Below are 123,558 nucleotides of genomic sequence, written 5' to 3'. Positions count from 1 at the left end.
AGTGTCAAGTGTCTAAGGCCAGATTTGAACTCAGGTCCTCCTGAATCCAGGGCCAGTGCTTTATCCACTCAGCCACCTAGCTGCCCGCAGTTTATCCTTATTTGTTTTTTTGTTTTTTTGTTTGTTTTTTTAGTGAGGCAATTGGGGTTAAAGTGACTTGCCCAGGGTCACACAGCTAGTAAGTGTTAAGTGTCTGAGGCCGGATTTGAACTCAGGTACTCCTGACTCCAGGGCCGGTGCTCTATCCACTGCACCACCTAGCTGCCCCAGTTTATCCTTATTTGTAAGCAAAATCTGCCTCTACATTTTCCACTCATTGGCCCTACTTCTTCTATCAGAGATCAGGCAGAAGAAGCTATTATTGTTCTCCCAGGAGACTTATTTTGCTTATTTCACAATTTTTCCTGGGTCCAATCCTGCTAGGAAGACCCTTTTGCTCCAGGAAAAAAGAGATCTCAATTTAGGATCCTGCTCAGAATTAGCAAAAATCTTTCTACAAAATGTGGTGCAGTGGATAAGAGCACCAAGCTCAGAGTCAGGAAGAGCTGAGTTTTAATCTACTCTCATACACTTACTAGCTAGGTGAACCTGGGGAATTCATTTAACCTCTTTTTGTCTCAGTTTTCTCATCTTTAAAATGGGAATGATAGGAGCACTTACCTCCAAGGGTTGTTGTGAGGATCAAATAAGACAATAATTGTAAGGCTTATAGATAGCACAATGTCTGGCACATAGTAAACACTACATAAATTTTAGTTCTTCTTATTACCTCTCAGTGTTGTTTTGAGGATAAAATGAGATAATAATTATAAAGGACTTAACACAGTGCCTGGCACACAATAGATACTACATAAATGCTTGCTATTATGATGATGATACATTTAGTGTGTATTTTCCAGCTACATTTGTTGATAATTATGTAAGCAGAAGTATTATATATAATTTTATTTGTTCCATAAATTGGCAGTAAAAATTGGTTAGGAATTGTTGCAAAAGTAGGGGCAAGTAGAAATGTTTCTGAGGAAATAGCTCTGTCTAGAAGGCTTCTATAATATGACCCCTAGATGACCTAGCTTGTTCTGTTCTTAAATGATTCCAGGAAAAGCACTAACAGAGACATCTTCTCTCAATGGTTTTGAACAAGCACACTTCCAATTGTGGAAAATGTTAAGACAATTGTTGCAATCAAAAGCACTTCTGGATTATTCCACCATGGAAAAAAAATCCCCCCCAAACAAAACCCTAAACACAGGAAAAAATGTAATTTGTTTCATCTTATAAAACAAGATCAAAGAGATTTTCTTGAATTTTCCCCTAAAGTAATCATCTTTGCTTTGTGATGAAAGTATGATGAATTAAACTCTAAAAGAAATTGCTTAAAATCCCCCTAACTATATAACCAATTTAAAAAAAAGATATTAGGATAAGACATCAGCATATCACTCTAGTGAAACTTTCACAGTGATCATACAAGAAGGGGTATTTTTGGAAGGGGATTTCTAGAGGAAACAGTGTGTAGTAGAAGACAACTGTGAAGATGCTCTTAATTCTCCATAATGTTTCAGCAATACAATCTGTTTTGGAAAGCTCTTTATTTTTGAGAAATAGGCATATCAGTTTATACCCGGTATGCAGAATGAGAAATACATTTTTAGGCAGAACAAATGTAGGAATTTACTTTGTTTGAGTATACATATTTGTTGCAAGAGTTTTTTTTTCTTTTTCTTTTTTCAGTTGGGGATGGGAAGGTAAGGAGGAGAGAAGGAAAAGAATGAATTGCTAAAAAGAAAGAAAGTAAAAAACGTTATTGAAGCATTTTAAAATATGCATAGAAGAGAAGGAAGAGAGAAAGATAGAAGGAAGCCCAGAAGGAGACAAGGGAAAGTAGGACGGCTTGAAAATTATAGGTGGAGAGAAAATCTACCCACTGGGCCTAAGCAGTAGTTCTGCAGCTCTGACCTCAGTTTGGGATTGTGGTTTCAGCCCATAGACCTAGGGTGGTGTACACCTGAGTAAAAAGGTAAGATGCTCAGATCAAAGGTGAGCCTGTAGTTACTTCACCCAGAACTTGTGAAGCCTCCCAAGTAGGTGACAGGAGCTAAGGCAATCAGTAGTCTATTGGTGCTCCAACCAGAAAAATTCTGAAATTGTGTCAACCAGAAGCAAACTGGGGTCCAGAGCTTTCAAAATTTGCAGTAGATAGCAATAAGACTTTACATTAGATCAAATCACTTTGAGCATGCTGAAAGTTTGCAAGTCCTCAATATTCCCTCTAGAAGTGCATGGAGCTTGGCCCTGATAGGGAGTTCCAATATAAGAAGGAAAAGTGAAAAATAGTAAACAAACAAAATCCACCTAAGATAAAGAGCAATTATGGAGCCAGGAATGACCAAGACACAAACCTAGAAGAAGAGAATAATTCTACAACATCTATAGGCAAAGACTCAAGAAAAATATAGCTTAGCTACAAGGTAAACTAGAATTCCTAGTTTAAGTAATAGTTTAAAAGTCATATTATAAATTAAATGAAATCTCTTAAGTAAAAAAAAAATTGAAATTAAGTGGGAATGCTAGAGGAAAGAATTCAAAGGAGAATTTACAGCTTAGTACTAAAGGCTAAAAACAAACAAAAACTTTACCCAAATAATAGACTCTGAAAATTAGAATGGATCAAACAGAAATAAATGACTTTATGAAACAACAAAATATATTAAAACAAAAATCAAACGAATGGAAAAAATAGAAGAAAATACAAATACCTCATTAAGAAATTGAACTAGAAGATAGGCAAAGGAGAAAAAAATAAAACCATTCATAATTATTGGAGTACCTGACAGTCATGCCCAGAAAAAGATCCTGGATTACATATTTCAAGAAAAGAATGAAAATTGCCTAGACTTATTAAGAACTGAAGTGAAAAGTTAAAATAGAAAGAACCCACTAGTAACTTTCTTAAAGAAATCCCAAAAGGAAAGCTCCTAGGAACCTCATAGTCAAAATCCAGGTCAAAGAAAAAATACTGCAAGTATCCTGAAAAAAAAAAAAGTTTAAGTACTGAGGAGCCATAATCAGGATCACACAAGATTTATCATCTACAATATAAAGAACAGGAGAGCTTGTAACATGATATTCCACAAAGCAAAATATATAAGCTTACAACCAAGAAAAATTTACTCAGGTAAACAAAGAATAATCCTACAGAGGAAAAATAGAGTTTTCATAAATAGAGGGCTTTTAGTCATCCCTAATGGAAGACCAGAGCTGCATGGAAACTTCATAATTCAAACACAAAAGTGAAGGGAAACATAAAAAGTTACATATGTTTGAGAAATTGGATGAAACTATGCAAAGATGAAACGTTTGCATGCTAATAATAGAAGAGAAAAATGAAAATACTAGAAACAAAAGGAGAAGGAAAGGGGAAAACTTGCTCTCACGGAGGGTTATCTAATACATAGAAAAAAAGTAATAATGAAATTCATTTAGAGAAACCAAAGATAAAAAATCTCAAGAGAAATAGTCAAAAAAAGAGAGTGGGAAGGAAAGGGAATTAACAGTTCCAGACCTCAAACTATACCACAAAACAGTAATCATTAAAGTGGTTTGGTACTGATTACTTAATTGAGAGGTCAGGCAGTGGAACAGATTGGGTGCATAACATATAAAAGCAAACAAACAGTATTCTAGTGTTTGTTAAACCTAAAGTCCCTACGTGCTAAGGTGCAGAATCACTACTGGGAAAAAAATTGGTAGAGATTAGATACAGAATAACATCTCAAACAATATACCAGGATAAGCTCTCTGACATATTTAAAAGATCACATCATAAGTAATTTATAGCAGAAATGAAGACATTTCCTTTTGAATCTATGGATAGGGAAAGAGTTTATTATCAAAGAATAGAAAATATTGCAGAAGATAAAGTGGATAATCTGATTACATAAAATTTACAAAAAGTTTTAATACAAACAAAACCAAGGCAGCTAAAATTAGAAGGAAAACAATCAACTGAAGGAAAAATCTTTGAAAATTTCCCTGATAAAGCTTTTATTTAAATGTAATCCCACTCCCAAAGCCTACTGATATGGAACTCTCTCCTCACTCATGGAGATGCATGCCCTACCTTGCATGAGGGGCAGAGCAGAGTTGGTGAGAGATTCAATATCTTTAGTCTTCTTTGAGTTCTCTTTGAGCTATTCTGGACCTTGAATCACGTTAAGTACTTCTGGCTTCCAGCTTCAAGAGAGAAGTTATGTAAAGGAAACTGATTGAAATTTGCAAGAACAAGAATCCTTCCTCAACTAATCAATGACAGGTGGATATGAATAGGCAGTTTTATTTATGCTGCTATTACCACATATTTGCAGCCCAAAAGAATGGTCAACAAATTCTTTAATTAGCCTATCTGCAAGTATGGAGTATTTATTTGTTGGTTGTGATGAAGGGGTCTATGAATGGGTTTCACTTCATAATAGGGAGGTAAAAAATGCTCTCAGGAACTTTTGTAATCAGAGGCAGAAGGATGCTCTCAAGAATGAAATCATGTTGACCCAAACACAGATGATTCAGATGAGAAAGAAAGGGAAAGTACATGTACACCAACTAGTGAAAATGCACAGAAAACTCAATGAACAACTTGAATGTAAAGAAAATGGGAATTCACCGAACAATTGGGATGTATAGAAAATGAGAACAAAGGCATATAACTTAAGATAAATACAAAAGAATGGTAATGTCTTGTAAGACTAAGGCCAGAAACACTCAAACTCAGGACTGCTCAGGTTTGTGGTGATGGCTAAGCACATAAAAGGCGTCCCCATTCCCAACCCTCTTTTTGCTATGCTGAGAGAAAGTGGAAAAGATTGTTCAACTAGTTGGGTAGACCCAGGCTGTCATTCTCATTTTGTTATTTACTGGTCAAGGACAGCTAAGTGGTGGGGTAGATAGAGCACTGGTCCTGGAGTCAAGAGGACCTGAGTTCAAATCTTACCTCAGACACTTACTAACTGTGTGACCCTGGACAAGTCACTTAACCCCGATTGCCTTAAACATCTGGGGCCATCTCCAGTCCTCTTGGACCCATATGCCTCTGGAGGAGAGAGTGAGGTTGGTGACCTTGCCCAGCCCACCCTCACTTAAATACAATTCAATGCAAGTTATGACATCACCCCAATGTCATGGTCCTCTTTGAGAATGAAAGACCAACAACATTTACTGGTCATATGGCTTTGAGCAAGTGATCTGACTTCTCTAAACCTTAATTTCATCTTTATATGGAGAGAGCAACAGAATAGAGCAGAGTATAGTAATAGGTGTTCAGGGGAGATGAGAAGTTTAGATAAGACACTATCCTTGACTCAAAGGGACTTTATAATATAGTAGCAGAGATGGGGAACATGATACCCATACATATAACTATAATTTACATTACAAGTACAAAACATACTACTGTGGCTATTGTTCAATTGTGTCTGACTCTTTGCAACTCTGTTTGGGGCTTTCTTGGCAAAGATACTGGAGAGGTTTGCCATGTGCTTATCCAGCTCATTTGACAAATGAGAAACTGAGGCAAACCGGGTTAAGTGACTTGCCCAGGGTCACACAGCTAATAAGTGTCTGAGGTCATATTTGAATACAGGAAGATGAGTCTTCCTGACTTCAAAGTTGACACTCTATCCACTGACCTACCTAACTGCCCAAATTACTATGGTAGTGATGAAGGAGTTGATTGCCCTCTGAGGGATGCAAAATTAGGAAAGAACTCTTGGGGGAAGTAGCATTTTGTTTAAGCTTTAAAGAGTAGTAATTATAGAAAAAGGGAAGACCCACAGTGAAATAAGAGAGGTATAAAAGGACTGAAGACTTTTGGGGAATATCATATAGTGGGGTCAGAAGATCCAGCAAAGGACACAGAAAAAGACCAGTCAGAGAGGCAGAATGGAGGAGGAGAAAGGGAGAACTATGTTTTTGAAACTAAGGAAGAATGTAACCAATAGGAGGTAGTAATCAACTATGTCAGAATGAAGAAGAAGAAAAGAAGAAGAAGAAAAGAAGAATAAAAGAAGAAGAAGAAGAAGAAGAAGAAGGAGAAGAAGAAGAAGGAGAAGGAGGAGGAGGAGGAGGAGAAGGAGGAGGAGGAGAAGGAGGAGTCACATTTGGGAGAGTACTTTCAGTGATTAGGGTGAGGGCAGCCTGATTGCAAAGAATTAAGCAGAAAATCCATAGTAAGGAACTGAAAGTATCAGATATAGACAACTTTTTCAAAAAGCTTATCTGTGAAGGAGAGAAGAGAGATGGGACAGTAGCTGGGTGGGTCAGAGGAACTTTAAAAGGACAGGGTATATACGATTCACAAATATAGGGCACTATTTCTATTTAAAATTTTTTTTATTTTGGGTACAGGCTTATGATTTCATAGGTGTTGGGAACTTCCAGGTTGGAAACTACCAGCAAAGCAGATCTTCAATTCTTCTGTGACTCTTGATATTAAAGAATTGCTTGTAGCACTGAAGGGTTGTGACTTATTCACTGTTCCCTTAACCAGAACATGTCAGAGGCAGAGCCCTAACCCTGACTTGAGTATTATTATTATATTATTGAGTAATATTATTATTCCCTGATTTCTGACCTGTGATTTCATTGCTATATGGAACTCCTGATGAGGAAATCCTTTGGCCATCTTTTGTCTCATTTCTCATCTAGCCTTAAATCACTGAATGGGTGGTGCCTCAGATAAACTGAGACCTGGGAAAAACCTTAGCTTAGAAAAGACAGTGTCTCCCACTACATCTGGAGCCATCTCCAGTTGTCTTAGTCTATATCTTGCCATTGAACTCTGATGACTCTAGAGGAGAGAGTGAGGCTGATGACTTTGCCTAGCTCTGCTTCACTTAAATCCAATTCACTTGCAGGTCATCACCCTTCTGATATCATTGGTCCTCTTCTAGAGTAAAGGATAAACAACAACAATCTATCAAGGCATTGTCACTGTTCTGTCTGGGGCACTGAGGAGTTAAATGGCTTGTCCAGGGTCACACAGCCAGTAAATGTCAGAAGCAGGACTCAAGCTTATGTCTAACTAACCCCAACTGGAGGGTTTTTTGTTTCTTTGTTTTTGTTTTTGTTTGGTTTGTTTTTTTGCAGGGCAATGGGGGTTAAGTGACTTGCCCAGGGTCACACAGCTAGTAAGTGTCAAGTGTCTGAGGCCGGATTTGAACTCAGGTACTCCTGAATCCAGGGCCAGTGCTTTATCCACTGCACCACCTAGCCGCCTTCCCCCTTTTTTTTTTTTTTTTTTTACCATTTTCTACCATACCATCCTGTTTAGTTGGTCTTTCTCTCTGTGTCTCTCTCTGTCTCTGACTCTCTCTCTCTCCACATATTTGTGTCTGTCTGTCTATCTATCCATCTATCTTCTACATATATGTATCTACATAATATATATCAAGCTGTCTATCTCTGTATTATCTATCTACCATATCTCTCATCTATTTCTACCACCCATATATCTTCTATCTCTATCATCTCTCTATCATCTATTTATCTCTGTATTATCTATCTACATATTTATCTTTCATCTATCATCTATCTCTCATCCATCTCTATCATATCTATCATCCATCTCTGTATTATCTATTTATATTTATCTATCATCCATCATCTATCCTTTGTGATGTCCAAAATTTAATGTGAGTTCTAACCTGCCCCCCCCCCGCTGAGTTTTGGGGGAAAGCTGGCTAAAATTACTGATAAATTCATCAAGAGTTTAGGCTTTTAGGTATTTATTAAAGTATATTAGAAGTTAGTGAAGAGAGAGACATTGAGAACAGATACCTTATAGAATGGAAAACCCTAGCTTAGATTCATTCGGTCTAGCCAGAGAGAAAACCCTCCTTTCCTAGCAGCCCATGTGAAGTTCTGCCACCAAGCCAATGTCCTGGATGAAAAGAGGGACCCTCTCCCTTTCTCTGTCTCCCACCAAGCTGAAGTCCTGAATGAAAAAGGCTGATCCAGTGAGCCACCCTCACCTTCCTACTTCCTGTTTCCCTCCCAGAAGGGGAGGTCCTTCAAGCTGATTGGTTTAGGTTGGTCTCCTGTTGATGTCGCAGTCCACAGACTCTGAGAACAACACCATACTCAGGGTTGGCCAGGCATGGTCTCGATTTTATCAATCTTAAGTAGTTTCCTGGTCAGTTTCTCAGTCTCATCCAATTCAATCAATTCCAAATCAATCTTCAGGTGGGGCCCTGGGCATCTGTCAAATCCCATTATTTTATCACACCTTCATCTATATCCATTTCAGTCTTTCATACATCTTTCATCTATCTCTATCATCTATCTAAATGAAAACACACACACACACACACACACACACACACGCAGACCTTTCCACTTTACAAGACCTCTAATCATTCCTAAATAGGTCATAGCTGCTTCTTTCCAGTGTGTTTTTATTTCAGTCTGTCTCCTGACAATAGTTGTGACTTCTTTAGGATTGGGTTTGTAGCTAGAGACCAGGCTAGAATCTCAATTCTGTCACTTGCTAGCTCTGTGAATTTAGGCAAGCTGCTTAAGTTATTTGAGTCTCAGAAAGATCTTCATTCTTAAAATGAAGACATCAATATTTAGAACTATCTATCGCATCTAACTCTTTGGAGGCTTTAAAAAGAGTTAGATGCGATAGATAGGAGGACCTGAGTTCAAATACAGCCTCAGACACTTGACACTTACTAGCTGTGACCCTGGGCAAGTCACTTAATCCCAATTGCCTCACCAATAAAAAAAGAAAGAAAGAAAGAAAGAAAGAAAGAAAGAAAGAAAGAAAGAAAGAAAGAAAGAAAGAAAGAAAGAAAGAAAAGAAAACTGTTAGCAGCCCATTCATTATGAACCTTCTCAGATCTTGACTTTTGTTCATTTTCCAAATGAGGAAACTGAAGTTAAATTTCGCACACAGGGAATTTTAGGACCCACCCATAGTGAAGGAACTATTTTATTCTTCTGGCATAAATGTTAGAAATCTAGGGCTGGACTTAAGATCTTTATCTTTAGCCTAAAATGTGCAAGATTCATAACTTTTTTTTTTTGGTGTGCATATCTCCTTCACCTATGCAGATGTGAGTCCCTCCACACCTTAGTAGACTTTTTTTTTTCATGAATTGCTGCAATTCTCCCCTCTCCACCCATCCCTCCAATACTGTGTATTGATTAGACTTTTGGCAACAAACTTTCTGAATTTAGGTAGATAGGTACTCACATTGAAGGAATATACAGTTTATCACCTGGAACATATTCAAGGTCTTTTCAGCTTGGTAGCACCAGAGCTAAATTGCAGTTATTAGCGAATAGATTGCTAGGCTTGAAATCTGGGGTCAGATCTCACCTCAGACACTTATTAGTTGTCTAGCCCTTGGTAAGTCACTTTATCTCTCTGTGTCTCAGTTTCCTTAACTGTAAGATGAGGGGGTTGGACTAGGTGGCCTCCAAATCTATGATTCTATATGTCTTTAGATATTTATTTTACAGATAGTAAGACACTGTCCTTTCTTTCTGAAGTGGCATATACTGTTTTGGGGTACAAGGAGAATCAATCCATGGAAGCTGATCAGAACACCTCTCAAACACCAGTATGGAGACATAAGGGAAGAAGAATGAAGGCAAATGTGGATGGGGGTACCTTTGCTGTGCTTTCCAGCCTGCTCCCTCCCCCCACCTTCTCAGAGCACACTCATGTACCATAACCACTAATTCTCTGTCCATGGTCTGACACTCCTCAAACTAAGGCCAGTCATGGGTATCCACCTTGAAATACCACCAGATGTTTCCTGGTGCCCCTAAATCTCCCTGTGGAACTATAACTAATCACTTCCCTCCCTAGTTGGTCCTCTTATAAAAGACCCAATATTGCCAGTACCCAGTCATAGAGAAATTTTTTAAGAGATAAGGCATTTTGTTTATTCAAGAAAAGACAAAGAACAACTTGGGGAAAGAATTCAAATCTTCCAGTTTCTAGGTCACTGCCTAGACAATATCACCTTCTTATTTGACTCGGTATGTTTGCCAGTGCTAGCACCATCAACACAAAGGACATTCATTACAATGAAGAAAATCAAGGGGAAAGGAATTGGGGATATTTATGGGGATTTTCTTTAGATTAGCAATGTCTTAGAGGGAAGATTGCATGGTTTTGTGGGAGATTTTTGTCCTAATAATATATGTCGCTATTTTAACTTCTTTGTTTTATCAAGCTATTTAGATAGCAATTACCTAAGGTGTAGCACCAACATTTAAAAACTATAAACTTATATTTAGCAGATGAAGTATAATCAAACTCACCTGTTATCTCAAAGAACCTTTAATATATGAATGTATATGTGTAGTTATAGAAATTTGTATGGATATCTATCTATGACTATATTTTGCAGGGGAGATTTAAAAGCTTTATTGATACCTTTTGTTTTTTATATACCACTCATCTTCAAATATATTTATTCTCTTCATCTTCCCCCTACTGAGCCTTCTCTTGCAACAAAGAAAAGGAAAATACAAGTTAAGGAAAGCCAACCAGCACATCTACTACCTCTAACAGAATATGCAACATTGTATATCCATAGTACCCTACCTCTCCAAAGAAAGTTGTATTTTATCATAAGCATCAAACTTGGGCATTATAATCACACAACTCAACTAGCTTTTAGATAAGCTTCACAATTGACTGAATTTGAGTAAAACACTTATCTTCTCTGGCCTTCTGTTTTTCTCATCTATTAAAAAAAAAGTGGAGGTGGGGGGTGGGAGGGAAAGTTGGACTAATCTTAACCTTATTTGTGCCACAAATTCCTTTGACATTCTGGTGATGGCCATGGGCACTTCTCAGAATAATATTTATTATAACTGTATTGAATAAATGCAAAAGATCCCAATGGAAATCCCATATTGAAATATAGAGATATAAAAAAAATAGATCAAGTTCATGGATTCCAGGTTAAGATTCCTTGGACCATATGATCTCTAAGACCATTTGTACTGGCCCAGGATCTCTTCTGTGCCACAGTTGCCAAGTCTCACTTTTACTAAGCTGTAACCTTTCCTGACCTGGTCAATCTCCCAAAGGGGATTCATCTAAAATGTTACATATCTTAGACTAATGGCTAATCTTATGGATCTTGGTTGTTGACTTTCCATGGTTTTCTAGGTGTCTTTCTGAGGAGGCATAGTAGAGATGGAGAATGCTTTATAGATATAGGAGAGACATTAAAAACCTTTTCACCTGACAAGACCTCTCATCAGGTGTTGAGATTTGTGGGATAATTGATTCCAGTATCCATTGTAAATTAGAGCAATCATAGACCCCGGTGTGCTCTCTTGGTGCACATTTTTAAACAAGTTTCTGTCTATAATGTTGTTTTTGTTTGTTTTGTTGTGGGTTTTGTTTTTGGTTTTTTTTGCAGGGAAATGTGGGTTAAGTGACTTGCCCATGGTCACACAGCTAGTAAGTGTCAAGTGTCTGAGGTTGGATTTGAACTTAGGTCTTCATGAATCCAGGGCTGGTGTTTTATCCACTGTGCCACCTAGCTGCCCCCTATGATGGTATTTCTTTTTTTTTTTTTTTAGTGAGGCAATTGGGGTTAAGTGACTTGCCCAGGGTTGCACAGCTAGTAAGTGTTAAGTGTCTGAGGCCGGATTTGAACTCAGGTACTCCTGACTCCAGGGCCGGTGCTCTATCCACTGAGCCACCTAGCTGCCCCTATGATGGTATTTCTAAATAGCTAAGTGGAATAGTAGATAGAGTACTGACCCTGGAGTCAGGAAGATTTCAGTTCTATGACTTTGGGCTGTTATTTAACCCGTCTGCCTCAGTTTCCTCGACTATAACATGAGAACAATAATAGCACCTACCTCCCACATTGTTGTGAGGGTCAAATGATAAAATATTTGTAAAGTGCTTAGCACAGTGTCTAACACCTAGAAGGTGCTATATAAATGTTAGTTGTTTTTATTTCCTAAAGTGTTTCTATAAATCTTCATGCCTTTTTTTAAACTTTGGAAGTGGAATGAATATTTCATATCTGAATTCCACAGCCAATAGAAAATCTACTATATAGTTTTCCATGCAAATATGTTCTTCCTTATCTGAAAGCAATATGGTGAGGAGCCAAGATCACTGAAAACCTAACTAAAAAAGAAATCCAAACCCAAAGTACACTAACATGAATCTTAACCCTATTACAAATTATTAACTAAACCTATGTAAATTTATTTCTAAACTGTCCTAATTACTGACCTTAAAACTAACCTTTATGCTTTCCTAATTCTCCCCCTAGTATTGTTCCTGATCATATTTTTTTTAAATACAAAATTAATAATTTTCCTCATAGGAGCATAAAAACAATTTTGAATTCAAAATATGATAACCATAACAACACCCAAACACCATCTGATAGAAGTTTTTTTCAATAGTTGTTCAGTAAAAACAAGTACATCATGGAATTTTCCATAAATTATAATACTCTGGAACTGACTCAAATTAATTGACATTAAAAAAGCAAGGAAATTTTTTAAAAGAGCAAAGATTCCCTTTGACATTAATCTGAACACTGAGTATGCAAATTAACATCATTCGTTATTCCACATCTCAAAATTCAAACAGTTATGATATACTGTGCTGACCACAGGGAGAACATCATAGAGGTGTTTCAAATGGGGGAAGAAGAATAGTTATATTTATAGTGAGATAAAATAGGTTAACTTCTCATTATCTTAATTTCCTCCTTGTGGGATTTTCATAGGAGGTCTTATCCTAATTTTGACTTCCTGGGGTCCTAAGACATCCTCTAAGGCAGGTAGGTACCTTTTTCCCTGGAGGTGTGTTTTTGGGGTTTACACATCATAAGGTGAATCTAAGGACATATTTGGCCCTTTCTGCGCATGTTCCTAAAGTCATGCTTAAACTTGTCAAAGCCAGAGGGTCTCTGTGTTTATGATATCTCTTTACTTAAGATCTAGTTTCTAGGTGTCCTGTCATCTTGGAATATTAATGACTATTAATGGTTAATGGTCCCTAGTTACTGTCTCTGTTGATAGTAAGGGTTGATAAGGACTGAACCCTCTTGGTTACTGTAAGAACACAAACCTTAGTTTCTCTGTTAACCCCTTTTAGGTACTATTGGTAGGTTATCTGTTAACTCTTTTCAGCCTTCTCCATCAATAACGAAGTTTAGAAAAGATTTTTAGCCTACAGCATCATTGGGAGAATATTGATACTAACTAAAGGGATCTGGGGTCCATGAATACACTGAGCAGGCTTCCAAACATGATACAACTGAGTCAATCTTAAGCCCATCTCATTATTTATTTGTGGTGCTTACTCAAGACACACATATGGATCAATAATTGTTCAAATGTGTAATACATATAAAACACTTTATAAACTATAACAAATAGAACCTATTGAAATTAAAATTATTATTAATTTCTCTACATCCATACAGACAGTGCATTATAGAGATTGGTTGGATTTTCTAACCTTTAAGGAAGAAAAAAGTCTAGAAAGATAGGCAAGTTATATTTATATTGTCAAAAGTATTGAGTGTGTGACAGTAGTATTAAGTAAGCAAGAAGATGTTTATCGCTTTCCCCAGGGATATCATATTTTAAATACCTAGCTCTTTTGACCTGATTCTTTCCAAGAACTTCACAGAGATTTCCCAAGCACTGCATTTCTTACTTGAGAATCTGGATATAACAGAAGAACAAAGGAAATTAAGGTGAAAGGGGACCTTAGAGATTTGTTTGTCCAGTTTCTTCATTTTATATGTAAGGAAACTGAGGTACACCAGTGTGAAGTGACCTGTTAAGGCATATACAGTTAGTGACAAATTAAGGCTACAATTCAAGTCTACTGACTCTCCAGCCCACTATTTAGTATAAGCTGCCTCTAAGAAATTGCTGAGTGACTGGTTAAAGGTCCTGAAGTATATAACCATAACTAGAGTGGGGCTGTTGGGGCTTTGTGCTGTGGAATGGAAATTTAATGCATGCAAAAATTAAAAATAATTATATTAAAAATTGTATAATTTTAAAAAGTTATTTTAAATTTATTTATATATTTATAGTATTTCATTCCTTCAACAGGGTAGAAACAATTGACTTTAGCATTGTTAGTTTAAATTACAGTTGAAATAGTAAACTGTGGGTAGCAGTATGTTGTTAACAATACCCCTCTGTGAATAATCCTAGTAATTAGTTCGCTTTCCTGCTCAACTAAGACAGATTAATTAATCGTTTTGATGGTACTTTTTATGCTGCTTGATTTTGGTGTATTGTTTACCAAAATTGCTAGGTAGGATAAGGCTCAAAAAACAGGTTAAAACAACATTTTCCCAGCATCATTCAATTAATGAAGAATAGGGTCAGGCATGTGATCTAGAATTCTAGACTTTAAATGTAGCATATGTGTGTGTGTGCATGTGTGTGTGTATATATACATATATATGCATATATATGTATGTATATATGTGTGTATGTGTTTTGTGAGTATATTCACTAGAATAGTGACCAGTATGAACAGGCAATCACAACTTCATGAAACTTCCATGAAAAACTAGGTCTATAAAAAGAGAAATAAACATGCATGTGGAACCGTAAGCAAGTGAAAAATGTTCACAATCCAAAAGAAGCTTGCATATTTATGAAATTGCAACAAAGAGAGGAAGTGAAACAGAAATCTTTACCTAAATAGGAATGGTAGGGGAGGAGAAATCTTTAATAATTAAGGGGGCAAAAGCAGCATTCTATTCCCTTGGGAACTGCTAGACCATAAAGATAGGATGATCTGCTTATCTACAAGGGTCCCAGCTGCACAAACATTTCTCAGTCAAATGCAGGCTGGTACATGTCTTGACTCTTAAGGACACACAGGGATTCCAGCTTGGGGTGCAAACAACAAATTATGTCAGCTCATGGGGGCTTCATCCTTAGACTTTCAGGTCCTCCTGTATACTCTGGGTCCAGTGCTTTTAGACAATATGGCAATTCAAAAAGACAAGTTCAGAGGATCCTTTAACATTCCTTAATGTTCCCCCATTGGTCAAAGGTGACCCCTGGGCATGCCTATTGTGAGAAAATAATGGGTTTTGGGATGACCAGAGGCCCTGGTCAGTGGAGAGGATAATATTGAGATTGATTGGATTGACTTTGCTGATTAACTCACTTGAAATTGACTTGGCTGATACCACGCCTACCTGAGGGCCTGGCCTCAGGATATTCTGTTCATGGACCGCCCTCAAGTCCAGTGAACCAATGGATTTGGGTGATGCTAGCCAAATAGCTTAGAGCAGTGTGTAGGGACTTCTCTTGTCCAGGCATGCAGGAAGCTCCACCTCACAGGGACTTCCTTTTTGGCCTGAAACTCATAGGTGCTAGTGCCTTTTTCTCTCTTCTACCCTAGATCCTAGCTAGGCTTTCCTAACTTTCAGGGCAATGTGCTCTATCTTTACTAATACCTAATATGCTTTAATAAATGCTTAATACCCCAAACTGGTGCTAAAGCTTCTAATTTATAAGTAACAAATATATTAGAAACCCCAGCTAATTTTCCCCAAACTTGGGACAGAAATAAGGTGATCACATATAATTTTAAACACTACACTATGACACAGTACTTCCCTTTTCACTGAACGCAAAATATGAAGAAAAGAGCTTGAACACTGCAGCATAAAAGTTTTTATTTGTGTGGGTCTGTACCTTTGATTTCAATTGTGTCAGGGAACTCAAAGTGTGGTAATTCTCTCCGACAATGCAGATGAGCAATCCATGTTTTAGTCATAGACCTTGGAGCATTGAGAGGTTAAATGAATTTCCTATGATCACATAACTAGTATATGTCAGAGTTAGGATATAAATCTGGGTCTTTCCTCACTCCGAGGCTATTCTTCTTTTACTCTGTGTGGCTTACACAAGAGCCCAAGTTTCCTGACAGTAAGTGCTAAACAAAGGAATGAGCAAGCAAAGGAGAGCATAGAACCTTTTTATTTTTCTTTCCTTTAGAGACCACTGAAAAGATCTCTTGGTCTTGTTCATGGCATAGTTCTGTTAGGATAATGAATCTGAGGACCTCTAGGCCCTGTGATTCTATGACTCATTTTCTTCTCTTTCAGGGGACAATGATTGTTACAGCCCTTTGATTTACAGAGGCACCAACTTTACCACTTCCCCAGGGAAATCACTAACACTTGATTGTCCAGTGAAAGAATGTGGTAAGACGGTGAATGTATCTTGGAGCAAGGAAAGTGGAACAACACAAAACTCCCAAGTTCGGGATGGACTTCGGAAGTCTAGACAACCAGATAAAGAGAAGAACATAACCATATTCAGGCTGTATTTTAACCCTGTGTTTGTTGGAGATAATGGCTCCTATCAGTGTACTGTTATTCTTTTAGAAGGGAAAGTGTATGCCAGCCATCGCATAAATGTCTATGTAACAAGTGAGTATCGGCTGCAAAGCCCAGACATCTATGTAACAAGTGAGTATTGGCATTAAATCCAATTCTTCTGATGGACAATCTCATCTCATTTAACTCATGGAAGAATGCATGATTTTCTATATTCTTTTAGGGAATGGGAGGGTTGCGCTTCTGTTAATTTTGGGGGGGGGTGGGGCAATGACAGTTAAGTGACTTACCCAGGGTCACACAGAAAGTAAGTGGCAAGTGTCTTAAGCCAAATTTGAACTCAGGTCCTCCTGAATCCCAGGCCGGTGCTCTATCCACTGTGACACCTAGCTGCTGCAAGAAAATAAATCTTTTTTTCCCCCCAGGGCAATGAGAGTTAAGTGACTTGCCCAGGGTCACACAGCTAGTAAGTGTCAAGTGTCTGAGGCTGGATTTGAACTCAGGTCCTCCTGAATCCAGGGCCAATGGCTCTATCCATTGTGCCACCTAGCTGCCCCCACTTCTGTTAATTTCATTGGTAAAGTGAAATCCCCCATGAGGAAACATGTTCTGTCAATGCAATTTGGCAACTGCTCTGCAACTCAAAGGCTTAGAGAGATTTTTGAAGCATTAATTTTGCAAGGAGGTGAGGTATTTGAGAACATTCCCCAGGAAGGAATCAAGCCTAATGGTTTCTAGTGAACTAAAAAATTATCACTCCTGAGAACATTGTAGCTGCTGACTCTAGCTAGTCTTTTTTTTTATTCATTGATTCATTTGTTCATTTATTTATTCATTTGTTCAATTAATTTTTTTTGAGCTCCTTTTATATTCAGGGCAATTTGCCAGGCACTATAGTGAGCACTGGAGCAGCTAATTGGAACAGTGGATAGAGCACCTGGCTAAGAAGCAGGAAGCAGGAACTCTTCTTTGTGAGTTCAAATCTTACCTCAGACACTAACTCTGTGACCCTGGGCAAGCCACTTAACCCTGTTTACCTCAGTTTTTCTCATCTGTAAAATGATCTAGAGAAGGAAATGGTAAACCACTCTAGAATCTTTGCCAAGAAAGCCCCAAATGGGACCATGGAGAGTCAGACATGACTGAAAATGTCTGAACAACAACATAGTGAATACAAAGAAATGTAAGAGTATCATTACTGAACTCCAGGAAATTAAAATCTGGTTGAGAAAACAAGATCAGCACAAATCATTAGAATACAAGGAATCTGACTGACAGAAGCATTAAAGGTCACCAAAGACCTTTTTGAGAAATTTGGGGACCTGTCCTTTGTCATTCTCTTGAGCTCTCTGGAGCATTTCATAATTCTGACTTTGGCCTTTTGTGAAACTTTCTTTTCCTTTGGCTTCTGTGATTGTTCATTATTCTGGCTCTTGTCTGGTCTTCTCTGATGGTACTTCTTTTTCTCCTTCTTGGCTGCTTTACCCCCTTTATTCATTCTATCTTTGGGTCTATTACTTTTCTCTATATATACATTCTATTCCTTGTAACTTTCTTCTAATCTCACAATTTCACTATCGTGTTAAGATGGCTCAGTAGATAGAGTGCCAGGCCTGGAGTTAGGAAGACTCATCTTCCTGAATCCAAATCTGGCCCCAGACAGTTACTAGCTGTGACCCTGGGCAAGTCACTTAACTCAGTTTGCCTCAGTTTTTTCATCTCTAAAATGAACTAGAGAAGGAAATGGTAAACCACCCTAGAATCTTTGCCAAGAAAGCCCCAAAGTCACAAAGAGTTGGATATAACTAATTGACAAAACAACAAGAAGAAATCTAGACTTTCAGCTCCAATCTTTTTCTTCCCTTCAGGCCTACATTCTGTTCTAGTTGACAACTAGACATTTTTATTTGGATGTACTATTGACATCTCAACTTCATCAGGTATAGCAGTGAGCCCTCATCACTACTGCTCCTTCCCATTGTTTAGAATTCATGTTCATGCTAAACTGAGGCCTGGGAAAGACCTAATTTAGAAAGGCCAATGTCACTTGCCACTGGACTTCACTTACTCTCAACAAGAGAGTGAGACTGATGACTTTGAACATTTCTACCTCACTTAAATCCAATTCTCATTCAAGTCAAGACCTCAAACTCATGATGTCATCGGTCCCCCTCAAGAACCAAAGAAGAAGAACAGCACCACCAACTATTGACCAAAAGAGGCTGGGTGACACAGTGGAAAGAGGGCTAGATTTTCTGTGGGGGTTCAAATACTGGCTCTACCATATACTTACTAACCATTGGCAAATTAGCTTCTCTGGGTCTCAGTTTACATATCTATGAAATGAGGAGGCTGGACTTGCTTTCTCCTGAGGTACTTTCTCATTCTAAATTTCTGACTTTTCTTTTTCCCCTGCCTCCTCTATTCATTCTCTTTCAAGGCCAGGAACCTCAAGGACCCCCTCAGATTTAGATTTATTGCCTTCACCCAGACTGGGGAAGGGAATGGTTATACCTACTAAATGACCACTTCTCCTTGGGGAGACCTTCTTTGAGCTAGCTAGATATACAAAAAAGTAGTTATAAGTGTTCACCTCTCTTCATCTTTTTCTGTTGTTGAGTCATTTTCAGTTGTATCTGATTTCTTTTCATTTCATTTGGGGTTTTCTTGGCAAAGATACTGGAGGGCTTTGCCATTTACTTATCCAGCTCATTTGACAGTTGAGAAAATGGAAGCAAACAGGGTTAAGTGACTTGCCCACTTGGTCACACAGCTAGTAAGCATCCGAGGCCAGATTTGAACTCAAGAAGACTTTTTTTCCTGATTCCAGGCTGGGCACTCTAGCTGCCCTGACCTGGCTAGATACTCCCCCCCCAAAAAAAAGAGCTTATGAGTGTTTGTCTTTCTTCTTCTGTGCTTTGGGTCCATTGGCCAATACCTGTGTCAGGCACTGTGCCAAGGGTTTTACAAATGCTATCTTATTTGATTTTCACGACAATCCTGGGAGGTAGGTCCTATTTATTATCTACATTTGTTGTTGTTGTTGTTGTTGAGACCGAAAGACTTGCCTAAGTTCACACAGCTAGTAAATAACTAAGGTAAAATTTTAACCCTGGTCTTCCTGATGGTATGCCAGTCAGCTGCCTCTATGAATAGCCTCATGTCCACCAAGTACTATATTGTTTGTGTGGGTAAATTGAAGAAGTAGTTAAAAGGGGAGGGAGAGGGGGCAACTAGGTGGTGCAGTGGATAGAGCACTGGCCCTGGAGTCAGGAGGACCTGAGTTCAAATGCAGACTCAGATATTTAACACTTACTAGCTGTGTGACCCTGGGCAAGTCACAACCCCAATTGCCTCACCAAATAAATAAATAAACAAGAAAGCAAATAAATAAATAAATAGGGAGGAAGAGAAGCAGGAATGACTATATTTTTGCTGCAAGTGGTAAAATATCACCAGCGGCCTTTGCTAATTGAGGCTCCTGTCAGCTTCCACACTCAGAGGAAACAAGCTGCTATAACATGCAATCGCTTGATTCCACACATAGTTCCACAGATACATGGGAGAGAGATTAAAAACAGAAGATTATAGTTTCATATACAAGGTCTTACAACCTAAGAAGTGGCTTTAAGCACATACATATTCTTGGAGTGATTGCTGATTGTTTTACATAAATTAAGTTTCAGAGAAGTCCCTTAACTGTCGGGGGTAAGTCCATCTATGTCAACCTCGGTGCTCATTTTCCTATTAAGATCTGTAATCTAATCTAACAGTGGGCCCGAGTGTCCACCAGCATTACTAATGCTGATTTCTTTTCTATATTTTGCTTTTTCTCTTTAAGAAAAAATCTTAAATCGACATTTATACATCATTTTAAAGTTTACAGTGTACTTTACATGTATTACCTCATAGGAATTTTAGATCTTACAACTCTCTGAGGTAGATATGACAGGCATTATTGACCCTATTTAATACATGGAGAAACTGAGACTCATTTTCAGTTTGCTCATCTGTAAAATGAAGAAGTTAGACTCCATGGCTTCTCTCTAGGGTCCCTATCAGCTCTAAATCTATGATCCTATTATTAAGAAAAGTGAACTCACACATGGCCACATGCTAGTAAGGGTCAGAGGCAAAATTTTAGCTGAGAGGGGCAGCTAGGTGCCACAGTGGGTAAAGCACCAGCCCTGGATTCAGGAGGACCTGAGTTCAAATCTGGCCTCAGACACTTGACACTTACTAGCTGTGTGGCCCTGGGCAAGCCACTTAACCCTCATTGCCCTGCAAAAACAAAACATAACAAATTTTAAATGAGATCTTCCTTATTCCAAGTACAACATTCTCTCTGCACTATCATATGGCGGCATTGGTACAGCGGACCCACTAAGAAGCAAATTTCGATTTATTCAACTAAAAGAAGGGAAATCTTTTTTTTTTAGTAGTCAGCCAATATAGGACATAGGAAAACTAAGATCTTGTTTATGTTTATGGTATATAATAACATATATTATTTATAAAATATATAATAATAATAATCAATAATTCTTTTTAAATCTTCTTGTCCCTTCCTTTCCATTATTCTTAGGGCAGGGGAACTCATCATCTTGGAAGGTAACATGGCATATATAGTTCATTGCATTTAGAGTCAGGAAGACTTGGGTTCAAATCCTGGCCCTGACACTTATTAGCTGTGTAGCCCTTGGCTACATTTTCATCAGGAAAATGAGGAGAATAATTCTTATAGTAACTCCCTCACAGGTTCTATGAGACTCAAATGAGTTTAGAAGGTTCACAAGTTTAAGATTTATAAACCTTAAAGCTTTATATAAATGTTGAAATTTATTATTATCTTTGCTGAATGACTTGGTTGCCATTTTATGTGATTCTCAGAGAAGATTCCATTGACTCGTCTTTGGTTCATCCTAGAAAAGCCTTCCCTCTGAGGCTTATGATAATAATTCCTATCCCATCTGAGGTCAGAAATTAAACAATGTAGGTTTTCTAGCTATCACAAATTTCTTAACGCTATTGAATATCGACTGAATTTTCAGATTCAACTGAAGCCCTATTGGAACCCAAATCTGAGAAAGAACCCTGGCTCCTTTATATATTTCTTTCAATGGGGCTGCTGTGTATACTTATCATTACTAGTCTCAGTATATTCTTCTGCCTGAGGAGCAAGAGAGGTGAGTTCTGTTTTATATCATACGACTCTGTAGACATACTCAGATGAGTTTTCCTCATGGTGATAGTTTTTATTTAGTTCCTGATATTTTTCTCTCCTGAATTCTTGCTAAATCATGATAAGTTGAATGAATGGAATGGAATGGTTATTCTAGGGGAAGAGAACAAGGTGGGCTCTGGTGGGGGAATGATTATTCCTTTCAGGTATTTGAAAGGCCATTATTGGGGAAGAGGAATTAGAGTAATTCTGCTTGACTCAAGGGACCAAAACCAAGAACACTGGCAAAGGGGCAAATTTTGGTTTGATGAGAGGAAAAACTTGCTAGCAGTCACAAACCTCCCAAAGTGTAATGGATTACCTTGGAAGCTATGGGTTCTCACTCATTGGAGATCTTCAAATTGAGACTTCCCCTTCCCCCATGCCTATGGTATTCCCCCTTCATATATTCTTTGAATTGACCTTTCCTTCAGTACTTTCATACTTGTGTCACAACTAGCAACAATCCCCTTGTGAACATTTGGTCTAGCTGAGATTCTTCATTCATCTTTGCTTTCCTTAGTGCTGTTTCTATTTCCTCTATAAGGATTTTCTTGGATTGTATCGTCAGAGCCAAGTTTTGTGACTCTACTGTCTTTGGTGGTGAAAATAGTTTGTGTGTTTAAATATGTGCATATATATGCATGTGTGTATATATATGCACATATTCACATACATATATAAAAATATATGCATGTATATATTATATATGTATGTGTGTATCAGGAATTAATTTTGATTTGGGGTTTCCATGACCCCATCTTTGCTTCATTATGGTCAGACTGAAATGATGTAACCTTGAAAAAGCCCCACCTAGGAGTTCCCCCACACCCACATGGGCCTGGCCAAATTTTAATGGGGATAGCCCAGGGGGTATGTTGAACTAAATGGAGACTCAGCAAGGCTATAGAACCACCCTTTGGGTGGGGGAGGCAAGAAGGAAGGGAGAGAGAGGAGGGGAGAGAGAGAGAGAGAGAGAGAGAGAGAGAGAGAGAGAGAGAGAGAGAGAGAGAGAGAGAGAGAGTGTGGGAGGGAGAGAGGGAGAGACACTGGTGTGGTGGACCTTCAGACTGAGCCGGGGGACACTGTGCAGCTGATTATCCTTGGAACTGAGGATTCCAGGTGGTGGTGAATTTGTGTTGTTGAAGTGAGACTAGCTCTTTGGGCTAGCTGAGCTGGAGGCAAGTTTAAAGTTTGTGTCAGTTTTTGTTCAAGCCAGGTTTGTTCAGGGTACCTGGGGCCTTTTTGCCCTAGACATTTAGATTCTAATCATCTGGGAAGTGGTTCTTATCTTTCCCTTTCTCTATCCCCTTTCTCATTATCCCTGCCTCTATTAACTTCACCTGTGTTGTAGATTTGTTCCCATTAATAAAACCTAATTTGTTTGTGGAAAAAGAGGCTGTTAATCTCCTTTCTTACCCCAATATTATGGTGAGCCACCCAATTAACTCTCCCCATACTAAATTTGTCCCATACATGTGTGTTTGTGTGTGTGTATATGTATGTATATATGTATATACACATATATACACACACACACACACACACACACATATATATATATATATATGTAATTTTGTTGTTTCCATTTTTCTTCTGTTTGTTCCTTCTTCCATTTTCATTTTTAAATTCTCTTGGGATGTTTTTGCTTATGTTTTTTTTTCTCTACAAGCTTTCTCTATAGTGGTATTTAACATTCACTACATTTGGGTGACTCAATGGATAGAGTGCTGGGCCTGGAGTCAGAAAAATCTGAGTTCAAACCCATCTCCTGACACTCACTAGATGTGACCCTGGGCAAGTCAATTATCTACTGTTTGTCTTAATATACTGGAGAAAGAAATGGTAATCCACTCCAGTATCTCTGCCAAGAAAACCCCATGGAAAGCACTGGAGCATTGTAAGTCCATAGGGTCATGGAGAGGAGGACATGACTGGAATGACAACAACAACAACAACAAAAACAATGGCATGAGAGTCTAGAATGAACCATTGAACCCTTCATTGATGGTTTTTGCTTTATGCAGTGATATTGATCATAATCTTCCATTGGCCTTCTTCATATGACTTTAAAAATGAATTCCTAGGACAGCTAGGTGGCACAGTGGATAGAGCATCAGCCCTGGATTCAGGAGGACCTGAGTTCAAATCTGGTCTCAGACACTTAATACTTACTAGCTGTGTGACCCTGGGCAAGTCACTTAACCCCAATTGCCTCACCAAAAAAAAAAAAATCCTATACTAAATCATTATCACCTTTGGCCTCCTTATCTTCCACTTGGCAAATGGGTCAATATTTTCTGACTAAGGTCTTTTAAGGCTCTTTTTTTCTTGTTATGATATTGATATATATCAGTTAAGGTCTTTATATAATTACTATAATCTGTTTTGATATTCTCTTTGTTATATATAACTTTTAATAATTATCTAATTAATTTAATATTTAATTTAATAATTGCATAAATAATAATTGTTATACATTTTAATAAGTCAGGTTTGAGTTGCTTTAACCATTACATTGATTAAATTGCCAGGCTTCTCCCTTGCCTTCACCAGAAGGTAGCTTCAGGGTATTTGGGGGCAAATGGAGATTTCTCTGCTTTTCTCAATTTCCTTTGCTAGTAATTTACTCCATATAGTAGGCCTAGCAGAGAAACAAGAGTTTCTTTGAAAGGAGTGGGTTTGTTTGTGGTGGGAACAGAATGATCTTTTGAAACCAACCCCTTTCTGGTTTTTAAGAACCACATGCCTTAAAGCTACCATGGAGATAGTAATTTTATAGAAGTTTCTTCTCCTTTTTAATCTTCCACATTCCCCTCACTGGCACTCTGTCTCTGGCCTTTACTTTCCCAACATCCACAGTGCTGTTTGATCTCTAAATTCCAGCATTTTTTGGATGCTAATAGCTCTTACATAGCCAAGAGTCATTAAAGACCTTGTCAGTATCTCATTAATAAAGGCAAGGCAGTTGTTTCCCCCTTGCTTTGAGATAGGAGTTTCAATCTTCTCAAAACGTTGTTGAGCTCTCATCCCACTACATTTTTGCCAACCTCAGGGAACCTGCCACAACTTGACTCTTTTGTTATTCAGTCATTTTTCAGTTGTTTCATAACTCCATTTGGGGTTTTCTTGGCAAATATACTGGAGTGGTTTGCCATAAACTTCTCCAGCTCATTTTACAGATGAGGAAACTGAGGCAAACAAAGTGACCTGCCCACAGTTACACAGCTAGTAAGTGTCTGACACCAGATTTGAAATTAAGAAGATGAGTCTTCCCAACTTCAGTCCCAGCACTCTATCTACTAGGCCACCTAGCTGCCTTCAGCTTGACTAGACCCATTCATTGAGTTTGAGATCTCTCTCGAGTTCCTCTGCAAGCCCTGAGAAAAATCGGTGATCAGAAGAACCCCTTTAAGTGGCTACATCCAGAGTTTCTCTTGGAAAGAAAGGACCTTAGGTGTCTAAGCAATGACTTAGTAATAAAATACACAACCACAGAATTTGAGAGTTGGAAGAAACCTCATTCCTGAAAATGCTTCCCATTAAAATATGCCTGACAGGGGCCCATGCAGTATCTATATGAAGACTTCCAGTCAGGGGGAACAAACTACATTCCAAGGCAGCCCATTTCACTTCTGGGCAGCTCTGATTGTTAAAAAAAAAAAAAGATTATTGTGGTATTGATCCTCAATTTATCTCTTTATAATTTGATCCACTGATCCTGGTTTCTTCTAATTGGTCTGCCTGACTCAAGTTTCTGCCCAGTCCAGTTCATTCTCTTCATGGCTACCAAAATGAATTTCCTTAAGCACTGATCTGATCATGGTGCTCTCTTGCTCACTGGTTCACTATTACCTCTATAATAAAATAAAACTCCTTTTTTTTGGCTTTTAAAACCCTTCACAACCTAAACTACATCTGTCTTTACAGCCTTATTATATTTTATTCCCCTTCTGGCACTCAATGGACCAGCAGACTTGGCTTCTGTCTGTTTCTCATAGATCAATCTTCATCGCCTGTCTCTATGCATTTGCCCTATCCATACCCCATGCCTGGAATGTATTCTCTCCTTACCTTCCCATCACAGAATTTGTAATCCCTTTAAGATACAGCTCAAACATAATCTTCTACATGAAACCTTTCCTGATCTCTGTAACTGCTAGTGCCCTCCCTCACTACTTTCTGTTTAATTATGTTACTTTTAGTTTGTGTTTATTCCATATGGTTTATTCTGTATTTACTTTTATTATGTAGATGTTATTTCTCCAGATAGAATTTCAGCTCAAGAGCATGAATTGTTTCATTTTTGTCTTTGCATCCTAGCATCTACAATGGTGCCTTGTACCTATTAAGTGTTTAATAAATGATTGGTTGGTTCTGCCCATCCAGGGCCAAATGGAACATCTAATCTTTCTTCCACAGAATAACCCTTCAAATATTTGGACATAGTTATCATATCTCTCCTCCTCCCCTCCCCATCCCCAAAGTCTTTTCTTCTCTAGGCTGAACATCTCTAATTCATTAAATTACTCCTTATATAACAAGATCTCAAGGATCTTCACCATAGTGGTTGCTTGCCAACTTATCAATGTCTACATTAGACTGTGATACTCACACATGAACAAAATGTCTCTGCAGTGGTATTATTAGTGACTTTTGGCACCAAGATGTAGAAACTTCCTAGAAAAAAGGTTTAGCAATTATTAAAAAGTGATTGTCTGGTGTTCTAATCTTTTTTCTGTTTTGCATGCTGGGTAAAGTAAAGGAAGATATATTCAATAAATGACACATTTGAACCATTGATTCTCAGAGTTGATTGGCATTGGTATTTCCCACCAATTACTGGGAGCTGGGAATAGTGGCAACAATCCTTCCTACTAATAATTGGGGTGGCATGTCCACTTTAGATGATTGTTCCTAGAGCTTTTCTGGATGTGATTGACTATTTCTTTCCTTTTAAAATTTTTTTTCCAGAAAAACAAAAGAAGCATCCTGACACCTTAGGAAGAGGAATTAATGAGGTATGTTTTATACCTCCTTTGAAACAGTAAATTGCATGTCATAGGATCGAATATAAAGTTCTCTATTTGGCATTTTAAACTCTTCCTCACCTCTACTCTTCCTACATCATCATATTCTCATATCTTGTTCCCTTCTGTGCACTCCACAATTCAACTACACCTGCTTACTTTCACTTCCTCGAACATGCCACTTCCTCTTCCATTTCCATGTTTTTGCACTAGCTAAGCTCTATGCCTGCAGTGCTCTGCTCCCTCACCTCTGCAACAGCAACCTTAGTGCAAATACATTTTTACTGTTTTTTTTTATTTCTTACATCACCAGAATTTCTCCCTGTATCCATCTCTCTGTCCTTCTCAGATAGCCATTTCATATAACAAATAATATTTTTTAAAGAAGAAAGAAGAGCAACCATCCCCAGCAAAACCTATCAATACATCAGAGAAATCTGAAAATATATTTTATGGCACACACCTGTGGACCTCTTATTTCTTCAAAGGAGTAGAGTAAGATTATCTTCTCATATCTCTTGTTTGGGACCATATGTATTTGTAATTTTGCAACGTTCATTTTTTATTTTTGTGTATATGTGGTTCTTTCCATTTACAATGTTGTACTCATTGTGTACATTGTTTTCTTGGCTTTACTTCCTTCACTTTGCCTTAGTTCATGTAGACCTTTTCAAATTTCTCTGTATTCATCATATTTATTATTTCTTACAGCACAGTAATATTCCATTTCATGCATGTGATATAATTTATTTAGCCTTTCTCTAATCTATGACTATCTCTCCATCCATCTATCAATCAATAAACATTTAAGTGCCCACTATGTGCCAGACACTGTGTTCAGTGCTAGGGATACAAAAAAGGTCAAAAATCTTAAAATCAGAGACAACTTGCAAACAAACAAATACAAAGTCAGCTATATGCAGGATAAATAGGAAATCATTTTTAAAAGGGATAGCACTGCAATTAAGAGGGGTTGGGGAAGGTTTCCTGTAGAAGGTGTTATTTTAGCTGGGACTTAAAGGAAAGGTAGGTAAACTCATAGGGAGATAAGCAGAGAGTGGAGGAGTGATAACAGGTGGTTGGTATCATTGGATTGATTATATGGTAGACATCATATTTTTGCAATATAACAAAATCACACATTTAGAACTAGAAAGCTAAGGAAACTAAGGAAAAGAGAGGTTAAATGACTTAAGCAGGGTCACACAGATAATTAGTTTATGAGGGAGGATTTGCATTCAGGTCTTCATGATGCCAAATCCAGCATTCTATCCCATATTCCATCTAAGTGCCTAGCTATATAACTAACCAACAAACATTGAGTGTCTATTATTTGCCAAACCCTATGTTGAATAAAATAAATTATTTGGTGCTTTGGAATTGGGAAACTCTTTTTTTATTTCCCTTTTTCCTAATATGAACAAAAAATCTTGGTTCTTGGTGCTACTTAAAATCCAGATCTAAAACCCAGTTGAAATGATGAACTCTCAAATTTTGTAAATGTGGAAATATGGTTTCTGGTTTATAAGCTAAACAAATACTATGTGAGTTGGTGTGTAGATTTAACAATGGGAAATCCAATCCAATTCAATTCAATTCAATTTATTGAGTGCCTATTATGGCCTTCTTTTTTTGTTATTGGACTTATGATTTCATTAGCATAGGGAGTTCCAGGTGAGGCACTTCTTCACTAATGAGTCAGCTAAGTGACACAGTGGATAGGGTATATTCCTTGAGAAAGACCTGAGTTCAAAAACTCCTTTAGATGCTTTCCAGCTATGTAACCCTGAGGAAGTCATTTAACCTCTCTTTGTGTCTCAGTTTCCTCATCAATAAAAAATTATGATGATAATCATAGCATCTACATCCCAGGGTTGTTGTGAGGATCACAGAATTTACGTATATAAAGAGCTTTGTAAACCTAAAAGTGCTGTATAAATACTTCTTGTTGTTTAGGTGTTTCCAACACTTTGTGACCCCATTTGGGGTTTTCTTGGCAAAGATAGCAGAGTAGTTTGTCACTTCCTTCTCCAGCTCATTTTATAGATGAAGAAACTGAGGTAAATAATTAAGTGACTTGCCCTGGCTTACTCAGCTAGTAAGTGTCTGAGGTCAGATTTGAACTCAGGTCTTCCTGACTCCAGGCTGAGTGCTCAATCCTGCACCACCTAACTGCCCACATAAATATTAGGTCTTATTATTATTGTTATTGCAGTTCCACAACTTTTGGGCAGATTATAGTCTTAGAAAGTTGCCTTGGGGTACTGAGAAGCTGTGACTTGCCCTAGGTCACCCAGACTATATACATCAAAACCAGGAATCTACCCAGCTATTCTCAACTTAGAGTCCAGTTCTGTATTCACCATGCAATGTTACCTAACACGTATGCTCCAAGAAATTGGGGGACCCTCTCTGGAGGCTTTAGAGGAGGATATGGACAAGAGTTACACAGGAGGGGCTGGCATAGATGAGATGTGACTTGTATCATTGGAGGGATGTGACATTCATCACATTACAGTCCTACTAAAATACTTACATGTGCAGTGTCCCTGATGCTTCTCTTGGGTTGGGCTTCATGAAATCCAGAAGAGTGATAATGTCTCTACCCTTTCCCATTGTTTTTCACAGAACAGGGTTTGCTTTATTTAATAGTTGCAAAAATTGTCTATGAAACTCCAGAATGCTGATATTGACCTGCTGCCATGCTAGGTCTGTGGGGTTCAAAACTACTCAAGAGGGAAGTTGAGAAAGAATGTGTGGCCAAAGCAATAAAGAAAGTAGGGAAGGGAACTGGTGGGGACAGTGATGAGCATGCCAAGCCTGCAAGAGTCAGTGATGCTGTAGCTTCTCTCTGATGCCTGAATGGTCCTTGATAGCCATAATGACTTAGGGATGCTATCACTCTTTGTACTGAACCATTTCTGAAGAGATCAAGAGAGCATGGTGACAGTGCTAGACTCATTTTGGACCATTTGCTTTATGAATCATAATTTCAATAGATGTGAGTCATATGTTTGTATTGGAAAGAAAGGAGAAATGGCTTAGTTCAATTAAAAGATGAAAAGTGAACCAAAACCCAGCTAAGAAATCAGGGAACTTAGATTATGCCTTGTAGATTCACTGATGCTTCTTTTTCTTTTCTTTTAAAAATTAGATGTTGGGGGCAGCTGGGTGGCGTGGTGGATAAAGCACTGGCCCTGGATTCAGGAGGACCTGAGTTCAATTCTGGCCTCAGACACTTGACACTTACTAGCTGTGTGACCCTGGGCAAATCACTTAACCCTCATTGCCCCGCAAAAAAAAAAAAAAATTAGATGTTATGTTTTCAACGAACAAAAATCTGCCTTCTCTCCCTCTCCCCCCACGCACATTGAAAAAGAAAATCCAAATCTTTGTAATCAAATGTTATAAACGATCAAAAAAATTCCCATACCAGTCATTTACAAAAATGTATTGCTTGATCTGTACTCTGAATCCATCCACTTCTCTGTCGGGAGGTGGGTAACTTGTTTCACAATGAGTCCTCTAGAATTGTGGTTGGCCATTGTGCTCATCAGAGTTCCCAAGTCTTTCAAAGTTGTTTCTCTTTAAAATGTTATTGTTTTGTATATGTTGTTCTCCTGATATTGCTCACTTCACTCTGCATTAGTTGATTAAAGTCTTCCCAGGTTTCTCTAAAATGACCCCTTTCAACATTTCTTACCTCATAATAAAATCCCATCATGTTTCTGGGTTTTTTTTTTTTTTGGTGTTTTGGGTTTTTGCAGGGCAATGAGGTTTAAGTGACTTGCCCAGGGTCACACAGCTAGTAAGTGTCAAGTGTCTGAGGCCAGATTTGAACTCAGGCCCTCCTGAATCCAGGGCTGGTGCTCTATCCACTGCGCCACCTAGCTGCCCCCATCACATTTCTTTATCCCCTCAAAGGTACATCCACTACTCCCTGTTCAGCTCTGTTTTATATGTCATTTTCCCTCATTAGAATGTAAATTCATTGAGGGCAGCAGTTGCCTTTAGTTTTGTTTGTATTTGTAACCCTTGAGTTTAGCTCAGTGCCTAACACATGCTAAGCACTATAAAAATGCTTATGACCTACCTACCTACCTACCTATTGTGAGGAATGCTATTGCTAGATCCCAGATGACAGAAGTGACTCCATGTTTGATTGCTGATTCACCTTCCTAAGTAATACCCAACAACTGGCTTGGCCATCTGCATTTAGGTTTAGAAGTGCAAGATTAGTAAACTTTACTAATCACAGTGCCCTTTTGGTTATGTTGACCAGTGGAAATCAAAGTACAGACCACTGGCTGATTGACTGCCCCTGAGGTTTTCCAGCTACTCAGTCCCTATGAATCTGCCCAGCAACAACAATCAGATATTTAAGGGTAGAGACTCAGAATATCTGGGCTCTCAATTGGCGTACAAGCCTGAAGCTACTGTGGTCATTGTGTGCCCAAGGTTCTGTAGGGCAAGGAAACCACACACAAGTTTACAATCCTTTGAGCAATAAACTGCCTGACTTGTGAGTACTTAGGTTCTTTCTCAATATGTCCTCACTCATGATAAAAAAATAACTTGTTTATCCATTCTCTAATTGATAGGCACTCCCTCAGTTTCCAGTTCTTTGCCACTGCAAAAAGAGCCACTAAATAACTTTGCATGTGGGTTATTTTCCCCTTCCTTTAATCTTGTTGTAGGTATAGACTTATTAGCAGTATCAATGGATCAAAGACTATGCACAGTTTAATAACCTTTTGAACACAGTTAAGTTTTGCTTTCCAGAATGGTTGGACCCCTTCACAGGTCTACCAATAGTGCACTTAAGTGCCTATTTTCCAATAGCCCTTCCAGTATGTCATTTTCCTTGTTGCATATTTTCAAGTCATATATCTTCTTTTCCTGCTTGAATACATCCCATACTGGTATCAATTTATCTTCTTCCACTGGGTATAAGAACATTTTCCATCTTAGCTTGAAAGCCAAAACAGATAAAGCAATTACTAACTCTCAAATCAGATGAACTTTTCACTTTTTCCAGTGTGTTAAGTACCTAGATTTTCAGTTTTAGGTCAGACTTTTATTTGACAGTCCAAAGGAACAGGTTTATCATGGTGTAAAATGCATGTGTCCATTAGGGGCCCAACTCATGAAACATCTATAGCAAATTAGCTAAAGGCTTTAAAACAAATGAAGTCAGATATAAAGGAACTCATATTGAAAAAGTCAGGAATTTTTTTTAAAGGGGGAATAAAGAAACCATAGCATCTCTGTGATCCTTCATCAGCACTGCTATCAGGTACCACCATCCCCATTATCTTTCACTAAGTCCACATCTACCACCTAATCACAATTTAGTAGCTGTTGTCAAGCTACAGGATATTCATCCTCTTTCCTCAATGAGTTCAATACCTGGATCACTATTTTTTTCTCTTCAACTCCTGCCTTTCCACTAGGGAACTTCAATATATATATTGATACTTTCTCAAATACCCTAACTTCTGAGTTCCTCAGATTAATCATTTCACATGACCTACTTCTGCACCCTTCTCAGCCCCAGACAAAGATGGTCAAACCCTTGATCTTGCATTCACCCACAGATATGCCATTTCCATGTTCTCTTATCTGATCCCAAGCAATTGTAATTCCACCCCTTCCTCTGCCTTCCAAATCTAAGCCATGAAATTACTAGTTTAAAGATTGATTTTTACTTCCAAAACTTGTGATTTCTTAGAGTACCACTCATAGGCTTTGTATAAAGTATCTTATGCATATGAACTTATTAATTTTATTTGCAAAAAATGACTCACCATTGGCAGCAGACAGAGCCACAAATATACACATCACATGGCAACAATTTAAATAGGATTTACAGATTAAATTGTGACCACTTATCTTCTACATCTCCTGTCCTGATTCTCAGAAATGTCAAACAACCTTCTACTTTGCATGTCAGTATTTCTTGCTCTTGCTTTGAACCAGTAACATAGCATCTCTATGTTGATTGTTAACCTTTTTTCCCACAGAATTATAACACTTTCCTCCTGATTTTTCAAACTATTTTTTTCAGTATTTGTGATTCAGAAAAATATAAATTTCCTGAAAAATTCTGGGAAGAAATTCCTATGTGGAAACACTAAGACAAGTACACAAATAGTACTATAGTACAAGGTAGAAAGTACCATTAAGGGAAGGACACAATGCTCTGAAGTTTGAAAAGAGGAAATAATGTTTCTATAGAGTAGAAAATATGGAATTTGTCATTTTAGAATCTGGATTTGGATCTTAATTCTATCACCTTCTAGCTATATGACCTTGGAAAAATCGCTTAGACTCTCTGGACTTTAGTTTCCACATTGGCAAAGTGATTGGGTTGCTCATTTCCACTCTAAATCCATAATCTTAGAAACTAGAAAAGATCAGAGAAATCATCATGGGGGACATAATACTTGAGGTTGATATTGAAGAATGAGCAGGACACTGACAGGAAGAGGTGTGGGGAGGGCCGTCCTTAGTAGAAGGGAATAGCAAGAGCTGTTGAACTGGAATTGCACTAGGGGTGGGAAAGCATGGGATATATTCAGAGGAGAGTGAGTCTAGAGTGCATGAGGCTGAGCTAGTGGAGTGGAGAATAAAGATGGAGAATAGGATGAGACTATATTATGGATAGCCTTGAATTCCATATGAGGAGTAATATGGAGCCACTAAAGGTTTTGTTTTGTTTTGTTTTGTTTTTTAAACTTCTGTCAAGGGAGTGACAAGAAATATGGCTTTTACAATCCAATGGAATGTTTCTAATGTGCTATTATTGCTAGAGTCATTCTGAAGACAGATTATTTGACCCACACTCAGGGAATGGGAGGAAGAAAAGGTTATAGTGGAAAAGAGGAAGACAGTGGAAAATTGAGGCTTTGCACCCAAGTCTACCACTGGCTAAGTTACTATGAAAAATTCACTGCAAGTCTTTGAACCTCAGTTTTCTCATCTGTAAAATGATGCAGAGGGACAAGATGATTTTTCAGGTCCTTTGCACCTCTAACATTGGGAGCCTAGATCAGAGCAACACATTAGGAAGATTGCTTGCTCTGTACAGTGGAGACTGTGGTAGTAGAGGTAGCAGGAAAAGAGACTAGTTACAAGATTGTTTTAGTAGTTTTGGTGGAAGATAATGTAGACCTCCTCTAAGGTGGTGTAGTACAAATAGAGGGGAAGAGATGGATGAGAGAGTGTACAGTGACAGAGTCAATATGATAGAACAGTTGATTGGATATGGGTCCAGAGGGATAGGGAAGGGCTAAAGATGAATCTAACATTTTAAATATGAATGACTGGGAGGAGAAGGATTCAATGAAAAGAAACAGGGACATTATGGGGAGGAGATGATTCAGGAGTTGGAGGAGAAGCTTTCTTTGGCATGTGCTAGTTTTGAGGTATCAGCAGTACATACACATGAGAATATCCATCAGGCATTTTGAAGTGCTGAACAGGAAGTTGAGAGTTGAGGTTAGAGATCAGAGTCATTTGTTTGAAGATTTCATTTGAATCAGTGGAGGTGGATAGATTACTAAATGAGTTTATGTAGAATTGAGGAGAGATTCTCTTATATAAACAAAAAGCTTTCAGGGAATTCAATTCCACAAACATTTACTAAGCAACATTTACTAGGTGAAGAGCTATGGGAAATACAAAGTTTGGATTAGCCATCATCTTTGTTCTTATGGTTCTTACAATCTGGTAGCAGATATGACACATACATGATAAGTACATTAGAAAGATGCAAAATAAAACCCAGGTTGAATTGAGACTTAATTTACAAAATTATGAAATGGGGCAGGCATACCTGGTTCTTTGGGCACTCACCAGGAATGGCCATGATGGCAGTGGGGGATAATGCTTCAGTCACATGTTAGTAAGGCACAGAGGGTATAGGGGCAAATGACATAGAGTGTATGGAGACAAGCATTGGAAAGGATTCAGAGGCAGATGCCATGATGACAAGGGATGGAATGATGAAGGATGGAAAGCAGTAATGAGGAAGAAGATGGGGAGGGGGAAGAGGTGCAAATAGTCACTCACATAACCATGGGTTAGAATTGGGAAAACATGGCAGCATGGATGTGATGGAAATGGAAGAGGGCTCAGAGGGTAGGAGTTTTGAGGTCTCATTTTATGGGATTTTTTTTGGAGGGACAGATTAATCTGTACCATGTTGAGGTTGGTGCATTAACATATCCAAATCACTTCAAAGTTGTCAGTAAAACTTTAAAGTTAACATCCACATAATCTCAAAATCATCAGCACCATTTGGTGTTCTGCTGGTTTTACTTCATATGTCTGGAGTTTGTCTGAAATTTATAGATGGTAAGACCAAAAAGCCCTAACCACAAAGTCTAGATGGCTTCCTCTGATTTGACACATTTTACCAAGATGTGATTTTTCTTTAATATATAATACAATTTGGGCAGCTAGGTGAAGTAGTGGATAAAGCATTGGCCCTGGATTCAGGAAGACCTGAGTTCAAATCCAGCCTCAGACGCTTGACACTTATTAGCTGTGTGACCCTGGGCAAGTCTCTTAACCCTCACTGCCCCGCAAAAAAAATTATATATATATATATATATATATTTATATAATTATATATAATATATACATACACATATACATATACATATATAATACAATTTGAAAATGATGCTCTTTTGATTTTTGGGACAGTCTGTATGTGACTTCTAGGTTCCTCTTTGCAATGTTTCTTGCTGCTATTGCTACTTTATATTGGCTACTTATAAATTTACTTGCTATATTGACTAGAAGGAGGGGTGGTGATTGAGGGTGGGGGTGACCAGAACAAGAATCAGTTTTAAAACATATGTCAGGGGCAGCTAGGTGGTGCAGTGGATAGAGCACTGGCTCTGGAGTCAGGAGTACCTGAGTTCAAATCCAGCCTCAGACACATAACACTTACTAGCTGTGTGACCCTGGGCAAGTCACTTAACCCCAATTGCCTCACTAAAAAAAACAAAAAACAAAAAAACATATGTCAAGTATGAGAGAGAAAAAGACATTACCAATTAGAGAGATCAAGGAAACTTAGGAGAAAATAACATTTGTTAGATATTGAGGATGAGTAAGAGGCAAAAAGGGAGATAATTCCAAGCAGAAGACACTCAGTAAAAGCACAAAGGCAGAAAAATGCACAGTATGTTTTTGAGGATGGGAAGTGGTTCAGTTTGATTGGAGTATAGTTAGGAGAATTGGCAGGAATTAGAACAAAAGTCTAGAAAATAAGGTGGGAAGAAATTGTGTAGACAAGTAAAGTAATAACACCAGATTTAATTATGAGTAAAGGAACTGGTAAATGAATGACCATGAGTGGTGAGGGAGAAAGAGAAGTCAAAATTACCACCAAGGTTTCAAATATTGAAGATGGGAGAAAGTTATCTTTTTTTTCCTTTTTTTTTGCAGGGCAATGAGGGTTAAGTGACTTGTCCAGGGTCACACAAGTTATCTATTTAAAAAATAGAAATAGTAAAGTCAGAGAGAGTATCAGGTTTAGGGAGCAAGATAAATTCAGTTTAGTACATATTGAATTTGAGGTCTTTGTGAGGCATAAATGTAGAGATACCTCTAAGCTATTGGGAATGCAAGTATAATGCTCAGAAGAGATGTCCAGGATGACAATTGAGATTGGAGAGTCATTGGCATAGAGGTGATAACTGAGACAATGAGAGTGAATGAGAATGCAAAGGGAGAGATCCTGAAGGAAAAAGGACCAAGGACAGAGCCTTCTTCTATCTTATCTAATTTTCTTCCTTAGCCTTAAAGGTAAGTGTTTCCCCAAGGCTCTATAAGCTATCACTCCTGGATAACCTCTTCTATGTTGCCTCTTCTAAGGAGAAAACCATAGTCTTGGAGACAGGATGAAATGGGTCAAAATGCCACTTTTGACACATTTCTGACTTTGTGACCCTGGGAAAGGTATTTAACTTCACAGTGTCCCAGACAATTCTCTTAGATTATGTTATAGGAATGTTGCTGAAATGCACTGATGGGGGGAATTTCCACAACTGTTATTTCCCCTACACAGATGAAACATGCCAGAAACTGTGATTTCATTGGTATATGGAACTCCCAGGAAAGAAGTTCTTTTGCATAGACAAATATTAATCTTAAAGAGTTTCTTGATATTGAGAGATTAAATGATTTGATCAGAGCCATACAGTCACAATGTATTAGAGGTGAGATTTAATCTCGAATCTTTCTATACAATGCTGTTTCTAAGATTCTGTCTGTCTATCCAATATATATACACATTTACATACACACATGTGTGTATATACACATGTGTACATGTAAACATATTTGTATTATATGTGTGTGCATATATTTATACTGTATGTATTACAAACATACATTTACTATGTATGCATATACATATGCATCTATATAAGAAATAAAAATTAATTTCAGGATGGGGAGAACACTTAATAACTAGGAGAATCAGAAAACAATTTTTACCTCTTTTTTGTACCTCTGGTACTTAGCACAGTGTCTGCACATACTGGGTATTTAGTAAATGGTTATTGAGTGACTGACATATATGAGTTGGCACTTAAGCTGAGCCTTAGGGGTTCTAAGACACAGAGGTGAGCAAGGAGAGTATTTCAGGCATGCAAAAGCACACAGGCAAGAAATAGAATATGTAGGAACATGAAGGAGGTCAATTTGGCTGGAATGTAGAGTTTATGAAGGGGAGTAATGAGAATTCTGTCTGAGATTACTAGACTGGGGGAGGTGAACAGGGAGGATGTATTGGAGTTAATGAAATACAAGGTTGAAATGAAGGAGGGCAAAGAGTGGACGAGAGACTAGGAGAAGATAAAGGATAGGAAGTTGTGGTTGGAGAGTGGAGTTTCAAAGTTTAGTATCTTGAGGGTAATGCTGTTCCATGAGATCTGAGTGGTGACCTTGTTGATGTAAAACTAAGTGAGATGGAGAAGGAGGTAATTGTATATGATGTTGATGAATTAATTGTGTGGTAAGGATGTTATACTAGTCATAATCATGAATTTTAAAGCTCTTAAAGATAAAAACCAGGCAATAAGAGATAGAAGACTGAACTCCATATACTCAAGTCATAAAAAAAGTTTTAGCAATGACCTGAAGGTGAATAGAAAGGGATGGTAATATACTGCATGGACTTGGAAAGAGAAAGAGCTATTAAATGAAGGAGAGAGATGAATACTTTAGAAGAAGTAGTGTGAAATACTACATAAGCCCTCCCTGTTCCTATAGGCCCCATGAGTCAAGGGGAAGAGAAAAAGAGTGGCTTATAATTAAAGAATATGGTGTGTTCAGAGGAAAGTCAGGTTTCCATTAAAGGGATATGGTACAAGGCACATTAATTGATTGGATAAGGAATGAGAAAAGAACACTGGATTCAGCCATTAGGTGATCTTTGAACCAATTTCAGTCAAATGAATGGGAAAGAAAGCCAGATTAAAATTATCTATGAGTGAGTGTGTGGAGAGGAAGTGGAAGCAATGAAAGTAGGCTGCCCTTTCAACAGGCTTTTCTCTGAAGGGAAGGAGAGAGAGAATGGTAATGTGAATAGTTAGCAGGACTGAATGAAGGAGTTTTATTATTTGGTGATGAAGATCTAGACATGTTTGTAGTAAGAGAGAAAGGAACCAGTAGGTAAATAATTGATAGAGGATAGTCCTCAATGACGCAGGATTGGATGAGACCAAGGGTACAGGCAGGAAAGCTAAACTGCTAGCTTATCTTATATTGAAAAGGGGGAGGAGAGACTGAAGCAAAAGGGAGGAAGAAAGGTGAAGAAAGAAAGGTCTGAACATAGAGGAAGGAAGCTGAGGGAGCTTACATTAGGAGCCTTAATTTCTTCAACAAACCAGAAAGCAATATCAACCTCTAATAAACAAGCAAATAAGCACTTATTAAGTGCCTACTATGTGACAGACACTGTGCCAAGTGCTGGGGATACAAAAAAGGTGAAAGCTCTATTCGAAAGGCTGAGAGAGAAAAGGGTATCAAGGAGAAATTTTTGATAGTGTCAAAGACTACTTTAATCAAGAAAAATTAGGAGCAAGAAAAGGTCATTAGATCTGGCAATTAAGAGATCATTGATAACTTTGGAGAAAGTAGTTTCAGCTGAATGATGAGGTCAAAAACCAGACTACAGAGTGTTAAAAAATGAGAGAAAAGGAAGTGGCAGCACTGATTTTAGAGTTTAGCCACAAAAGGGAGGAGAGATATAGGACGATAGCTAGTGGAGATGGATGGATCAAGTAAGGTGGGTTTTTCTGAGAATGGGGTGAGACACGAGTAAGTTTGTAGACACCAAGGAAGTAGCCAGTAGACAGAGGAAGATTGAACATGAGCAAGATAGTGGAGATGATACCATGGGCAATCTGCAGGAGAAGATGAGTTGGAATGGGATCATCTGTGCATGTTTGCCTTGGCCAGAAGAAGGACCACCTAATTATGTGAGAGAGGAGTGAAGGGAGAGATAGTGGTAGAATGCATCTGAGTGATGTGAGATGAAGAGGGGATAAAATGGAACTCTTGGTGAGTAGCCTCAATTTTTTTTCAGTCATGTATGAGGCAAGGTTCTTAGTTGAGATAGTAGCAGGGGTGGGGTGGGGTTGGGGGAGAGTGAATTATGGGAGGTTTGAGGAGGGATAAACATGTTTGGAAAAGGTGAATGGGATAGTGAGTCAATTAGAGTGGTGTAAGGGTATTGCCTTGCCATAGTGAGGGTCCAGTTGAGATTATATAACAAAAATTTCTAGTGGATTCATTCAGTATGGTTTTGTAATTTTCTTTAGTTTCATGAGGAGTAAAAAATGGTGGAGTAATCCAAGGTTGAGAATAAGGGGACAATAGAATAAAGAGACAATAGAATAAGGGGACAAGAGGCTGGAGATCACATAGTGTAGAGTTGAACTTGTTCACCAAGGGGTCAGAATCTGAAAGGGAGGAGAGTACAGTGGAAGGATTGGGGGTCACAATGAAGATTAGAGACAAAACATAGTGTGAGACTTGGGATGAAAACAGATTATGATTAGATAAAGGAACTTCAGAATTCATGAACATGAAAGTAGAATACCTAACTCATTTCACAGATAAAGAAACTGGTACACAGGGAAATCAACTTGTCATACTTACAGCATGAAGAATGCCTAAGGATCACTCTACTAATAACTTTTTTTCTAAGCACATGTTTATCTTACTTTTCTTTATCCTTTACCTGCCTGAATTTCTGTATCTCTGGAGGCATTCTAAGAACATGGAACACATTTCATACTCTTCCACCAACCCCCCTTTCTGTAACAGCCACATTCTATTACTCACAAACTCAATGCTTAAGATTAATAGCTATCACATTGTCACAGAAAACTAAAAGTCATTCTCTTGTCTTGCAGGTTATGCCACATCAGTCCTTTGGGGACAACCAAGCTGAAGAGAGCACAATATGTAACTCTACTCTACCCAGTTTTCTGCCTTTGTCATCCGACACCATAATTTATAATAATGATGCTTGGCCTAAGGTCCAGGTGGGACCCACAGTTATTTATTCCAATCAGAGCTCAGAGGAAAATCAGCCTGGTATTGTTTATGCTTCTCTGAACCATTCTGCAAATGGAGTGAACTTCCTAAGGAGAGGCGAGCACATGGCAGACCAACCCACAGAATATGCGTCCATATGTGTGAGGAATTAAATTTACTTCTGGCTCTTCTTGCTTTCCCATGGGAGAGGCTGTCTGCCCTTTCATTAAGTGACTGCGTATTGAGCTAGCCATCCATGCGATGTCATTCTTTGATTTTAAACACTCCAATGAAATTGATGTTCATACTTTGTTGGATCTCAAGAATCCGCATGGCAAAAGTGGACCACCTCTGGAGATTCGCCGGAAGTTTAATAGTCTCTGAACAAATTTGTTCACTTTAAATGGTGATCTAGATCACAGGCAGTCTTCATACTTGGATGGAAAAAAACCCCAAAACTTTGATATGGTTTTACCTTGCTAAATGTCATCCAAGAAATGCTAATTATGTTCTTTGGAGTTTTTTGTCAAGAAATTCAGGGAAGAAAATGAACTTTCATTTTCAGGTTCAGTTCACTACACCCTACTTAAAAAGGAGGAATGAACACTCCAATTACTGTCAGAAATAGAATAATGATAGGACTTTTCATTCCAGTAAACCTGTAATGAGAAGTCATTTGGTAGCAACCTCTTCAAAATAGGGGTTATGGGTAAGAGATAAAACAATTTCAGAAGTCTCCATAGCTTAGGCAGATGTCATCAAACCCACTAGCCAAATCCAGCCAACTGCTTGATTTTTTTTGTATACCTTCAGAGCTAAGAATGTTTTTATATTTAAAAAAAAGTTGTGTATTTAAGAATACAAAAACAATTCTTAGCTTATGGGCCCAGAAAAATCAGGCTGTGGCCAGAATTTGTCACTCCCTAGGATACCAAAAACCCTGAGGAGGTAAAAACTGAATGAACTAATAGCAGAGTAGGCTCATCCCTAACTCACTCACAGCACATTCAGTACTACCTCTTTGACCTCCACCTCTCCCCAAACCTTGCTCTGATGAGGCTGCATAAGTCTCCTCTCAGACTTATAACAGAATTCACCCACCCCTCTTTCCAAAGCTAAGGAAAACCAAAAGGCAGAAAGAAGCTTGTCCCAGCTGGGTCAGCAGAGCTATGTGTTACAAAGACAGCTAGAGAACCATGGAGCAGAGGGAAGTAAAGCAAAATGTCCCGAGTGCTTCATTCTAAGAGGCCTGCCTGAAGCAAAGCCCCAGCAACCAGGTGAGGCCACCTCTATTTCCCTGGAAATCCCTTGGTATATACACTTAAGACAGTGAACATGAATTGCCCATTGTGGGAGAGGACTGATATATCTGAGGTTTAGACCCTAGGGAAACAGATGTCCCTCCAAAGGAGGAACCAGAAAGTGAGCAATAAGGGAATATAAGGGGAGAAAGATCAGAATGACTAAAGATCTCAGGAGGATGAAAATTCAGTTAAAGACCTGAACATAAGCAGATAAATGAACAGCAAAGATATTATTAACAGAAGGGAATATACCTCCAGATCAGCTAAATGAGTCCAACATTTATAAATAAATATTGCAAGACCAAGAGAATAAACCAAACAAACAAAGCTACGGGCTATGGAATCATAGACTCAGAATTCCCTTAGAGACCCTCTGGAGTATTTTAGTCCTTAAGTTCTCAAATGCCAGGACAAGAACATCCATGATGGAGCAATCTGTTAACAAAGTGATACTGGAGATGGTCCACATTGACAAGGTTTTGTGAAACTGGGCACAAGAAATCCTAACCCAATAGTTTGTTTCCTCATCTGTAAAAGGAGGAGAGTGGATTCATTGGCTTCCCATGTCCCTTTGAGCTCTAAATCTATAGTTCTATGATAGCCATCATTAGGAATCTTTCACTACAGCATAAATAGTTGGGGGAGGGGAGATGGAGGCCCAGAAGGCAGGGGAGGATGGAAGTGGAGTAAGTCAGAAGAGGGGGACAATTGCATGAAGTGAAAGAGTAGGGTCAAAGGGTCTAGAGTCAAGTCGAGCACAGGCTGCCATAGGGCAATGGCTTTTTGATTGTATGATCAATAGATTACTCAAGGGAAAAACTCTTCCACTAAAAAACTGTACCTTCTCCTTCTCCCCTTTGATATTAGCACCCTGGGTCATAACCCAAGGTGCTCTATTCTATTATGGCTGCTTTATAATAATAAAATAACAATAATGAAAATAATGATAACATTTAATTTACGCGATACCTTAAGGTTTGAAAAATGTTATCCCATTTGATCCTTGCATCAACCCTGTGAGGTAGGTGCTATTATTATAATTCTCATTTTAGGGGGCAGCTAGGTGGGAAAGTGGGAAAGCAACAGCCCTGGATTCAGGAGGACCTGAGTTCAAATCCAGCCTCAGACACTTGACACTTACTGACTGTGTGACCCTAGGAAAGTCACTTAACACTCATTGCCCCACAAAAAAAAAGATTTAAAAAAATTCTCATTTTACAGATGAGGAAACTGAGGCTGCGAGAGTTTAAATGACTTTCCCAGGGCCATACAATCCTGTACGAGGCAGGATTCAAACACAGGCCTCCCTGACTCCAAATCCAAAACTCTATCCACTGCACCACCTAGATGTCCCTTGTATGATTTTAGTCATAAGTAAAACCATACAAATACTTTTTTTCTTTTCCCTGTAATAGTTTTCTATTCTTTTCTATCCCCATGCAATAGTTACTCTGTAATAAAATGATCAACTTGAGGGAAGGGATGGGAGGTAGGCAGGGCAGGGGAGCAGTCGAATAAGAACTGAAAGTAGTTGTGAGAATAGAAAGAGCTAGTTCCTCAAACTTTTTCTGGGGTGTGGGGTTGGGGGGCTGGATAGCTGTGACAGCAGGGGAAGGGCACTGTTGCGGTCTCAGTGAGAACCCTGCTTTTCTCTCTTTATTAAAAGCCCTCAGGCTGAGCCCCACAACTTGTGTGGGGGGTGGGGATGGGGATGGGGGTGAGGGTGGGGTCAGCTGTCAAATTGATCTTCCAGAAGTACAAGTCTGACCACAACAATTTCCTCCTCAATACACTCCAGTGACTGTCTATCACCTCCAGGATCAAATAGAAAAGGTTCCATATGGTGTTCAAAAGTCCTTCATAATCTGCCCCTTACCCCCAACCTTTCTAGTCTTATTATCCCTTACAGCCCTTCCCATCCAAGTACTCTTTGATCTAGTGACACTGGCTTCCTTGCTCTTCCTTAAACTACATCTCCTGACTCAGGATATATTGCCATTTTCACGGGTTGTCCCCTGTTACAGGAGTGCACTCCCTCTTCACCTCCACCCCCATAGCGTCCTTGACTTCCTTTAAGCCTCTGCTAAACTCTTTCCTTCCACAGGAAGCCTTTCCTGTTGCCCCTTAATTCTAGTGCCTTCCCTCCATTGTTTGCCAGGTCAAGAAATCCATGCAATAGACCAACTGCTGATCACATGACTTATTTTGTGAATTACTTACAGTTCAGTCTGGTTCAATGGAAAGAATGTTAACTGTACCTGGACCCAGTTGACCTTAGCTTAAGTACCTCCTCTACTGTGATTTTGTTCTATTTAAAGTATGAGTCTATTTCCTCACCTGAAAAAAAGGGAATAATATTTGCATTTCCTAGCCTTCCAGCTTAGTTATGCAAATCAAAACAAGAGCACTTTATATTATATAAAGTGTTTCAAAACCATATCTACCATAAGTTACTTCTTCATTTTACTTTAGGTATACACATTTACTTTAGGTATTCACAAAGGAAACTGTGACTTCACAAGTTGCATCTATTTACATACCAGGCCCGATAGACACAAAGCTGCCCATGTGACTTGGGTTCTAAATTGCTGAAGAATATCTCAGTACTGGGATTACTGATCCCATATACCCACTGTGGCAGGTAAAACTATATGTGGTCACCCTATTTCTGTCCTAAGTGTAGGGAAAATTAGCTGGGGTTTATCATATATTTGTTACTTAGAAATTAGAGGCTACTGTACCAGTTTTGGGACATTAAGCATTTATTAAAGTATATTAAATAATAGGGGCAGCTAGGGGGGCAGTGGATAGAGCACCAGCCCTGGAGTCAGGAGGACCTGAGTTCAAATCCAGCCTCAGACACTTGACAACTTACTAGCTGTGTGATCCTGGGCAAGTCATTTAAACCCAATTGCCTCAGGAAAAAAAACCCCAAAACAAAAACAAAACTGAAGTATATTAAATATTAGTAAAGAGAGCACACATGGCTCTGAAAGATAGGAAAGCCTAGCTAGGAAACAGAAGAGAGAAAAATGGGGAACCCTAAAGGGCTGTGTCTTCTCTCACCAAGTTCCCCAGGCCAAAGAGCTCTGTGCAAGCTTGCTGTGGGCAGGAGCAGAGCCCACCCATGCATATTGTTCAAAGTTAATTGGCTAGCATCATTCAAATCTATTGGTTCACTGGATTTGAGGGTGGTTCGGCGCAGTTGTGCTGAGGTCAGAGTCAGAAAACGGATCCTCTGGCAGGAACAAAGCTTTCAGGTAAGTGTGGTTTTGAGTGAGGTAACTTGACTCTGGGTTGACCTTAAGAAAGGTCAGGTCCGGCTCTCTCAGCAGGGGGCCCTTGGGAGTCCCAAACCCGTATTATTAATAATTTTCTCACACCAGGAGAAAGATTTCAGGTCTGTAGGCTGGATTAGATGGCCTCTGAGATACCTTCCAATTCTATGGATCAATGATTCAATGAATTTTTGCCCTATTTGCATTGTTTGTTGAGCCAAGACAGCTTTTCTATTTCTTTTGTCCAACCATTTAGTAATAAATTGTTCTTTAAATTTTATCTTCCCTCCTCCATGCCCACCTTGAATCTACCAGCTTCCTGCACAATGGGAACCATCAAATATTCAGGAAAGAGGGGCAGCTAGGTGGCGCAGTGGATAGAGCACTGGCCCTGGAGTCAGGAGTACCTGAGTTCAAATCTGGCCTCAGACACTTAACACTTACTAGCTGTGTGACCCTGGGCAAGTCACTTAACCCCAATTGCCTCACTAAAAAAAAAAAAAAATTCAGGAAAGTAAGCCAGAGAACTAGAAGGTCTCTGATTGAATTCAGCTTTTCAGCAAATGTGTGATGCAACACTTCTAGGGGAAGCAGGTCACACACACACACATAACTAAAATACAAACAGAACAAGCCAAGCACATAAGAGGTGCAAACCAAGTGTATGCTGACATCCAAGAAAGGAAAGAGGACTAAAACGTGGGTGAGATGTGGGCGGAACAGTGTTCTCTTTCTTCCAGATTTTGCAGAATGTATATTCATTTGCTTTTTCATAACAGCACGAAATGTTAGCTCTTTTTGTTGATCTGGAAGAGAATGTCATCTCGAACAATGACTATTCATTTTCCTGAAATTCTGTTTCACAACAAAATAATGTCCTGCGGGGTTTATTATAAAGGTATCGTTGTTAGAATCTAAAAGAGACAAACAGAATCTGAGTTGCAAAAGGATCTCAGAGGTCATCCGATCTAACCAATTCCTCTGCTGGAATTGCCTCTCCAATATCTCTCCAAAATGGATGTCTAGTATCTGCTTGAAGACTTCCTAAGGGAAAACCATTCCCCTTTGAAACAGCTCCAATTGTTACAAGTTTCTATTAAGTCGAAATCTTCCAATCTGCAACTGCCTTCTACTCCCTTCTTTCTACTGGAGGGGCGTGGGGCAAGCAGAATATATGTCATTCCTTTTCCATGGTGTAGCTCTAAGAACAGCTGTGATGGCTTAGCTAAGTCTTCTTAACTTGAAATTTCACCAGTTCCTTCTGCTGAGCTTTGGATGGCTTGTTCATCAGGATATTGAGGGGCTTGGAGCCAATGTAGACTTGGAGTCAGTATGGAGGTTGACTTTCTGCTGCTGATTTTGTGCATTTTTGTTAATAGTTGGCCATTAGAGGCAGAATGAGCCACCATCCATGGTGATGTCAGCTCTACCACTGACCCTACAATTGTAAACAGCAGTCTGTGAACAACAAGTGATGTGTAGGCACAAGACATTTCTAGGACCAGTAGAATCTATGTGCCCCAAGCTAGCAACATAACTTAGGAGCTACCAGGAGGGTAAACCAAAATCAAAAGAGACCAGAAATCCAAATGGAATAGATAGTCAAACATGTGAGTTTGAATGCCTCCTTAGACACTATCTGTGTGATGCTAGGTAAGTCACTTGTTCTCTCTCAGCTTCACTTTCCTCATCTATAAAATAAGAGATATTAGAATTACTTACCTCACAGGGTTATTGTAAGGATCAAATGTTCTTTGCAAACATTAAAGTACTATACTCAGAGTTTGATTTGACTTAACATCTAAAGTCCCTCCTGACACCAAGATTCTGTGATTCTGATACCAAGGTAATTATTGTAATGTCCTCGTTGGTCATCATTGTTGTCATCCTCATAGACATCATCATCTTCCTCATTGTTGTCATCTTCATCGTCGTTGCCATCATTATCATTCAAAGTGTGATGTTTAAAATCTATATTGTGGTCACCTTAAATTAGAAGCTTCAGCACCAGTCTTTGGGCATTAAACATTTCTTAAAGCATAGAGGTATTCACAAGGAGTTCAGAAAGTTAAGAAAAAAGAAGTCCTACCTAGCCTAGAGTTCCAGCCTGGTTGGGTTTTTCCTCAAGTCCTCCTCCATGAGCCTGCTTTAATCAGGAACTCTCTCCAGCAAACTGATTGTGGAAGCTTTTTATGGGTCTGGAACAGAGGCGATCCTTACAAGCTGCTTCAAGCTGATTGGTTGCTGTCCTCCAAATCCATTGGTTTTGAAGGTGTTCTCAAGTTGAGTTCACAGTCTAGTTTCTGAGAACAATACCTTCTTAAGGTCTAGCCAGGTGTGATTACAATCCAATTAACTTGAAGTAGGCTTAATCAGCAGTCAATCACTCTCACTTGATTCAATCAGTCTAGATTAATCTCCAGGTGGGTCTTTGAGTATCTGCTAAATCCCATTATTTCATCACAAAAGCAAGCCTATGGATAATAAAGATTAAGAACTCAGCAAAGTGACTAGTTAATAGGCACAGCTCACCAGCAACAAGCTTATTGTTGAATTAATGAACTTCTGAACTCCTTCTTTACTTCCAACCTAGGGCTGCAAATGGGATCTGAGAATGGGTGGGATTTTACCCACAGATGAAGGAAACATGTTTATGTTCTTTTTACTATGTATATACATGCATATAGGCCTGTGGTGGTAGCATAAGCTACATGTGGTACTGTATATATACAAATATGTATATATATGCATACATATGCACATATGTATATATGCACATATATGTGCATATGTATATATATGCATAAACATATTTATTATATTAGAATGTATGTGTATATGTGCACGCACATATACATGTGTGTAGATATATATGTGTGTGTATATATATATATGCATATAATGAGGAGGTATGGAAAGAGGATAACAGTACTCCAAGGCATAGGGCATAAAGGATTTGAGCAATGCATTCTCCACCTCCATTTCTTTTGAAAATGACCAATCTGTTTGGAAAGCTTAGGTCAAAAGAGGTATTTTGGCCCTATCTTGACCTCTAGCTCTACTAAGGGAATAGAGACAAAACCTCAAGAAAGAGAGAGAGGGATCTGGTTTTGAAGCTTCTTGGCCAAGGTTGTAGACAGACACAAATGCCAGTCAGTCAGGCTCATATACTACCAAAGTTTCCTGCATTCATTGCTTTCAGCTCCTCTCTCACATAATTCAATCTCATTTTATTTTAACCACAGATCTTTTTAACTGCATATTTGTGGTATGAGGTTTAACAGGAAGTAACCTCCCACTTCACATATTTCCCACCCATCCTTTTTTTTAGAACCCACTCCTACTTTGCATAGCAAGTGTTTTCAATAGATTATAGAGCCAGGGACCTCAAAAGAAGAGGTTGGAAAAAATATGAGGGTGGATCTGATCCTCTGGGCTACTTTCTCTTGCTTCTTATCCTGATATATTTGAGGGGGAGGATGTAAAAAAATACTCACAGCAGCAAACATTTGACTTATGATCTCTCTATAAGCAACAGTTTCAAAAAGGCAGAGTGTGAACTGATGCACAGAAAATAAAAAAAACTTTCTAACAGAGTTGTCCAAAATGGAGTGGGATCACTCTGAAGGCAGGGAGTTGTCCCTCAATGGAAATTTTCAGGAGAAACTAAATGATGACTTGGCAGGAATGCCAGAGATGGGATTGCTGTTCAGTTATGGATTTATATTCCTAGCATGTAGTACAATACTTAGCACACAGTAGGCACATAATAAATGCCTGTCAGCTTGACATCTGAGCTTCCTGAGATTCTATGATTCTAATACTGGCATAATTATTGCAATATCCTTGTTTTCATACCTTTTAGGTAGATAATATACAGCATTCTGAATCTATGATACTTAATAAATATGATGTTGATTCTGATAGGATTTATGTAAATACGTTGATGTGTCATGTTGACCCATGAACTTTAGATACCCGTCACCCATGAAACTACTCAATAACAAGGCAATCAATCCCAATACATTTTATGACATAGGTAAGCTTATACAAGTAATTAGTCTACATGTGACCTTCCTGTTGGCATTGATAGAAGGCAATTAACCTCTAAAATGCATAGAAACTTCCTGTTCATTAAAGAGACAGGAGAGCAAATGGAATTTTCCCCCTACTACAAAGAATCCCTGAGGCTTATGAAGATTATAGTTTATTCTACTACATTTTCATTTGAATGAATGAAAATGAATAAAAAAGCATTTATTAAATACTTACTATATGCCAATTCCTGTGCTAAGTATTGGGAATACAAACTCACACAAAAAAATGATTTGGTCTCTGTTCTCAAGAAGCTCACATGCAAATTTAGGGAAGGAAGTTCTGCTATAAAACAAGTTAAAAGACCTAGAAATACTCAGCTCAATCAGCAGGGATGATGCTTAGAGCCATAGATCCTTAGGTTGCATCAGTAGACCAAATGGCAGTACCCTGGGGTCTAATGCACATAGAGACACAGCAGAAGGTAAGGTCCAGAGGATCTTAGGATGGGTGCAGTGGCAGGGAAGATGGTCTTCATGTCATCTCATCAGAATGAATACATTTGGTAATTTCCAACTCATGCAAAATATGTAAGCAATAAAGCAGACCACATAGGGTCTGGGAAACCAAGCACCAACTGTCTTTGGTGGTGAGTCTGCCTGGCCAGCCTAGATTGCTTCATTTAAGTATGAACATAGATGGTAACTGAAAACGGGTTCTTTATGGTATATTTATGGCTACTGATGAGGCAAATGGGCACCATAAAAGGAAAGGCAATCCTATGAGCAAACTCCCGAGCTTCCTTCTACAATTAGATTGACACAAATACATGGAATCATTCATGAAACAGGAAGCAACTGTTAGGTTAAATTGGAATGTGGTCAATGACCATCATTCTTGGGAAATAGTCTGGACAACTATGAAACAGTAATCATTAACTGTGGTGACATAGTTGGTAGGTAAGTCATAGCCACAATATGGTGAAATCATCTTGATATCACCATTAAGAATATCATCAGAGGGGAAGCTAGGTGGTGCAGTGGATAGAGCACTGGCCCTGGATTCAAAAGGACCTGAGTTCAAATCCGGCCTCATACACTTAACACTTACTAGCTGTATGACCTTGGGCAAGTCACTTAACCCCAACTGCCTCACACACACAAAAAGAATATCATCAGAGTAATATTTTAATGCATTAGATTACAGAGGTAACCAATTCTATAGAAATACAAATATCAAAATATTTTTTAAGTTCATGTACCACTTCTGGTCATGTGACCAATGAGACACAATTAGACATGTTCTCTGATCTTCACAACTTTTCCAAGCTGTCATGAACAAGAGTTAAAGCAATTTGAGCATTTCCAAGGTGTAGGACCCCGAGGAAGTAAAACCTAATGAACTAACAACAAAAAAGGCCAGGAATCCCTAACCCCTAGAACACTCCCTCATCACCCCATGTCTCAATGTCTACTATGTTCTGGCAATAGGGCTGCATGGATGTGAAACAGAATTCAATTCTACTCCCCTAAATCCCTGTTTAGTACTTATGAAATCCCAATGGTAGAAGCTTGCTTGGGCTGTGATAGCAGTGTGCTAATACTCTGTACTGCCACAGAGCTCAACCAGAGAAATAGGGAATGAAGGAAACTGAGGCAGCACATATATGTGTGGCTATGTGATACTACACTGTTGTTCTTTGTCCTTCATTCTCAAAGAGGACCAATAACATCAGGATTAAGCTAAAATGGCTGAGGAGTCATAACCTCATGTTTACAGAGGAAGAGGAAATAATAATACCTATTTGGACAAAAAAAAGTCCACATACCGCAAGTTAAAAACTTGAGTCACTGTAGAATAAAAAAGATGTGCAAGAAAGATATTATAGCACTTAGCTTATACTACACCTTCTTTGTCCCCATGTGGAAATTGGTAAGTAAGGCAGGATGTGGTATCTCCCAGAGTCTTGAAACATCTGCCAAGACCAAAGGGCCCTGACTCCACATGGATGGGCCTTCTGGTGCCTTTAGGTGATTAGAAAGCCCTGTCAAAATGACACCAGGAACCCAATGGCTAATCCAATCCCACTGACAGCTTTATCACTTTTCAGGGGGAAACTAGATTAACCCATGTGGGTTAAGTTCAATTTATTACTGGAAATATGTTTCTTACTTAAGCTTAATCTTTATCTTTTCATTAATTCGTGGGTCACCTGTAACTTTGATCATTTAAAGGTCATGATAATATGTAGCCATATAGAATTACTAAGACAATATTAATGTAAAAAAGATGGAAGGTGGTGACAGGGAATAGTTTTGGATTATTGAATGACAAAGGTAGCATCAAAGTTTGAACTAAGGCCCTCTAAGTCCAGTTACTACTATATATTCTGCTGTACCTCCATTTCATTATTTTCCTGTTTTATTCAATTAATTTCATTTCATGATGCTGGTGGTATTCTTTTCTAATATTTTTCATTGTAATTTTACAGCATCTTAGCTATGTTAACATATGGCTAACTAGTTAAATAGGTTTTTGCGAAATAGCCTGAGGGCTCATTTGTAAAGACCTGTTTGATTTTCTGTTCCTAGACTTCTCAAACCATGACAGATACGCTTGTTTAATTTTCACCTTTATCCCCTGACAAGACAGTATTGCTTATCAAAATTCTAGGGCCTATGAGAGGACCGGTTTTATTATCCTCTGAGAGACCTGAATGAACTCCAATGATTTAACCCTACCAGGAGCCACATAATGTGCTGGGAAGATAATGTTTCTCCTTTGGAAGGTGACACTTGGCTTCTGAGCTTCTAATAGGTTTCCCTATATTATCTGTAGAATTTGGCATTTGTAAAGTCTTAATCCTAGAATGCTGGAGGGGAAAAAAGAGCAAACTTCACTGCGCTTAGGATCTGGTTGATCAAAATCACTTTTATTTATTTATTTATTTACATGCAATCTTTAGGGAGAGTCCTAAAGTTGGCATTTTTTAGAACTCTGAAAGAGAGAGAAGACAAAATAGCTTACCCAAGTCAAGTTGCTCTAGATGTTCCTTTAGGGACCTAGGTAAAAGAATTATATAGAACAGGACATAGCAGACTGGCTCTTGGGCATCTAGGTAGTGTAGTGCCATGCTCTTAAACTGTGGGTCATGCCCTTATATGGGGTCACATAACTGAATGTGTGGGTCATAAAAAATTTGGCAACAGTAAAAGGTTACTTATACCTATTTTATATAATGGGATCACATAAAAATTTCTTGGGCTAAAAGAGGTCACAAGTGGAAAAAGTTTAAGAAGCCCTGGTGTACCAGATGAGGTGCTGGGCCTGGAGTCTAGTCTCAGACACTTACTAGCTGTGTGGCCTTGAGCAAATCACTTTACCTAGGTTTTCCTTAGTTTCTTCAACTGTAAAATGGGGACCTTGGAGAAGGAAATGGCAAGCCACTTTGGTATTTTCACCAAGAAAATTCCATAAAAATGCAGTCATGAAGAGTCAGATATGACTAATAAGACACCCACAAAAACAAGTTGTCTCACAGTTTCTTTGGATATTTTTGCAACAAGACAACTACCTCAAGTATCCCCACCTGTACAGGACATAAGCTTTTAGGGAAAAAAAGAACAAATTTTGATTCTTGGATGAGTGAGTGAGCTCAGCTGTCTCATCTCTGGTAAACATTGGCTGGTATGTTTGAGGATTGCTCCATTGTTTAATCTCTCTTCTACAACACACCTTGGGGGTGTGACAGATTTACAGAGCTGAACCTGGAGTCAGGAAACCTGGGTTTGACCCATTGCCTGGGTGATTCTGAGCAAATCAATTAATCTCTCAGTGTCCTAGGATAGGGGCAGCTAGATGGCACAGTGGATAGAACGCCAGGCCTGGTGTCTGGAAGAGCTGAGTTCCAATCTAGCCGCAGATACTTATGAGCTGCGTGATCCTCGGCAACTCACTTCACCCTGTTTGCTTACCTGTAAAACTCAGTTTCCTCATCTATAAAATGAGCTGAAGAAAGGAATAGCGAGCTATTCCAGTATCTTTGCCGAGAAAACCCCAAATAGGGCCATGAAGAGTCTGACATGACTGAAACCAACAATGTCCTAGGATAATGCACAAGATTCTTAGGTTGCTGATCAGCATTGGTAGAGGGAGTTTCCACACCAGGAGTTCTCTACTTTGGTGAAATCACTGTTCTGGACAAATACATGTTTATGTTTCAGATATGGAGGCAATGGTGCCTGAATCTTGCTTCTAGCTATAGTGCCAAAGGATGAGCACACACTCCTATCATCTGTGGCAGGAACAGTAATGCTTGATGTTAAAGTAGTACAGCCAGCTGGAGTAAAGCAGGACCTCACTCCCAAGGATGGGTACCAGAATGGCTTGAATATATGATGACAGATAACAAGTCAGTCTGCAAGAAACTCCTCCAAGCCTCGGGCTACTTAACAGTGAGAAGCAGCCATGGAATGATGCTAGTGACAAGATGTATCACTGCTTAAAGCTGGCTTATGTCACTTAATTTCCCTGAGCCTCAGTTTCCTAATCTGTAAAATGAGGGCCTTTAGATATAGAATATTATGTTCCTATAAGTTCAATATGGGGCCCATATTGTTCCTAAAAAGGGGGGAAAGTGTATATAAACGTGTATGTGTGAATGTGTATGCATATGCATGTATGCATATGAAAATGTATATATACAGGTATATATTTATATACATACAAACATACACACATGTATCTATGAATATGTATAAATAAAAATGTGTATCTATAAAAATATCTTTGCATATTTATCTATATATATTTATATATATATGAACAAACAAACAAACACACACAAAGCATTGCATTGAATGGCATGGCATGAATGATGTGCAAAACAACTAGTGGAGGCTTGGATCCTTCCTGTTCCAAGGGTTCCTGACAGAAGCCCCTTTATCTGGACAGCTGCAGAAAGCTGGGTGTGGAAGGGGAGCTCTCAGTAGCCCTTCTCCCTTTCCTCCCTCCAAGGACCAGGCTGCAGCAGTGCTGCTCAGCTTGGACGGGTACAGATCCTGGGAGGCCAGAAGGTTAGGAACTGAGTGAGAGACTTAGGGGCTGTGCCAGAGGTGGGGTGAGGGAGGGAGGGGTATATAATTTAGTGTAGGGGATTGTATCCCAGGCTGGGGATGGGCTGATGGAGGGGGATGGGACCAAGAATGTTGGGTCAGTGGTGGGGGTTGCAGCAGCTGCTAGAGTTTGGTGTCATAGGTGGTTGCTATAGCAACAGTAGCAGAGGAAACCATATGGCTTGTAGGGTAAGTCAGGAATTTCTCTGGTTCTTCTCTCAATAATTAAGCATTAAACATTCAAGTACTTCCTTTGTGCCAGATAGTGTAGTAAGCGCTGGGGATACAAAAAGAAGTAAAATGCAGTCCCTGCCCTCAAGGAACTAATAATGTAATGGAGGAGACAAGAAGCAAACAAATATATACAGACAAGCTATATCCAGAATAAAGAGGAGATGATTAACAGAGGTAAGGCACTATCATTAAGAGGGGTTGGAGAAGGCTTCCTGTAGCAGGTGGGATTTTAGTTGGGGCTCAAAGGAATCCAGGGAGGTCAGTTGGTTATGTGGAGGAGTGAGAGCCTTCCAGGAAGGGGGAACAGCCAAAGAAAATGCCCAGAGCTGAGTGATGGGGTGTCTTGTCCTTGGTACAGCCAGGAGGCTAGTGTCACTGGATTGTAGAGTATGTGTGGGGAAGTGAGGTATAAGAAGCCTGGAAAGAGAGGAGGGGGCTAAGTTGTGAAGGCCTTTGAATGCCAAAAAGAGCATTTTCTAATAGGGAAGTATGGGAGTTTTGTTTTTCATTATGACATTTGATTTTTTAATCTATGGAATAAAACAAGCATCTTCATGGCAAAGTACAATAAAAAGATGATGCATGTGAGACTGCAGATCTACTAGGCACAACTTGCTTTTCTTTGCAAATATACAACAAAATAAATGATCAGGTAAATTCCTTTTTTTTTCCCTTCCCTCCCCCCTCCATAATAACCTTCTATTTGACAAGTGTAAAGACTTAAGAGTTTGGGATGAGAATTCGTTATTTGGTAAAAAAAAAAATGTTGGGAAAACTGGAAAACAGAATGGCAGATACTAGGCATAGGCCACTGGAGTTTTTTTGAGTAGGAAGGGTGTGTGTGACATGATCAGCCTTGCACCTTAGGAAAAATATGTTGGTGGTTGAATAAAGGATGGATTGTAGTGGGGAGAGACAAGAGACAGTCAGACTCACCAGCAAACTACAGCAATAATCCAGGAGGGAGGGGATGAGGGCCTGCACTAGAGTGATGGTAGTGACAGAGGGCTTGAACCACTGTTAAAGGTGATGCAGACACATCAAAACTGAGCAAGAGGCCACTACAGAGGGGAGAAACTGCTAATGGATAATAAAATGACATAGTTAGATTGGTGAAGGTGGGAATTGGCTATCAAATATTTATTAAGAATCTATTTCTTGCTGGGGAAAAGTATAGGACAGAAGGGATATTAAACTGCGTATGAAACTGAAGGTCTATAGAGTCATTGTGATGACCTTATTGCTCTATGCCTGCGAAACCTGGAAGTCTACCAGCACCGTATCTTCTATTTGAATTGTCTTAGGAAGATTCTGAAAGTCACCTGGCAGAATAAGATACCAGACACTGAGGTCCTCTCTTGAACTAAACTGCCAAGAAGATTACTGTGCAACCCCGATGGGTTTGCCATGTTGTTTGAATGCCAAATGTTTGCTTGCTAAAAGACTATATTACGGAGAACTCACAGAAAGCAAGTGCTCACCTGGTGGTCATAAGAAGTGATACAAGGACACTCTCAAGGTTTCTCTTAAAAACTTTGGAATTGATGAATGGCATGAGAGAAAACTGGCACAAGACCTCCCAACATTGCATGTCCTCATCAGAGAAGGTGCTGTGCTATATGGGAAAAGCAAGATTGAAAGTAGCTCAAAAGAAACACAAGATGTGCAGATTTAGAGAATCCACCTCCAAATGTTCATATGGACCACTTTGTGCCTGACCTGTGGTAGAGCATTCCGAACCCATAATGAGTCTGATCAGTCACAATCAGACACACTGTAATCGGACTCCTAACATAAGTGATGTCATTTTGGTCCTCTTCGGGAATGACAGACAACCAACCATTTCATGCTGGGCACTGGCCAAGGTGCTAGAGACTCAAAGGCAAAAGGAACTTTTAGTCTAGCTGAGGAAGGCTAGAGATAGCAATAGGAGGAATGAGGGATGTGTGGTCATTTTTACAAGTTGGCACCTTCCTCCAGTCACACAGACAGTGTGTGTTAGAGATGTAACTTGGATCATGGTCTTCCTGTCTGTGAGACCATCTTTCTACAAGGTATATAAGGATGTTGAACATAGTGTACACATAGCTATTAATGCTGATTTTTCTGAGGAAGCAAATATTCATAGCAGACTACTTCCTAAACAGATGGGAGATGTCCTGAGATTCCATTATGTGAGATACAGCCTGGATAAGAAAGTTGAGCAAGGAAGCAATAGTACCTGTTGGTATTTGTTGTTTAGTCATGTCTGACTCTGTGTGCCCCTATTTGGGGTTTTCTTGGTAAAGATTTTGGAGTGGTTTGTCATTTCTTCCTCTCTGCTCATTTTACAGAGGAAGAAAATGGAGGCAAACATGGTTAAAGACTTGCCTAGGGTCACACAGCTAATAAATATCTGAGGCTAGATTCAAACTCAGGTCTTCCTCACACCAGCCCTAACACTCTATCCACTAAGCCATTTAACTTCCTCAATAGTACCTATTGGTATAGTGCTATCCAGTTCAATTCAACAAATATTTATTAAGCATCTACATTTTAGCACATAGTTTATGTTATCATAGGTAATAGGAAAACAGACAAAAAAAACAAGACAGCTTCACCCTCAAGGAGTTAAAATTCTATTGGCACATGTTAATTAATGCACCAAAAGTGCTTTAAGATTCTGGTTTTCCCAACAGTCCCGCCAACATTTGTTATTCTCCTTCTTGTAAAAATTGCTGATAAGATGGGTATCGAAGTGCAAACTCGTGATTTTCTTTAATCTTCATCTCTCTATTTGAGCATCTTTCCTACATTCCTATAAATATCTTGGATTCTACTCTTGGAAACTGCCTGTTTAGATCCTTTTGACCATTTATCAGTTTAAAGCCAAGTATATTATCTTCAACTATGACCTGTCTTCTGAACTCCAAACCTGCATTTCTAAATGCCAGTGAGATGTCTCCAGCTGGTATCTTAAACTCAAAATATTAGAAACCAAACTCATTTTGTGGACCCTCCTTCAGACTTTGCTCTTTTTATCATTTTGCCCAAACTCTCATCTTGGAAACTTTGGTGTTGCCTTAGATTCTTCCCTTTCCCTCATCTTTCTTTAATAGGTAACTTACCAAGTCCTATCCAATCTGCTTCCACACTATTTCATCATGCCTCTCCACTTGTTGAATTCCTACCTATCCTTTAAAACTGAACTCAAATCCCACCTTCTCATGAAACCTTCCCTGTTGCCCCCTATCAGTAATGGTCTTCCTCTCAGACCTCACATACCACTTTGCTTTGCAATTGTCATGTATTATTATGTATAATATGTGTTTAGTCTGAGAACAGGGCTCAGAGATGAACCTACAGGTAGAAGTTAAATACTCACAAGTAGTCAGAGTTGCAAGCTTCAAAAAGAGGGTAACTTCAAGTAGATAACTGTAGATCTCATAAGGGCAGGAACACTTTATTATTAAGACTGATCTCTCCCAGCTCCTGAACACTCAAATGGAGTTGCTATCACAATGACTTATATGTTCTACCCCAAAAATGCAGATCAAAACCCACCAGCCAATGAAATCATGTTTCTTGTTGCCCTTTGGATATAAGACAAATGCTCAGGCTCTGACCTTTTAAGGGCTTAGTCCTACCCGAAACCACTTGACCCCTCACTTATGAAACCCCCACTATTTTGATGGGGAAATGGGTTGTGTTGTACATGAGATCAAACCCCAGAAATAGCTTTAGAAAGTTTAGGGCACCTAGGCGGCACAGCGGATAAAGCACTGGGCCCTGGATTCTGTAGGACCTGAGTTCAAATTTGGCCCTCAGACACTTGACACCTACTAGCTGTGTGACCCTGGGGCAAGTCACTTAAGCCTCATTGTCCTGGCAAAAAAAGAGAAAGTTCATTAGGTCATTTGGTAAAGTAGAGCAAGCCAAAATGAAGGTGTTGACTCTCCTTTCCAGGTTCTGGAAGGCTTATATTAGCTAGGATTTGACAAAAGTTTCCATACACAAATCACATGTAAATTATCTGCAAAGATATCACACATTAACACATTAAGGGAACACAAAACACACACTTCATTGGTCCCAAAACAAGACCTAGATGGGGAACTCCAAATAATAGTGTTTGGGTGGATGAAGGGTTGGGGAAAACCAAAATCCTTTTCTCATATACAGCATTTTTAGAGAGTTACTGGGGTCAGACTGACATGCTGGGTACAAACAATCTCTAGTTAGATTTAAACAGTATAATAATTAATAGGTTTTCCAAAGAGTATAATGAAACATCTTCCCACAGTTAGGAGTTTCAAGTGACAAACTCATAAATCCAACATTTGAAATAGACCCATTGGACTACATGGAAACTGCCTATTCTCTATTCACTCTGTCCTTGGCTGAACTCTCTAATGTTAATATTGTCAGGAGACATTTTTGTTTACCTCAGGTCAGGAAGCACACTCCTTCCCACTCCATCCACAATTTAGAGCTTTTCCCTCTCTCATTATCAACTTCCATACCCTTGACTGCTTCCTAAAAGTACAATAACATTAAGACACCTTCTTAAATGACCCCTTATGTTCTTTTTCATCTTTTACACTCTATATACTTCAAGTTTAGTAGAACAAAGCGTGCTAACATTACGAATAAAAGATTCAGACTAAGCAAGCCTTTGGTGAACATCCTATGACTGCATGACAAAGGACAATGTATTAAAACCCAATGTTGGGCAGCTAGGTGGCACAGTGGAGAAAGCACCATCCCTGGATTCAGGAGGACCTGAGTTCAAATCCAGACCAGACTCTTGACACTTACTAGCTGTGTGACCCGGCAAGTTACTTTAACCCTCATTGCCCCACAAAAACAAAAACAAAAAACAAAAAACAACAACAACAACAAAAACCCAACGACAATGTCACATTTTAGGAAGGATATTTGACAAATTGGAAATGGTCCAAAAAAGGAAGACTGGGATGGGGAAAGACCTTGTGAGCATGTTGTATGAGGATCAATTGAAAGAATTGTGAATGTTTAGTCTGGAAAAGGGAAGATTTAGGGGGAATATGACGGCGGTCAAAGTATTTGAAGAGTTATGATCTGCTTAACAATAGAGGATGGAACTGGAAACAGTGGATGTAAGTAGAGAGATACATTTCAGTTCCATAATCCATGCTAATAATTACATTTTACCAAAAGCAGAATGGGCTGCCTCAGAAGGGAGTCGGTTCCCTACCACTAGAGGTCTTCATGAAAATCAGTCAACAACATTATTAAGCACAATGTCTAAAAGCACAGGGCAGAATTAGTTAACTTCTGGGGTCCCTTCCAATTTAAATTCTGTGGTTCTCTGATAACTTCATATGGAAAAAAGTTCCTTGTTAGAGTCCAATGCTGGAATTAAAGGGACTTTGTAAAAGTATCAACAGATCAGTTAGCATCAAAAGCAATCCATCTTTTTATTTGGTACACTTAAGGAAAAATCAGTTGACTTAATTGGAAACACTGAAGGTAGCACAGAGGGGTAAGTTGGCACATCGATGAAGGGCATGAGAGTCATATCCACCTCCAAGCTGGGACAGTAGCTAAATCAGTTTACTAGCCTTCTGGGCTAAGACTGACACCTCCAGACTGGAATAATCTATTACCCTCTCCCAATGGGGTAAGCACTGACACCAGCAGGTGAGATCATGGAAGGACTAGGAAAGGATACAGTCAGAGATATTTCCAGGGAGCTTTGGGAATAATGGTCTCCAGGCCAAGGTAGGTATGGAGGGTCCATGAGCCTTGAGGTAAATTTGTAGTTAGAGGGTATGATAGGATAATGATATAGCAAAGAAAACTGAGCAGGAGTGATGAGACAGATAGGAGAAAAACTAGGAAAGGAAAACCTGAAGAAGAAAGAGAATCCAAGAAGAGAGGGTGGCTAATAATTTTAATTACTGCAGAAAGGTAAAGAAGGATAAGGATTGAGAAAAGGTCACTCAATTTGGCCATTAGAAGATCACATGCAACTCTGAAGAGCCATTTCAGTTGAGTGATGAAATTGGAAACCAGATTGCAGAAGATAAAAAAGAAAAAAATTAAAGGTTCCAAGTATAAAAGTTTACAGATATGGCGAACAGGATGGAGAAGAAGGCGTCCACAAATGAGGCAGGGAGTACTGGGCAGGGGTGGGGTACCAGGAGGGAGAGAAGGGGATGTGGCTAGGGCATAAACAGTTTTATGTATAGAAAGGCAACAGTAGTCCTAAAGGGGCTGAATTATGAGGAAGGTCACTACAAGGAAAGTTACCTCACTGCTACCCATTACTGAAGGCAGTCAGTAACCTTCTCCAGCTAGACTCAGAGATTAAGGTTCTCATCTCTCTGAATTGGAAAGGCTTGCAGCAGCTCGGCATTCCCTCCCTCATAGTCTTCAGTGCATTTTCAGAAAATTTCAGCTTAATCAACAATGTCTAACCTCAGGACAGCAGGGTCACCCACTGGAAATGGAATTATTATTACTGGAACTTGTCTAAATGCTCCCTGCCCCCCCCCCCTTAGTCATTTCCTTTTCCTTTCTGCATGGCAACACAGTATAGGTGTAGAGTATTTTAAAAAATAAAACAAAAAAAAGGAGATATGTGAAAATCCAAATTTGTAAATAGAGAGATAGAGAGATAAAGACAGAGATGGAGATGATATATATATATATATATATATATATATATATATATATATATATATAGAGAGAGAGAGAGAGAGAGAGAGAGAGAGAGAGAGAGAGAGAGATGGAGAGACAGACAGACAGATAGATAGATAGATAGAAATAGAGATATATAATTTAGTCTTCGATATAGAACTGGAAAGGGTCTTAAAGATCATCTTGTATATGCCCTTATTTTGGCAGAGGAGGATCATCAAGGTTAAGTGACTTTTCCTTAATCACACAGCTAAACAATCAGTCAAAAGATTTGAACCCAGATTTTCATAACTACAAGGTGAACACTCAATCTAATATGTTGGGCTCATGGGGAAACACTAGAAATTGGTCCAAATTTTCCTCATTACATGATCCTATGAGTTACTATTGTAGGGTTCAGGGAGGACTAGCACCTCTGGTGTGAGGGCTTGCTGAGTCCTTTTCAGGGCTGCTCGTCCACCTTTGGTATCCACCTTCACCCAGTTCTCACCTGTAGCAAGTGAAGTGGCCACACCCCAGTAAACCATCCTGCAGATGGTCTAACCCAGGTTGAAGGTAACTGAAAGAACTCAAACCTGTTGATGAGTTAGGGGATTGTCTACCCCATGCATATGAAGACTTTCCCCAGCAGAAAGGGCAGATGAGAACAATTTGTTCCAATGGTCATGAGGGAAACTGAAGTAGGCACTATGGAGAGCTCAGAGCTTGGTCAGACATCAACAATCTTCATCCACTTCATCCCATGCCATTGCCAGTCATCCTGGTTTTTTTTGTCTTGCCACTGGACTTCAATGACTCTGGAAGAGTGAGGCTGATGACTTTGTGCAATTCTGCTTCACTTAAATCCAACTCAGCTGTGAGTCAAAACATTATCCAGTGATGTCACTGGCCCTCTTTGAAACAAGGAAAAAACAGCAATCATCATCCATAATACTCTTTTATTTGTAAAATGAGAATGATAATATTAGCTCTAATTGAACCACAGGCTCCTGTGAGGAAAGGGTTTTGCCAATCTGAAAGCATTAAAATATGAGTAGTTTAGAAATGTGAATAGTTATTGTTTTTGTGATTGTTGCTGCTATGATTACTATTATTTTAATTAGTCTAATGGTTTAATGAACCAATCATTCATTCTGTTTCTAACATTGGCAACCATGCAAGGATTATGGAAGGAGTACATGCCTTCCATAATGATGATCTCAAACCTGATTTTTTAAAATTTTTGACAAAAGAGTTGTTTCTTTTTTAAAATAAGTAAATTTTCTCCTGGATTCTTTCACAAAGGGATTTCTTCAAGCACATTTTTTAAAAAAAATGCAATGCTCCCTACCAAAAGAAACCCCCAAAACATATGTGTACACATCTATGAGTGTATATATATACATATATATATAATTAAAAATTTTATTGATATTTCTTTTATTGTTATATCACCTTCATTTATGAATTCAGTGTGTTTCTCCTCCCATTGCCACCCATCTGGAAAGCCATCCCTTAGATTCTAAGACTTAGAACAAACAACAACAACAACAACAAAAGACATGTTAAGGAGCACACAGATAGATAGCTTAAGATAGCTTCCAACTCTATCTCTTTTTCTCATTGAACTTGACCTCTACCAGAGTGCTATAGTAAAAGAGGATGCAGGATTTTTGTTCGGATGATCTATGTCTGAGTCTCAGCTCTGATACTTGATATTTGTGGGATCTTGGAGCAAATCACTTTACCCCTCTAAGCCTCAGTCCCCCTTCCCCCACCCTGGTAAAATTAAAGGATTGAGTACATGTATCCAAAGATCATTCCTGCTCTAAACCTTGTGATTCTCTATTCTTGTCTTGACCTCTCCAATTTCCATTCCTTTGCTTATAGCTAGAGGGGATTGCCTCTCCACTTCATCATCCCAATCTACCTTCTTCCTTCAATACCTAAATCCAGTGCTATTCACTATGCATTTCCTGCCCTCTCTTTCCTGAGACAAATGTTCTCACCTGCCTGAATTTTTTTATGACATTTAATATGTACTTTATGCTTATCCTACAGTCTGTGGTATCAGAATTTAATAGTGTTAATTTTTATTTGCATGTCTTTCCCCCTTTTAAACTGTAAGGCACTTGAGAGTAGAATCTGAGTCTTAACAGTTTTTATCTTTTTGTTTTTATCCCAATGCCTTCCACACAGTAAGTGCTTAATGATATTTGCTGAATTTAAGCAAGACTGAAGAAATACTCCTGCTTGTGGTAGATATTGTCATAAGTATATGAAAACACAGAACACTGCATGTTCTTTTTTGTGGGATCCACAGTAAGTCACCTAGTAATCCATACAGGAAAAAACTAAAACAATTTAATGGAGAATGCATAATATTCAGACAGGCTGTAGGCTGGAGAATCTATTGAATAAGACTGTCAACACATCTGCCTTGAACTACAAATAGTAATGAGGTGAGTCTAGGAAAGAATATGGAAAATTGGGCAGTGTAATGAAACTAAGTCATCAGTGCTCTCTGCCACCAAAGGCCATTTCTAAAAAAACAATGCTGAGGGGGCATCTAAGTGGCACAATGGATAAAGCATTGGCCCTGGATTCAGGAGGACTTGAGTTCAAATCTGACCTCAGACACTTGACACTAGCTGTGTGACCCTGGCCTGCAAAAGAAGAAGAAGAAGAAGAAGAAGAAGAAGAAGAAGAAGAAGAAGAAGAAGAAGAAGAAGAAGAAGAAGAAGAAGAAGAAGAAGAAGAAGAAGAAGAAGAAGAAGAAGAAGAAGAAGAAGAAGAAGAAGAAGAAGAAGAAGAAGAAGAAGAAGAAGAAGAAGAAGAAGAAGAAGAAGAAGAAGAAGAAGAAGAAAAGATGGAAGGAAAAAAAACCCAATGCTGAACAGCTTCCAGCAGGAGCCGGAAGCCCTGCTTCTGGACAGGCTCAGGGTCTGGGGACAGCTGGTCTTGCAGGATGAGAAGGTTAAATTGATTAATTGCCCAGAACATCTCAATTACAAGAAGCTCATTGTACTCTTTGTTTTGTTTTGGTTTCATTTGATTTGGTTTGGTTTGGGTTTTTTTGCAGGGCAGTTAGGGTTAATTGACTTACCCAGGGTCACACAACTAGTAAATGTCAAGTGTCTGAGGTCAGATTTGAACTCAGGTCCTCCTGAATCCAGGGCTGGTGCTTTATCCACTGTGCCACCTAGCTGTCCCCCTCATTGTACTCTTTTGAGAAATATGAAAATAACAGGAGGTGGTTGTTGACTCCACGTTAAACTTTGTAGCTCCCTTTAACAGTTACAGGATTTGAAAATTGAATCAATGTTATCAGATGAGTTAGAGTCCAAACCAGAGCTACTGGTCAAGTTTGTTCAGAAACACATACATACCATTGGGACGGGGTCTGGTAGAATCTGAACCTAAAGACATCACTTGTCTGTTCCTGGTGCCTGTTACTGAGACCTCAGAATGCAGCCAGCTTGGGCTACCAGATGATACTCCAAATCGTACCTACTCTTGTAAGGAGGTAACTTCCCCTGCTATGTTGAGAAGCCTTCAGGTGAACCTGGGCTCTGATGGAGAGCAAACAAGGGCACACACTGTACAGAAGTCTCCTGAGCTTCTGTCAATGCTGGAGTCTCCTAGATTGTTGCAAGGCCTTCAACCAAGTGACAGTCCTTCTTGAGCTAACAAGAGCAGGCCTGAGCTCCTCAGCAGAGCACTTAGTACTTCTTCAGGATGAAGCAGAAGATTCTGGGAATGACTTTCTCTCCAGTGATAGTGCTGACAGCATCCAGGTTCAAGAGTTGACCTATGACTGTCCGATTGCTGCTACTTGGGCACAGCTGGCAAAAAGTGCCCAATCCAGTAGCAATGGGGAAAATGTTCACCTTGGTCCAGATGATGGGTATCCTAAAGATTGTCAGTCCCTTCCTCACCTTCCTCAAGAGGGGAAGAGGCTCCAGTGTATAGTTGAGGGCTGTGATTGGACATTTGTGTGGCCAGCATATTTTAAGTACCACCTAAGGACACATAGTTATGTCCATTCTTTTATTTGCCCCACTGAAGGCTGTGGGAAGAACTTTTATGTGCTTCAGAGACTGAAAGTGCACATGAGAACTCATCATGGAGCTTTTTTGTGTCCTGATCTGGGATGTTGCAAGCAGTTCACCACTCACTGCTCGGAATCTGAAGAACCACCTTTGAATCCACACAGGTGAGAAGCCATTCCTGTGTGAAGCTGAAGGCTGTGGCCATTCCTTTGCTGAGGATTCCAGCCTTCAGAAGCATCTCTTGGTTCATTCAGGCATGAAGCCCCACCAGTGCCAAATTTGAGGGAAAAACCTTCTCTCAGAGTGGGAGCCAGAATTTGCACATGAGGAAGCCACTCAAGGATGGGAGCAACAGGGAATCGAGTTCGAGAGCAAATAGCTGAGCCGTAAATGGGTAGCAGTTTGCTTGAGGAAGCTTCAGGACATAGTAAAAATCTGCTGTCTTTAAACTCACAGCCCAACCTTGGGGTAGAGTCCGTGCACCTACCAGATACTAACACCATCCTGGGAATAGAGGAAGAGGTGCTTGCAGAAGGAGTACCAGATGTGATTCTGCCACAGTCCCATCACCTGTTGCCCATGTCTACTGGGAGACAGTCGTATGAAGTGTACTAATTTTTTTTTGTCGGGGTAATGGGGGTTAAGTGACTTGCCCAGGGTCACACAGCTAGTAAGTGTCAAGTGTCTGAGTCTGGATTCGAACTCAGGTACTCCTGAATCCAGGGCCGGTGCTTTATCCACTGCACCACCTAGCCGCCCCACCTAATTTTTTTTTTTAGCCACAAACATTTATTTTATTTTTTCCAGTTACATATAAGGGTAGTTTTCAACATTCATTTTCATAAGATTTAGAGTTCCAAATTTTTCTCCCTCCCTCCCTTTCCTCCCCCCTCCACAAGATCACAACCAGGTTATATATGTACAATCCACAAGTGTTCTTTTTATCAGTTCTTTCTATGGGGGTGCATAGTAAGCTTCCTCATTAGTTCCTTGGGATTGCCTTGGATCATTGCATTGCTGAGAGTAGCTAGATGTATGCCTTATTACAGTAAATCTGCAGGAGTTATTAAATGGACATCAGAGTGAGTGTTGATTCTTGGAAGAACTGGTTATATGCTAGAATCCCAAGTGCACACATTGGGGTACAGGATGCTTTTAGCTTGTGGTCTGACAAAACGGAACTGATACAGGCTATGACTCTGGCTCTCATCTTCCCCTTGTACACAGAATGAATGTGGTAGTGATCATTGCTTTGGGGCCTCTTCACACTTAGCATCTGATGCAGAGGAGGAATAAAGCACTGAATGTGAACTGGGTAACTGTCTCTCCTCCTCCTATTGCATTTTGAAACTCACTTCTCCTAAAGGTGAATTTGACTTAGAATCATCAGCTAACGTGGGATGTTACTGTTTATTAGAGGAAGATTTTGCTTTCATCCTGCCTCAGCTATCTTTTCACATGGATGAATACAGTTTCTGCTATGAGATGACAAAACTTCTCCAGGAAGCTGAAATTTCAAGGTGCCTTGTTGCTTTGGGGGAGGGGGTGTTATCAATTCTATTTGGTCACTCAGCAAGAGTTTTCCCCCTACTGGGCTGCAAATATAAAAGTTATTTGAATCCCCCTTGGCCCTAGAGCTAAGGTGACATCTTCTCCTACCCACCTCCACTTGGTCACTTTGTCCCGTACTGTTTTCTTAGTTTCTAAAACTTGTAGCATGTTAGAGAAGATTTTTAATTTAAAAATCAGATGATGAGCTTCATTTGTTTTATTTTTAAATAAACAAAACAACAGCCTAAGGAAAACCCCAATGCCAATATTCTTCTAGTGTTGCTATATCAGCAAAATATCAAAGAACGAAAACTGCAGGGACCTTAAATGTCAATGGAAAGATGCATCGTTGGTATGTTTCTGCTACATATTACAATGATGACTTGAGCAAAAAGCAGCCTAAAAGACAGTACCCAGGATATGTATGAACAGAAAAATAGGTGAGCAACAGATACCAGAAAGACTGTCCTAATGCTATACTGGTATCCATAAAATAGTAAGACCATGAGGATGGCTTCTAGAACATTGGGTGTATCTTCAATTTATAGAAGAACATGGACAAGATTTACGCAAGATAAGAAGGTATGTATGGATTATGATTCTTTCTGATATACCAACATCTGTATAGATAAAAATCCATGAAATATAAGGCAAACAGAGAAGATTCCAAAGCAATGGAAATGATTCCAAAGGGAATTAACCACCACAGATTATTGAGAAACTATCAATATATGTGACTTGTTTTATCTCCATAGAATTTTCATAAGAATGTTCTTTGTGGGGAAAATTCATCAACTAGATGCATTTACTGGTAGGTGAGCCTTTGTTTAGGATTCTGTATCTTGCTATGGATGGTGTGGACTGCTCACTGGCCACTCATCAAGAGGTTTATGGACATTTTTTTTTTGGATGTAGAAGATTTGTCTACTCATTTAATAAGAATAAATTATTAAATCTCACAATTAGGGATGAACTGATCCTCTAGGACGGCTATGGGTCAGAGCCACCCCTTTTTACTAGACATCTGAAAGAGAACCAAATAACTTGTAGCAGACTCTTCTCTCCCTTTCCTTCTATTTTAAAATGTACCACAATGCGGTAGAGCTATAAGGAACTGACTGGCCTTTGGAAAGAGGCATATTGTAGTCTTATGTACTCTCACCTGTATCGCCTGTACCCTCAGTTCTGATCTTGACTGGATAGACTATCTTTTTTCCCCCACTCAGGGTTATCTCTGCGTAATCTCAGATTATAGTTCAAACGCAACTTTCACCTATGATTCCAGAGAAATAAGTAAAAGGGCCAATAGCCCCTCCACAAGAACTCAAGGTAAGACAGTACAATAGGAATAAACATTCATTATTTCACTGCGTTAAAAAAAATCAGACAACCATAAATGATTCACAGTAGTCCATAAATTATAAAAAATAATTTTACTTCCTCTCCAGTGAGTCCTACCTTCCCCCAAAGGCCTTACATTGTTCTTCAGAATCATGGCGCCACCCAGTGGTTTGGATCCCCTCTTCAATGGCTTAGGTGATAGCAAAGGTTCAAAAAACCAAAAAACTAAATAGGACCTTGGTTTAGTGCCTTGTTGCTGCTCCAACACTAAGGCCAAATTTGCAATCTTCCTTTCTCTACTACAGTAAGTCTATGGAGGAATGCCCTATTATCTTTCTAGAAATCTAAATTCTTATATAGTCTTCTATTTAAGAAGCTAGTGCTATCCTAGCACTCCATTTTCTCTCTCTAGAAGACTGGGTCTTTGAATTCCCTAGGAGTTAAGTTGTTGTTGTTGTATGTCCTTCACTCTTGAAGAGGACCATGACATTAGGGTGATATCATCTCTTGCAATGAATTGGATTTGAGTTAGGGAGGGCTAGGCAAAGTCACCAGCCTCACTCTTTCCTCCAAAGCCATCTGGGTCCAGGGGCAAGATATATTATCAGGATGACTGGAGATGGCCCCAGATGCAGTATGATTCAGGAAATTCTCCCTTTCTCTATCCAGAAGACTAGATTTCCAAGTTTCTACCACTTTACCACATTATTACCCTTCCTATAAAGTTGCCATCTTTCAGACTGAGAAGTGATGCTACTGCTTATCCTTGGATGAAGCTGGAATTTAGGGTTGAGGAACTTGTGCTCCAGTCACTCTCCTCTTCGGTTCAGTATGTGAGGCCCTGTGTAACCGTAATGTGCCTCTGCTCCAAGGAAGCTATCAATGCCTCCTAGGGAGAGGCTGTGCCCATGCACTAATTCTCTCTTGTTTTTTTTTTTTTTGTGTGTGTGTGTGTGTTTGTTTGTTTGTCTGTCTGTTTGTTTGTTTTTTTAGTGAGGCAATTGGGGTTAAGTGACTTGCCCAGGGTCACACAGCTAGTAAGTGTTAAGTATGAGTTTGAACTCAGGTTCTCCTGACTCCAGGGCCGGTGCTCTATCCACTACGCCACCTAGCTGCCCTATGAATTCTCTCTTTACCCTTAACCTTAGGCCTCCTTTTAGCTCCATTCCTTTCGAGTCTGTTTAAAAGAGGGGGAAAAACAGGCCACTAAGAATGTGTCCATAGGCTTTACCACCCTGGAAAGGAGATTCATGACACAGAAGATACTAAAAATCAACAATAGAAAGGATATTTACACAAAGACTATAAACTATATAAACATATCCAGGGGCCAGGGTTTCCTAGTTTTATTTTTTTTTTAATTCCAAATCTTCTTCCATTCACAGTAGGTTGGAGGAAAGGCACAAAGAACAAACTTACTATTGGGTCATATTATCTCTTCTATTTGCTTAGTTTTGGCTTTTTCTTAAGCAAAAATAGCTAGAGAAATATGAGATACACAGGTGAAAAATTGTTTTGTTAGTCTCCTTTACCTCCTCCTCCTCCTCTTCTTCCTCCTCTCTCCTTTCTCCTCCTTCTTCCCTCATTTGCCCTAGCCCAAAAGTGTAGGGGATGCCCACTGCCTATCAGTGCTCAAATCATCAGGGGAGCTTTGCCCTGCTATTTTGACCCTGAGCCAGGTTGCTCTGCCTTACACAACAGGGTGGTCCCCTGCTCCCAAGGGTTTCCAATATTATTACTAAACTTAGTGCTGATACCCAACCAACTTTGACATTTCAATTCAGAACTTGTGAGCTCAAGAGATCCAGAAGCCTCAGCCTTCCAGGAGCAGGAATTACAGGTATGTGTCACCACTCTGCATTAACTACTAGTCTTCAAAAAGAATTTAGAGTTGATATTATACAAGTTCAACAGAAGAATGTGTTTCTACAAAGTTACTCAATCATTTTCAGATTAGGGATTAATCAGTCGGGTTTTTATATTTTGAAACTCTAAGAGGGCAGGATCTGAGACTTAACTAAACTCTGCATCTCCCCCTGGTACCTGGGGTTCTCTGTACACTATGACCATGTACTACAATGGAAACAGAAAGTGTCACCCCTCTCTCCCAAATATCTAAGTTATCAGTCTGGTATAGGGGGAGCTGTTTCCTAGCATTCCTTGAAATTGTGTGGCGCCTTTATAATTATTATATGAAATGGTTTTCATTTGTTTATATCAATCAGTTTAAAAATGCATTGGTGTCATGTAATTTTTTGCAAAATTTATTTTTCTTGGTTTTCCTTGATTCAAAAAAATACACAAGGGGGGAGGCAGCTAGGTGGCATAGTGGATAAAGCACTGGCCCTAGATTCAGGAGGACCTGAGTTCAAATCCAACCTCAGACACTTGACACTAGCTGTGTGACCCTGGGCAAGTCACTTAACCTTCATTGCCCCACTAAAAAAGAAAGAAAGAAAGAAAGAAAGAAAGAAAGAAAGAAAGAAAGAAAGAAAGAAAGAAAGAAAGAAAGAAAGGAAGGAAGGAAGGAGAAGGAAGGAAGGAAGGAAGGAAGGAAGGAAGGAAGGAAGGAAGGAAGGAAGGAAGGAAGGAAGAAAGAAAGAAAGAAAGAAAGAAAGAAAGAAAGAAAGAAAGAAAGAAAGAAAGAAAGAGTAAATAAAGAAAAATACACAGGGACACAAAATTCACCCGGTGATAGATTTTAAGCTAGATAGTGAATAGTTCTTTTTTTTTTTTTTTAGCAAGGCAATGGGGGTTAAGTGACTCGCCCAGGGTCACACAGCTAGTAAGTGTTAAGTGTCTGAGGCTGGATTTGAACTCAGGTACTCCTGACTCCAGGGCTGGTGCTCTATCCACTATGCCACCTAGCTGCCCCTTATTCTTTTTTTAATCACAAAATTTCCAAAGATAAAAATCTCTTTGCAACTCAACAAGCCAATATATTTTCCCAGAAATATCTTTGATCTCCAGCTGTTGTTTTACAACAGAGTAGGTGATATTTACAAACTCCTCAGGAATATGCTTGTCTAAGGCCAAGGAAGAGTTGCTCATTCATGACTGGAATTATCATTAATTAAAATTTTGAATTAGAACCTTCACCTTAGAACCTTCTTTATTTTAAAAATAGGTCTACAACCCAAGAAGAGGGAGGTCAAGTTATTCCCCAAAGTTTAACCTTCCCATTCACTGCAGGAAAGGATATAAATAGTACTATAAACAGAGTACAGAAAAGTTAACAATAGTCTGTCAGAGGGCATTAGCTGTGTTAATATAAATAGCATCCTGGTCTCCAGGTTCTATTTCTTACCATTTCCCCAACAAATGGGAGGGTCATCTTGTACAATGAACCAGCCAGCAGAATTCATGAACAACTTTCCTAAAGGGAAGGGGAACTATTCTTGAATCACAGTGAGTTGGTAGGCCAAATAGGAGGTGAAATTGAGGTGCGGGGTGGGGGGGGGAGAGACAGAGAGACAGAGAGACAGAGAGAGACACAGAGACAGAGACAGAGAGCCATGATGTGATGGAACAAACCTGGGCCTTGGTTAGTACTAGATGCAGACAGAAACCATATTCTGAAATTACCATAGGAAAATCCAGAAGAGGACAGGAGCCCAAAAATAGTGTGAGGTATATCCTCAAGATTGAACTTAATCCATATAAACCTGGGGCTGGGATATTGGGGCTGGAGCTGGGAGAGGCAATGTTTTGTTGGAGGAATCGTTTGCTAATTACCAAATTCCACATGAAGCCAATGTAAGAACACAAACCGGTGGACTTTGTGATGCATTTTGTGGAGAATATTGATAAGGAGATCCATGAGATGAAGTGTTGGTCAAATGACCATGCTAATGTGATGGCTGAGGAGATTTTTTTTTTTAGACCTTCTGACTAGATTTCACTCTCATTTTCTCTCCTACCTCTAGGAAGCTTCCCTGGTGGAGATGAGAATAGCTTTGGTCAAGGAATCGGATGAGAGTTTGGGATTCAGAGTGGGGAGGCAGGCAAGAGCTTGCTGTTTGAAAATAGAAAACAGCAGTAGACCTGAAAAGTCACACTGACTGCGTTAGCCTGGCAATCAATGTTTAGTCCCCTAGGCCAGGATAGGTTTTTTTTTGTCTTGAAACTTAAAAGTCTGTGCTTGTAGGATACTAACTTTCTGTCATTTAAAAAAAAAACATCAAACAAACAAACATAAATTGACCTCTAGTTGCTATAATAATTACTCCAGTGATTCTACATTACCGGTTACTCTGGATCTGAGCAGGCCTGGAGTCAAAAAACAATGACTGCTCTCCTTACTCTCTGTGATCTTGAGCAGACATTCAAAAAAGAGAGGTTCCAAATGATGTTTCTTAACTTTCCCCTTTTCTCCAGGGGCCCCATGTCTCAGTGGAGGAAATAAAAACTCTTTCTTGGCTTCCTGAGATCTGCCTAAGGATTTTGCTCGAGGCATGAGGGAAGCATGATGAGGCAGGCCTGTCTGTGCCTAGGAATTCTCAAAGAAGTCAGAGTCTGAAACAGGGGCAAATGCTTGCTGCACCCTTCCCCCTCCTCTTTACCTTAGTGCAGAGTAAGGGAGCCCCACCTCTTTTCATTCATTTCTTTTTTTTTTTTTTTTTTTTTTTTTTAGTGAGGCAATTGGGGTTAAGTGACTTCCCCAGGGTCACACAGCTAGTAAGTGTTAAGTGTCTGAGGCCAGATTTGAACTCAGGTACTCCTGACTCCAGGGCCGGTGCTCTATCCACTGTGCCACCTAGCTGCCCCTTTTCATTCATTTCTTAACCCTCTTTGATTTGGCTTCTGATGTCGTCAGACATTTGAAAATACTTTCTCTAAAGAAACCAATAATTCCTAATTGCTAAATCTAAGCTCTGTTCTCAATCCTCATTCTTCTTAACCTCTCTGCAGCTTTTGATATTGGTGAACGCCCTCTTTTCCTTGACACTTATACCATAGAAAGTCAATAGGTGGAGATAGAGAGGCAGAGAATTCTATGTATGAGGGACAGGGAGTGAAAATGTCCAGAGTCAGGAGATGGCCAGGTGAGAGGTCTTGGACTCAAATCTTCACTTTGACACTTACTACCTTTGGAACTTTGGCAAGTCCCTTAAACTTTCTGGGCTTCAGTTCTCTCATCTATAAAATGAGAGGTTGGACTAGATGGTCTTGGAGGTATCCTATATCTCTAGATCTCTGGGTCTATAATCCTATATACCCTGTTTTTGTGACACTGGTCTTCTACCTTTCTGACTCCTCCTCAATTTCCTTTGCTGGTTCATCAATCATTTCAGTCTCGTAAATTTCTTAGAGTTGAGTGGAGATCATCACCATCATCACCTTGTCAATAATGTTGTCATTGTCGTTGCCATCACTGTTATCGTTAGCAATACTCTTACTGTAAGTTTTGCCATGGGCAGGTCACTGTAGCATCCTTTGCTTCCCCCACACTGACTGAGGACACACACCTTCCCCTTTTCCCAGGTACAAAATTCCTAAGTATAATTGCCCTTCCCTGATACTTTTTGGTTCATAAACATTTTCTCAGTTAATAGCTCTTAACTTTCCTTATGTTTCACATTGTCCCATGGATTTGAGGCACAGAACAAGTCTCTAAAGAATTAAAAATGAGTATCACAGGAAGTCAAAGAATATGAACAATTCTCAAAACAATAATTTCAGGGGCAGTTAGGTGGTACAGTGGATAAGATTGGTCTCAGGCCATAGAGGGGCTCAAAAAGGACTTTGAAGATAAAGTTAGAGAGGTAGAGGAAAAAATGGAAAGAGAAATGAGGGTGATGCAGGAAAGACATGACAAAGTGAGGTAAGCAGAACCAGGAAAAACAATATATGCAAACATTACAACATTATAAATGGAAAGAACAAAAACAAATCAATTAAAAGTGACAGTGGGAAAATGTTAATGGACAACCAGAATGGTTGAACCAGTTTACAACTCCCACCAACAGAGGATTAGTGCACTCATCATTCCACAATATTGGCTTTTCCAGTACTTAGGTATCATTGAAAATTAGCTGGTTATGAAACAAAATCTCAGAATCACTTATATTTCTTTTGTTATTAATGATTTGGCACATCTTTCATATGGTTATTAATGGTTTGAAATTATTGTTTTCTATCTTTCTATTTTTCTTTCTTTCTTTCTTTCTTTTTCTTTTCTTTTTTTTTTGTGGGGCAATGAGGGTTAAGTGACTTGCCCAGGGTCACATAGCTAGTAAGTGTCAGGGGTCTGATGCCAGCTTTGAACTCAGGTCCGCTTGAATCCAGGGCCAGTGCTTTATCCACTGTACCACCTAGCTGCCCCCAAATCTTTTATATATATATATATATATATGCATATGTATGCATATGTATGTATATATGTGCATATGTATGTATATATACACATATATACATATTTTTAATTTTTTAAATTTTTACGGTATGTAAGGCCCTTCTTTTTATCATTGAACGCTTTCAAATATGTGTAGAAGTGGAATCTGTGGGTCAAAGTGCATGGACATTTTAGTCACTTTCTTTAAATAATTACAAATTATAGGGGGCAGCTAAGTGGTGCTGTGGATAAAGCACTGGCCCTGGAGTCAGGAAGACCTGAGTTCAAATTCGGCCTTAGAAACTTGACACTTACTAGCTGTGTGACCCTGGACAAGTCACTTAACCCCAATTGCCTCACAAAAAAAAAGGTAAAAATATGTATATATGTATATATATACATATGTATATATGCACATATGCACATACATATATATAAAAGATTTGGGGGCAGCTAGGTGGTGCAGTGGATAAAGCACTGGCCCTGGATTCAGGAGGACCTGAGTTCAAAGCTGGCATCAGACCCCTGACACTTACTAGCTATGTGACCCTGGGCAAGTCACTTAACCCTCATTGCCCCACAAAAAAAAAAAGAAAAGAAAAGAAAAAGAAAGAAAGAAAACAATAATTTCAAACCATTAATAACCATATGAAAGATGTACCAAATCACTAATAACAAAAGAAATATAAGTGATTCTGAGATTTTGTTTCATAACCAGCTATTTGGAAATGATACCTAAGTACTGGAAAAGCCAATATTGTGGAATGATGAGTGCACTAATCCTCTGTTGGTGGGAGCTGTAAACTGGTTCAACCATTCTGGAATGTAATTTTCAATTACTTTTTTGTTTTGTTTTGTTTTGTTTTTTTGTGGGACAGAGGGTTAAGTGACTTGCCCAGGGTCAGACAGCTAATAAGTGTCAACTCTCTGAGGCCAGATTTGAACTCAGGTCCTCCTGAATCCAGGGCCAGTGCTTTATCCACAGCACCACTTAGCTGCCCCCTATAATTTGTAATTATTTAAAGAAAGTGACTAAAATGTCCATCCACTTTGACCCACAGATTCCACTTCTACACTTATATTTGAAAGTGTTCAATGATAAAAAGAAGGGCCTTACATACTGTATATTATTTATAGTACCACTGTTTTGGTAATAGCAAAGATCAAGAAGCCAAGTAAATGTCCTTGGACTGATGAATGACTAAAGAAGTTGTGGTATATTAATGTAATGGAATATTACTATACCATCAGAAATGATGACTATGACAAATATAGGGAAACATAAGATTCAAAGTGAGGTAAGCAGAACTCATGACACAATCACTTCAAAAAACATCCAAATAACACCATAGGAAAATGCCCGGAGCAGCAAAACTCACAGAAGAATGTGCTGAAATCATCTTTTAACCAAGAACAGCTTGGAAGGTCAGAAGGAGGGAGCTGCTGTGCTGATACAGGAGTCGGGCCCAACCCCACAGTCACCCTGACACAGATCCAGTCTCAGGAAGTCCTTACCAGAGAAGGAGACCCCCCAGAGCCTCTGAATCAGCTGAAGCACCAGTGTCCTCTGGAACTGAGCTCACAGTCTAGTGAGTGGGCTGAGCCCTGGGCAGGGGAGAGACTACAGGGGTCTATGCTGGTGCTGAGGCAGAACTTGGATTTTACACCACTGCTGAGAACCAGGAGGTAGGCTCGAGTAGCAGTGGCCCAGGTGGGGGAGGGGCACAGGCTGGTCAGAGCTAACAACCACAACACACAAAGCTGGTTGATTGGCAAGTTGGTCTGGGGTCATCTAGGACCAGGAAACAGGCCAGGCGAGGGAAGAACCTGATTCTCCTTAAATCATATCACCTGGGGCTTCTTAAGCTTGGGATACTGCAGCCTGGAAACAGTGCCCCACTTTAAGGAGCTAAAAGTCTAGTAAAAGAAAGGCAAGATGAGCCGACAGAGAAAGGTGAGGACCATAGAAAGTTTCTTCAGGAACAAGGAAGACCAAGGGGCACCCTTAGAGGAAGATGTCATCATCAGGGCCCCTATCTCTAAAGCTTCCAAGAAAAATACGAATTCGTCTCAGGCCATAGAGGGGCTCAAAAAGGACTTTGAAGATAAAGTTAGAGAGGTAGAGGAAAAAATGGAAAGAGAAATGAGGGTGATGCAGGAAAGACATGACAAAGTGAGGTAAGCAGAACCAGGAAAAACAATATATGCAAACATTAGAACATTATAAATGGAAAGAACAAAAACAAATCAATTAAAAGTGACAGTGGGAAAATGTTAATGGCCAAGGTTGACACCAGAATGGTTGAACAGTTTACAGCTCCCACCAACAGAGGATTAGTGCACTCATCATTCCACAATATTGGCTTTTCCAGTACTTAGGTATAATTTCCAATTAGCTGGTTATGAAACAAAATCTCAGAATCACTTATATTTCTTTTGTTATTAGTGATTTGGTACATCTTTCATATGGTTATTAATGGTTTGAAATTATTGTTTTCTTTCTTTCTTTTTCTTTTCTTTTCTTTTTTTTTTGTGGGGCAATGAGGGTTAAGTGACTTGCCCAGGGTCACATAGCTAGTAAGTGTCAGGGGTCTGATGCCAGCTTTGAACTCAGGTCCTCTTGAATCCAGGGCCAGTGCTTTATCCACTGTACCACCTAGCTGCCCCCAAATCTTTTATATATATTCATATATATGCATATGTATGTATATATACACATATATACATATTTTTAATTTTTTTTTTTTTGGTGAGGCAATTGAGGTTAAGTGACTTGCCCAGCGTCACACAGCTAGTAAGTGTCAAGCAATTTCTTTACTTTAAAAAATTCTTTGTTATAAGGGATGACTCCCTGGTATGAGGAGTGGGGTGAGATTTATTGGTAAATGAAAACAATATAAAGACAAAAGTTATCCAGAAAAAAATCTTAATGAAACAAGTAAGTAACATATAGAAGGAAATGGAAAGATGTTTGGTGAGAGTGAGCACTCTGCTTCACATAGCAAAGGAGAAGCTTCAAAGAATAGTAATAAAAGGATGCTATCTTGCAAATGTATTTTAGAAAAAAAATGAATGGATCATGTGACAAGCTGTAAAAGGCAGATAGCCTTCATGCACCACTTTTATCTTTTCTATGTCAGTATAAAGGAAAGCGTCCAGCACTGTGGACTTCCTCTAACAAACAATTGGAAGGACATGGAAAGGAGTAGAACAGGCTAAGCAAACATGGATGGCTTACTATCTGCACCATTATAGGGAAAATTTGAATGAATGAAATACAGATCCATTTGAAAATTTGAATAATCAGTTACAGAGTCATTTGACAGATACACTTGTCTATATTTAAAGATCTAATTGTTCCTCTTGAGCTGATATGTTCAAGAATGATTAATCTGTATGTAATAATACCTTTTTACAATAAATAGTTTAAGATGTAAGGGCAATGTGATAGTTCCCCAGGTCTATGTGGTTCCTTTCTCTGCTCTTTTAGAGAGTTTATATAAAATGAAAAGTTTGGAGTAGAAACACAATTGCTCTGAGCCCCCAAATAGGAAAATTCCTAACATTTAGTCAGGTTTAGCTCTTGGCCTTAATTTATGTCTTAATATTAATCTCTGACTCACCTGTAATCTCTTTGAAGTTCAGGTAAAATTCAGATTACTGAAAACATTTTGGGTAGAAAAGTACCAGAGCTTATGAGGAGGGGAGAAAAGAGTTTCTGTTTTCTTGGAAGTTCTTTCAGTCATTAAGGAGGCAGGTACAAATGGTGCCATAATCCCAAGTCTTCTCTTCTGAAATGTTTGTACAGTGGATGGCTTTCTTCTTCTCTCCTTTCTCTGCCTATGAATTCTCAAATAAGCAGTACTTGTTGTTGTTGTTGTTATTGTTGTTATTTAGTCATGTCTTTTGGCATTGTCTAGTATCATTGTATTGCTGAGAAGAACTAAGTCTATCACAGTTGATCATCATACAATGTTGTTGATACTGTGTACAGTGTTCTCTTGATTCTGCTCATTTCATTCAGCATCAGTCCACTTCAGTCTTTCCAGGTTTTTCTGAAATTTGCCTTCTCATCATTTCTTACAGCACAATAGTACTCCATTATATTCATATACTACAACTTGTTTAGCCATTCCCCAATTAATGGGCATCTCCTCAATTTCTAATTCTTTCCCACCAAAATAAAAGGAGCTACTATAAATATTTTTGTACTTGTGTGTCCTTTTCATTGATAATGTCATGAAATATGCTGTCCAGGCTATTTTTTTTATCATGGCCTTCAGGTAGTCCAATAATTCTTAAATTGTCCCTCTTGAATCTATTTTCCAGGTCTATTGTTTTTCTGAAGAGGTATTTTGTTTTCTTTTACTTTTATATTCTTTTGATTCTGCTTTACTTCTTCCTGTTGTCTCATTGAGTCATTAGCTTCCATCTGCCCAATTCTGATTCTTGAGGAATTTTTTTCCCCAGTCAGCTTTTGCACCTCCTTTTCTATTTGTCCAATTGTATTTTTAGGGTATTATTTTCTTTTTCAGGCTATTGACTCTCTCTTGCATAACTCTCATTTCTTTTCCCAATTTTTCTTCTACCTCTTTATTTTGTTTATAAAATCATTTTTGAGCTCTTCCAAGAGGGCTTTTTGTTCTTGAGACCAATTCCTCCTCCCCTTTCAGGGTTCACATGTAGGCATTTTTACATTGCTGTCTTCCTCTGAGTTTATGTTTTGGTCCACCCTGTCAGCATAGTAATTTTTTGTGGTGAGGGTTCTTTTCTTATTCATATTTTAACCTATTTTGTGTCTTTCAAAGTTGAACTCTACTCCTAGGTATAGTGTGTACTGTCCCAAGCTTCTTTTGCTGGGGGTCAAAGGCCTAGTCACTGACTTTCTGCTCTGAGGGCTCAGCAGCTTCCAGCTTGCTCATTGCACTGGAGTGGCTCAGCCTAGTTGTGTCTGTTTGGTAGTGGTTACCCTACTTGGCAGATTGCCTTCTGTGTTGAAGTTGGGATTCTCACAAATTCCCTACTGTGCCACTACCTTGCTGAGATAGTTTGGAGGGTCCTCAGCCTCTGCTCTGTGCTGTGGCTAAGAGCCTTCTCCTGGCTTGCCCAGATTTTGCACTGAGCTGTACCCCACTTTACCCAGGTGAGATAGACCTTTCCTGAAGACCTTCTAGGTAATCTTAAACTGGAATATTATTTCACTCTGTATTTTTGTAGATTCTGTAGCTCCAGAATCTGTTTAGAGGTTTAATTTAATGTTGTTTCTGAGGGAAATTTGGGAGAGCTCAGACAACTTCCTGGATTGGCTCTTCCATCTTGCTTCTGCCATCTTGGCTCCACCATAGGCAATGAAAAAGTGACAGACTTTCAGATCTCTTTCTTGATTTGTTTTGTTTTGTTGTTGTTGTTGTTGTTGTTTGTTTGTTTGTTTTTGTTTTTTTTGCAGGGCAATAAGGGTTAAGTGACTTGCCCAGGGTCACACAGCTAGTAAGTGTCAAGTGTCTGAGGCCAGATTTGAACTCAGGTACTCCTGAATCTAGGGCGAGTGCTTTATCTACTGCGCCACCTAGCTACCCCCTCAGATCTCTTTTTTAAACAGCTCCTGATTTTATCCATGTTCCCCAGGACTTGACCAGTTGAAACATACTTCATGTCATACCCAAATATCTTTGATTTATTGTTGACAGACAGGTCTTATTCACACCTAGTTCTGATTGTTTGGTTCAAACAACAACCTAACAAAGGTAACTACTTTTAAGTGGGGTTGGGCAATAAATTCCCTCGCCTTTACATGTAAAATACATTCATCAACTATAATGGTGATTTATTACAAATAATTTTGTGTGGATAGGTTTTTAGTTTTAAGAAGTTTTTTCAGCTGAGAATAGTGGTGCATTTTTCCTTTTCCCTAATTTCTATATTCAAATCAGTTGAATGTCAAAATCATAAATTTATAAAATCCTAGTTTGTAATATATGTTAGAATAATTTGAAGGAACAAGATTGGAGCATAAGCTCAAAAGCACTTCAATCACATTTATGTTTCAGGATGTCCCCCACGTGTAGCATGGTTGTGTCACTGTATGCCTTGAAGGAAGGCAGAATATATATCTCTTTCCTCTTCTTCTCCCACCCTTCTCCAAAGGAGACTTTAATTCCTGCCAGGAGGGAAAGTATGAGTTTAGGACCAGAAGTTTGGCCACTCTGCTGTCCTCAGAGAGAAGAGAGCTTCCTCTCTGCTCCCTTAAATGTTATAATACTTTTCAAGTTCAAGCTAAGCTTCTGATGATCACTGTTAATGGACAAAGAAGGAGCCAAGCTTTATATCCGAGGCTAAACTCCCTTCCTGTCAAATACTAGTCCCACAATAAACACACATAGTAAACAGGAAAGAAACCCATTTACCCAAACCAATAGGAAAGCAGAAATAAGAGGAAGTACACATAGGAAAACCCCAGACAATATAGAGTAAAGAAGCTCTCCCAAAGGGATTGAAGAGAGGAAGAGAGAGAGAGAGAGAGAGAGAGAGAGAGAGATTGAGAGATTGATCTCATCCAAGGGGATATTCTTCAAAGTCTCTGGTGTAGCAAACTGGGCATAAGGACATGATGAAGACACCAGATCCTCCCTTTCTCTCTTCAGCAACCTCAAGTAGAGTTGGCATCATCCATCTTCTCTTTCAAAGATATGCTTAAAGTCAATAAAGAACCTGAAGAGACCCCAGACGCTTAAAGAAAGAAAGTCAAGGAATGGAACCTGTCCTCTCTCTCTTGATCTTGCCAACTCCACCCTGCCCCTGACACATACATGTGGCATTAATCTCCTCGAGTGAAGAGAAAGTCTCATACCAATGGTCTTTGGGATTTTGGTTACAGTGAAATGTAGCAAATGCAAAGAATATGTCCTAAACTGACTAAGAGATTTGATTTACTAATGAAAATCTATATCCAGACTCTTCACCATAGAAATCAGAATGAGGACTTTCTGTGAGGTCATGGAGTTTTGAAATGAGGAGAGGATCAGTTACTCCTACCTATTTCAGTTTCTACATTTGGTGACAAATACCTGTTTGAATAAATGTGGCAACTAAGCATTTGAATTATAGAAGATAACAAAATCTCACCACAAAATGTTTTGGGTGATGAATCCAATATCTGTCCCAAAGAGACATCTTTCACATGTGTTAGAGATGTTCCCTTATTTTCATAGGTTCTGGGATAGTGATTCATGGGAAGTAAGGTATGATCTATTTTATCTACTTCCAAATCTATTCATTGGGATTTTTAAGTGCAGTGATTTGGGGGGCAGCTAGATGTCACAGTGGATAGAGTGTTGGGCCTGGAGTCAGGAAGATTCATGCTCATGCATTCAAACCTGACCTCAGATGACCCCGTTGCCCCATTTGGGGGTTTCTTGGCAAAGATACTGGGGTAGTTTACCTTTTCCTTCTCCATCTCATTTTATAGTTGAAGAAATTGAGGTAAAGAGGGTTCAGTGACTTTCTCAGGCTCACATAGGCAGTAAGTGTCTGAGGCTGGATTTGAACTCAGGTCCTCCTGACTCCCAGACCAGCTCTCTATCCACTACTCTGCTTAATTCTTAATTAGATCTTAGCAAAGGCACATTTATTAAGATGGCATAGTAGCCAAGTGTAGTGGTGCATGCCAACCCTCCCAGGTACCTCGGAGGTTGAGGCTCAAGAATTTGTTGAAACCAAAAGTTCTGAGCTGCAGTGGACTCAGTTAATTGGGTGTCCACAATAGGTCCAATTTCAATTGGTAGTCCCCCTGGCAGTGGGGTTAAGAGGAAGGGTTACATAAGGAGAGACAAACTGTTTAGGTCAGAAACAGAGCAAGTCAAAGGTCCTGTGTCAATCAGTAGTAAGGTCAACCTCTGAGTAGCCCTGTACTTTCAGCCTGGGCAAGCTAGGGAGACCCAATCTAAAAAGTAAAGATGGCAGAGTAAAAAGAGTATCTTGAAAAGACATTACAGATGTATAATGAATTGGACTGAACCAAATATTTTTTTGCAGTCAGCAAATCATAAGTTTGATGGAATCTCCTATCCTATGTACCTTCCAGTCAGTTGTGTGAATGAAAAAGATGTAGTCTGTTGTGGAATGTCCTTTGCAAAAGCCTGGCTCTTCTCTTCTTGCATTTCCATCAAGGAACTTTTGATATATTTATAAATTTTTCTTATAAAATTTCTTTTGTCTTCATCAGCTGCTACTTTGATACTTCATTATGGTATGGAGGAGTCTGAGAGTTCAAATCTGTCAGATCTCAACCTGGAAATACTTTGAGGATTGTCCTGGCCAAGGATACACTTTCCAAGGACCACTGTGGGGGAAGGGTTAGGTGGAGAGGAGCCACATCCTAATCCCTGTCCATATGAAAGTTAGGCTACTTTTTCCTTAAAAGGTATTGAGACCATCCTTGAGACTTGGTTAGCTGAGGTGCCCAAAGGCTCTGGGAGCTGGCTGCACTTCCGGGTTGCCTGAGTTCAATATAGCCATAAGGAACTCCAAGACCACCAGGATGTTTGAGTGGTGGAAAATGATGGCCAAGTCAGCTTAGGTTGAATCAACTAGAGGCATCCTCACCACGTAGCCTTATTGAAGATCCTTCTGATATGGCTAAGAAAATCTTTTAAAAAAATGTTGAATGACTTTATTGTGTCATTTTGTTCTCATTTGAGTTAGGCAGGCAATAAACATACATCAAGTGTTTACTGTGTACCAGGCACTGTGCTAAGCACTAGGGATACAAATAAGAAAAATGATCCCTGCCCTCAAGAAGCTTATAATCTAATTAGGGAAGGCCAAAAAAATCCTAACTGGAAATTGTGGGGTTCAGTGGAAGGGGGTAGCTGGGAGATTTGGGGAAAGTACCTAAGATGGGGACGTGGTGGAAAAGATGCCCCAAAGTGGAGAAGCCAAGTGAGAAATGAGGAGTTGTTTTCAGCTGAGCTCCCTCCTTTTATGGTGATTCATGGCTTTACCATCCAATTGGAAGGACAGAGGGTGGTAATGAAGCAGAGTACCAAGCGTGATGGGATCTTGCAAGTTGGTGAGTTTTTTCACAATAACTGGTTTTCCTGAGGCATGGTGGAGAAATCAAAGAAGTTCTAGAGCACAGCAGCCAGGTAAGAAATGGATACAAATTAACAGGGGGTTGGCCTGAGCTTGGCTCAGCTCTGAAGAGTCAGTTTAGCTAAGAAAGGAGTCTTCTTGCCAGGAGACTGGCCACTGAGTGATGAATTGTTCAGTTATGACAGTCCATAAAACCAAGAATACAAAATGGACAGAAGGCTGATGTTCTCCCCTTCTGTTTCTACACCAAGACAGTGTGAGAATATCAGAAGAAAAAAAAAAAGGTCATTAAGAATCACTTGGATCTGAAACCATAAAATACATTGTTGTTTGGGTGTTTCAATCATTTCCAATTCTCCATGAGCCCACTTGGGGTTTTCTTAGCAAAGATACTGGAGTTCTTTGCCATTTCCTTTTCCAGCTCATTTTACAGGTGAGGAATCTCAGGCAAATAGTGTTAAGTGACTTGTCCAGTGTCACACAGCTAGTAAATTTCTGATGCTGGATTTGAATTCAGGTCTTCCTGACTTCCGGCCCAGCACTCTATCCATTGCATTACAAAGCTACCTAGTTTGTCTTTTTAAATTCAATTTTTAAAAGATTTCCAGTTTTAAATTCTCTCCCTCTCTCCATCTCCTCCCCCACTCACTTAGAAGGCAAGAAATATACCTCATATAAAAAATGAAGAGTTTTTAAACCATAAATTTAACTTAACTGTTGGTTCTCTGAATACCAAATCTTTGTCCCATGACCCAGTAGATAGGCTCCTGGAGGAGCTGAATAATACCAATCTTGACATTTTTGACATAAAGGAAATAAAACAAGGAAGTTGTGGCTAAACAGAAAATTGGATCACAAGTTCTGCATCAAGTCCTAAAAAACGAGCTCAAAGAAATAGTCATGTATTATATTGAAAGACAACAAGAAATATAATTTTCAGGAACCATTTCCTCACCTTATGCTGAGGAGCTCATGATACATATTTCAAAGTAAAACCATGTTTTGATCAACTGTAATTAACTAAGCCAGCACACCTGAGGGCAACAAGGTTGCAGGAAGAAATGGCAAACTCTTCTGGTATCTTTTTCAAGAAAACCCCAGATGGGGTCACAAAGAGTTGGATACAACTAAAAAAGACTAAACGACAAAGCTATGCCATCATTAATTGTACAGAATGAGGAAGTAGACAAATTCTGTAAAGAACTCCCAATGATAACGTATTAAATAACAAACTTATTATGTTATTTATAAATAACATACTTTGAATTTAAATTTACTATATAATTTACACATAATTTAATTTTACTGAGTAAATTTAATGCAGTGGTGGACATAGAGGAAAACAGTAAAAATTATATTAGAAAATATAAATCAGAAGTGAAGAATAAAAGAGCCCCTGGACCGATAGATTAGACCAAAACTGAGTACTTACACATCATAAATACTTTCTTTGAGCCAAAAGGTTTTGGGGAACACTAGACAAAAATATAATTAATTCCATTTGTATGATGGCTGACAGAAAACAATGAGACTGATTTAGGAGTCATTCTTGAATCAGTTCTCTGTATGGGGTAGAATGATTAAATCTTTAGATCAAACACCAAAAATTAAGGCAAAACTAGAAAAAGAAAAACACAAAAAACCACAATGTGCTAATAAAAGAACTCTGACAGCCTATTTAAATAAGTTATTTAAAAAGGAAAATGGATAGGAAAAATGACATTAATCATAATCATAAGAATTGCAAATAAAATTTATATGTGTATGTCAGTTTCCATATTTAGAATAACAAATACTCTTGGAATCCACCCCAGACAATAAATATTTGCTTTCTCCACAAATTGGGTAATTCCAAAAGAGTGACAGTTTCAGTTTAGAATACAAATTGGTTTGTAAAATCTTATAATTAAGGATGGCGGAACAAAGATTAGGATTATTTCATAAAACAACAAGGAACAGTGAAGGGAAAAACATGCTAAAAGAAAGCTTAATGGAAGATTCCCCTTAAGGAAAAATATCCCAAGGGCATTACAGGCTGTAATTGGAAGGAAGACAATAAATGAAAAATGGAAAAGGTCTAAAATGATTTTTGTAACTACATTTAGACTCTAACATCACAAAATCAATTGTGCTGCCAGAGGAAATGAAAATGTCATTGAGAAAACAAAGATGGGGAAAAAGCTACAGTAGATCTAGTTCCCAGAGAGGAATTCTGGGCTAGAGGAGACATGATTTAACTTAAAAAAACAGATGAAAGAGGGAAGAATAACAAAGGCATGGACGTTATTATTATAGACATTATTATTACACAGACCTTTCCCCTTCTGCACAGAACCAAGATTATATCAATAACTTCCAGCCCGTATAGTTACTTGAGAATTAGCACAAAATATTTGTCAGTATAATCTACACATGTATGGAGGACATCCTTGATGAAGATAATAGGTTATACTAGGCAGGCTTTTGAAAATAACATTCCACAGTAGGCCACATTCTACAATAAGAAAATTGAGTGCAAAACAGAGAATGTAAGATTTCATTTTAACTCATTGTTTGCTGATTATTAAAAAAAACATGATTTAATGACGTGAAATACTACCTGGAAACCATCTATTTCTCTCATGCATATGTCAAAATCATGCAAGACACCTTGAAAATGTAACCACAGAGATAACTTGGTTCAATGATCTTAAGACTATTAATATCAAATAAAGGATGAAACAGGAAGATGTCAATTTATTCCAGGTGTTCACTGTCATGGACGAAGTCCAGCATGGAATCCAAAAAGAAGAGCCATTTTCTAGTAGTGATGTCCTCCAGCTGTTCCTGTTTGTAGATGATGTAATGATTGCATCAAGCTCTGTTTCTCTGTAGGGGATCCTAAATGTGGGTCATAATCGCTCAAAAGAGTCAGGCCCAACTAGTCACACAGGGAAACATGAGAACATGAAGAATGCCTGTAGTTGAGATGATAAGCTGCAGGTGACCATAGAAATGATAGAGAATGTCTAAATCTCTCTCTCTCTCTCTCTCTCTCTCTCTCTCTCTCTCTCTCTCTCTCTCTCTCTCTCTCTCTCAGACATGGCAGAATTAAACAGGTGTTTGACTTTTGATAAACCAAGCAATTGTTTTAATGATCCAAAACCCCCAGAAATAAAGGTCTATTTTTTAATGCCAATATTTTTCTGGTCATGTGATATGGTTGTGAGTGAGGGAATATTCCAGTCTCCGAAGAATTGAAGTTAGGAATCACAAAAAGAGTGATAGAAAGCTGTGTAGTGAGCTTGAGCAGGTTGCAACGAATAAATGTGGAATTATGTGACAAAAGGAAAAGTGATATGAAGAAGGTCATTAGAGAGACATAAACTGAAAAAAAGAAAGGTCAGATAAAACAACCACACAGGAAGTGTGCTTCATTAGTATCCAACACATTATTAACAGAATCTAAGATATTATCTTAGTATGTTGGACAAACCTCCCACCCTCTACCCCTACTTCCTTCCTATTAAGTCATAATCAAGAATTACTTGTTCACACTAAGGATAAATGATGGCTAACAACTTCATTTATTCTTTTTTTTTTTTGGTGAGGCAATTGGGGTTAAGTGACTTGCCCAGGGTCACACAGCTAGTAAGTGTCAAGTGTCTGAGGCTGGATTTGAACTCAGGTCTTCCTGAATCCAGAGCTGGTGCTTTATCCACTGTACCACCTAGCTGCCCCTAAGTATTTACATTGTGTGCTATGCAATGGTCTCATGTAGAGATCATGGAGATGGGGTCCAGGAAAAATATGAGCTTACTTGTGTCTATATTGACAGGCTTAGGACTAGTTTCACACATACACACACACACACATATATGCATATATACACACATGTATAGATATATACATACATGCATATGTATACCAAGACATACATATACATTTATATATGTGTGCGTGCATGCAAGGAGATATGACTATATGTGTGTGTAGGGATATCACACACACATATCCCTTCACAGAGATCAGTTTAATATCTCAATCGATTGATTTAGTACCTACTGTATGCTGAGCATTATATTATGTAAAAGGTAAAGGAAATAGATTGTCTTGTGACAATCATGGCGGTGGGGGGGCTGTCTCTCTCTTAGTCATTGAAGGCTCTGAAGGAAAGTATGGAAGAGAAGAGGTATTATCCTGACTACCAAACTGAAGATCTATAGGCCCATTGTGCTGCCCTCATTGTTGTATGCCTGTGAAACCTGGACAGTCTCTGTGCCATGCCAGCAAACTGAATCACTTCCATTTGAATTGTCTTAGGAAGATTCTGAGGATTACCTGGCAAGACAAGGTACCAAATACTGAGATCCTTTCCTGAGCTAAACCACCAATGCATTCAAACTCTACTTCATAGACTGCAACTCTGATGGAATGGCCACATTGTTTGAAAACCAACCTACGTTTGCCTATAAGACTACTTTACAGAGAACACATGCAAAGCAAGTGCTGACAGAAGAAGCAATACAAGGACACTATCAATGTCTCTCTGAAAACTCTGGAAGTGATTGTGTGACTTTGGAGATACTGGCGAAGGACCACCCAGCATGGCATGTTCTTATCAAGGAAGGTATTGTGCTCTATGAGCAAAGCAGAAATGGTAGGAGATCAAAAGAAATGTGAGATGGACTAATTTAGATACATTTCCACTCCAAATGTTCAAATGGACTACTTTTGCCCAACCTGGGCTTGAGTGTTCCAAAGTTGTATTGGGCTGATCAGCCATAGTCAGACATACTGTACTTTGACTCCATCACAGTGATGTCATTTTGATCCTTTTTGAGAAAGAAGGACAACCACCAACTAGTAGCACTGAATAAATTCATTTTGGTAGAATTGGCATTTTTGTTATATTGGTTTGGTCTACCCACGAGCAATTAATTTTTTCTTCAATTATTTGTCTATATTTTAAAGAATATTTTGAAGTCATGTTCATATATTTCCTTTATATATCTTAAAGGTACAATCCATTTCATATATTCTGTAGTTAGTTTCTCTTTTTTTTTTTTAAGTGAGGCAATTGGGGTTAAGTGACTTGCCCAGGGTCACACAGCTAGTAAGTGTTAAGTGTCTGAGGCCAGATTTGAACTCAGGTACTCCTGACTCCAGGGTGGGTGCTTTATCTACTGCACCACCTAGCTGCCCCCTGTAGTTAGTTTCAATGAAATTTCTCTATCTCTTCCTGTTGGGTGTAGGGTCTGGTTGGTAATAAATAATTCTGATGATTTATATGGGTTTATTTTATATCTTATAACTTTGCTGAAGGTATTCATTGTTTCAATTAATTTTTAATTAGTTTTCCCAGCTTGTTCTAATTCCTGCTTCCTTGGTACACGGTCACAGTTCCATCCCTCCAGTGCCAGAAAGCTTTTCATAGACTTTTCTGGCTCAATCCCCCTCTGACTGTCTCTCTCTGTTGATCTGGGCTAAAAAAAAATAATAACCCATTGTGGTTTTTACTTTGATGATGCAATTGTAACTCACTCTGGTGCTCAGTATTTTTTTGGAATAATCCAGGAAGAAAGCTAGGCTATATTGCTTTTTTCTTACTCAGCCATCTTTTTTGTCTCTTCCACAGTTGTTTTTTTTAATGTGTACTTAGACCACCAAAAATCTAAAGATTATTTGGATTTTTATTCTGTAAGATTTGTAAGACTACATCTATTAACCAAATAGGCAGCTAGGTGGTGGTTCATATTCCTGAGACCAAATCTCTGACTCTGGAAAAGTCACTTAACCCTGTTTACCTAAGTTTCCTCATCTGAAAATGATCTGGAGAAGGAAATGGTAAACCACTCCAATATCTTTGCCAAGAAAACCCCAAGTGTGGTCACAGAGAGTCGGAAATGACTTAGAAATGACTAAACAACGAAATTAATCATGGGAGAAGTGGTGATCACTTGATATGCCGAATAAGTTTATATGTGAATCATGGCATCCAGCATAGTCCATGCTATAACTATGGCTTTGGCTTCAATGATTTTACACTGCTCCACTACATCATTTGCTAATGAATTTTCTGCATTGTGTACAATTAACAAAGCCTAGGATCGGACCTGCATGTATTTGAAACTCCAGAAACTATTTTTCATAATATCCAAACATATTCTTCCTAATTTTTCTATATTAGGATGATATTTTTTCTTGCAAAATACACTTTACAAGCTGCTATTGGGTGTTCTTTTGAATAAAACAGTTCAAGTTTAAAAATCTCTCCTTAGCATCCTATGGCCATGCAGTGACCACAGGAAAATAAAGAGCATTGCTTCACCTGCTTCTGCCTTTATCCCCAAAATTGGTTTTGCTGCCAAATAATAGGTTTCCTTTATAATCCAATGCAGCAGCTTGGCCTTATCATCTGATCCAGAATTCAATATCTATGTCTTATTTCTGGCTCCTCTTGACTCACTGATGAGTGGTAGTTCCTGCCTTTGTTCTTTTTCCTTATACATGTTTTCATTTAATTCCACCTTTTTCTACTATTAGAGCTCAGGAAACACATGCACTCTGCTATTGTTCAAACACTCTTGGCAGGAAGCAAATGATTATTTCAGTATGAAATTCCTACTTGTTCCTGATAACCCAAACCTATTGTTCTGTCTCTTGTCCCCCTTCGAACTCTCTTTGCCTAGATGTTTTTCAGGCAAGGTCATGAAGACATGACTGATTTAGAGGAAATATGACTAGGATTGCATTCAAACAAGAGGATACTACTGATTTAACCAGAAAAGAAGTCAAATCTAGGAAAATTAAGTGAGGTAGCCAGGCAATGGAAATTTAGGTAGGCGGGATCTAAAGTCCAGGAAGTCAAGGATTCATGAATGGTGACCTGAGAGACTGCATGCTCCATGAAGGCAGGACCCATATCTTTTGAAAACTGTATATCTCTCTAAGCACATAATAAAATGCTTAGATTACAGTAGGTACTAAATCAATCTATTGAATTATTAAACTCTCATCTCTGTGCAGGGATGTGTGTGTGATATCTCTCCACACACACACATAGTCGTATCTCCTTACAAGCACACGCACATATAAATGCATATGTATGTATTAGTATACACATGCATGTATGTATATATACATGTGTGTACATATGTGTGTGTGAAACTAGTCCTAGGCCTGTCAATATAGACACAAGTAAGTACCGCTCATACCTTTCATGGACCCCATCTCCATGATCTCTACATGAGACTGTTGCATGGTACTATGCACACAATGTAAATACTTAGGGGCAGCTAGGTGGTGCAGTGGATAAAGCACTGGCCCTGGATTCAGGAGGACCTTAGTTCAAATCTGGCCTCAGACACTTGACACTTACTAGCTATGTGACCCTGGGCAAGTCACTTAACCCCCACTGACCCACAAAACAAAACAAAACAAAGTAAATACTTAAAAAATGTTTGTTCATTCATTTAGTCATTCTACATGGTGGGGTTTCCATCCAGAATTTTGAAGTATTTTGTTTTATTTTTTTATTTGATCGATTTTTTATTTCTCATTATTAATCTACTCCATATAATTAAAAATGTGAAGTGCTAAGTAATATTGTTTCTGATTAATGTATTAAACTGTGTTTTTAATAAGATGATATTTGTGAGTATATGGTGTTGATTTATTGTATATTTTTCCTATTCATATATTAATTGTTCGTATATGGATTAAGTCATGGTAATTGTTCCCACTCTATTCTTTGAATTTAATTTTAAATTCCATTAATCTTCATGTCTGTCTGTTATATTTGCTATATGTTAATTATGGGAAGACTGGGTTTTTTTGCATTACTTTATGATGCCACATTTTGATGCTTAGTTTAGTGCCATTGGTTTGACACGTACAATTTTCAAATTATGACAACTTAGAAAAAAAGGAGGGTGATATGTTTGAAATATATTATTGATTAATGGGTTTAGAGATACATTGATGTTTCCCAGCATTAGGAGCAGACATTGAGTGTACAAATAAGAAAATTCTAAGATTATTGAAAACCTATGCAATAGACTTGGAGAATTATAAATAAATTTTTACAAAGGCAAGGGCAAGACATGCCCCTCAGGATACAGTGACAATAGGGGATGCAGCTTGTTTTGTGGACTCAGTTTAAGGAATTGTGAGGTAGCTCCTGACCTTGAGAGTCCTCTTCTCTCTGAGAAGAGTACCCACCAATTTAGCTTCAGGGAGTGATATCCTTGCTCAGCCAGGCAGGTTTCTTCTAGAATGCAACATCTCTGCTGACAGGTCATTCACTGCTTCACAACCAAACACCTTTCTGCCATTCTAGTCTTCTTAGACTTTACTCCCTGCCATGCGATCTATGATCCAGGTACATAGGGCTTTTTCCTGTTCTTTACACACAAGGTGGGGGCCATCTCCAGTCCTCGTGATCTATTTTGTCCCTGGACCCAGATGACTCTGGAGAATAAAGTGAGGCTGGTGACTTTGTAGAGCCCTCCTTCACTTAAATCCAATTCACTACAAATCATGACATCTTCTCCTCCATGTCATGGCCCTCTTTGAGCACCAAGGATAAACAACAACAATAAACAACAGCAAACACAAGACTCCATTTTTGAAGCTGTCTACTGATAGAGCACTGAGCTGGGACTCAGGAAGACCTGAAATCCTTCCTGAGATACTTTCTATCTGTGTGACCCTGGACAGTTCACTTAATCTGAGTTACTTCATCTATAAAATGGGGATAATTGCAGCACCTACCTCCCAGTCTTGTTGTGAGCATCAAACTAGATAATATTTGTAAAGTGCTTTGGCATATAGTAGGTGTCATATAAATGTGAGCTGCTTTAGCTATAATTATAATTGTTATTATTTTCCAGGTCCATGCCTTTTCATAGGTTGTCACCATGCTCAAAATGAGGTCTCTCCTTACCTCCACCTCCTGGCCATCTTCTAGACTAAACTCAGATCCCACTTTTTGTAGGAATCCCCCTGCTCCCACCTGTCCTTCCTCCTAGGAATAGCTTCAATTATCATTGTTTATAGTTTGTAAGCACAGTTATTGCATGTTGCCATCCCTATTTAAATGTATGCTCCTTCAGGACAGGGACCATACTTTTCCCCTTCTTTGTATCCCCAATTCTTTAGCACCATACCTGGTCCATAGTAAATGCTTAATAAACCTCTGTCTGTCTGTCTGTCTTCTGCCTGCCTACCTGCCTATGTATGTATGTATGTATGTATGTATGTATGTATGTATGTATCTATCTGTCTGTCAGTCCGTCCATCCATCCATCCATCCCTCCATCCCTCCATCCCTCCATCCCTCCATCCCTCCATCCCTCCATCCCTATCTATCTATCTATCTATCTATCTATCTATCTATCTATCTATCTATCTATCTATCTATGTATCCAAGGAAGCTAGGTGGTGCAGTAGATAAGAGTTCCAGGTCTGGAGTCAGGAAGACTCCTCTTCATAAATTTGAATCTGGCTTCAGACACTTAATAGCTATATGACTCTGGGCAAGTCACTTAACCCTGTTTGCCTCAGTCTTCTCATCTGTAAAATAAGCTGGAGAAGGAAATGGCAAGCCTCTCCAGTATCTTTGCCAAGAAAATCCCTCAATGAGGTCACAAAGAATTGAACATGACTGAAAAATTACTCAAAATCTATCTATCATCCATCTACCTACCATCTATGTATCTATCCATCCCAGAAATAATCTTATTGATCATATTATTGACTCATTTCAAGTTTGCAATATACATACTTCTTTTATTTTATTTTATTTTTTGGTGAGGCAATTGGGGTTAAGTGACTTGCCCAGGGTCACACAGCTAGTAAGTATTAAGTGTCTGGGGCCAGATTTGAACTCAGGTCCTCCTGAATCCAGGGCTGGTGCTCTATCCACTGCGCCGCCTAGCTGCCCCATACATACTTATTTTAAAAGAGAAGTCTTTATTTATTTAGGCTGAGAGAAAATTGAGGGAGGAAGAAATTGGGTAGCAATATCGTAATAAACCACACAAATCTTTTATATGTGAACTCTTTTCAAGATATACTATCCTCATAGGGTACTTATAAAATTGATCATTAGATTCTAAGTATAAAAATTTATATTTATTCCTATCAAATTCCTATTAAAATCTTACACTCAGCCCATTGTTCAAACTTGAGATCTTTTAAAAACCTGACTATTACCCAATGTTATCCCCCATCTCATTTTTACATCATCTGAAAACATGAACAACATGTCTTCATCCAAGTTATTGGCCCCTAAATAACTTACCTTTGTGTCTAGTCAACCAGTTCTGGATTTATTTAACTATAATTATCATTCTTTTTACTATACTATAGCATATGGGGGCAATATTACATAATGTAAAGAGCATTGGATTTGGTGGTCAAATTTTGGCTCTATTACCTGCTAGCTGCATGACTTCAGGTTAGAGTATATGATATCTCTGGGCTTCAATTTCTATATCTGTAAAATTAGTGCAGGGTATGAGATGATCTTTATAATTCCTTCCAGCTTTAAATCCTACCTAGTGGACCTCACTATATTGTCTATAGGGAGAGCAAAAGAAACTTGTGTCAGCGAGCCAAATACTTGCCAAAACCTAGGTATTGGTTTCTAATTATTTAGCATTTCTCCAACTCATCAGCCTAATTACATCATAAAAGAAAATATATATCATTCTGGAATGAGGTATTCTTTATGAAACTATGCGGGCTATAAGTGATCACTGATTCCCTTTATAAATGACTATAAATAATCCTTTTAATAATATGTTCTAAAATTTTGTCAAGAATCTATCAAAAAGATGGCAGAATAGAGGTGGTGCCCTAGTCTAGATCTCCCAATATTCTCCTCGAAAGACTTTAAAATAACAACTCAAATCAAACTCTGGAGCAGCAGAGTCAACAAAAGGTCAGAGTGAGAAATTTTTTCCAGCCTAAGATAACCTAGGAGGTCAACAGGAGAGGTCTGTGACACTAGGGTGGGAGTTAGGCCATAATACTTTGGCAACACCACCTGTGGGATTTGAAGGCAAATGCAACAGTGGCAGCAGCAATTTCAGGACCTCTCAACCTAGAGACAATAAGGTCTGAAAACTGGTCAGAAAGAGATTACAGGGAATCTTTGGCTTGCACTGGTTGGCACAGATGCTCAGAGTTCCAAAGCAAGAGGAGCTCCAGAGCTTGCAACTGTAAGGTAGCAGGGGCACTTCTTGGGTAAAGACCAGAATCCAGGTCAAGAGAGCAGTGACCACAGCTCTCCTTGGTTCACACAACCTTGAAGGCACTGAAAATTTGCAGATTTCTAGAACTAGTTCAAAAAACCGTGACATGTATCTATAGGTATATGAAAAAATGCTCTAAATCACTATTAATTAGATAAATGCTAATTAAAACAATTCTGAGGTACTAACTCACACGTATCAGATTGGCTAATGTGACAAAAAAGGAAAATAATAAGTGTTGGAGGAGGTGTGGGAAAATTGGGACACTAATGATTTGTTGATGGAGTTGTGAACTAATACAACCATTCTGGAGAGCAATTTGTAACTATGCTCAAAAGGCTATAAAAACTGTGCATACCTTTTAACCCAGCAATATCATTACTAGGTGTGTACACCAAAGAGATCAAAGAATAAGAAAGTAAAATATATGTATAAAAAGCTAAAGACTTTTAGCCTACCTCCTCATTAATATGTCCACCTCCTAAATAATTGTTCATGAGTGAGGATTGATTTTCACCTCTCAGGGGAATCTTTTCCAAAGTTATTTAAGCATTCAGGGATCTCCATGTTTTTGTCTTTGGTTAATGAGAGAGACTACCTACATCAATTTATTGGTTATCAGTTAGACTAACTAATAAATTGATTAATTACCCAGAAGCTCTGTCTCTTGGGCTTTCCATTCATCTCATCTTTCAAGTAGCCCAATAATTTTTAAATTATCTCTCCTCAACCTATTTTCCAGGTCAATTGGTTGTTGGTTTTTGTTTTTGTTTTTTTTTTTCCTGATGGGATATTTCACATTTTCTTCTATTTTTTTTTTCATTCTTTTAAGGCATGTAAAGAAGAACTTTACAATAGAGAGGAAAATGTTGGGGCAGGATGGCAGGAAATGCTTGAACCTCAGTCTCATTATAATTAGTTCAAAGAGGTAAGGATAGATAGATAGATAGATAGATAGATAGATAGATAGATAGATAGATAGATAGATAGATAGATAGATAGACAGACAGACACTTAGTTGGATATAAAACCCTATCTTACTTAACAGGTTAATAGGAGGGGAAAGAGATAAAAGAAAGGAGTGGGGGATGATGAGTGGGAGAGGAGATTAAGGGAGGAAATGTTCAAAAGCAAATCAGACTTTTAAGGAGGGATGGGACAAATAGAGAAAGAGAGGATAAACAGAAGAACATGGGATGGAGGGAAATACACAGTAATCATAGCTATGAATGTGAATGGGATGAGCTTACCCATAAAATGGAAGCAGATAGGAGAATGGATTTGAAACAAGAATCCAAAAATATGTTGTTTCCAAGAGACATTTTTCTTTTTTCTTTGCTTTTCTTTTCTTTCTTTTCTTTTCTTTTCTTTTGTGGGGCAATGAGGGTTAAATGATTTGCCCAGGGTCACACAGCTAGTAAGCGTCAAGTGTCTGAGGTCTGATTTGAACTCAGGTCTTCCTGAATCCAGGGCCAGTGATTTATCTACTGCGCCACCTAGCTGCCCCACAAGAGACACTCTTAAAACAAAAATACACATACAGAAGGTTAAAATAAGGACGTGGAACAGAATTTGTTATGCTTCAGCTGACATAAAAAAGGCAGATCATGATTTCAGACAATGCAAAAGCAAAAATAAATCCAATTAAAAGAGATGAGGAAAATTCCATTTGGATAAAAGGTACCATAGACAATGAAGTAATATAAAAAATTTTATGGTAAGTTTCTCTGATAAAGGAATCTTTTTTCAAATATATAATGCACTGAGTCAAATTTATAAAAATGAGAGCCATTCCTTAATTGATAAATAGTCAAAGGATATGAACAAGCAATATCCAGATACAGAAATAAAAGTTATCTATAGTCATGAAATGCTCTAAATCACTATTGATTATTGAGATATAAATGAAAACAACTCTGATGTACCACCTCACATAAATAACAAGTGCTGGAGAAATTAGGGAAAATAGGTACGCTAATGAACTGTTAGTAGAGATAGAACTGGTCCAACCGTTCTGGAGAAAAATTTGGAGTTATGGCCAAAGGGTTATAAAATTGTGCATACTCTTTGACCCAGCAATACCACTACTAGGTTTGTACCACAAAGAGATCAAAGAATAAGGAAAATTATGTATATGTACAGAAATATTTATAGCATCTCTTTTTGTGGAGGTAAAGAATAGGAAATTGAAGGGATGCTCATCAGTTGGAGCATGGCTGAACAAATTGACAAATTGTGGCACATGATTATGATGCAGTACTGTTGTACTATAAGAAAAGAGAAGGGGGTGGTTTCAGGGAAAAAAAAAACATGTGAGAAGACCTTTTTGAAATGATATAAAGTGAAAAGAGAAGAATTAAATTAGTGTATCCAGTAACAGCAGTATTGTAATGACGATCAGTTGTGAAAGACTTAGCTACTCTGATCCATGACAATTTCAGAGGACTCCTGATGAAAAACATGATACAACCCCAGAAAGAGAACTGATGAACTCTAAGTGCAAACTGAAACATAATTTTCTCACTTTTTTTGTTTTTCTTGCTTTGTGTGATATGGCTAATATGGAAATATGTTTTACATTATCTCACATTTATTTGTTGTTTTTCAGTTGTGTCTGACCCTTTGTGACCTTATTTGGATTTTTCGTGGCAAAAATACTAGCGTGGTTTGCCATTTGCTTCTCTACTTTATTTTATAGATGAAGAAACTGAGTCAAATAGGGTTAAGTAACTTGCCCAGAGTTACAAAGCTATGAAGTATCTGAGGTCAGATCTGGAACTCAGGTCTTCTTGCCTCCAGGCCCAGTGATCTATCCACTGAGCCACCTAGCTGCCTGTTTTGCATTTGCATTTGGGTTTCATTGCTGGTTCTCTTCTAGAATATTGTGGCCTATAAATGAGACAGAGTTAGGAAGCTGCTTAAGGCTAACTTTATTTATGATTAGTTTCTTAATCTTTTTTTTTTTAAAGATAGGAATTCAGTTGCCAGGACTAGCAATTAGTTTCCTAATGAACCCTAAGGGGAAAAAGAAGCTGCTCTGGTCCTTAAAAAGAAATTTAATTGCTAGGAAGATAGCATTAATAAAATCTAATTACTCACTTTTTGTTTTTCTTTTTCCTACTGACACTCAGAGATTTCCTTGCACTAGTCTACATGTTATTTTGTATTATGTCAGTAAAAGGGAAACTCCCAAATGTCCAATGTGACTGGAGCAATATCAAATTCTTAAAACTGCAAGAAGTTCAAGTAACTAGACACATCTTCACACCTTATTAACTGTTTAATCCCTCCAAATGAAAATGTGGGAGGGCCTTGAATAAGCTATATTGAGGGTCAGTGTGAAATATAAACAACATTGTACTTTGGTTGGAGATAGGAATGTAAAAAATGTCATTATTTAGTCCAGGAATGACTATTTAACATTACAAGGGTATGCTGATAAATGAATCAGAACAGATATTTTCATCTTTCATTAAGTTATTCTTTAAGAAATTCATGAAGAATAATCTTTTTACATCCAACTTTCCTCTAATTTTGCCAATTTTTAAAATTTAATTTTTCTGAAATCACAATGGCATATAATGCATATTTAGAGAATATAAAAGTCAGTGGGCTTTCATGTCAATTACAGAAACATGAAGAATTAATCTAGGAATGAATAGATGGTAAGCATATATTACAGTACATTAAACTGGCCTTATGGAGAAGATGAATGAAGACTGGGAGGAACATGTTCATAAAATCATAATATTTTGAGCTTTAAGAGATTTTAGAAATACCTCTAGTTAGATTAAAAACAATAACAACAGCAACTAAAGTCCAAAGAAGTTGTGGCTTTACATTTATTCTTTTCATATTTTTTGTATATATGTATATGTATACAAAGATGTATATACACACACACGATTATATGTTATATATACATGTGTTTGTATGTATGCAAATATATGTATATGCATATAGAAGTATGAACATACATACTTCTTGTCTTACCCACTAGAATGGTTTGTGTCATTTATCATTCTTTGTATTTGTATTTCTAGTACTTAGCATGGTGCTTGGCACATAGTAGGCTCTTGATAAATGCTTACTGGTTGATTGATTAATTGATTGCCCAAGCTCAAATAGATACATAGCAGGAGTAGATTCAAACCCAAGTCCTCCAACTTTAAACCAGTACTCTTTCCACTGTACCATGCTGTGTCTCTCAGCCCTTCATCCTATGAGATAATTTCTTGTCTCCTGATCATTCTGGAGTCCTTTTGGTCATATTCTATAGTCCCTTCCAAAATATAATGCCCAGAACTGGAAACAATGCTATAGATGTGGGGCAAAGGACAAGATATACTCACTTTCATCACGCTGGATTTCTATTTATATAAATAAAATTGCATTTGGTTTTCTGGCAGTCAGCTCATAATATTGATTCACATTGAGCCTATGGTTATCTAATACCCTTAGGTTTTTTTTTTCCCATGTGAACTTTTTTTAGCCTTATTTTTGTATCAGTTTATCTAGGTCTTCTCATATTTTTCTGAAATCATCCCTCTTGTCATTTCTTTTTCTTTCTTTCTTTTTTTTTTTTTGGTGAAGCAATTGGACTTAAGTGACTTTCCCAGGGTCACATGGCTAGTTAAGTGTTAAGTGTCTGAGGCCAGACTTGAACTCAGGTCCTCCTGACTCCAGCGCCAGTGCTCTATCCACTGTGCCACCTACCTACCCTTTGTCATTTCTTTTTTAAAATAGTATTTTTTTCCAGTTACATGTAAAGATAGTTTTCAACACTTGTTTTTATAACATTTAGAGTTCCAAATTTTTCTCCCTCTCACCCTTCCTTTCCCTCTTCCCAAGACAGAATCTGATATAGGTTATATATGTACAAATCACATTAAAAATCTGCATTATAGGGGCAGCTAGATGGCGCAGTGGTTAAAGCACCGGCCCTGGATTCAGGAGTACCTGAGTTCAAATCCGGCCTCAGACACTTGACACTTACTAGCTGTGTGACTCTGGGCAAGTCACTTAACCCCCATTGCCTAAAAATAAAAAAAAAAAATAATAAAAAAATCTGCATTATCCATGTTGTGAAAGAAGAATCAGAACAAAAGGGGAAAACCTCAAAAAAAAAGTAGAAATAGTATGGCTCAATCTGCATTCAGATTCCACTGTTCTTTTTTCTGGATGTGGAGAGCATTTTCCATCATGAGTTCTTTGGAATTGTCTTTGATCATTGAATTGCTGAGAAGAGTTATCACAGTTGCTCATCACGCAGTGTTGCTGTTACTATGTACAATGTTCTCCTGGTTCTGCCTGCTTCACTCAGCATCAATCCACTTAAGTCTTTCCAGGTTTTTCTGAAATCTGACTGCTCATCGTTTCTCATAGCAAAATAGTATTCCATTATATTCATATACAGCAAATTGTTCAGCCATTCCCCAATTGATGGGCATCCCCTTGATTTCCAATTCTTTGCCACAACAGAGAGAGCGGCTATAAATACTTTTGTACATTTGGGTTTTTTTCCCCTTTAGATGATCTCTTTGGGATACAGACCTAGTAGTGGTATTACTGGGTCAAAGGGTATGCACAACCCCATGGCCCTTTGGGCATAATTCCCAAATTGCTCTCCAGAAGGGCTGGATCAGTTCGCAATCCCATCAACATTGCATTAGTGTTCCAATTTTTCTACATCTTCTCCAACATTTATTATTGCTCTTGTCATTTCTTACAGCAAAAAAGTACTCCATCAAAATTAAATGCCACAACTTGTTAACATATTCCCCAACTGATAGGCATCCCCTAAATTTCCAATTCTTTGTCACCACAAAGAATTGCTATAAATATTTTTGCATAAAAGTAATTTTCCTTATTCTTTGATCTCCTTGTGGTGCAAACCTAGTGGTAATTCTGCATTAAGGGGTACACCTAGTTTTATAACCTTTTGGGAAGAGTTCCAAATTGTTTTCTAGACTGATTGGAAAAGTACACAATTCCACCAAGAGTTCATTAATGTACCTATTTTCCCTCATCCTTTAAAGCATTTGACATTTCTGATAGGTATGAGATGTTACCACAGAGTTGTTTTAATTTACATTTCTCCAATCAACAGTATTTAGAACATTTTAATATGACTATAAATAGCTTTGATTTCTTATTCTGAAAACTGCTTATTCCTATCCCATGACAATTCATCAATTGGAGAACGGTTCTTATTTTTATAAATTTGACTCCCTATATATTTGAAAAAAAAGAGTCCTTTATCAGAGAAAAGTGCTATAAAAAATTCATCTGGAGCTCTGCAAGAGGTTTGTAAACCACTAAATGGTAACTGCTTTCTCAGATGATAATCAGTTCTGTAGAAAGGAAAGTTAGGGAGGAGCCCAAAGAGGTCAGGAAGGCTTCCAGCTAAACTTGTCTCTCTAAAAGTTGAACTCAAACAAAGGAAAAATGGCAGGAAAAAGTAAGTCTGAAGATACAGAAGTCCAAACGAAAGGGAGTAAAAGCAAGAAGTGATTAAAGGTGACTTGCCTATTTTAAAAAAAATTATTTTTTAATGAGGATGTCTCAACATCTGATTCAGCAGGAGATAGAGCCTAAGTCTGAATAACAATTTACATCAAGACTTATCAGTGGTGCTTTCCTTTAGAAATATTATATGAATATTCAGAGGAATATTTTTATAACTGTATTATAAATGCAAGATTTTTTCTGTTGTTATTGTTGCTTTTTAGAGGCTGCTTGGTTTAGTGGACAGAGAGCTGGCTGAAGAGCTGAGAAGACTTGGATTCTACTCCTGTGTCTGAGACATACTGACGATGTGACCCTGGACAACTCATTCACCCTCTTAATTCTATCACCGACTTCCTGCAACTTCAAGTTCTAGAGAAATTAAAGACCTGCATTGGTAGAAGTAATTCCATTACTTAGGAGTTCCTATACCAGTAAAATCATACATAGATCTAGTTTCTATGACTGTTTTTTGTAACAAACTTTTAAAAAGGAATAAAACCCATTTCATCCTATTTTTAAAATATCTGAATAAAGATAAATTTTTTGCTCTATTTTTTTTTTACTTTTCTAACAAGGAAAGGGCCATAACTGAAACCCCTGGTCTATACCTGAGGATGATGATTCACTGAGATTCAGTGCTGGGAATGCTGGCTTTTAATGAGAGTAGGGCTAGTCAACCTGTTCTTAAGATTTAGTAAGTTCTTTAAGCCCCCATTCTGGCATCCAAGACAAATTTATTTATAGCTTTGGTTATGGCTCACATCTAGGGTTTCCTCAAAAAAAAAAAAAAGAGTACTCAATGGACAGTATAAATCAGATAGGGGAGAGGTAACTTATTCCTACACACACACATACACATACATATACACATACACAAGATGATAAACATAAAAGACATCAATAGAATGACTTACAGAAAGATTCAATTACTTAACTTATAACTACATCTAATATGCTAGAAAGCACAACTGGACCTCCTGAGCTCATAACGCTACCTCCCAGTCTGGACATGTCCATCTTGGGATAAACAGTCATTCACTTAAGATCAGGAAAGAACAAACACAAAAGCAGGAAAAAAAGAAGAAAAAACCTTAAGCTTATTAGTCTTACATATACCTAGTAGAGTACCCCTACTTCCATTTAGGGGATGCTTTCATGATCCCGGGATGCAGAAAGTTCATCCCATTCTCATGCCTCACTAGGAGTCTCAGAGTTTACTTGATACGTCCTAGAACATCAGCTCAACGGAGCCTGAGTTGGAAACTCTCCTCTTCAACAGTCATAGCACAGAGATGTGTCTCCTCCTTGTGAGCACAACTGCTCCCATGGAGCAAAGGGGGACCAAGAGCTTATTCAGAGTTATCTTGTCATTCCAAAATACAAACTCCTTTAAGCATTGGATTTCCATATTCTTGAAGCAAGCTTCCAAACTCCAACAGGGTCACACACACATACATTTATTGGTAACATATAGGAATGCTGATGATTTATGGGGGTTTATTTTCTATCCTGTAACTTTGCTAAAGTTGACAATAATTTCAAGTAGTTTTTTTTAGTTGATTCTCTAGGATTTTTAAAGTATACTGTGATGAAATAATGGGATTTAGCAGATACTCAAAGACCCACCTGGAGATTAATCTATACTGATTCAATCAAGTGAGAGTGATTGACTGCTGATTAAGCCTACTTCAAGTTAACTGGATTGTAATCACACCTGGCTAGCCCTTAAGAAGGTATTGTTCTCAGAAACTAGACTGTGAACTCAACTTGAGAACACCTTCAAAGACAATTCAAAGATTTGGAGGACAGCAACCTTGAAGCAGTGTGTAAGGACTGCCTCTGTTCCAAACCCATAAAAAGCTCCCACAATCAGCTTGCTGGGGAGTTCCTGATTAAAGCAGGCTCATGGAGGAGGACTTGAGGAAGAACCCAACCAGGCTGGAACTCTAGGCTAGGTAGGACTTCTTTTTCTTAACTTTCTGAACTCTTTGTAAATATCTGTATGCTTTAATAAATGTTTAATGCCCAAAGACTGGTACTGAAGCTTTTTAATTTAAGGCGACCACAATTTAGATTTTAAATATCACAATACCATCATATCATCTGCAAAGAGTGACAGTTTTGTTTTCTCATTACCCATTCTAATTCCTTTAATTTCTTTTTCTTTGCTTATTGCTATATCTAGCATTTCTAGTACAATATTATATCATAGAGGCGATAGTGGGCATCCTTGCTTCACCCCTGATTGTATTGAGAAGGCTTCTAACTTATCCCCATTACAGATAGTGCTCACTGATCAATTTAGATAAATATTACTTATCATTTTAAGTTAAACTCTAATATTCCTATGCTTTATAGTGTTTTTAATGGGAATGTGTACTGTATTTTGTCAGACTTTTTCTGCATCTATTGAGATAATCATATGATTTCTGTTGGTTTTGTTACTGACATAGTCAATTATGCTTATAGTTTTTCTGATATTGAACCAACCTTGCATTCCTGGTATAAATCCCACCTGGTCATAGTGTATTGTCCTTCTGGTGTATTGCTGTAATCTCTTTGCTAGTATTTCATTTAAAATTTTTGCATCAATATTCATTAAGGAAATTGGTCTATTTTTCCCCCTCTGTTTTGGGTGTTCCTGGTTTGGGTATAGGCACTATATTTGTCTCATAAAAAGAATCTGGTAGGACCCCTTGACTTATTTTCCCAAATAGTTTATATGGTATTGGGATTAATTGTTCTTTAAATGTTTGGTAGAATTCACTTGTGAACCATGTGGTCCTGGGTTTTTTTTTCCTTAGCAAGTTCATTGATGGCTTGTTCAATTACTTTTTTAAAAAATTGGATTATATTATATTTTTTGTAGATATTCATTCATTTCATTTAGATTATCAAATTTATTGGCACATACCAATTCACTCTTAAGGTCTGTGATTTCTTGAAATAATTAACAAACACCACCTCCCCCCTCCAAAAAAATCTGTAAAAGTATTACAAATAGCAAGCTGCAGGTTGCATTATAGCTTGGATTGACTTCTTCCTCCCACCCCTCTTCTTAGCAAATAAAAAGGAAGGCAAAGGGAAAGGATTTGGCAAGTTTACAGAATTCTCACATATTTCTTTAGCAAGCACTCCGATGAAAGTGAGGAAGAGGTGAGACTGCAGTCAGTTTTGAACAATTTCACAACAATTATTTTACAACATGGCCTACTTAGCCATTCACTGCCTAATCCATTTCTGGTATCCCCTAGCCCTTTCCTTCCACACTAGGTTCTCAGCTTCCCAGGTCTCATGGATCATCCGTGGTCTTCCAGGAGTGATCTCAGTTCTAGCTCTTGCACCTTACTCTGCACTAGGTGCTTGGAAGAAAAACCCCAATGGAGCTCAGATGGGTATAACTCTTTTCCAGGTCAAGCCCATAAAACTCACAGTAGGAAGTCTTTCCAAGGCTAATAGGATAAAAGAAACTCAGGGATTCTGGAAACTAAGTGACTGCATATAGTTTATTAGAACTTCATTGATCATTTATCCCAGTTACTTCAGTGGGGCAGGGGGGGGACACTTCTTAGACCTTGAGATCAGATCACTATACTGAGAGGAGCTTTTTCCCTCTCACCTGCTTAGTGATTTATAAAAGATTAGAAGGCATTTTGGTATGTGTGCTATTGTTGTTCAGGCATGTCTGACTCCCTCTGACCCAATTTGGGGTTTTCTTGGAAAAGATACTGGAGTGGTTTGCTATATCCTTCTCCAGTTCATTTTATAGAGGAAGAAATTGAGGTAAACAGGGTTAAGTGATTTGTCCAGGGTTACATAGCTTGGAAGTGTCTAAGGCCAAATTTGAACTCAGCAACATGAGTCTTTCTGACTCCAAGCTTAGCACTCTATCCACTGTGCCACCGAGCTGCCCTATAGTATGGATAGCCAATGTATTTTATAAAATATAGTTAGTGGGACTTTTTCTGTAAAATATTGAATAGTTTATCTATTATCAAGAATTTTCCTTAGTGTCCTCTTTTTTAAGAGGGTTGTCTTCAAATTTTAAGTTGGAAGGTCACCAGACTCATGGTTTAGGTAAAGATTACAACTACTGTACACTATTTTTGAATACAAGGTCCCAGTTAGTGAGAAAAGTGAATTCCCCTGAAGTGGTCATGTGTATTCACATTCACACTATTAGATTTTATAACTATGAAATATAGCTATTGATTATGGCCTAATGAAAATATGCAGTGAATTTAAATAATATAACCACCTCAGGAACTAAAATTGGGACCAGAATCTAAAAAAGTATGCATTTCTTTGGTGAAGGACATAATTTGTTAGTGGGTTTCCACTAAATGCAGTAAATGGCAGGCCAAGCACTTATGTGACATCAGGTATAATACACATGGTACATTCTTCTCTCCTTAAGGAAACAACAACAACTGGATTTGTAAAGCCCCCGTAATAACCTGGGATACTTCAAGTTTCCTTATGCATGTGGAAATTATTTTCTGTTTTGTAATTTGAGGAAGAACTAGGTAGGATATAGGTAATTTTGATGTGGGATGGAATTATGGTGATCAGATTGACCGTGAGTCATCCCAAAAGAATTACAAGATTCAGTGATTCAGTTTCCCAAGTTTTATTGAAAGACTGTTGACCATAGGGAGAGTACCAGAAAAAATGGAAAGGTATCTCTCGAATAGGAAAAGAAAAGACAGTTATATTTGTAGTATGGATAAATTGATTATCAGTCTCATTATAATAATCTCCATCTTAGGGAGGTACAGAGGAGGGCCTATCCTAATTTGGAGTTCCTGGGGGCCTAAGCCAATCCCTGAAGCAGGTCATAAGGTGAATCTGGGGACAAATTTGGCCTTTTCTGAGCATGTTACCTCAACTTGCCAAGGTCAGAGTGTCCCTGTGTTTTTCATTCTCAGGCCAAGTTATAAAAAGGACAAAGTTGTCTATAAGCAATAGAATTAAGAGGAATTAGGAAAGGCTTCCTGTCTAAGGTGGAATTGTAGCTGGGACTTGAAGAAAGCCAGGAAAACCAGGAGAGAGACATGAGGAGGGAGAGAATTCCAGGCATAAGGCACAGCCAGTGAAAATGCAAGGAGTCAGGAAATGGAATATCTTACTTGTGGAACACAAGAAGCTAATGTCACTAGAGCAAAGAGTACTTGGAAGCAAGAGGATGTAAGGTGTGTTGGAATAGTAGTGGGGGATGCATGATAAAGGACTTTGAATGCCAGAGGATTTTATATTTTATCTTGGAGTGATAAGGAGCCACTGAAGTTTGTTGAACATGTGTGTGTGTGATGACATAGTCATGGCTGTACTTTGGGAAAATCACTTTGACAGCTGAATGGAGGGTGGACTGGATTGGGAAAGACTTATAGCAAGCAGGCTAACAAACAGGCTATTGAAATAGTGCAGGTCAACAGGTCTTGGCAACAGATTGGATATGGAGGCGTGAGAGAATGAGGGATGGAGGATGACATCAGAGTTTTGAACCTTGGAGACTGGGTGAATGGTGGTGCCCTCAAAAATAATAGGGAAATTTGGAAGAGGAGAGTGTTTGGGGGTGGGGGGTGGGGAACATAGGAAGTTCAGTTTTGGACATGTTGAGTTGAAGATGTTTACAATACATGATTTCTAATAGTTGGTGATTCTGAGACTAGAGGTCAGCTGGGAGCTTAGGGTTAGATAAGTAGAGTTTAGAATCACCAGCATAGAGGGAGAAAAGAAGAGGGCTATAGGATAGAGCCCTGGGCAACACTCATGGTTAGCGAGTATGACCTGCATGAAAAGCCAGGGAAAGAGAATGTGAAGGAGGAGTCCAATATAAAGGAGAATCAAAAGAGATGAGTGTCCCAAAAAACAACAGAAAAAAAGGATGATCAACAAAGGTTGTAGAGAGGTCAAGAAGAAAGGATTGAAAAAAGGCCATTAGGGGGCAGCTAGGTGGCACAGTGGATAGAGCATCAGCCCTGGAGTCGGGAGGACCTGAGTTCAAATCCGGCCTCAGACACTTAACACTCACTAGCTATGTGACCCTAGGCAAGTCACTTAACCCCAATTGCCTCACCAAAAAAAAAAAAAAAAAAAAAAAAAGAAAGAAAAAAGGCCATTAGATTTGGTAATTAAGAAATCTTTAGTAACTGTATTGTTAGAGAGCTGTTTTAGTTGAATAGGATCAGTAGCTAGATTGTAAAGCGTTAAGAAGGGAGTGAGAGGAGAGGAATTAGAAATTTTAGACACGCTTCTCAAGGAATTTAGTGGCAATAAAGAGACAGAGGAGGATAGTAAGCAGGAACAGATTCATCTGGTGAAGGATTTTTAAGGAAAAGGGAGACATGGATATTTTATAGACAGTGAGGAAGCAGCCAGTAGACAGGGAGAGACTGAACATAAATGAGAGAATGGGGATGAGAGAGGAAGCAATTTCTTGGAGAAGATGGGATAAAATGGGATCTCTTGCCCATGTGAAGAAGTTAATCTTGGCAAAGAGGGCATTTTTTCAAGTGAGATGGGGGTGAAGAAGGGAATAGTCACAGAAGGCATCTGGGAAATGGGAAATGAGAAGCCAAGGAAAAAAGGAGCTCTCAGGAAAAGGCCTCACAGGGTTGTTGTGAGGTCCAAATGAAGTAGTTTATATGAAGCAGTGTTGCAGACTTAAAAACTCTAGGCAAATGACAGACATCACATCATCATTGTTATTATTATTATTGTTAATTCTGTACTGAAATTTCTAAAATGTCATTAGAAACAGTGGAAAACTAATGATTATTTGGTTATAAAAATTCAAAATTGATAGGTCAGGGCATTCAGGAAGCCTGTCTTTTTATAGGTTATCACACTAATAAATGTTTTATGTGGGGTTTTTATTTTTTGTTTTTGTTTTTTTTACTACATTTAGAAAGAGTATACTCCCCTTTCCCCTTTCCAGATGGCATTTTTAAAAATATATATTTAGCATTTTATTTTCCCCCAATTACATGTAACAACTATTTTTAACATTTATCTGTAAAACTTTGATTTCCAAATTCTCTCCCTTCCTCCCTCCCCAACCCCTTCATTGAGAAGGTAAGCAATTTCATATAGGTTATATGTGTAGTCATGCAAAACATATTTCTAGATTAGTTATGTTGTGAAAGAAAACATAGACCCCCCCAAAAAGCCTCAAGAAAAATTTAAAAAGTATGCTTCAATCTGTATTTAGACACCATCAGTTCTTTGTCTAGGGATGGATAGTATTTTTTCTCAGAAGTCATCCAGAGTTGTCTTGTATTATTATATTGCTGAAAATAGTTGTCACTCAACCAGCTGGCATTTTTAGACAAAGGGAAAAAAGCCCTATAGTAGTAAGTATTTATTGACAATGGATAATAGGTTGGGTATTTTTTGCTATTCAGAACTCCAGGGTAATATCACTGAATCTTCATAGGAACAAAGTTACCCTCTACTAATGTCAATAGTATTATCATTATTAATTTTCATGGGTTTAGATAAGAGGAACAAGATATTCAACAGTTGTTGTTTGTGCTTCATTCTCCAAGAGTATCATTACATCAGGTTGATTTCATGACTTGCAGTGAAATGGATTTAAGTCAGGAGGGCTGTGCAAGGTCAGCAACTTCATTCTCTCTGCCAGAGCCATTTGGGTCCAGTGGCAAGATATACATCAGGGTGACTGGAGATGGCCCCCAGATGTTTTAAAGCAATTGTAATTAAGTAACTTGACCACACAGCTAGTTAAGTGTCTGAGATGAGATTTGAACTCATATCTTCTTGGCTCCAGAGCCAGCACTCTATCCACTACACCACATAACTACTCCTAGTGGGCATCAGACTCTAAGTGATTCATATCTTCCACTGATTCATACTATAAATCACTACAAAGTAAGCTCCTCAAGATCAGGAACTGGTTGTCTTTGTTTTCCTGGGGCAGTACTTGTTCATATGAATGGATCAGTTCATTTTTTTATGACTCTCTTGTGCTTTTGTATCTCATAGGCTGTGTACACCCAAATCATGAGACATTGTACAAGGATAAAGAGGAAGGGAAAATTACATTAAATAGTACAGGAAAATGTCCAGTCTTTCAGTTGTTGTTCAGTGATATCTGATTCTTTGTAACCCAATTTGGGGTTTTCTTGGCAATGATATTGGAACGGTTTTCCATTTCCTTCTCCAGCTCATCGTATAAATGAGGAACTGAGGCAAACAGGGTTAAGTGACTTGCCCAGGGTCATAGAGCTAGTGTCTGAAGCCAGATTTGAACTCAGAAAGATGAATCTTCCTGACTTTTGCACCAACTAGCTGCCCAAGGAAAATATTAGGAAAATTAGCTAATGTATTCAAATGATGATTTGTATAGTATAGGATGACTCCTGCCATGAAAAATCTAAATGAAAGCAGCTGCTGCTTTTCTGCAAGATGTTGAGTCCAAAGGTAACAGGTGCTTTATCCAATTGCCAAACAACTATGAGCTGCAAGACAGGAAAGCTGGTCCAAATGGAGTTTCAAAATAGCTGAGAGAAACAGGATGTGGTATGTGCCAGGCAAGCTAAACAAACATCACCTTGCCTACTACATCCCATCAGACCCCAGTGGAGATAGCTGAGGACATGAACCCAAGTGTCTTGTGAATAGCAATGTCCCCATGGCAACTGGCTTTGTTCCCAGATGGACTCCCATTGAAGGGAGCAATCACTGTGAAAAAGTCGCCCACCTTTCTAACTAACTACTGAACAACTGCCACCAATAGTCAGATAAAACCAAAAATCCTGGGAGGGTAGCACTTGGCATCCAGATTTCCCTAATCTGGCAATCATATTGAAGGTTTCTTATTCCAAACATATCGCTATACTTGTAAGTCGTGCTGCCCAGTATTATAAAACTCCACTCATCCAAATGGTTAGATGATTCACATGGCTGATGCTCAGGGCACTCTCTGTTACTAGCTAAATGGCTGAGACTGGGGACATACTCGGCATACCATTGCTCTACTGGTCTCAAATGCATGCATCAACCATTGCCTTACACCTATTAGCATCCAGCATCCTGCTGCTCTCATTTGTGAATGTATCGGTTTGATTATAATACAAAAGCACTTAATAAATATTCTGAAACTTGATTTTCTCTGGGTGTATGAATGATCTGCTTTGGCACTCTAAGAAACTGCTCCCTCCACCTGAAGTGAATGGTTGTAATCCTAGCTAGCTACATGTCCAAGTGGAACATCTTGGCAGCACAGGAGAACATGGAATTTTCTCCTATTTTCTTTCATTTTGGCATAAAATTTCAAAACCTGGCTCTTGACTACTTTCTATTATGGTTATGAGAGTGAGAGGCTAAGATGGATTATTGGTTGATAACTATAATTTCTTTTTTATTCTTATATGTATTTTATTTTCCCCCAATTACATGTTAAAATGATTACTTAAGATTTTTTTTTCAAATTTTGAGTTTCAAATTCTATGTTTTCCTCTCTCCTCTTCCCTCCTCCTCCATGAAACAGTAAGCAATCAGATATAGGATATGCATGTGCAATTAAAGAAAACATTTCCATATTAGTTATTTTGTATAAGAAGACTTAAATAAAAGAAAAAAATGAAAGAAAGTGAAAATAGTATGCTTTGGTCTGTGTTCAATCAATAGCAGGTCTTTCTCAGGAGAGGGATAGTATGCTTCATCATTAGTTCTGGAGTCAGGAGGACCTGAGTTCAAATCCAGCCTCAGACACTTGATATGTTCTAGCTGTGTTACTGTGGACAAGTCACTTACCCTCATTTCCCCACAAAAAATAAAAATAAATAAGTATACTCTGTTGAGCCTGGAACCACTGCTCATTCTAGACTGATCCTCATGAAAACCAGACAGTCTGTATCCCTGGCTTAAACTTATAATCAATAAACAGAGCCTTGACCTAGTACTCTGCCCTTCTATAATCCAGACAGATGAGATGAAATCTATCATTAGAAAGTCAAGGAAATTACAAACTTTCATATAACAAGTGGGTAGAGGTTCCAAATAATTATTCCTTAATGTTATTAAAGACAAAGTGTCTCTCTGAAGTGTCAATCTGAAAATTAATGAATAATACAGGAGAAATAAAGTCTTTAACTGGGGCAGAGGAGCTATAACTCTGAGTATCGTGAAGCAATAATGCTAGGAATACCCAAAGATGGGGACTGAGGACAGGGTTTATATGGTGTAACAGAACAAAGGGAACTATGAAACTGCCCTTGAGTTAAGTATAGAAGTTACTTACTTAATGTAAATGGACCCTTTTACATAATAACCTAAAGTCCAGGGAGTAGGGTGGGGAATCTTTGGGAGGGGATAGTTTGTTTGGGGGAGATCCATAAGACATTAAGTGTCTGGAATTGACAAAGATTGGTTAGCCCCCAGGTGATTCATTGGCTTGGGAATAGGAGTAGGAGAGAATGAATCAGTTCTCAGTTAATTGTGCTTATCAGAAAAGATGACTACAAGGATGTAAAACCTCACAAGTGACTGGACTTTCAGGAAGTCTACCTCTTCCCTTTGGTTACCTTACTCATGAATATCTTTTATATACCTAATAACCTTTCTTACCCTGATACATATTATGGAAAATCTACCTCAGTGATGCTATTTATGGCTGGCTTCCTTAGACCCAAGATTATCCATCTCAAGATCACTAGCATCAACAAAGGCTTTCATACTAATGTAGGAGGCAAAAAAGGGGTTAACAGAAAAACCTAAGACCCAAGCTCTAATTCATATATGAGCTCTAAAAGAGGTTCAGACCCCAGTTAATGGACAACTTCTTCATTAACATAAGTCAGGGTCTAGCTTCTTGCATACCCACATTAATCAGTACCCTTAATGTGAGAAATGAGTAGTTGTCTCCTCTCAATGTGGATATAACAGTCAGTCATACTTCCCTGACCTGTTTGTAGGACAAAGGTCTCAGATCCCCTCCTTCCCCTCAGGTTAGCAAGGTCACATGGTTCAAGGAGCCCTGGTCTCAATTAGGTCCTCTCCAGAGTTCTGTCCATATAAGGAAGTATAAGGTCCACTCCTGAGTTATGCCCATACAAGGAAGAGGGGTGGGAATACTGCGTTGTGATTACCTAGTTTTTGCACGTAGATTGTAACCCCGACCAGTGATGAAAAAGGGGAAGGTCCATTCGAGTTAGGGACTAGGGTATAAAACAGGGCCTGTGAGCCCCCTTTCAGGGCACCCACTAGCTGCACACTAGGGTGCCTCCTTCTCATGAGAAGAAAATAAAGCCTTTGTCACCTCGCTGCTGAGGTCCTGAGAATTATTGAGAAGAGGATGAATTTTTCCCTCACACATAACAAGAACATAAAGGGCTAGGTCAAAAAGACCTTTAACAATGATACACAATGATACACTGACAGGGTATAGAAATTCAAACTAGAAATGAATGATAAATGAAGATATTTTGAAACTAGCCATGGGAATCAGAAAGAGACATGCGCAGGAAAGGGCAAATTTGTCCCCAGATTCACCTTATGAAGTATAAACCCCAAAACCACACCTCCACGGAAAAAGGCACCTGCCTCAGGGATTGGCTTAAGCCCCCAGGGAATTCCAAATTAGGATAGGCCCTCCCCTGTACCTCCCTAAAGTGGAGATTATTATAATAAGACTGATAATCAATTTATCCATACTATAAGTATAAACTGTCTTTGCTTTCCCTATTCAAGAGATACATTTCCACTATTCTGGTTCTCTTCCTGTGTTCACTAACAGTATTGCAATAAAATAGAAAACTGAGTCATTGAGTCTTGTAATTCTTTTGGGATGACTCACAAGCAATTTGACCCTAATTCCATCCCACATCAATACCATCTATAATAGACCTCTCTTCTTACCCTGGTGTCTGATAGATTAGATGTAGTTGAGTTCAGCAACTGGCTGAGCAGCAGCTAGTTAGTAGCAGCCACAAGACTTATCAATCATCAATCAACAAATGTTTATTAAGTGCCTACTATGTGCCAGGCACCTTGCAAAGTACTAGAGATACAAAAAGAAATAAAAGACAATACCTGTCTTCAATGAACTTACAAATGTCATGGGAGGATTATGGGCCCTGGTCACCCCAACAATTCTCTGGGGGGTTCAAGGAACTTTTTCCTTGAAACCTCAGGGGTTTTCCCTTGAAATCAAGTAGGCCTCTCCTTGAACACAATCAAGGACACACACTCTCACCTAACGGAGATAAGCGGCACAGATCGAACTGAGCATGCTCCAGGACCATCACCCTACATTCCAGTCATCCTAAGCATCTGGATGAGGTAATCCAGGAGAAGACCACCTGGAACCGCCCATCAGCAGACTGCTTAGACCCATCAGGACAAAGTTGACACCCACCACCAGATCTCTCACGAAGGATTCTTCCTACCCCAGCGCAACTCGGGAAGACCACCAGCCCCTCACGCAATAAGAGACTCTTACCCACCCCCATCTAAACCCTATAAAATGGCACTCAGGATCAGTTCTATACTTTCTCCAACAGATTGTAAACTACTCATGAGAGGGGATTATTTATTTTTTGTCTTTGTATCACCAATGCATATAGTACCCGCTTAATAATTGCTTGTTATTAGTGCATTGCCGTTCTCTTTCCAGGAGTTTTTAGGATTATTATCAAAAATTATATTTTCCGGGGAAGCTAGGTGGCGCAGTGGATAAAGCACTAGTCTTGGATTCAGGAGGACCTGAGTTCAAATCTCACCTCAGACACTTGACACTTATTAGCTGTGTGACCCTGGACAAGTCATTTAACCCCCATTGGCCTGCCCCCCCCAAATATATATATATATATATATATATACACATATACATATACATATATATGTATGTATATATATATTTTTCATTATATAGAAGTTATTGTAAACCAAATTTACATATTTACTATTGAATTCATAATTTCTTTTATAGTCCATGTACTCCATGGGCCCTGATCTAGCTAGGCAGAACAGTAGATATGTTGAGGAGACTTGTGACTTGGATTAGGGGGGCTACTCTACCCAAAGAATTGGAGGTTCATAGAAAATCTTGTAAAATAAAGAGATTTATTAGGAGAGAGGAATATCTAGCTGGGAAACAGTGCCACTATGGTGACTGTCTGGCTGAGCAAGAGAACTGGCATTTTTATATATTAACAAACAAAGCTTTCAAAACTACTGGGAGGAGATGCAAAGCAACTGGGAGAGGATGCAAAGCACTGGGAGGGGGCAAAACAACTGAAAAGGAGTGCCTAGACTATAAATAACACCCATCCATATCAATGTATCATCTTTGTTCCTTTCAGAGCAAGGTCTTTGTGTTTAGCCATACCCCTTTCCTGAGGTGGGAGGCAGAGTTGCTTTTCCCTTGGGGATGTTGAAGGATTCCTTGGGGGTTATGGTCTTTGGGTTTCTTGGGGGTCCCACATCCCACTACAGATAGAGTACTGTCTGGAGGCAGAATGTCCTGAGTTCAAATGTGGCTTCATCCACTAGCTGTGTGACTCTGGGCATGTCACTCAACCTCTGTCTACCTCAATTTCGCGATTGTAAAATGAAGACAGTAATGGCATCTTTCTCTCAGAGTTCTTGTGAGGATTAAATGAGATTATATTTGCAAAGTGTTTAGTGCAGTGCTTCACACACAGTAGCCACTTCAATGCTTATTTCTTTTCTTCTCTATCAAGCAGAATCTTGTCTTTATTTTCTGAGATGAAGCTCAGGAACAGTGCCAAAAAATCTGAAGAATACTGGCCCTCAACATATTTTGGGTCTAACTAAGCTTGATAATATAGCATTCTTTCAGTGTCCTGCTGATATGGAGCTCCCATCCCCTTGAACTTATCAGTGTTTTTTAAGAAACTATTTAAAATCTTTTCCCAACACAACTAGAGGGCAGCTAGGTGGCCCAGGAAATAGAGTGTTGGATCTGGAGTCAAGAAGACTCATCTTCCTGAGTTCAAATCTGGCCTCAGACACTTAGGAACTATGTGACCCTGTAAGGGCAAGTCACTTAACTTTGTTTGCCTCAGCTTCTGCATCTGTAAAATGACCTGGAGAAGGAAATGGCAAACCACTCCAGTATCTCTGCTAAGAAAACCCCAAATGGGGTTACAAAGAGTTTGAGACCACTGAAATGACCAAACAAAAAGCACAACCAGCTTTACTGACAAAGACCTAAAGTCACAATAGAACTTCAGAGTTGAGAGGGAGCTTAAACAGAATTCCCTCCATTCTGTTCATGTTACAAATGAAAAAGCAGAAGCTCATAGAGATGAAGTCATTTGACCAAGGCCACAATGTCATGGGGTGAGTTCTCTGGGGCACATCAAAGAACCTTCTCCTTGAGAAACTAAACCAGAGGACAGATAACGCCTAGAGAGATAAACTGAACCAAATCGGACTGAGCTAGCTTCGAATTCCTACCCTTCATTCTGGTCTCCCTTACCCTGGGGAGATAAATTTGGGTGTGGCTTCGGCCTTTGTGTCCTGAAGAGAGACCTGTAGCCACCCCTCACCCAATTCCTCTAGTCACTACCAGTGGGGGATGGTCCTCCACTCCTCACCCAATTCCCCCAGCTACCACCAGTGGGGCATGGTCCTCTCTCACTAAAGGAAACTTTTCACAGGCAGATGGTCCACCCCCATCAGTCCTCTATAAAAGTACCTTCCAGTCTCCTGTTTGAGGAGATTTGGTACCTCTGAGCCATGTGCTTTATGCCAATCTCCCTATGAAAAGTCCAAGGATTTCTTTCATGGTTTCCCTCCCCCCCACCCTTCCCTTCCCTTGCTCCTAAATAAACTATCACCTTATTCTAACTACTTTTGTGTGCAAGAAAGAGGGTGTAATTCTTTAAAGAGGAATTCCTAAGAACCCCATCCCCTAACCCAAACCCGTATCCCATTTCCCCCCAGTAACAACAGGAAGCAAATAGAATAGCCAGGAAGTAAATCCAGATCTTTTGATGCCAAATCCAGTGTCCCTTGACACTAGACCATATTCTTTCCCTACTTTCACAAGAGGAACATAATGGGACCTAGTAAACTGAATGCAAATAAATTTTAAGCCAGTTCTTAATTCATGAAAATTGACTTGATCCCCATATTTCTTAACTGAGCCACCACTCTTCTCCTTGGAGCTCTTACAGAATTTCTCCTGGAAGGCAGAAGAGGAAATAAGGGAGAACAGCCTAAATTAGCTGCAACTCCTATCAGAGGCCTATATTGGCAAACAAAGGACAAGAGGTCATTGTGCTAGACAGCACTGGCTCAGTCTTCGGCTCAGCTGAATAAAAAGGACATAGAACTGAATCTTCTTTGTCTTCTATCCTGTGCTGCTCTCCAAGGACCCCAAAGAGGAAAAAATTCTGGATCACAAGGCAGTTGAACTAATTTGAGGAATTTCCTTCTGAAGAAAAAGGCCAGCTTTGATTTTCACTAAGTAATTCTTAGATAAAAGTGTTATGGGCCCATAGCACCCCAGAAGTTCTTTGGGGCACATCAAAGAACCTTCTCCTTGAGAAACTAAACCAGAGGATAGATAGGCCTAGAGAGATAAGTGGAACCAGATTGGACTGAGCTAGCTTCAGGACCCCCATCCTTCATTCTAGTCTCCCTCAACCCTGGGGCACCAAGATTAGGTGTGACTGCTTCCTTTGTGTTCTGAGGAGAGAGATGGCTTGAGAGATCTGTAGCCACCCCTCACGAAATTCCCCCAGCCACCAACAGTGGGGGATGGTCATTCCTCACTAAGGGAATTTTCTACAGTCAGATGATCACCCCCATCAGTCCTCTATAAAAGTATCTACCTGTCTCCTGCTCGAAGAGATTGGTATCTCAGAGCCACCTCTGTGCCATGCCTTTCTCCCCATGAGAAGTCCAAGGATTTCTTTCATGGTTTCCTTTCCCTTCCCTTCCCTTCCCTTCCCTTCCCTTCCCTTCCCTTCCCTTCCCTTCCCTTCCTCAGCCCCAAAATAAACTACCATATTATTCTAACTGTTTTTGTGTGCAAGAGGGTATAATTCTTTAAAGAGGAATTCTTAAGGACCCTTACCCCAAACCCCCCACCTGATTTTCCCAATGACAAAAGGCAGCATGGCCTAATGGATAGAGAGCTGGCCTTGGAGTGGAGATAACCTAGGTTCAAGAAGCGCCTTTGACACATAAAAGTGGTATAATCTTCAGAAAGTCACAACCTTTCAGTGCTCTAGGCAACTCTCTAAAATTAAATTGCAATATGGTTTTAATCTTTATTGAAAGAGGGAGATTCATTGCCAAGAGTTTCCTATGCCAATGAAACAATCTTGTCCAAAAAAATCTTAGTTTGGAGGTGAAAAGTTTCTGGGGAAAATGGAGCTCATATTAAAGTAGGGTTTTTCAATATAGCAAACACAGTTCTTTCCTACATGGGAAACCTCAACACCAGGGTGGCCTTATAAGTCTGGCAGAACTACATTGGTCCCTGGGGAAGCTGAGGTCCACCAGGAAGGAGAGTTGGCTTTACTTTTGATGTTCTTGGGTTTAAGTCCTTACATTTTCTATTAAATAAAAATAGCCTTGTACATTAAACACTAAACATGTCATTACATTAAACATATAAATTAAATGAAGTAAACATAAAACATGGCATCTATGTCTTTTGCATGGGTATCGAGAATTGGTGCAGGAGGGGGAAGGGGTGTGGGGAAGAGTGAAAAGGGGGAACTCAGATCTGTTATTTCATTGGAAGAGAAAATTGCTGATGAACTAACACCCTCTACCCATACAGATAGCAAGTATCAGGGACAGGACTTGAAACTGGGCCTTCCTGACTCGGAGGCTGGCCTACTCACTGGATACTCCAAATGTTCTAAAGTCTATTCTTATTTTTTTGTAGACCAAGGGTTTTCAGTGGTATGAAAAATATTTGGTGAAATCTTACCACACATACCATTCTGTCTAGACATAAATGCTTCTATCCATTTCACACAACCCACAAGAAGTTGTTAGGAGCAATGTCTCAATCCCAAAAAAATATTCGTCATCTTTCCCTCTCTGCTGCATCTTCTGGTTTTAACTGGCCCTACCACAAATTAGCTTTGTACCCTGAGTAAGTCAACTCTATGAATCTTGGTTTCATCATCTATAAAATGAAAGAATTTAGAATGGGTAATCTCTATGGTCCCTCCTCACTCTGAGATATGATGATTTAACAAGAAGTCTGCAGAGCAACATAAGTGTCCACATGTAAAAAAATAACCTTAGAGACTCATAAAGAATGTTGGTCACTTTAGAAACAACCATTGATCACCTTAGATATAGCCAGAACAACTCATAAAGATTGTCTACTATAGTTAAAAGGAGCTGAAATCTGCTGTGGTGGAGGGAATATTCATCCTGACAAAATCACAGATTTTAACTTTCCATTCACAAAGGAAATGAATCTGTAATTATTACTATAATATCCTTTTATAAATCTGAAACTTTGTCATCTGAATGTCAACTGAAGGCCCTAGGAAGAGTTGTTGTTATTGTTGTTCCCTCTTTTCAAAGAGGATTAATAGTCATGTGGTGATGTCTTGACTTCTGTGAACTGGTTTAAGTGGGGGCAGAGTCACACAAAGTGATCAACCTCACTTTCTCTTCCAGAGTCATCAAAGTCTAATGGCAAAACAAAAGTCAAGCTGACTGGCACCTTCTGCCACCATTTGAACACAACCATTGTAGGTTACCATGCCTTTAGCTGTTCTCACAAAGAAAAATCTGACCTCCCATTCACCCGGTTGCCTAAGGGGAGGTACATGTGTGCATCTTTCAGGCACAGTATTATATTATTATCCTGTCCTTAACGGTTTTGGAGACTTTCTTATCAATAGTTTCCCAGGGAAGTATAGGTGAAGTGTGGGATCCCAAGCCCAGAATACTTGGATTGGTAACCATTATTTATTTAACCCCTACTCTGTGAACACAACACAAGCTCATTTGCTTCTTTTTCCAAGCAAAAACATTCTGTATATCCTAGCCAAGCAGAGGGAAATCATGCAGCTTTTTGACCAATTAATTTCCTGTGCACATATCCCTATACCTCTGATTTATGCTTGCACAGACAAAGGATTTCTGTCAAGTAAGCTTATATAACCTACATGTATAAATATCAGGGAAGGTTGGGGGTGAGCTTGACCAGAATTCACATAATGTTCACCAACTGTCCCAGACACTGATCCCCCTATAAGTAAGTCTCCTTTAAATAAATCCTATCTCTTTCACCCTGGAGTTGCCAATGTCCTTCTTTGTCATCGAGTTTTTATCTCGGGGCCATGGGAGCATTATACACCTGAGCCCCTGCCTGTATCCAACAGCCATTTGAACAAATTGTTCTCATCTGCCTATTCCGTTGAGGAGAGTACTCACATACTTGGAGTAGACTCACTGACCCTAATTCACCCATGGGTTTGAGACCTGTTGGTTTAACCAGTCTGTTGACATGGTTTTACTGTGGTGTGGCCACAGCACACACTATAGCTTCTTGACAGGTGGACACCAAAGATGGCTGAGCAGTCCTGAGAAGGGCTCGGTAAACCCTCATGCCAAAGGTGCTCATCCTCCTGAACACCCCTGATCCCCCAACATGCATGCTGTCTTCAAATGTTTTATCCTATAAAAGAGGTATTAAATTTACTCTAATTATCTGGAGCAGAGAGCCAGTTACAAGTTATAGCACTGCATATTTCAACTTAATATGAAAAAACTTTATAACAATTGGAACCTTCTCAAAGTGTAATTTAAAGACTTGAGAGATGGGGAATTTCCCAACAATGGTATTTCTTAAGCTGATACTTCATAACCACTTGTCATGTCTGTTATAAAGGCAATGTAGGCTTCAAGTAGATTTATACTTCAGAGGTGGATTAAATAACTCCCTTTTCAACTAGAGGAGTTTTTATTTGCATGATTCTAGGAGTGGATAATGTGTGGGAGAAATAAGGACACTCAAAGTAGCCTCGTCATCTTAAATTGAAAGTAAAGGACTATTTCTCTAGAATATAATGTGCAGCCATCTTTCCCTTAACACCAAACACACACCAAATGAGAAGCTGTGAGTTGGGAACGAAGGGAGGAGAGCACATGGCCTAGCCAAGAACAGATTGAAAGCCATCCTGGGATTCTATGAGCCATGTCAGCATTCCAGGACAATGTGGAGAGTGAGAGAGCAAGAGGGAGGGAGAGAGTGAGCGGGGCAGACAGAGATAGAAAGAGACAAAGAGGTGTTCTCCAGCTCTTCCTCACGTGTTCGTGTCTCTTCTGTGCGTGTCTGTCACTGTCAACATGGCTTCAGGAAATGTCAAGATTGGGTTCCCAGCCCCCAATTTCTGAGCTACAGCTTTTATGCCAGATCAGCAGTTCAAAGACGTCAGCCTCTTCGACTACAAAGGAAAATATGTCTCACCTTTGTGTGTCCCACAGAGATTATTGCATTCAGTGATTGAGCTGAAGAATTTAAGAAACTCAACTACCAAGTAATTGGTGGTTCGGTAGACTCGCACTTCTGTCACCTTGCCTGGGTCAACACAGTCAAGAAGAAGGGTGGACTGGGAGCCGTGAACATCCCATTGATGTCTGACCCCAAACATACCATTTGTCAAGATTATGGGGTCTTGAAGGCAGATGAGGGAATCTCATTCAGGGGTCTCTTCAACATTGATGAGAAGGGCATCCTTCACCAGATCACCATCAATGACCTTCCTGTGGGCTGCTCTGTAGATGAAGCAATGCGGTTCGCCTAGGCTTTCCAGTTCACAGACAAGCATGGTGAAGTGTGCCTGGCTGGCTGGAGACCTGGCAGTGACAAGATCAAGCCTGATATTGAGGAGAGCAAAGAATATTTCTCCAAGCAGCACTGAGCCACTCTCTGTAGCCAAGGCTGTCCTACCCCAGGGGGCCTGGGGCCTGACCTCTCTGCTGTCTGCAGATCCAGAACACATATACCTGATCTTCCCCAAGCTTTCAACTAGAAGGCCTTCATAGAGGGAGCCCAGACTGAGAGGGGTAGCTGAGCATGTCCTTCTCCTGAGGCCTCATTCCTCCCTGCTCAGGGCAGCAGCAAGCAGGCTGAGCCTGCCTTAGGTGGGCTGGCTCGCTCCCTCACTCTTAATGACCAAGTGCTGTGTTGACAATGTTTATACCAGTCAGCCCTTTGGGCTCCAGCCCATCTGATGTTTTGTAGCTCTATTAAACTTGTCCTAAGGAAAAGAAAAAAAAGAAAGAGACAAAGAGAAACAGAGAGAGCAAGAGAGTGAGAGAGCAAAAGAAAGAGAGAGATAGAGACTGAGAAGAAAGAGACACAGAGACAAAGACATAGACAGAGAGACAGAGACAAAGACAGAGACAGAGAGACAGAAAATGCATACTTCTAAGTGTTTGAGAGTGTTTGAGAGTGTTTGTTGGATATAGGTGCTGACGGGGTAATGAGAATGAATACATTCCTTCTCTTGGGATCTCCAGGCTCTTGGAGGAGTACCCTTTGTAAAGTACTTTCAGTTGAAAATTATGATTTCCCTTTATTCTGTGCCCCCATCCATAATCCTAGTAGGGAATGTGAATAGAAAATTACTCTGGACACAAAGGAGGCTGTGTCTATGGAGTAACAAAGCTACTGTGTATAAAGGCTTGGTTGTACGACCCCAGCATCCTCATCCATAAAATGACTTAAATGGTCTCTGAGATCTGTGCCACCTCTAGAATCCTATCTCCAAGGCTATGGTTCCTTTACAGAAAAGGAATTGGGCCCAAAAAAGGAAAAGACCTCAAAAGTTCAAGATCATTCAGATAATAAGAAGCAAAGAAGAGATTCAAACCCCAGGCAGCTGACTTCCAAGTCCTTCCTCTAGCCATCATTCCATGAATTTATAGTACTTCTCTCTTCAGAAATGGAAAAACAGAAATGCACCAGATATGCACATGTCCAGATTTAGTCAAAAGAGAATCAGGGGGCAGCTAGGTGGTGCAGTGGATAAAGCACCGGCCCTGGATTCAGGAGTACCTGAGTTCAAATCCGGTCTCAGACACTTTGACACTTGCTAGCTGTGTGACCCTGGGCAAGTCACTTAACCCCCATTGACCCGCAAAAACAAAAACAAAAACAAACAAAAAAAGAGAATCAGACTCAGTCAAGAGACCTAATTTCCTGTTCTGGCTCCACCACTAACTTATTATGGGACTTTGGACGTCTCATTGAACCTGTCTGTGACTTATTGTTCATCTGTTAAATGGGGACAGAAACCACTCTGTGTCTCAAAGGGCTGTGGTAAGAATTAAAGGAAGTAATCCTGGTAGAAATATTTGGAAGATGTGCTAAGACCAAAATAATCATTTGTACTGAATAATAGTGGGCAGCTAGGTGATGCAGTGAATAGAGTACCAGGCCTGGAGTCAGGAAGACCTGAGTTCAAATACAGACCTCAGACATAGCTGGGCAAGTCACTTACTCCTGTTTGCCTCAGTTTTCTCTTTTGTAAAATGAGCTGGAGAAGGAAATGGCAAACTCCTCCAGGACCTTTGCCAAGAAAACTCCAAATGGGGTCATAAAGAGTCAGACATGACTGAAAGTAATGAACAACGCTGAATCATAGAGTCAAATGTGAAGCTTCAAAAGAAATTGTGGATGGGAGTTCTAGAGAGTGCTGGATAAGGGTTTACTTAGTCTAGTGACTATTTAGCCCAACAAATTGGAATAAACAACTATTGTAAAATGATGGGACCTGGAGCAGATTATTTTCACGTTCTTTTCGTATTCCAATAATCTAGGATTCTTCTCCTCATGTGAGTATCTCTATTTAAATGAAAAACTGCTGGGAACACATTTTGACTTGCAGAGTGAACTTAACAGTAAGAGGTCTGGGGCACTGTGATTTGGAGAAAATAAAATACCCTTCTAACTAAAACAAGAAGTCAGAGGGTTTTTGTTTGTTTGTTTGTTTTTGTTTTTGTTTTTCAGTTGTCCATGATATAGAAAAGAAGAAAACCCAGAACTGAAATAATTTAGAAAGAAGTCACTTGGCAGAGGAGGAGAGCTGAAAAAGGGGATGGCCCATTCCCTTCCTCCTCCACCCTCAAAAGTACACATTACAGGGGGCAGCTAGGTGGCGCAGTGGATAAAGCACCGACCCTGGATTCAGGAGGACCTGAGTTCAAATCCGGCCTCAGACACTTGACACTTACTAGCTGTGTGACACTGGGCAAGTCACTTAACCCTCACTGCCCTGCAAAAAAAAATAATAATAATACACATTACTTAGGATTAAAAAATAAAAGGAACAAAAAAACAGTTCATTGGCTAGCACAGGGGAGCTTTCCAGATGAGACAAAAGTATGTGTAGCTTAAGATATATGATTGATGGGAAGAAACTTCTCATGTTCCTTGCATCATTCTTCGGATTTAATTGGGTTTCCTGGTTAGCATAACCCATGTCTCATGTTAAGCATGAAACAAATCTGATCTTTAAACAATAGGCCTCATTTCTCAACCATGCAGAGGCAGGATGACAAAAACCAAAAAGCTTTCCCACACTTACTAAATTTAACTGGCCTCCTACTCTGTCTTTGCGCTAAGTCCATCTTCTCCTCTATAT

The 123,558-nt window shown here is 39.0% G+C and overlaps 1 protein-coding gene and 2 pseudogenes across 1 annotated transcript; all 3 read left to right on the top strand.

Moving 5' to 3' along the window:
* Positions 1–16,150: 16,150 nt before the first annotated feature.
* BTLA (B and T lymphocyte associated) lies at positions 16,151–40,561 on the top strand (the record flags this gene model as incomplete). The annotated part of the gene is made up of 4 exons (XM_043990612.1): positions 16,151–16,520; positions 21,440–21,574; positions 26,584–26,630; positions 40,082–40,561. Coding segments are annotated over 4 exons (849 nt in total), but the record flags the coding sequence as incomplete, so codon positions are not given.
* Positions 40,562–64,133: 23,572 nt separating this feature from the next.
* Positions 64,134–65,479, top strand: LOC122747538 (annotated as a pseudogene).
* A 54,777-nt stretch (positions 65,480–120,256) lies between these two features.
* Positions 120,257–120,831, top strand: LOC122750793 (annotated as a pseudogene).
* Positions 120,832–123,558: the final 2,727 nt, after the last annotated feature.

The sequence above is a fragment of the Dromiciops gliroides genome, chromosome 3 (assembly GCF_019393635.1).
Source record: "Dromiciops gliroides isolate mDroGli1 chromosome 3, mDroGli1.pri, whole genome shotgun sequence".
Classification (NCBI taxonomy): domain Eukaryota; kingdom Metazoa; phylum Chordata; class Mammalia; order Microbiotheria; family Microbiotheriidae; genus Dromiciops; species Dromiciops gliroides.
Note: the sequence above shows the minus strand (reverse complement) of the source record. Positions and strands in the feature narration are given on the sequence as shown.